This window comes from Hippoglossus hippoglossus, chromosome 6, assembly GCF_009819705.1.
Source record: "Hippoglossus hippoglossus isolate fHipHip1 chromosome 6, fHipHip1.pri, whole genome shotgun sequence".
In the NCBI taxonomy this organism is placed as follows: Eukaryota; Metazoa; Chordata; class Actinopteri; order Pleuronectiformes; family Pleuronectidae; genus Hippoglossus; species Hippoglossus hippoglossus.
In genome coordinates this window covers 3,641,790-3,756,300 of record NC_047156.1, presented here as the reverse complement: position 1 = coordinate 3,756,300, position 114,511 = coordinate 3,641,790, and the positions used below count along the sequence as shown (strand labels likewise).

Below are 114,511 nucleotides of genomic sequence, written 5' to 3'. Positions count from 1 at the left end.
ATTTTGTATACTTCTGCTCTTTGTACTGAACTGTCTTTATCACTTTTTAGCACATTGCACTAACATTAACACAGCTGGAAACACACCAAGTACATTTACTACAGTGTACTTTCTTTGGTAATTTAATGTTTTTCCTACAAAATTCTCTGTTATATTTATTCTGTGAGTTTTTTACTTGCACTTTATTTGGGTATTCATTTTTTTTGGTATTCTAAATATAATATAATATATAACACATCATTATTCTAATATTTAATGTTTCTTCTTTATTTATTTAAATATTAATTATTCAGTTACTCACTTGGTTATTTTTATTTTTTTGCTATTACATATACATATCTGTGTGTGTGTGTGTGTAACTTCTACACCACTCTAATTCTCAACTTAAAGATTCAAATATTTATTATATTTATTCTACTAATTATTTAACAGCCACAGTTGTAATAATGTTCATGCACGTGTAACATGTCAAGTACATAATTCAGATTCTATATAATTATATAACGGCTGTGAATATTATTCACTAAAATATTAAAAGGAATTAAGATTAAATTCTGAAACATCAGGATTATTTTGGGTTTGTGTGTTTTGTCTTGTTCATTTAGCAGAAACAACTTCACTATATCTGTACCACCAGTCTTCACCACGAGGGGGCGCCAGGCCAACATAAATGAATGAGAGTCCCGTTTGGCCAGTGTTCATCACCAGCTGTCACGTGAGCTGCTCTCCACGCACACAGAGAGGAAACCATACGCAAATGAAAAAGACAAATAAACAGACTATTTCAATAAAGACGAAAACCCATAGTCGTCCTTTTGTTTATTTTCAAGTGACGGCTCAGTGCAAGTCAGAATGAATGAATGGTCAAGGAAAGAGGCAATTTTTTCACATGAGAAATTAAAAACTCAACCTGAGCAGAAACATTTACAGCAAAACAACTTTAAACAGATCAACTACTTCACGACATCTCGTCTGTATTAGTTTAAATCCAGAGACGATAATTGACCCGAATGAAGCGAAGAAGCTGGACAACAACACACAGGAATGGGAAATTAAATAAGGTTCAGCAGTTTCCACTTAAGAGATCAGAAGTGAGACCGAATCTTACTGTTGTTTAAACATAGTTCTCTTGATTCAATCACATAATCTACAATTGAATAAATAAAAAGAAACAATTAATTAGGCAGAAATATGCAATATAAATATGTACGTTGTCCAGAGACCACAACCTAAAAGGAGGATCAGAGAGGGGATCCTCCATTGTCTTCACTGTGAGTTATTGTGTTTTTTCACCAATGTGGCCTCCGAGTCATAGTAAACAGCATCACAGTGCAAAGTGACTCAGAGTCCCAGAGTCTGCCGCCATAAATACACATTATATACACTCATTATTTCATCTGTATTTTCTCACAGCATTGTTAGAAATCAAGGAATCATTTATCTCATGGCCTCTAGCTTCACAGCAGTGTGACACAAACGCTCCCCCAGTTTGTACGTTTGAACTCCCTATTCTGACACTAGGGGGCAGAGTGTTTGGCATCAGGACCTCGAGGCTCTGGAATGAACTGCCTGAGGAAATGAGGAGTCTTCTTTTAAATCTGAGCTAAAAACATACTTTTTTTCTGAAAGCGTATTCCTAACTTGAAGTGCCTTTGGTCTTTCATCTCTATTATTATTATTATTATTATAACCATTATTATTTACGTACTTCCTTAAGAAGTTGTTGTCTTGTTTAAAAGTGCCCTATAACTGACGATGTGAATTCACTGCTGTGGAACTAGAGGCTGGTTAGTGCATCGGCAAACATTTTAAATTTCAACTCTTTCTCAAAGACATTCAGTGGAATATTCCCCAGATCAACTCTCAAGAAAAAATGGACAGCTCAGAGAAAAACTAAAAGGGAATCATTTCATGTACTCTAGTGCATAAACCACATAGTGGTGTTTTAAACATTCACGCTGGTACAACACCAGTAGCTGCCGTCATTGGATACAGAACTGACCCGGGCTCAGTACGCTTTGAAATTGGACATGGAGACCTGAACGATTTTCTGTATGAGCATAGTTTGTGTTTTCTTAGGAATACTCTGCAGGGAAAACACATTTTAACTACATTTGTTGCAGTAACACTACTTTTTAAAGCTCCTCCTGAGAACCACTTCCTTCAAGTTAGGTGGAAGAGAAATTCAGCCTCTTGTCCTTCACAATCAGCCTCTGAGCTTCTCCGGAGGACACGTCGTTCTTCCACAGCCTGAACGAGACAACAGAACATTTGATATTTATTTCTAAATTCTCTATATAACTGATTGGAAGTAAATAACAGGGACCAGATTCACATTTTCCAGAGTTCATGTCTAACACATCTCATGAGAGGACATTTACCTGATGAGCTGCAGAGCTGGACACGACTGCAAGGCTTTAACCAAAGACTCCACTCCAACAACACTCACACGGTTGGACTCCAGACTGAGACACAAACATGAACATGCATATTTTGTTACTTCCATGTATTAGTGTGAGGGCCAAGGACCTCAACTATATCTGAACTAGCTCTAACACATTTCATTAATTGCAACAGAAACCTAAACATGTTGTAAACAGGCTGAATACACCCACATGAAATCTTCCTCACAGTGAGAGAAATAGAGAAATAGTGAAAAATGAAAGACTTGAAACTAGATATTTTTGCAAAAACCAGCATTGTTGGTGTGTCTTTGTAAACTCACTCTATTCTGGTCAGATTCTGACAGGAGGGTAAAACTCTGGCGAGCTCCAGCACCACGTCATCACCACATTTATTCCATCCCAGACTAAACAGAGAGGGAGAAAGTTAGTAGAATTTTTTAATCGGCCCTTTGTAGACGACTTTAATAACACGAGACTCACTGTTCACACAGAATAACCATGAAGGTGAATCATGGACATACATGGGACTCATCTAACATCCATCTATTTTTTCATACTTTAAAAAAAACGTTCATATTCATCTACCCCCCCTTTTAAAATTTGATCTTGTTTGAATACTTTCCTCAATTTACTCATATTCCTCTTTGCATCTTGGATAAAACCTTCTCTTAATTGTCCTTTTCTCATTTTGAATAATCAGCTCAATACTTAAAAAAACCCAATAAAAGAGTCACAAAAAGTAAAAAGACTTCCTGTTTACCTTTGGATCAGGTCTGACAAATGTAATGTTTAACATGTTGAATAACTCAATCTGCTGACATGTAGGTGAAATGTTTTCAGGCTCAGCCGCGCCGAGGAGCATAAACACTTCCATAAGCACTTTTCTGTCATGTGTGAAGCCACAGACGAGAGAAAATTGTATTCACATCAACAAATTCTGCTTTAACATGACACTTAAAGTTTTGAATTAGCAAGAGATTATGGATTTGAAAATGTGTACTTCTGCTCCCACACGTTTTAGAACATGAGCTATCTGTGAGTTTTGAAGATTTAATTTATAGTATAACTTTAATCTTACCCAACGTCCTGTATGAGTGGACAGTGAGCCAGACCTGCAGCTACAGCACAAAGCTCAGACGTCCCAACAGAAGTCAAACTGAGAAACAAGAGAGAAACAATCAGCGAATCTATTCCATCATTAATGTTGTGAGGAGCTGATGAGTCTTACTGAATCCTGGTGAGGTTCTTCATGCTCTTCATCGCTTCAGACAGATTCACCGACCCTTCATTTCCAATACAGTTTTCTGAAATACTAGAAAAGACACGTACGGGCAGAGAGAAGAGGAACGTCAGGACAACTATGACTATGATAAATATCAATTAGAAAGAATTTAAATGTGTGTGACTTACTCCAGCACTGTGATGTGCGTCAGCGATGGTAGAACAAGAGCCATTCTGGCAGCAGTGAGGTCACCAAGGTGGTTGCTACTCAGACTGGACGACAGCACAGAGACACGTTTTAATTCTTTAACGCTTGAAAGATTTTTCATGGGTTTTCTTCTCTTCAACCAAAACACATCTGAGAAAATTGATAAAAGTATAATAAAATAAAATATTAGAATAAAAGTGGTTTGATATGTGAGACGTGTCACTTCATGTTCTTACTAGAGCTCCTCCAGATGACAACAGCTGCTCAGAGCCTCCAGCAGCTTGTCTCCTGATTGGTCGCTGATGAGGTTCTTTGACAGACTGAAGGATGGACACACAATTAAAATTAATTAAAAATGAAACATGTAGTTTGAGGTTTTTCTCTGAAAGTCTTGGTAGTTCCCACTAAGAGGGAATTTGATGGGACATTTGGGCATGCTGCTGTATTCTTTGACACCACTGGGTGGTGCCAAAGTCAAAAATGTTCGCCCAATAACTTTAAGCCATGGATCAATTCACAGCCGAATCTCCCTCTGCTGCTCATACGAGAGAATACAGGTGTCAGGCACTTCTGCATTGGCTTCACTTTCTGCACCCAGAGTATATTTTTAAATACAGTCTATGATTTCCTTCCACCTCGCCCCCACATTTGTCTCCCATCGCCCCGGCCGGTCGAGGCCCCTCCCCCACCCACAGTCTGGCTCTGCTGGTGGTTTCTAACTGTTAAAGGGGAGTTTCTCCTCTGCACTGTTGCCCAGTGGGGGAACTGTTGTAAGGTCCTGACCTCACTATGTAAAATGTCTGCAGATAACACGTGAAGTAAATCATTGTTTTGAATACACTGACTGAGCCACGAGACCTTCTGGAATGCTCCAGTCTAACAGGAAGAACCTGCTGACGAAGGGGAACAGCTGGTCCCCGAGCTATGATTTATAGGTGCAGCAAAACTCTTCTCTAATGCTTTACACACTGAAGGATATGGTGATTGATTGGTTTCATAGGGGGGGGGGATATAATATCAGGTTTTGTCTCCACTTCATGAAGAGTTCACATCAGACACAAGACAGTTTGTTAAAGATCTAAGAAACTACAACTGGACCAAGGCTCTGTTGGTCGTTGAGGAAATTAAAATAACGATCTGCAGATTTATAATAGTGACGTGTATATGTGCACACAGGAGCAGGTCATTCACCTCCTTGTATTTGTATTCATGTCTTTATAGTTCATGAACATGTGGCAGCTGTGATTGCCCAGTAGTTTGAAAATACAGTATTTGTGCTCTGTTAGCCACACCCTCTCGAGGCATCACTAGAGCCCAGGATGTCGTCTAAACAGAACAGGAAGGCTTAAATATGTATGAATTGTATATGACTAAATGAAGAGCTGGGTCTTGGGAGGAAATAAATACATGTGACTTTATTTCCCACCTGATCTTCCTGAGCTGCGTCCAGAGAGGAAGGAGTCTGATCAGCTGTTCGACTCTATCAGACATCCTCCAGCCGTCCAACCTGAAACCATCAGATCACACATCACTGAGGAACAGTTTTCTGACAAACTTCAAACTGGTTCATCACATTGAAAATCTCACTCTATCTCCTCCATTAGTGTCAGTTCTTCCAGAGCAGCTAGAAGATCAAACACACTGTTCTGTTCTGATGGTTCCCCCACTGCAGCAACCTTATTGAGCCTGTCACACACACACACACACACACACACACACACACACACACACACACACACACACACACACACACACACACACACCCACACACACACACACACACACACACACACACACACACACACACACACACACACACACACACAAACACACTCACACACACACACACACACACACACACACTCACACACACACACACACACACGTACACAGACAAAAAAATAGAAACAAATAAAAACAAAATTAAATAAAATCCATAATGAACGATTGAAAATTTAAAACTAAACAAAATCTAATCAATTCCTCAAATATAAAAATACAACTTATCTACTTGCAAAACTTACTAAAACTAAACGAAAATCAAGAACTAAAGAAAATTTCAAAACTACGATTGTTTGATTCTGCAAACAATTCTATTTAATTCTATTTGTATAGAGCAAAATCCATATAGACATTATCTCAAGGATCTTAACATAGAAGGTCAAGACTTTAAAATTATAGAGAAACAACAGTTCCCCCTATGAGCGACTGTGGTTGAGAAAAAACGTCCTCATCTACTGGAAGAAACCTCCAGTGGGAGACATCTGTCTCGACCGGCTGGTGATTAACGGGGGAGAGAGGAGAGATGGGGGGGGGGGACAAGCAGTCAGGGGCTCAGTCAAACTGTTTGTTTCTGCATAGCCAACATGTGAGGAGGATTTAAACTTACATCCATGCAAACATGATCTCTAATAAAGCCCCGTCCAAACCACCCGGGCATTTTGTCCTGTGATCTTACAGGTCATCAGCCAACGTGACTTTGCAGCCAAACACTACGAGCACCCAGGGGATGTTAGATTTCGTGGGGGGGAGTGAATCACAATGTCAGATCCTATAAATTTACTAAGAGGAGCAGGCGGCGCTCACGACACGCTGGTATGACAATGTGGACGATGAAGCCACAGCTTTGGCAGGGACCCTGTGAGGAAACTCATTTCATAAATAGACCAGATTATCCAAGTAGTTTGAATATGATGTGTCAGCAGTTAAGTGATGGCTGAAAATGAAAGGCCTGAGATAACAGGCTCACATCACTGGATTAAATAAATACCAACAACTAAGTAAGTAAGTGGCAACATCTTACTGGGTCTTCAAAATGACTTTGGGATTATGAATCTATTTTTATAAAAATGAATTGTCCACAGTTAAATCTTTATATACTACTGTAGTAATGCTGACAGCTTTTCGGAGGTTTGTCCAGCGCCATCTTGATTTTTTGAAACTATACCAAGTAACCATATATTTGGAGGAGAAGGGGGTGGAGCCTAACTGAGAGCTCAAGGACACTGTACACCCACCTACACCTGCGACCTGCACCCATTGGTTGGTACTAGCTGTCAATCACATGGTATCCACGCCCCAATACATACACTGTTTTATGGTCTATTTGACACTAAATGGGACTTTAATGTATAAGAAGGAGACTTAAAACTAGTGATCGAGACATAAACTCCATAGGAAAATGTTTACTGACGTTATACATCAAGTGAGAAGTAGAGTAATTTTCTCATAGACTTCTAAGGGAACTGACTTATTTTTGCGTTCAGTGGTGTCGCCCTCTGCTGGTCATTCGAGAGAATACAGGTTTGAGGCACTTCCACATTGGCTTCACTTTCTGGAACCAGAGTCAATGTCCATGTTTAAAGTTTTGTATATATCAAGTTGTTCTTACTTGAGACTGCGTATAGAGTGGATCTTCTTTAGTACTTGTGCCAGACACGCCCTGCTGTTTTCATCCAGGCGCACCGGGTCCAGACTTCAGTTAAACACAGAGAGAACATTATAGAAAGTAACCTCAGACATTTTCTACATGATCCTTGATATGTACGAGTGTCTTACCAAAGACCTTCCAGACTGACACACTGCCCCAGTGCTTTGACGAGCTGCAGCCCCGCAGCCGCGGACCACGAGCAATCAGACAAACTAGAGACGACAAGTCAAACGGTGACGTTATCACGTGCTCGAGCAATGTGTGAGATAACTAAAACACAGTTTATACAGTAAACAGAAGATGATCTTTTTCCATGTTGACCACAAACTAAAGTTACAAACAGTTCACAACACTGCCTGGATTTCAATGCTTACTTGAGCGATCGTAAACGGGGGAGTATCCTGGTCATCGTCTGAGCTGCTGTGTCACTAATCACATGACCTGACAGACTGAGAGAAACACAGAGGAGGACAATGATCATGTTGCACAGGAAGTGATGCAGAAAAATAAGGAACCGTAAATAGTAAAATGTGAATAAATAAATAATGAATAAAAATGTGAATTTGTGTCAATATAAATAAATATTAAATATTGCAATTATGTGAATATGAACAATAGTTGACAATAAGTCAGTGAAGTACAAAACAAAGGCTTCACACTTAAATAGAAGAGAAACTTAGTGTTTTATATTAATAATTCATTCAGTTGATATATTTAGTAAAAAGCAGAGAGAGGTAAAGACAAATATAGTTTTTACAAACACTTTCCCAGGAACACATTTCTCTGTGCATTTAGAAATAGATTTGGATACATGTCTTTGTGCCTGTTAGATGGTTTGAGAAATGACTTTAAACAAATAATTCCCTGACTACCTTCAAAATAACGTATGTCTTAAAACGTTTATTACATTTCTTTCTCCGTTACCTCAAACAGAGCTGAGTTTTTTTTTATCTGTTCTTGTAGTGAATACTCTGAGCTCCTCTATACTACCCATGATGCACTCTGTGGAAAATAATAATAATGTGTAATATGAACAGAGCAGCGCTACTGAATTAGACTCTGTCCAATACACCAGACACGTTATAATATATGATTGTGTGCGTGTTGCTCACTTGAGGCACTGAACAGTTGTAGCGTGCAGCAAAGCCTCCGAGAGCTTCTCAACCACAGTCTTACACGTCTCCTTGGAAACAACACTGTTAAAGACGAGAGCAGATGCTTCAAACGTCAGGACTTTAAAACTAGGAATTTGTAAAATATAGTCCACTGCGACAGAAAACCTTCGAACCTGAGGGAGGTGAGTTTCGGCAGCGAGGGCAGAACAGAGCAGAGAGACTCCACTCCCTCTGCATCCAGGCTGTTGTGGGAAAAACTGAAAATAACAAGAACACAACAAAAAAATCGTTTCTTCCATGAGCACGTCTCCATTTTGCATTTGGCCATGTGCATAATTCAAACACACAAAACAGTGAACTAACTCCAGCTCTGTGAGTAAAGGGCACCTCTGGATGATGCTCCTCAGAGGAGACAGCTGACGTCCCTCAACTGCACAGTCTGCAAGGCTGAGGGGGAGAAGAGAGAGAAACACCTGATCTTAACATCCTCACAACTGATGTGACAACAACATATGAGCTGTTGGTCTTTTTCCTGCTGTCATCTGCTGTGTAGAATAATAATGTGTGGCTTCTTTTTTTTTATTCCTGAAAGTAATTTCCAGGGTTTTAAATTGAAGACATGAGCCTCCATGTAATGTTTGTTGTAAAGAGGACACAGTCTGAAGAACATCAACTTAATGTTTATTTCAACGAGGCAAGTTAACTTTATTATAGATTACTTTAATCAATTTAAGATATAAATGTCACATTTTATAAAAGGATCATATTTTCTCTTCAGCCACTGATGGAGTTAAACCAGTGAAGTTGCGAAAAAAGTAGCTGGACTACAAAGTGACAGCAGATTCATATTTCACACTTTATTTATAAGTTTATAGTTAATGTGTATTTCAGTTACAGCTTTATAATGTGTTATTTATAACGTGTTACCTGACTGAAGTCGGTCCTGTGGATTTCATCAGAAACAGGTGCAGTGTGGTCTGGTGCACCCTGAAGAAAAATTTAGTTATTAATTACAAACACACATATTCTACACACTGATTTGGAAAATTCCACAGTGACTTTGAATATTAGTCAAGAGTGTTTAGTCTCTGGACGTGTGTTTCTCACCTGATTGTCTGAATGTGTTTTTTGAGCTCCAGACAGCGACAAACCAAACTAACGGCTTTTTCAGCTCTGATCCAACACTCGTCAAAACTGACAAGAAAAGAGAAAATGTATACAAATATAAATATAAATATAACTCAGCAGTTGAACAACAATTAATTCAGCTGTTTGATCAGGAACAATTTGGGACTAATTTTGAAAACTTCTAAAACAGGACAAAGTGCTTGAGTGTGATATTTGACAGAGTTTATGCTGTAGCCGAAACAAGAGACCTGCAGCGCTCTGAGCATTTATACTTATGTTTGAGATTACAGTGTCAAAAAACACTAGTTGTCAGTGTGTACTATACTTATTCAGTATATATTTAAGGTATAATACTTAGTTGTGACTTTAAATGTGATAGTTCTCTGTCTCACCTGATGCTGCATCCTCTCTGACCGACGTTCAACTCTCTCACAAAGTCTTCAATCCCCTCAGGCTGCAGTGAATTGTTCTTGAACCTGCAGATCAGCCACAGACGAATCATTACTAACTGTTAGAGGATCTTCTCTGACATGTCTGGTGATAAATCTTCTATGAGCTCAGTACTCACATAAAAATTATAAACTTTTTGTATTTTCGAGAAAAAATAAAGACGGTCTTGACTTTCAGATTAAAACCTTGTTTAAAATGCTAATTCCTCAGAAGTAATATCACTTTAACCCTTTTTTTATTCACCCACTGGGTATTGAGTGAGTTTCATAAGATGTCTTTACTTTTCACTGAATTTTCTTATAACAATCTGTATATCAAGTTATGCTTCAACATAAATGGAACAATGAAAAAGAAGATTATGCCATTTGTAGTGTAAAAAGCAAAAAAAGAAACTAAAATGTTTATAAAAAAATATGATCTATATCTGTTTTCCGAGCTTCGTGAAAAGCTCTAGTTACAGATAAAATCTTTCGTACGACGGGAGCTACAGAAATAATCTAAACATGGAAATGTTACGTACTCCAGTTTGGTCAGACGAGGACATTGAGACACAATCTCTGCTAATCTGTGCAGATGTTCACGTTCCAAACCGCCGTCCCTGACACTGGTGGAGAAGCAGAGAAGACGGAGGGAACAAACAGAACTGAATCTGAACTGAATTCTCACTCACTGTATATTCTGGTCTTACCTCAGAGTTTTTTCACAACCTCCGTATTGCCTGAACCAGATAAGACACCTCTCCTCTGCCCCCAGACTTCCAGTGGACATCACAGGGATTTCACACACACACACAGGGATGAGAATTAGCATATATTTTACTCTTTTCTTCACACATGCAACAGTTGATTTTTCCTTCTTGGTTCATTTATTTCTACGCTGCACATGCTCACCTGACTTCCACAGCAGCGACGTCACCACAGGTACAAAGTGACCCGGCCACATCCAGCAGTCCCTGCTGGGTCAGGCTGTTGTTGCTCAGACTGTGGATGAACCAGTTACATTACTGCCAAAGACTTTTCCACTATAAACCAGATACTGAAGCTGAAGTTTGCTGTTAATTCCAATACTGTGGTTAAAGAGTAAAGGATAAAGAATAACAATATATTTAAAAAGTGATTAATATGAAAAAATAGAAGACATTTTCTCACGTCACGGTATAAAGGCACAGATGTAAATACTTAAAAATGAAAACACTTTTTCTTCTGACATCTCACATCTGTTTAAAAGATGCATGCTCCATTAAATAGTCCATTATGTGGTATTATTTTTTAGTATTCCACTTGACCGACCTTCGTGTGGTGTGAAATAAAGTAAATTATTGGTAACAGGGATTATTTGAACTTCAATACTTCAAACAAACCGTTCACTAATGCCGTACTTCTGACTGTGAAATGTTAAAAACTTAAATATTTTGTATCTTACTTGACAAAGCTGTTGATTTTAAGCTTCGGGAGAGAATCAACGAAACACCTCACTCCTTCATCCCTCAGTTGGTTGCTCGATAAACTGCAGTGAGAAGAAAAAGGTTGTTATCGTTCAAACCGACAGTTCAGTGAAGGCTGGTTTCATGTATGTAAGAGTGTGTGAGGGTCATACTCCAGGTCCGACAGCTGAGGAACCCGCTGCAGGATCTTAAACAGCTGCTCCACGTTGTCGCTGGACAGGTTAAAATTAGTTAACCTGTGGAAATCAGTGAATCAGACAGACAGATTAATGTCTCAGTAAGTCACAGCCAGATGTGAAATCTTGTTTCTTTTGTCACACAGCGAAGAGTAAAAAGCTCTTAGGGAACCAGGTGTTCTTCAAATTGACAAATCATAACCTGATAATCAATTACTGATAATTATGTGCAATAAAATCATTTTCTATGACTCAGTGGTTGACAGCGCTTAAACACTGTATATTCTTCCAGTTCAGCACATTTTTCTAAATAAATACACAGGGGGAGAATGTGAGAAGCTAAATATGATATAACTGCGAGGTCTGAAAAACAAACACTCACTAAGCTTTTTAAATTATCAGTAGACAAAAACATGTTGGTGTTTACAGACCTGCAGCTGACTTGCTCTGCCTTCACTCTGTCAAAATGGACGAAGCTTTCACTCTGAGGCCTGAGGAAGAGTCACAGCAGGAACCTAATTATAATAAATCCTCCTCATGATTGTACCCACAACTGCAGGGAACGGACACTTTGACTTTCAAATGTGTTATGTTCACATTAGGGTCACACCTGAGCTCTAAAGCTGTGACGCGCGGAATGTCCATCAAACAACGGACCATGATCACCGCCCCGGCTGCTGAGGTGATGCTGTAGCTGACACTGGATGAAGAGAGGATGGGGTTGATAACAATTAAGGTGATCACGTAACTGATGAGAGGATGTAATATCTTTATTCAATATCTGTTGGGGATTTTAGGTTTATCCTGATAACAAAATAAACTGGACAAACTAATAGATATTTACTCTCACACACAAAACCATCCACCCTAGTTAGAGCATCTTCTTTGTGTGTGTGTCTCACTTGAGTCTCTGCAGCGACGCCATCTTTGGTAGAACCTTGAGCAGATTCTTGATCGCCCCGTCGTTCAGCGAACAGTGACACAAACTGACACGACAGAGATGTTAACGTCGACATGTCAGGTAACGACAAAGACATAATAACACGTGAATAAACAAGTATTACACTCACTCTAACTTGAGGGAGGAGCCACACTGGATCAGTCTCCTGCACAGTGTGGTTACATCAGAGGGCCGGAGGCTGCTGTTCCTTATCCTTCACAATAAAAGAGGATCACTTTTCTGTATTTTGACTCCTGAAGAATATAGGGCTGCAATTAACAATTAATTGTATTATCATTTAATCTGCTGATTATTTTCATGATCAATGAATTGATCAATAAAATATGACATAATGGGAAACACACATAACAGCATCCAGGAATCCACAGGTGTCTTCAAACGTTTTCTTTTTGTTCAACTAATTTTACAAAAGCTCAAACAAATTATTAAATAATTCATTATTATTAATAAAAAAATAATTTCACAGACCAAGAAGTTCAACAAATCTTACATCTGAGATCCTATACCAGCAAATTTTGTGGTTTTCTATATTAAAAAATGATTGCCAATTAATTTAATGTTGATGGACTAATCCACGAATACCTAGATAAATAATGACCTTAGCTAAATTTGTGTTTTTTACACCAACTCTTTATCAGCTGACTTTACCTGAACATCTTGAGCTGCTGTTCGTCATCACTGAAAAATAAGACAAGCACAGAAACCGACTATAAACACACAAATACAACTATATTCAGAATTGTGTGGGTTTTCATGAATGAAGCTTTTCTACCTTTGGTCAGAGCAGAACTTCAGGATCAACTGCTCCCTCCCCCCATCGCTGTAAAACCAACAGGACAACATCACTGCACCATAACACCATTGACCTCTGTACAAATATATGCACATCTGTATTTATTATTATTCATAAACAGACATATATGTTTAAATGGTGTTGACAGGTGCTCACTCTGCTGCTGCTCTAATAGAAACTTTAAATACCTAAAGTGTAAAACAATAAGTACCTGATGTGGATTTCTGTTAAGTTGTTCCTGGAGCACAAAGCATCAGCCAACATCACCACACCCTCCATGCTGACGCTGTTGTTACTGGCACTGAAAAACACACACGAACACGATGAGCCAGGTGAAAGGACAGTTTTATGTCAACATGAGAGATTTATACTGAATAATGCCCCCGGGTTAAATATAGCACATTTTCTTGGAATCTATTTGATGAGAAAATAAGAGTCCAGCCTCCTCCAGCATACGAAGACTAGATCAACTCATCTTCAATAATTGTTTGTAGCATTTTGGTTTGGAAATCTTGTTATATATTTGTGCGCAAGCCTTACTTGATTTCCTGGATGTTGCTAAGACGAGGCAGGACATCCAGCAGCTTCCTCAGACCTGTGTTTCCCAAACAGTTACTGGACAAACTGAAAAATGCAAAATGGGGAGTTAATGTCAGAAGAGAGAGATAAGAACGAAATACACAACAAAACAAGAGAAACACGAAAATAACCTGGTGATGCAGAAAGTATAAACTCAATATATAAAGACACTCTGTCATTATAATTTACAGACATGTATAAAATTGGCCGTAGAGACACATTGATTACAGCTAATTTACAGATAAAGAAAAAGAGGTAGTTGAGTGAAGTGTAAACTGAATGACAACAGTGATGCTGGTTTAAAATCAATGGGGAAATGATGAGCTTCCTGTGTTGTGGAGTTTTGAAGTGTGAAGTGTGTGTGAATGCAGGTTTGTCAAGAACAATCTGATATACACATCATGATATATATTTAAATTCATACAAGCCCTAAATAAACGTCAAGGCAGAATAAAGCAAATACAGATGTGTACACAACGTCTTCAGTTTTCAACAAGTCTACCACGTAAATTCTAGTGGTTCTGCTCCTTCTGTGTTGATGGAGGAATGTTTAATGTTGCCACAGAACATGAGAGGTATCGACTATCTGAGGTCTAAGATTTGCACACACATGTGTCCGTGTGAGAACTTCTATGTCTTTTTTTATGTGTCTTACTCCAGCTCAGTGAGATCACAGGACTTCCCCAAACTCCTCCACACTCTGGTCAGATCCGTGGGAAGCAGACCACAGCAGCTGAGGCTGACAGAGGCAACAAAAAGACAGGAAATACTGTAATAATGTTCTAGCATTTCAAAGAATAAATGAAAATAACTTCATACATACCAGAGTGTTTTAGTGTTTGCAGGCTTTTTGCTCCCTCCAGAGAAAACTATAGACACCGGAACAGGATCTGGATCAGACTGAAGTCTTAAAAATGAAGAAACATCAGGGTTAATTTGTGTTTCTGTGTTTCCACCTTCAGCAATTTAAACAGACAATGTGCTGGTTGTTTCTGCACAGAAGTCACGAGTGTTGCAACAGAATGACATCGTGAAGTTGTTCTCTTGTGGGAACTCTGTGTACTTTAGAAACCACAACCTTCATGCTTTGAGGTGAGTGTTTGTACCTGATGTGAAGCTCGACCACAGCAGGCCAGTGAGACAGCAGAGCAGTCAGAACCACCAAGTCCACCACCGAAGAGCAGCTGCCGTTGAGACTGAGAAACAACAAACCATCATCAACAAACTGCTGAGCACTGTTTTGTGTATTTGCCTTTCCTCAACCACAAAGAACGTAAGTGTATTGAAAGCATTTGGGATCATTTTGGATGTATAATCAAATTTAGCAAAGTGTTATATTGCATAAGAAACACCATAACAAACGCTATATGCAGCTTTATGTCAGTATCATATCATATCTTACATGATCTCGTTGGCGACATTAAACTTTGGCAAACACTTAGCCAGTATCTTTAGAATTTCCACATTCCACTGGCCTCCAGACAAACTAGGACACAAACACAGAATTTAAATGGCATTTGATTTTCGTAAAATTCAAAATACATATGATAAGAAACTGTGTTGTACTAATTTGTGAAGATCAAAAATAAAACTGTAAATTGCTAACTGTCTACTTTTATTGTATTTATTTATGCATTACTTTGTCTCATTCTGTTGGATCATTGATAGCGAGGGTTTCATAAATCTGGAAAGATGTATTTACAGTTACTTACTCCAGGACAGACAGAGCAGGACAACAAGCCAATGAATTGGCAACTTTCTGCATCTCAGGCTTGTTCCATTTCTGGTTCAACAAGCTGGAAAAAACAAAAAAATAAATAATAATAATGATAATAATAATAATGTCATCAACTATCTGCACAGAAACTAAACCATTTAATTTGATCAAATAAAATAGTAGTAATACAGCAGTAGTACTGAGGTGTCAAGGGTACATGCACTTTGCCAACAAACATAATCAAAGTTCAAAGAGGGAGTAAAGTTCTCCAAGGAAACTGGATCCACACCAAAGTTTTGGAAAGTAGTCAAAATGTGATACGAGTGTTATTGTATCTTACCGGACTGTTGCTTCAGTCTTTTTATGGCTGTAAGTGAATGAAGGAAATGCATAAGACTGAATTTCAGTGAGGTCAGCATTTGTTTTATAGATTTATTAGTTTTATCAGACCATAAAAACTCACCCCTCCATATCTGAGGTTTGTGAGAAAGTTACTTTCACTTCTTTCTTCGCACTGCAAAAGGGCAAAAAAAAAACGTTGTATAGGTAAAGGATGTAAGTTACAGCCTCAGTGATACATCATGCAAACTTATAAAGATACCTGTAGCTGTGTGTGTGTGTGTGTGTGTGTGTGTGTGTGTGTGTGTGTGTGTGTGTGTGTGTGTGTGTGTGTGTGTGTGTGTGTGTGTGTGTGTGTGTGTGTCATACTCTGCGTGAACCTGCTGGATGTTCAAACACGAAGACATTTTCCCAACGAGATAGTCCACAGTTTTCAGGGAGCTTTTGTTACGACTCAGCCTGTAAGTTGCACAAATCCACACGTTAACCTCAACACAATACAGCTGCCCTGAAAGACAACGATCTTTGAGATACTGCATTATAGTGGTTAAAAGTAGGTCATCAGAAGTAGGGACTTACGTGACAGACACCAGTTTTGGTAGTTTGGTAAAGATGTCAGCCACGTGTTTGATCCCTTCGTCTTTCAGGTTGTTGTCACTGAAACTTTTACCAAAAAACAACAAAAGCTTTGTACCAATGGTCTGTGTTTAAATCTGTTATTTACTTTAGTGGTGAAATTAATGTTTTACATGAAAGATAGAAAATATACTTGATTTCAGAGATGTCTGGACACTTCTGCAGAGCAGAAGCCAAACGAGCTGCTCCTGTGGAAGTCAGACTGGAACCACAAAACCTTGACGAGATATCGGTCAATTACTACTCATAATAAAACTAATAAACTGATGAAAAATGTTTTATTCATACAGAACTTTTAACTAAACTACTTCACATGGTTGAACAAGATTTAAAAATATTTCAGGACTATAATTAATTACAAAGGTAACATGTTAAAAGACACCCAATAATAACATAAGAAGCAATTAATAGTAATACGACATGCTGGGAATAAAACAGTGTGGTAAGTGGGAGGAGTTCGGGGGCTGCCTTTACTTTATTCATCTACTTGGTTGTAATCCCCCTAAATATTTATCATATATGGGAAATGAGCAATTAATAATAATGAATACTCTGCAAATTGTCTGCTTCCACTGTAACTTGTTCTTCTAAAACACCACAATTTACCCTGAATTTAAACTACTTAAACGACAGACTGTAAATGTTAAAATGAATTAATTTAAAGAAATATCCTATATCATGGAATACTATTACGATATTGAAAAGCTAAATATTAGTGTGTGTGTAAATAATCCTTACAGTTGAGCTAAGGTTGCGACAAAACAGGAACAGATCTTACTCTAGTTTCCTCAGGGTTGTGAATTCAGGCAGAATGGACGACAACTTCTCTGCAAACCTGTCGCCATATTTGCGCCTGCGAAAACTGAAGTTGCACAAGAAGTTAAAAATAGCACGCATGACACAGAATGACACAGGTCTTCACATGGGACTGGAAGCATGATATGTTGATTTGTAAGCAACACTGTCTGTTGAAGATCACCTGATATATCACCAGATACATGTGTTGTGTGCTTGTTGGTTAAGACAGGGCCCTGCACAGGACTCAGTAGGACAGTAACGTCTCGCCCCTGACCCACGTGACACCGACACTGAGACCACTTGCACAAAGACCCTGAGAGCTGGCAGCTGCTGAGCTAATAGTGTCCTATTCACCGATCGCCTTCCTGTGGACAGATTCCCACGTCCAGCACATAGCTTTGCATGTTGCTGTTTAATGTGACCACCGTCTTGTGTATTTTACACTTAGAATCTGTTTATGTATTTTGGCAGCGTAGTGTGTGCTCTGGCCAGTTTCACTTCAGCTGCCTCCTGCATTTATTGCTTTATGTGTTGATTCTCTTTGGAGTTGGTCTGATAAAACATAACTTAAAGGACCCAGCTGCTGTCTTTCTGGTCTCGCTGTCGGCCTATTTGTCGTGTGGAGGCTCGGCCGACCTCAGTGTCACAGCAGCACCGGATAGTTTGACAGTTTGCAGGACAGGTGGCAAATCAGCTGTGGAATGTCGGGGGCAAAGAAGCAGATCTTTCCCGAGCCTCTGTGCAAGTGTTCCCTCAGCAAAGTCTAAACGCAGGTTTTCAGATTCTTGACAGCCTAACACCATCCACTTCAAATGCTTCTTTAATTGCACTAAACCTTTGAACATAAAAATAGAATAGTTCCCCTCCCTCACATCCACTGAGTATTTTAGCTGTACACTCATCTTGGTATTTTGCCCTTGCACTTTAAAGGACTGACTGACTGACGCACGTACATCTGCACCAATGATGAATATCATAGAAAGGGATCCTGAGTTCATTTCAAATAACAGACACAGTCATAAAGAAATTCTATTTGATTTTGATTCTGAAAGTCAGTCGTTAGGGCCCACCTACCTGAGGTGGTGAATGAACTGACACCTTGGCAGGACATCTAAACACTCCGGCTCCATTGAGCACGATCCAAAGTCCAGACCAATACCTCTATCACCTACTGAGTTAACTACAAATGCCAGAGCATCAATATCCTTCGGTAACAGCTGGATGTTGCGCAGCTCCAGAGTGAATCTTGTACCCACAACCTCTTTGGCCAGTTTGTGTTCCTGGCTCTCCTGGACGCACTGGCATAGCTCCAGTATCTGGGAATATGTCAAATGAAATGATCGCTGTCAAAATGGGCAGAAAGAGGAAAGGGTAGCCTGAAATTGCCAGAACACTAATATGATGATGCTACCTTGGGTCCAGTCAGGGTGTTGCTGAGGCATAGGTTCTTCAGGAGTTTCAGAACAAGGGCTTGTCGTGTTTGGACCCAACTTTGTGCTCCTGCTGGATCAGAAGCCCTGGCTAACTGAACTAAGGCCTGAGTGCAGTGTCGGGAAGCCAGGCCACACACGTATAGGTGCAGAGAGTCAGTGAAGACTGTCCTCTGCTCTGACCGGGTCGTCCAACGAGTTTTCAGACTGAATCTGAGAGAGCAATGAGGCATAAAGTCAATGTTTTCATCAGTTTAAGATTAAGGTTTACACCTACATGATATTACTGTGGAAAAGACAGTTTCTAGCTTCTCCAGCCATATGAAAGTAATCCACATGATGCGTTGATGAGTTTGGCCTAAAGAATCAAACCAGTGACACTTTTTACACATTATAAGGGGTTTTGGGCTTTGTTGGATATTGTGAATGAGTCAAAGTTGGTGGTTTAGACTGAGGGAATTTTGTGTTTAGCGTTAAGATTTTTAATTCATTTAATTCAACATGTGACTTGGGAAGGGTTCTAACTAGTGGTGCCCTTCACCGATGGTTTCGAAGTGCGAGCGAGCGTATCGCGCCAGGAAACAGACTGAAAAATGATTTTAAACGATATAAATGATCAAATATGCATCCCATACTTTGTATTCCCCTTCTGTTGTCCTGGAGTTTTAATTTTCCCAATCACATAATTAAATGTCCCCCTCTGCCCATCCACTACAAGCACACAAGCAGACATATAGATAAAAAGAGAGAGGGGGGGGCTAAAGGCTTGCTTGGAGAATGTGTCATTTACCCCCGACACCCGACATTGAACGGGTTACATACAACAACAAGCGGAGAATCGCGGGCTGACCGGCGCGGAGAAATGCGGGTCCGGTGTGCACATGCGCAACAGGTACTACATACAAACAGCAGAGACAATGTCGGCAGCGCCGGCTGTGTGGGATTTCTTCACTGTCTCAGAGAAAGATCGCCGTTTAGCAATTTGCAAGACATGTTCAGCAGACATTTCAAGAGGGAGTAATACCACCAAGGATTTCAACATGGCATCTAAAGTTACACTTGTCACTTTTTCTGTTTTTCATATTATTCAAGTAATAAACAAATATCGGTATCGGCATCGGCTATCGGCTAGATTGTTGTTTTAAATATCGGTATCGGCCAAGAATTTCCATATCGGTGCATCCCTAGTTCTAACAGTCTCTGGAACACAACACACGTTAAAGTCTTTCTAGGGAGCCCCACAGTATTCTAAGCAATATTAGACAGAGAGAAGAAGGGAGACTGGTATTTATACTGGAGGCCGACAGGACGGCTTTTACTGGTTGACACTGGATACCTCGTGCTGCATCACACTCACATCTCAATTTCACTACAACCTCCCATACTTCCAAAGCCCCCCCTCCCCTACAGGAAATCCCCTGCTGATCTCCTTTAAGGGAGAAGGGTAATTCACGTCTCAGTGTACTCAACTTACACATCTTACATTGCTTCCATGTGAAATGTATTCCTGGAATACAGCATGACTTTATATGGTCAAAATCTATTACACCCCCTCTGCTGGTGTTAATGCCCTGATCGTCCAAAAATGTCACAGCACACACGCAGATTGAGTTGCCATTTTGAAATTTGGTTAAGACACTCTTGAAATGGTTTTGTGTTTTTTTTTACTATTCACTTGTTATTGATAGGGTCATATTTCAAGTTTAAGCTACGAGGGTCTATTTTTATTATCGGAGAAAAGGCTCATGTAAGCAGCGCAGCGACACGGTGTTAATTACCTGACCTGATTTGAATTCCTTGTCCATTTGAGGCTTTGTGACCAGCAAAGATCGAACAGCACAAAGATGTAACACAAGTGCAAACAGACCTCATTCAGGGGAGGGAAAGGAAAAATGAGTCATACATGTAATTCAAAATCAGTTTGAACCAGGTCTGTTTGAACGGAAATGGACATAAATTATATAATAATGTTTTACTGATTGTGTAAATTTACATGTATTCCCAATAATTCCCAAAGGACTTTTTATTGTGGTTTGTTTGTTTGTTTATTAGGTTTTTGGAGGAATATGGGATCTGAATAAACGCGTGGATCCGGGAATCTTTTTCCCCTTTCGTTCACATGGAGGGAGGCGGAGTTGTAACTGACTGAATACACATCAGGCACAGTGCAGGTCATTGGTCACTAAAATAGAGCCCAGACCTTCACTACAAGAGGGACGGATTGAAAGCTCCTTGGAGGAAGACTCACAGGGTCTTTCTCCATTTGTCTTCCTTGAATTCATTTCCTCACCTTTTCATGAGCTGCTTGTCACTGACATCGTTACTGGTCATGATCCTGAGTGCAGCCAAAAATTCCTGTATTGTCAGATGAATGAAACAGTAGGCAGGCGTCCCGTTGTCAAGTCTGAGCTCCACCTTCCAGGAAGACAGGGACCACCCAGTTATTTATTGTGATGTGTGCTCTGTGAAGATCGACTTGAAGAAAGTTACGATCTAATCTTTGTCTTTATTGTTCATCAGTCACGTTAAAGTAAATGTAGAACTGGCCACAGGCTGAAAGTAAAGTTCTTTGGGTTAATACAGATCTTTTGCGTATTTAAGTGTTATAAGATGTGTCCACAGGCTTCGATATTAATGCTACAGCCTCATGCAGATATTCCACATTGCTACTAAACTATTTGGCCATGGTAGAGTAATTAAACTCTTTGAATGTTAAACAAAACAAAGTGTTCGAAATTCCTTGTTTTGACACAAACCAAGTCATAAAACAAACACGGTACACTATAAGCCAAACACACTTCAGTTCGTCCTTCAACAAGAACGATCAGCCTCTCATTTCGCAGGAAACTCTGCAGCACAAGCACAGAATGAATGAAGATTATGAGTCTGACCTGTGAGAGGAGCCCGGTCCTGATTGCAAAATCCAAAACATTGTGAGGAACATCTTCTTTCAAGAAGAGGATCTTGCTCTCCTCTAAACCTCTCCAGGCCAATCGACTTAGCTCACATAACTCCGATCGATACTGACCCAGAGCGGATAGCCGACGGACAGTTCTGCACAAAGACACAGCAAACAAATTCAACTTAACCTATTACAGCACTTTAATAAATCATGTAATTATATGGAAGTGAGAACTGGATTTAAACTCAAAGATAATGTAAAAATAACATGTTATACTTCTTTACAACTTTTTTCTTTACTCAGTGTTTGCACTTAAGTAAGATGCACCTCTTTCCCTTTTTGTTTTAAGACTAAGGGAAAATTAATATTATGTGTTACATGTTGTTGGTGTGAAACAGTATAAATACTCGGTCTGCACCTCTGTGGAGATTTTGAGGATTTCGTGGTCTTTGCTTTGACAGTTTTTCCTCTTTCATCAGGGTCACGGCTCAGAAATGCACACAGAACATTGAGGTAGACCTGGGTGAGAGTGGCGGGTATCAGGACTTGTGTGGGGGGTGGCTGGTCTCTGTCATCTGTCCCATCGGTGGCGAAGTCTTCTCTTCCTCCTCTTCCTCTTGGTTCCAGTCCTGTACCTTTTCTTCTTGTCTCGTTTCCTCCCTCTTCTTCTCTGGAATGTATTGTTGTTGTTCCTGACTCTTTACCTTCCAGCAGCAGATGCTTCAGACAGATGCAGCAGATGTTGCAGAGGGCTGGGAGGTATGACAGGGACAGGAGGTGTTGGCTGGAAAGGAGGAGGTCTGCAGCCTGCAATCCAAGGACTCTGTCTGTGGAGTCACCTTTGGAGATGAGCGAGAAATTAGTTTCAACTCAGAGAAACTCAAGATAGATTTTAAACAGAGATCTGCCTGAGCCTCCTCTTCTTTTTGTTCGGGTATCTCATGTCCCGTCTGATTTTAAGCTGAGGTCAGCCACACTAAATTTAAACTGTCTGTTTTGCCATCCCCCCTAAAAATGTTGATGCCTACTATTTACACAATTGTTAGTCATTATGCATGAATATACTGTATTATACTGAGGTCACAGAAATATCTGTTCTCTGATTGTTTGCAAGGTGTGAGGTTAACTTTTAAAAACCTTATGTAACCGGACACCATTTATAAAGTGTTTGTTTGCAGTTTAAAATAATAGTCTATTAACATAATTAAGATTTTGAAGGTATTGAATAAACTGCATTAAATGTCATCACTTCATAATTTTATCTTATTAGACATTTGTGTGAAATTTTGTTGAATAATGTGTTTTATTAGGTTCCAGGTAAATTTACTTTTAACCATCAAATTCTAATCAGTTCATCCTCGAGTCCGAGGGAACAACTTGCTTCTGAGATATTGTGTTTACAAGAAAGGGACGGACGGACAAACTGAAAACATTATGCCACTTACAGCGGCTGCAACAGACTCTCATTATAAAGAGATGTGGAGCAGTCACAGTTGAGAGAGACGGAAATAAAACCAGTAATAGAGCTGTGAGTGTGTGTGTGTGATAAAGAGGAAGCCTGTGTATGTGAGATTGCAAGAACACATCTCTACAGGACAGGACATTATATATTATAATAATAGGTATAATTAACCTACATGAATCTGTCTCTGTATGAATTATACAGAATAACAAATATAACTTCATCAATGTAAAAGCATGAACATTCTTTACCTTTCACTCCAAAGAAGTTGTCCACATACTCCTTGATCTGATGGCAGTCCCATCCCATCAGCTGCCCCAATTTATCCGATACGTCGTTCAAATCCATGACATCACGTACGCGACAGGTGACCAGCACAGTGCATCCTGGGAGAAGCTGACGATATAATAATGCTGAGATGAGGTTGGCGACAGGCAAAGGGCTTTCTGGGTCCAACCATTCTCCCGGCACCTCGTGTCTGGTGAGTTTGCTGTAAAACTCATCGTAGCCATCGAGCACCCAACAGCTTTGCTCTGGATTGGAAAGGAGGTAATCCACAACGGCTCTCTGCCCAAACAGAGAATATATGCAGACGGTTAGAAAAAAAGCATTAGCTCACCTCAATGACAAGTGTTAGTGTCTGTTATTCATTAGTAACAGTTGTTTAAATCAGTGTGGTTTACTAGTAAAGCAGAAAAATGCCTCACAAAGCAAAGCTTGAGTGATATCTGCTGATGCAGCTCTTCACAGACGTCCTCCAGAGAGAAGACATTGTTCTAACAAGTGATGGATTCTCATGACAACAGTTTCATCAGCATATATTATTTGCTCTCAGCCGGAGGTGCTTAGTCCAATGTCATACTCCCTTATCTCCCCATATTCCGGTCTCTCTACACTAACTGTCAAATAAAGGAAAATTACCAAATGAAAATAAATTTAGCATTTAACGCCAGAAAAGTCCTGATTTATGAAGGTATTGTTCTGGTATGGCTGAACCCATACCTTTTCCTCGTCGCCCCCTTTTGGAGGGAGGTAGTGTTGGAACAGCAGCTCAGACAGGGAGAGAGGGCTGGACAAGAGGTTGAGCAGACGAAACTCTAACAGGACAAACAGGCGGGATGAAGGGATTGGGCCCTGGATGATGAAAGAGAGGACAGAAACACAGGTAAGGCAGGAGGTCAGCGAGAGAATAGAATACTGTCAAAGGGGCGGCTGGTCAATACACCCCACCACTCTTCACCCAGCACAAGCTCTCGCCTCTATGCTCTCCTCTGGGGAATGGAGCTGCTGCTGATGACATGTTTCACACGTATCTGACAATCAAGTATCGATCGATCAATTGTTCTCCCTCTTAACAATAATAATTTAATCTGCCCCAGCCCCAAACCACAGATTATCCGTCATAATGCAAATATCTACAAAAAATAACTCTATTAAATAGTGGGGAAGTATTTTAACTTACAAGACCGAGTGCCCACTGCCGACCTAAACAAGATGTCAGCAGAGTCTTTCCTGATCCAGCCGGGCCAACGAGGACCGTCACTTTTCCTGCACATCCCTGGAGGAAGGTCTCCAGTGTCACTCTGGACTCCAAAGACCCAAAATCTCCATCAGGCTCTGAGTTCAGTGAAGGAAATGTGTTTAGTTAGTGGACAACAACATTTTATTATAAATGATTAGGAAAGTTAACATAGAAAATGCTTTTTTCTAGGGATGCACCGATATGGAAATTCTTGGCCGATACCGATATTTAAAACAACAATCTAGCCGATAGCCGATACCGATATTTGTTTATTACTTGAATGTGTCTGCTTTTCAAATGAGCCTTCAGATTTGTGGTGTTGAAATCCTTGGTGGTATTACCCCCTCTTGAAATGTCGGCTGAACATGTCTTGCAAATCTCTGAGACAGTGAAGAAATCCCACACAGCCGATGCTGCCAACATTGTCTCTGCTGTTTGTATGTAGTACCTGTTGCGCATGTGCACACCGGACCCGCATTTCTCCGCGTCGGTCAGCCCGTGATTCTCCGCTTGTTGTTGTATGTAACCCGTTCAATGTCGGGTGTCGGGGGTAAATGACGTATTCTCCAAGCAAGCCTTTAGCCCCCCCCCCCCCTCTCTCTTTTTATCTATATGACTGCTTGTGTGGCTGTAGTGGATGGGCAGAGGGGGACATTTAATTATGTGATTGGGAAAATTGGGAAAATTAAAACTCCAGGACAACAGAAGGGGAATACAAAGTATGGGATGCATATTTGATCATTTATATCATATAAAATATGTCATTTATATCGTTTAAAATCATTTTTCAGTCTGTTTCCTGGCGCGATACGCTCGCTCGCACGCCGAAACCATCGGTGAAGGCGCATCGCAGCCCATGTGAACCGCACAAAGGTTTAACAGGGGGGTGGATGGGAGGCGCCTGGCTTTCCTTGGCGCCGCGCTGCCGATGGCAGTAAACGAGGCGAATATCGGCCGCTACCGATATACGGCCGATACATCGGTGCACCACTACTTTTTTCTCATTCACTCTCTTAATTTTTGTATTCAGTTCAATGAGATACATGTAGCTATATTTTTAAATGAAAATTTAATTCAAACTAGATAATAATCAAATAAATGAATCAGACACTTGAGAGGAAGTCGTGCGGACCTGGTGTTCTGCTCCCTCTGTCTGTCGGTCCCGGGGTTTGATCAGGTCTGTCCCTGCCTCTGGTTGCCGTCCTGAGGTTGACCCACACGTTTTCCAGCTGGACCTCCTTCACAAGGGCCTCACTCAGTCGCTCCCACCTCCTCAGCAGTAAAATCATCACTGCAGCAATGTACTGCTCCCAGTAGTCTGTAGTACATTAAAAATACACATTATTCGCAGAGGGCAATTTCTTTGAGAAGAATTCTTCATTGTTATTGTTTAATTTGGAAATGTCGGCGTGTGTGCTTGAGGAATGAAGTAACTTCTAAACACCAACAAAACACTTCATCAGGAGCTGGTTACGCATTTTAACAAGAGATCTGGTTAACCCTAGTAATTTAATACCCAGTAAAAGAAACATAGTTAACACGCCTTTTTTTACAGGCAACTTTCTCTTGTGGTTTTTACTATTTGAACAAACTCAGGTTGCAGTTTTACGGTTATGTCCCGATGTTGGTGGCAGCTCAGGACACAATTCTGTGTCTCCGTCTCTCACTCTGCTAACTCATCACTCAGACTTTATTTTAAGAAAACATCTTTTCACAAGTTTGACAATTCACAAACAAACGTTAGTAAGTGTTGTGTTCATTGTGCTCTGCTGACATTTTTAATTACATTACTATAATTTCCACTCTGACAAAGTGATAACACAGCTGGTTCCTCTACACCATATTCAATCCTCTTTAAAATTCCATGGATTTAAATCAGTCAGTGACATTTTGCCAGGTTAGCTTGTGAATGTGGCTGTAATGAAACAAGGTTGAGGTGCGGTGTGAATGTTCTACCGATCCGTGGGCGTTTGATAAGCTCTGAATGCGACGAGGACGACTCCTCATTCGTTACACTGGGGCTGGAATTTTCACAAACGTCTACAGTGCAAAAAAACACATAGAAGACACACAGTACATAAAATACAGAGCAATACTAGAAAATAAATACAAAAAGACTACTGCACTGCAAGAGTTTGACATGTTTTGTACTCTTACACTCTCAATTTCAGATTCTAAATTGTCTATAAATAAAAAATAAAAAAATGGAAATATTGGGGATTCCCAAAGTGAAAGAACAAAAAAAGTTATAAGACAGCTACCTTTTCACTTTCACTTTTCCACTTTAGCATTTCTGTCTGACTACATCTGCTGTTGAGCATTTACTGGCCATCGAATAAAGAGCATAGAAGAATTTTAAATATTAAAACAATAATTAAATAGAAACTGTCTTCATTGTACTGGGGCTCAGTTACAGTAGAGACAAATATTTTGCAATTAGCATTCCGAGATTATTTGTTGTTTTTCAAACATACAAGGAAAATTAATGGGTGAATGCTTATCAGGAATTTCTTATATCTAATTACAGTGTATTAAATTTGTGTCATCTACTAGGTAAACTACATTTTATTTTGAAAGCTGAATTGGTTGCTGTGTGATACAGTCCTGCATGTAAAGGCCACCTTAACACAGACTGATGCTCTCACAACAGTCTAACCTTTCAACATTTGAATCTTCATTTCATACTCACTATTTGCATATCCAGCCGCTGACATTAGCCTAGATTCCAGGCGCATGGGGATATTCTCACACAGGATGCACATGATTTGGAGGAAGTTGCGGCAATCCGCGGCCTTGGCCGTGCTGAAATAGTCCAACGCATCTTTGATACCTGCTGCAGAGGAGCGAGTGGGGGCTTCGAGCTGAGCACCAACGCTCCACGTCGCACCACCGGGCATCATTTGGCACAACTTCTTTATGACGTCGGGCGACTGACTGCTGAGGATGTGGAACAGTTCGGAGGATTCCTGAGCCAAGACAACGTTTACATTTTCATCGCCAGGGTCAAGGTCCTCATCCATGGTCAGACTCCATCAGCTGAGGCACAAAACAAGGACACATGGACACAAGCACAAAACAAATTGACACACAATTCGCCTCAAACGTTTTTCTGCCTAAAATACTGACTTTATGTATTTCAATTACATATTTAAGTTCCACGTAACTTTATTGCATAAGTTTAATGTTCAAATAAAGTTAAACTCATGCATTAAACACACAAAATATTTAATCAAATCACTGTGACGTTTCTTGATTCATTCACACGAACTCAACATGATAGAAAACACTTCCTTAAAAGGGACCCATTACATTGAACTTTAACATCTAATTCAAATATATAAAGTCAACATCTTCTTGAGTGGGTGGAAGAATAAACACCTGTCTAAACTGACCGGAGATCTACCTGGACTTCATATAGTCCCTATAAGTCAATAAAACACACACACACTTCACAGTTTGCACAATGGATTCATGGGTATGAATCATTCATCTGTAGACGTCGACAATTATTAAATCTGAGTTATTTACTTCTTGAAGACCCTCATGTTCAGTCGCATATAATTTGCCTCCTTCAATGACTTGCAGCACATATTTGCTTTCATTAATAACAGTTAAAACGTTTCTCCTTTTTCATTGACATCAAATTGCCAAATGTTTCCATTGGCTTAGATATCACGTTGTGTTTTTTCAGCCACAATATTGAATTAAAATGTGAAAGTGAAAGAGTAATTATAAAGAAATAGACTCATATTACACTAATGATAGTTTTACGCATTATATTATCCATACATATAAATAGGAGATAATAATACGTTAAATCTGCCTAAATGACAATATATTATCACACAGTATATATTTATCATCGTGTACTTAATCATATTATGTGTGTGTGTATTCTCAGTGTTTAAAGAGTTTATTTTTGACATAGAATAAGGTGCATGTGCATTTGTTTTGAACGCATGTTTCCTGAGTTTTTATTATATGTTGCGCACATGTTGTATTTCACCGCTGTAATCATCATTAAACTTCTCGTTTCTTCGGTATAAATGTTTTTTATGTTAAAACTCAAAGAGAGAGGGCGTGTATGTTTCCTGTGCATTTCCTCCATCGTGTCCCCAAAGCCTCAGCGAACCGAGGTCATTTAAGGACACGGAGTCTGCGGAGTCTTCACACCGTAAATCCGCACAAACACATTTCATGGTGAACACAACGACGCATTTGTGTTTATTGGGTTAAATTCACAGTAGTTAAGTTATCGTAAAATCGACACTTACCGACAGCTGGTGTCGTTCACCGCATCTCTCTGCAGCCACAGTCTATTATTGTGAAACGAAACCAAGTCAGAGGACTTTTGGTTTCGCTTTTGCGTAAACAAAACTGCCATTAGTTCTGCCGGAGCCGTAATGTCTTTAATAACTCACAATTAGTGCACAATTTATTTATCTTGTGCGCAAAAGACAACGATCTAGTAAAAACAAGATATTTTACTCGTGTGCACAACTTCATTGTCTTGTGTGCACAAGATAAATACATTGTGCACTAATTGTGAGTTAATAAAGACGTTTTTAGCTCTTAAGAGGAAATTTCTCAAGTTTTATGATTGAAACAGTCCTTCCAGCTGAGCAACAACGATTTCATTGTGTGACATGCAGGTGCAATAAAATTTTTAGCTTTTAGATTAGCTGAATTTTCTCCAACTATTGTACAAATCTGGTGGCTGTGTGCTGAGTGATTAAAACACAAACATCTTCTTCAATAAATATCTTGTGCTATAGTAACTTGATAATAACTTGTGCAAACAAGATTAAAAAAATATCTTTTGGCACTTAAAGGGGCTCTGTAGGAGACAGATCAGGTGGATGCTGCTTAAAGTATCTCGTTAATGCAACACTTAAAAAATAAAATAATCTAATGTTTAATTAAATTGTGGGATTGTGCCTCAGATTAACGTTTGGTAAGGCCCCTTCGCTAATGATGAGCTCAGCGCTTGATTGTGTGTACATGGAAACCAATGAACCTGCATGGCTCAGACAATGATTCTTACTGAAGCCTGTACAAGTGTGTGAGGTACATTCTGGACATGGATTCATATAATTGAGCTGTAAGTATTAAATAATTTAATTAGTTTGGTTTAAATAAACAGCTCTTACTGTAAAACAGGAATATCTATCAGAGAAGGAGGGAGAGAGCAAGGAGACTGGTTGTCTGTCATGTGCCAGTACGGGACCATGACCCAGAAAAGAGCTGGTGCCTGTTGTTTTACAAAACCCTTAGCAACTGCCTTGTGCCTCAAAACTCCCACCTCACACAGTGGCACAACACCACCTAACCTCTGACCTCCCAGTTCCCACCTTTATTCTTAGTGTCCTGACACCTATCTCATTACATTGAACAGGCGTATTTGGATAGATGCAGCATGCTCAATCTTAGGTGATCCTAAACGAAGAGATGTAATGTTTATTACAATAACAATTGTTTCAAATGGATTTTGACTCATCCCAGACACACTTTTACAAACAGGTGATACCCATCCTTATGATTTGTCTTCCTTGTGGAACATCACAAAAAATATCCTAAAACTAACTTACCCAATTTTAAAACCGTCATCGACTGATGACACAGATTTTTTCAGTGACAACTGGGTTTTCTGGGCTGACTGAAGAGCAGCTAGTAAAACATCTTAGTACACATGCTTTTCGACCTAGCATCCCTGTACTAATTGTGTCAGACTCTCTACAACTTGTAGTATTAACCTCGCAACTGACATTTATTTTCTAAGTATTCATCTATTTGCGTTTGGATTATTACCTACATGTTTTCAAATAATTCATTAAAATTAAATATTAATACAGATATATTTAATTCATTTACTTTTTGGCACCCAAGTGAAAACAATCATTGTCCTCACTAAACTTTAGATATTGCTTAAAACTGCATTCAACCAATTCAGAGTAAGCCCAGCACCCTCTTACTCTTTCATGGCAAGACAACTTCATTAAACCCCATACTTTGCAACTGCTCAAGTTACATGATGGATTATGACAGAGGGCCCCTGAAAAATGTAGCTCAAAGAAACATAGCATGTGCTGGACCCCAAGTAATCTGACAAATGTCACATAATACATACTGGGTTCATGTGAACAGTAAAGATCCCAATAACAATTTGATTAAAATTCAATTCATAGTATTCATACTATTCAGAGGAAATGATTAAGATTTTTCTTACTGGTAAATACTGGTTTAAACTTCAATGGAGTATTGATTGCTTTCTAAAAATCCCTGCTTTTACTGGACATTTACTTTGTCGATGAAATGCAGCATTATGTCAAAACAAGTACAAACCAAACTTTACCTCTAATCTATGAAAAGGAAATAATCTGTTCCCGACCTCAACAGAACAAGAAATGATCAAACAAGTACAAGCAGAGAAACATCAGCTGCATCCGCTCATCAGACAGCAACACCCACAAACCTGTCACCCCCCTCCACCATGTGTTTTTCTTTACGAACAGCAGCTATTAAATTTAACAACATGTTTGCATTTCTCCTAACGTCTTATAAACTCACCACATAACTCAAACCTTAAAGCAAAGGACATGATAATTAACCATTGAAAAGCTTAATTGGTTTCCAAGGTTTCATCACAGTATCAAATAATGCAAAAATATTTATGTGTCATGTTTTGAAACTTCAAAGTGAACAACATAACTTTTAAAATATCCCTAGTGAACCCAGAACATTTTATTGGGCTATATTACACACAAATCTTACAGCTGTTCATACCTTAAGGTTAAGGTATTTATATGAAACCATTAATCCATTACTATCAATGTATGAATACAGTATATATGTTTGAGTGTTTGAAAATAATTCAAAAGTCACATTAGAAAGTGATTCTCCCAAATGTAGTGACCCCAAAATAATTGAAATGTCTCAAGACTCATCTGTCAGTCTAACCGTATTTGGAGGGGGGGCAAGCTTAGACCTTTGCTTTGCAAGCAAACGGGACTGTATATAAGGGGCCCTGCAGATACCTTAGGAGTTTGTGGACTGGTGAAGCTCCTATCTCTGGTGAAGACATCTACTATTGAGTGTTGTAACATTCACATGTAATCCTCATATTATAAATTAGTTTACAATATATGTCATGTAAAAGTGCAAAGATGTATTAAGTTATTATCCAGTGCACACTGTGCTTTTGGCTGTTTCTTCCTTTTAACTTTGTTAATATTTGATTATATTGTATTTTGTACTGTTCAGTTTTCTTCATGTCCTGCTCTAAAATACTACCTTTTTGACAGGATTCTGGAATATAGCACTATTTTCTCAAAGGGAAAGGGGAAGGTATGTATGAATTTTTACAATTGATTGATTGACTTTTTTTACATATGTACAGGGAAGGTGTGTATTAGTCAGTTTGTCAATGGCCCCAGATGTTATTCATCCAGTTTGGATAAAACCAATGTAATGGTTAGTGTTAACAAGTTTAAAAACCTGTACCAAGCCGAGGGCAATCTGTAGTTATGAAAATACATTCTTTGCAATAGAAAAGTAAACAGTTCAGTAAAAAAAATAAACAATGCACTTTGGCAATGGTGTAGTTTAAGATTTTTGTTTTTTGACATTCTACACAGACATAAGCCGCCACCATGAGTACGGACGCGGAGATGGCCATTTATGGCAAGGCTGCCATTTACCTGCGTAAGCCAGAGAGGGAGAGAATTGAGGCTCAAAACGCACCTTTTGATGCCAAGACCGCCTGCTATGTGGTCGATGCCAAAGAGCTGTACTTGAAGGGAACAATCATGAAGAAAGATGGTGGCAATGTCACCGTCAAAGTCCTGGGCACTCAGGAGGTTTGTATCATAAAGTAAGACTCAACTGAAAGTAAAGTATGTGTTCTCAGTTGTAATTGTAACCAATGTCCTGTTGCAGGAGAGGACAGTTAAAGAAGATGACGTCTCTCCAATGAACCCTCCCAAGTATGACAAAATTGAGGACATGGCCATGATGACCCATCTCAATGAAGCCTCTGTCCTGTATAACCTCAAAGAGCGTTATGCAGCATGGATGATCTATGTAAGACTTTCTTTAAAGTGCAATAAGTTATATTGAAATCAAAAAATTAAACATGGAGTTAACTGTTTATCTCTATGTTCACTTTCAGACCTACTCTGGGTTGTTCTGTGCCACTGTTAACCCTTACAAATGGCTCCCAGTGTACGATTCTGAAGTTGTAAGTGCCTATAGAGGCAAGAAGCGTATGGAGGCTCCACCCCACATCTTCTCCGTCTCTGACAACGCTTATCAGAACATGCTCACTGGTATGTCCTTATTGTAGAATTTGTGAGTATACAGAATGATGTTTCACTGAAAGAAATGTGTTTAATTCATTTGGTTTCTATGTTCACAGATAGGGAGAACCAGTCTGTCTTGATCACGTAAGTTCATATCTGTTGACTTTTTTTTTGAGTCAAATATGTTGAGCAAATTCTTATAAGTCTGTGTTCATACCCAGTGGAGAATCTGGTGCTGGAAAGACTGTGAACACGAAACGTGTCATCCAGTACTTCGCCACAATCGCAGTGGCAGGAGGAGGAGACAAGAAGAAGGAAGTAAAACAGTATCAGGTATGTTATGATGACACCATTGAGTCCAAGTAAAGTAGAGTATATGTCGAGAAAGAAGGTTATTTTCTGATTTAATTTCAAAACTTGGATCATAGGGGTCACTGGAGGATCAGATTATTGCAGCCAATCCCCTGCTGGAGGCCTACGGTAATGCCAAAACTGTGAGGAATGACAACTCTTCTCGCTTTGTAAGTATGGGGTTATTTTTACAAGACAAATGTATTGTTAGACATTGGTTATGTGGGGAGATTACAACAATTTCTATCTTCTAAACAGGGTAAATTCATCAGAATCCATTTCGGCACAACTGGCAAACTGGCCAGTGCTGACATTGAGACATGTAAGTAAAAATCCTCATAGCAAGTGTAGATGACTGAAATTCAGGACTGACCAGGTTGTGACTGATGATCAACATTTGTAGATCTGCTGGAGAAGTCAAGAGTGACATACCAGCTTCCTGCTGAGAGAGGCTACCACATCTTCTACCAGATGATGACAAACCACAAGCCGGGGGTGATTGGTAAGCAGATTGAGACTTGCACAATTGTAAATGTACAAAAGAGTTATACTGTGAAAAACTCCAACTAAACTTTTTTTGATTTTCAGAGGTGGCACTCATCACAACCAACCCCTACGACTTCCCCTTGATCAGCATGGGTCAGATCACTGTGGCCAGCATTGATGACAAAGTTGAGCTGGAAGCCACTGATGTGAGTGATCAAGGTTTTAATATTTAACATATTGCATACATCTGATGTGTATGATATCTAAAGTGATCTTATGAATGTATTTTCCAAAGTGGAGATGTTTTGTAAAAAAGAAATCTTCTGAACACAGAATGCTATTGATATCCTGGGCTTCACTGGTGAGGAGAAGATGAGCATCTACAAGATGACTGGTGCTGTGCTCCACCACGGTAACATGAAGTTCAAGCAGAAGCAGCGTGAGGAGCAGGCTGAACCCGATGGCACAGAAGGTGACTATTTGATATCATATCAAAGTGAACAACAGAAGTTCTCAATCACACTGGTTTTGTTCTGTCATGAACACACATATATACAATACTACATAATAAATAATGAAACCATTTTCAGATGCTGACAAGGTTGCTTACCTGTTGGGTCTGAACTCCGCTGACATGCTGAAGGCTCTGTGCTATCCCAGAGTGAAGGTCGGAAATGAGTTTGTCACCAAGGGACAGACTGTACCTCAGGTAAAGGAGTCACACTGGTTTCATTGGGTTGCATTTTGAAATTAACTTTTATAATTGTCTTTTCAAATTTATTATATTTGGACTTATTCAAAAAAGATGTAATTATGCATTTAACAATTATGCACATATGTGCTGTGTATTACTAAGTGAATGAATATCGCATACATTTTTTTTCACGAAATTAATTCAAACTCAAATTTAGTTAATCTCATTTATCTCATTAAACATGATACAGATAGGCGTTATTTTAATTTGATTGGTGGTCTGAATTTCAAGATGCATTAATTATGGATAAAATAAGTATAAATAATGTGAAAGGTTAATAAGGGAAGGGAAAATGTATGTAACAGGCAACCGCTTGCGAATTAATTTGCCAAGACAGATAAATAGTGAGGTAATATTAATGATTTAAAGATTGTTATGGGAAGTGTCCAAAAAACTTACAATCAATGCAGCTTCAGTCAAAACAACTATCATCTTCTTTTCTGTTAGGCGGGTAACTCAGTGACTGCCCTGTCCAAGTCCATCTATGAGAGGATGTTCTTGTGGATGGTCATCCGTATCAACCAGATGTTGGACACTAAGCAGCAGAGGAACTCCTATATTGGTGTCCTGGATATTGCCGGCTTTGAAATCTTTGATGTAAGCGTCATACACTGCAACTCATTATTAAAATATGACAAAGCCTTTCCTGTTGTCTATGAGCAATCAGGCTGATTATTTGTCCCCTCACAGTTCAACACCTTGGAGCAACTGTGCATCAACTTCACCAATGAGAAACTGCAACAGTACTTCAACCACCACATGTTCGTCCTGGAGCAAGAGGAGTACAAGAAGGAGGGTATTATCTGGGAGTTCATTGACTTCGGTATGGACTTGGCCGCCTGCATTGATCTGATTGAAAGGGTAAACATCGATTTAGTGATTCTATTGTATGTAATTCTCCTAAAAAACACCAGTCACTTCATGATATACTTTATCTCTCTGCACTTTCATCTAGCCCATGGGCATCTTCTCCATCCTTGAAGAGGAGTGCATGTTCCCTAAGGCTACAGACACATCCTTCAAGAATAAGCTCTATGATCAGCATCTTGGCAAAAACAAAGCATTTGAGAAGCCAAAACCTGCAAAGGGCAAGGCTGAGGCCCACTTCTCCCTGGTGCACTATGCTGGTACAGTGGACTACAATATCGGTGGCTGGCTGGACAAGAACAAGGACCCACTGAATGAGTCTGTTCTGCAGCTGTACCAGAAGTCCTCAGTGAAACTGCTGGCTCTCCTGTATCCCCCTGTTGTTGAGGGTATGACACACAATTAACTGGTCAATTAAAACATATTTTAATATTGTATTACTCTTTATTAAATGTAGCAATTTGTCTCTGTATGTATTCAGTTTCTCACGAAAATAATTCTACTTGAAATGATCAACAGAGGCTACAAAGAAGGGAGGCAAGAAGAAGGGTGGCTCTATGCAGACTGTGTCTTCACAGTTTAGGGTAAGCTTTGGCATTGTAAACCAAGAAATAACATCACACATTACATTATACACAAACTAACTAACTAACTCTTTTGTATCTACAGGAAAACTTGGGCAAGCTGATGACTAACTTGAGGAGCACTCATCCTCACTTTGTGCGCTGTCTGATTCCCAATGAGACAAAGGTTCCAGGTAAGATTTTAACTCTTTGGGGAATGGCTTACTTTTTTGTTAGTATGGTTTCAGTTCAGTGCTGGTTCAATGAGGAGTATAACTATTCACAAAAGTAATTATGAAATCTCTTATAAAATAGGACTGATGGAGAACTTCCTGGTCATCCACCAGCTGAGGTGTAACGGTGTACTGGAGGGTATCAGAATCTGCAGAAAAGGTTTCCCCAGCAGACTCCAATATGGTGACTTCAAGCAGAGGTACCAATGAATATATTTTTGACGTTTAAAAATGTTGTCACAAACTACAAAAAATACTTACAGAGTCAAATAACTTTTGTATTAAAGGTACAAGGTATTGAATGCCAGTGTCATTCCTGAGGGCCAGTTCATTGACAACAAGAAGGCTTCAGAAAAGCTACTTGGATCGATTGATGTTGATCATGACCAGTACAGATTTGGACACACAAAGGTAAGCACCATGTTTCCTTTTTTTATTGTTGGTATAATTACAAATGAAGTTGATTTTTCTCATTCATTTTGTTTGTTTGTCTGATAATCAGCATTGTACCTCAAAGTTTATTAAATGTTTGAAGTAATTTGGTGTAAAATTGGACCATGTACCTGGAGAAATTACTCATCAATGGTATAGTTTCAAAGCATGTATCTTATGTGTACATTTATGAAGCATCTTTGCCTTGCGAGTCTTTAACAATTTAGGATACCTGAAAGTTCATTTATATTTTCTGTTTATTCAGGTGTTCTTCAAGGCTGGTCTGCTGGGTACCCTTGAGGAGATGAGAGATGACAAGCTTGCAGCTCTGGTCACAATGACTCAGGCTCTCTGCCGTGCTTACCTCATGAGAAAGGAGTTTGTGAAGATGACAGAGAGGAGGCATGTTGAAAACAATAAATTCTGGACACAAAGACATGGGGTGAAAAATGTGCAAAAATTCTCATGACAACAATTTCTCCTTCACAGGGAAGCCATCTACACCATCCAGTACAACGTGCGCTCATTCATGAATGTCAAACACTGGCCATGGATGAAGGTTTACTACAAGATCAAGCCTCTGCTGAAGAGTGCTGAAACTGAGAAGGAGCTGTCTCAGATGAAGGAAAACTATGATAAGATGACAACTGACTTGGCTACTGCCCTGGCCAAGAAGAAGGAACTAGAGGAGAAGATGGTGTCTCTTCTGCAAGAGAAGAACGATCTGCAGCTCCAAGTGGCATCCGTAAGTAAATCTCAGACGGTACCTGCAAATGTTCATGTTTTGTAGGTGAAATAATGATGGGCTAACACTTGATGTGTTCATACAATGACACAGGAAGGAGATAATCTGTCAGATGCTGAGGAAAGATGTGAGGGACTTATCAAGAGCAAGATTCAGATGGAGGCCAAACTCAAAGAAACAACTGAGAGACTTGAGGATGAAGAGGAAATCAATGCTGAGCTTACTGCTAAGAAGAGAAAGCTGGAAGATGAATGTTCTGAGCTCAAGAAGGATATTGACGATTTGGAGCTTACATTGGCCAAGGTGGAGAAGGAGAAACATGCCACTGAGAACAAGGTTTGTAAATTAAAAAATGTGTAGCATATCAAGTAAATTCATGGTTACTATGTGTTTAATAACATTTTACCTTCAAAAATAGGTTAAGAACCTGACAGAGGAGATGGCCTCTCAAGATGAGAGCATTGCTAAGCTGACCAAGGAGAAGAAAGCCCTTCAGGAGGCTCATCAACAGACTCTTGATGACCTGCAGGCTGAGGAAGACAAAGTCAACACTCTGTCCAAGGCCAAGACAAAGCTTGAGCAGCAAGTCGATGATGTAAGTTTACAAAGTCACTTAGGTTGACAAAACAAGATTCTTTAGCATAATATTCACAATCTCAATGTCTCAATGTTCAGCTTGAGGGTTCTCTGGAACAAGAGAAGAAACTGCGTATGGACCTTGAGAGAGCCAAGAGGAAGCTCGAGGGAGATCTGAAACTGGCCCAGGAATCCGTCATGGATCTTGAGAATGACAAGCAGCAGTCTGAGGAGAAAGGGAAAAAGTATCAAAACTTTGTTTCCCTCCCTATTACAAATTACCATCATGTTTCTAGTCATGTTCAATAGCATGAATGAACTCTTACTATGAACTTTGTCGCTCTCACAGGAAAGACTTTGAAATCAGCCAACTCCTTAGCAAGATTGAGGATGAGCAGTCTATGGGATCTCAGCTTCAGAAGAAGATCAAGGAGCTTCAGGTAATCAACATATTGCTTTAAATACAACACAACAAGCTTTCAGGTTTTTGTGTTTCACATTGAATGTTTATTAAACAATAAAACATATACTTGAAACAGGCCCGTATTGAGGAACTGGAGGAGGAGATTGAGGCTGAGCGTGCTGCTCGTGCCAAGGTTGAGAAGCAGAGGGCTGACCTCTCCAGGGAACTTGAGGAGATCAGTGAGAGGCTAGAGGAGGCTGGAGGTGCCACTGCTGCTCAGATTGAGATGAGCAAGAAGCGGGAAGCTGAGTTCCAGAAGCTCCGTCGTGACCTTGAGGAGTCCACTCTGCAGCATGAAGCCACTGCTTCCGCTCTTCGCAAGAAGCAGGCTGACAGCGTTGCTGAGCTGGGAGAGCAGATCGACAACCTCCAGCGTGTCAAGCAGAAGCTTGAAAAGGAAAAGAGTGAATACAAAATGGAGATTGATGACCTCTCCAGCAACATGGAGGCTGTTGCCAAAGCAAAGGTACAAAATAAATGAAATAGTAGAGTATTAAATGCATTTTTTATACATTAAAAAAACAATAAATGGCATAATTGTGTTAAATATAAAATGTTTCTTTTCTGTTCCTTTTTTCTCAAGGGAAATCTTGAAAAGATGTGCCGTACTCTTGAGGACCAATTTAGTGAACTGAAGACCAAGAATGATGAAAATGTTCGTCAAGCGAATGACTTGGGTGCACAGAAAGCCCGTCTCCTGACAGAAAATGGTATGCAAATGACAGTGATCTTCAGTTTAAGACAGATCAAACAGAAACTGAAAAGAAACTAATGTTTGATCTTAATTTTCTCACAAGGTGAGTTCAGCCGTCAAATTGAAGAGAAAGAGGCTCTTGTCTCCCAGCTGACCAGAGGCAAACAGGCCTACACACAACAGATTGAAGAGCTGAAGAGACAGATTGAAGAGGAGGTTAAGGTACGAAAACTCTCAGTGTGTCCTTGCCTCGTTGAATTGGATTTAAAAGTTCTACACATTCAATCATATTTCTTATCCTAGGCCAAGAATGCTCTTGCCCATGGACTGCAATCAGCCCGCCATGACTGTGACCTGCTGAGGGAACAGTTTGAGGAGGAGCAGGAGGCCAAGGCTGAGCTGCAGCGTGGAATGTCCAAGGCCAACAGTGAGGTGGCTCAGTGGAGAAGCAAGTATGAAACTGATGCTATTCAGCGCACTGAGGAGCTTGAGGAGTCCAAGTGAGTAACATTCAAACAATTAAATCACCAGATTTTCTCTTTGCATATATTTTGTACATTTAGCTGTGCAACATCACTTTAGTGTCTTTATTTAATTTGATATATGTAAGAATATCTGTAAAAGGTTACAAGATATTGAAATTTTTATTGAGAGAAAATTTGCAAATGTTTCAAAGGAAAAAGCTGGCTCAGCGTCTTCAGGAGGCTGAGGAGCAGATTGAGTCTGTGAACTCCAAGTGTGCTTCTCTGGAGAAAACCAAACAGAGGCTGCAGAGTGAGGTGGAGGACCTCATGATTGATGTGGAGAGGGCTAATGGGCTGGCTGCTAACCTGGACAAGAAGCAGAGGAACTTCGACAAGGTGGCCAATTCATACAACTGTTTTTTTACTTGTCTTTGTATTGCTGAATATCTATCTGAACACAATAAATTGTGTTATTTAGGTGTTGGCAGACTGGAAGCAGAAGTATGAGGAGGGTCAGTCAGAGCTTGAGGGATCTCTGAAGGAGGCTCGTTCTCTCGGCACTGAGCTGTTCAAGATGAAGAACTCTTATGAGGAATCTCTGGATCACCTGGAGACCATGAAGCGTGAAAACAAGAACCTGCAACGTGAGTTCCCACCTGACAATGGGAATAATGTATTCATATTTTTGTGTTTTAGTTCCTACCTGATTGTCTTTGATTATATTCAACACATTTTGTGTTAGTGTTCATAATTTACATTTCAAGGCTTGACGATATATAATATGTTTCTTTCTGCAGAGGAGATCTCTGATCTGACTGAACAGATTGGTGAGACTGGCAAGAGCATCCATGAGCTGGAGAAGTCCAAGAAGCAGGTGGAGACAGAGAAATCTGAGATCCAGACAGCTCTTGAGGAGGCTGAGGTATGTTTGTTTTATCCAGGGAGATTTTCTGAGGAGAAAATATTACAAATCTAGGACAATGCAGTATATTGGGCTAAAAGCCCTGACGGTAAGGACACAAATCTTACTCTATGATGTCATCAGGGAACTCTGGAACACGAAGAGTCTAAGATCCTGCGTGTTCAGCTGGAGCTCAACCAGATCAAGGGTGAGGTGGACAGGAAGCTGGCAGAAAAGGATGAGGAGATGGAGCAGATCAAGAGAAACAGCCAGAGGGTGATTGACTCTATGCAGAGCACTCTGGATTCTGAGGTCAGGAGCAGGAACGATGCCCTGAGAATCAAGAAGAAGATGGAGGGAGACCTGAATGAGATGGAGATTCAGCTGAGCCATGCCAATCGCCAGGCTTCTGAGTCCCAGAAGCAGCTGAGGAATGTGCAGTCACAGCTGAAGGTATTGTCAGACATACTGCTGTTGTACAAACTACAGTATAGTGAGTGCACCTACAGTACATTTTGAGTTTCATTCATATATTTTCCTGCTATCATTTCACTAGGATGCTCAACTGCACCTTGATGATGCTTTTAGAGCCCAGGAGGACTTTAAGGAACAAGCTTGTATGGTGGATCGCAGGAACGGTCTGATGGTAGCTGAAATTGAGGAACTTAGAGCTGCTCTGGAACAGACAGAGAGAGGTCGCAAAGTCGCTGAACAGGAGCTGGTGGATGCCAGTGAGCGTGTTGGACTTCTGCACTCTCAGGTGAACAAATATACAGTACTTCAATATATAAAACCAATGAAACGTTAAACAACATGAAATGTTGATTACTCAAGTCAATTAATTTTTTCATACTTTAGAACACAAGCCTTCTGAACACCAAGAAGAAGCTTGAAACTGACCTGGTTCAGGTCCAGAGTGAAGTTGATGACACTGTTCAGGAAGCAAGGAATGCAGAGGATAAGGCTAAGAAAGCCATCACTGATGTACGCTCAAGTTTTTACTTATTATCAATACTTTCTACTTCCCGTTTTTTTGACATTTCTAAACCAAATATTGTGTTTTCCAGGCTGTAATGATGGCTGAGGAGCTGAAGAAGGAGCAGGATACTAGCTCTCACCTGGAGAGGATGAAGAAGAACCTGGAGGTTGCTGTTAAGGACCTGCAGCACCGCCTGGATGAGGCTGAGAACCTGGCCATGAAGGGTGGCAAGAAGCAGCTCCAGAAACTGGAGTCTAGGGTAAGAGAATCATGTTAGAATCATACACATATAAACAAAGTTTTAAAAAAACATCAAAACACTTTTTACTTAAACTGTGCATGCATTTGTCTTTTTTTCAAAAGGTGTGCGAGCTTGAGTCAGAGATTGACGCTGAGCAGAGACGTGGAGTAGATGCTGTTAAGGGTGTCCGCAAGTACGAGAGGAGAGTGAAGGAGCTCACCTACCAGGTAGAGTCACTTTGACATTTAATGTGTATTGTACAAATCAAGCAAATGTAATAATATACTTCCCTTTAAAACATGCAAATCTATGTATTTTCAATTACAGACTGAGGAGGACAAGAAAAACGTTTCCAGGCTGCAGGATCTGGTTGACAAGTTGCAGCTCAAGGTGAAGGCGTACAAGAGACATTCTGAGGAAGTGGTAAGGGCAAAACATTAATTTTTAAACAATGACAACTCAATACGACATCATATCTCATGTGCAGTATATCTGCTGGTCATTTAACCATTTGCCCTGTACTGTCTTCCAGGAGGAGCAGGCCAATGTCCACCTGTCCAAGTGCAGGAAGGTCCAGCATGAGCTGGAGGAGGCTGAGGAGCGTGCTGACATTGCAGAGTCCCAGGTCAACAAGATGAGAGCCAAGACCTGTGACTCTGGAAAGGTACATATCTGTCGGTCTGGTGTAACAAAAGAACAAAAATTCTGTCATCATTCCTTTACTTTATATGTTAATTTATAATCGCAGATAGATTAGATTATAAATTATGTTTATTTTGTATTATATTCATTAAAACTCTACCTAACACCAACCATTTATCTGTTTTACAGGGAAAAGAAGCCGCTGAGTAAAGCACACTGAGGATTTTGCTTTGTTGAATCATATAATATGATAAAATGCTGACACAATAAAGAATAAACTGTTTCTCCTAAACTTGCTGTCTTTCATGTCTTTGCTTAAAAAAAAATAGCTCATTTGAGATTTGAATTGTTTGTAATGTCGAAATGGAAACAAATGAAATTTTTTTCCAATCCTTAATTGATCTAGACTATTTTGGTAAGTGAAACATCAATTCAATTGTTTCATAACACAATTAGATAATACTGTTATGAAATGTTAAATTCAAATTTTAAACGGGAACTAAAAACTATAAAACAATGTTTAACATTTGAGGTGAAGGTGTTATGGGTAGCCAAAATGTTTTTCATAGCACCGAATGGCCAGAAGAGGTTTATGGAAACAAACTAGGGTTAACAACAAAACAAACTCTAGTATCTCAGAATCACACGTTGGAAACATATTTGGCTCTGATCGAAAAGCATTCAGCTGCAAGACTAAATCACAATACAACTAATAACAATATATTCAATCAAGTTGTATTAATATGAAATACATAGGCAGAAGGCAAACTTGTCAGTTCATATAATATAACAACCTTCATATAAAGCCAAACATGATCTATCATCTGAACAATCTCTCCTGATAAAGGAGCTAATGATATATGACACTGCCTCAACCGCTCTTAACAGCTGTTATAAAGTGCCTTGACCAGCCTTTAAAACAATAACATAGAACAATTTGTCACAGAAGACTTCACATTCCAAATTACAGCTTTATGTGACTTTATTGGATGATAGACGAGTGTTTTGCAACTGCAGAGCAGTGCAGTGAAGTGACCTTCACTGTCCACTTATGTGCATGAGCCAAAAATGAACTCTGCTATGTCTGCAGAGTCAGTTAAGGTGTTAATAGCTTGACATATGAGTGTGAATATCACAAACATATCTTTTACACTTAATCAAAAGTACTAGAAATATAATTTTAATTATTTATTCATTGTGAAGATGTTTCAAATTTATTGTTGATATTAATACTATCTTAAATTTGTTTTATTTATTTTGTTAACCACAGTTATTTCATATAACTTTTATTTAGAATTACTCTATTCAAACTCATTTATTCATTATTGAAATAACTATTTAATGAAAAAATAAACAAAAGAGCCAAACTGTTAAATGTCGTCAGAATACCAAAAATTTAACAAACTATTTTGAGTACGGTTGCAAACTCAACATCTTCCTTTACTGATGGGAACCTGAGACGTAGGATGGCTGCACCAGCAACAAATGTGAAACTCATGTAACCATCAGCTGTCGCCGTTACCATATTTGGCATGTGTCCCTTTTTAACTTCTGCTTTGTAAGCATAACACATTCGATGCAAGCATTCCAATCCAGGTCTGTGAGAGTGGTAGACGACTTATTGAGCTCATGTTTTGTGAAATGAAATGATCTAGTCTAATGCATCAGACCACAATATTCCAAACATAGAGTACTGATATATCGCATGTTTATAAGGAAAATATTATTTTTAATTAATTCAATATTTTTGCATCTAAATATATTTAATCCACAATGACAAAAAATAGGTATTTATTTCAACTTCAACAAATTTTCCAAATAATAAATCATTAAAAGATGAATTGAAAAGTTGTTACTATAAGGTATATGTGTTTTTAGGTCATTACTTGTTGAGTCTGAAAAAAACATTCCACTAAAATCCAACTATAATAAGGAAAATACACTATTTTGTCCATAACCCGTTTAAAGGGAATCAAATTAAATTAAAGTCACACACAAATAGTCTGGTACGGGGTGCAACATGTTTGAACAGCTGCTGATGCCAATGACTATGATGGACTTCTGAATCAAACCTTTTTTCACTTTAACAAATCAAATATAAAAAGCTTGAGTGAGCACAAAACATTGTGTATTAATTCGCAGAGGACAACAACAGCTGTTGTAAACCAGGATGTATAAGAGGAGTGATGAAAAAAACACAAATACATCAAAATGTTCATTGGAGATTAATTGAAAGTTTCATTATTTGTAGTGTAGCGTCAAGCATGACTGAAAAACAAGCCACTATGAAGCCCATGTGCATATTAAAACCAAAGCATATCTGTATGACAACTGACAAATGGTACTGAAGGGCATTTTAATGTTGATACAATGTAACTCATGGCCAAGGCAGCAACACTGATATGGGCAAGCTGTAGATGCCTCATAAAAGATGAATTGGCCTCCCTGACATATAAAATATTAGATGTATTAATTAGGACTACAGCTGTACCTGTTATTAACACCACATTTGGAAATCTCCCCCTTATAACTTTGGCATCATTCGCAATATGAAACCAATATAAGGAGTGGAATCAAACCTAGCAGTGTGTGGTAGAGGACCCCTGAAGACTCCTGCTTGAGGTAGGTTTATCGTCAATCTGCTTTAGAGCATTTATTGTATATTATAAAGATATGAGAAATTTCTTTGATACTAGTCAAACAACAATATCAACAAATCTTAGATAAACATTCATGAACTTTCATAGAAGACTAAAAATATGTTTTATGATTTCCACAGGATTGTGAAATATAAAAGACGTTTGACATAGAAAGGGTCAGGTATGAACCACTTTTTTATTGTTGTCCATTTTGTCTGAAACATTGAATTTAACTGTATAGTTTTGTCAAAACTAGGATTAGTTTGACTCTAATCACAACTACTTCAAGTCATGTCACTTGTAATGGACAAAATCAAATAGAGATATGTTATTAAGTGTCTGTGAAGACTCTCAGTCATGGTATCTTCAAAAGTCGCACACAAGTGTCCATAGGCAACTGGACATGCTTGAGTTGTTTGAAGAAGTTTCACCTCTCATTCAAGAGGCTTCTTCATTTCTAAACTTAATAAGAATGTTGGTGAGAGGTGAAACTAACCCTTCAAGAACCTCAAGCAAGTCCAGTTGCCTATGTTCACTTGCAGGTCCTGAAGTAAATTAAATAGTTTAACTCAGTTTTTTGGTCAGTTACATGAACTTAAGGTAGCAGCTCTAACAGAGAGGCTGCCAAGGCCATTTGTAATGATGAAAGTACAATCTTCAATGAGTATGGATGCACTTAGTCAGTGTTAAATCACATTAAGAGTCAGGCATCAGTTTAAGATTTTTGTTTTTTGACATTCTACACAGACATAAGCCGCCACCATGAGTACGGACGCAGAAATGGCCATTTATGGCAAGGCTGCTATTTACCTGCGTAAGCCAGAGAGGGAGAGACTTGAGGCTCAAACCGCACCTTTTGATGCCAAGGCCGCCTGCTATGTGGCTGATGTCAAAGAGCTGTACTTGAAGGGAACAATCATCAAGAAAGATGGTGCCAAAGTCACCGTCAAAGTCTTGGACACTCAGGAGGTTTGTATCATAAAGTAAGACTCAACTGAAAGTAAAGTATGTGTTCTCAGTTGTAATTGTAACCAATGTCCTGTTGCAGGAGAAGACAGTTAAAGAAGATGACGTCTCTCCAATGAACCCTCCCAAGTACGACAAAATTGAGGACATGGCCATGATGACCCATCTCAATGAAGCCTCTGTCCTGTATAACCTCAAAGAGCGTTATGCAGCATGGATGATCTACGTAAGACTATCTTAAAAGTGCAATAAGTTATATTGAAATCAAAAACTAAACAAGGAGTTAACTGTTTATCTCTATGTTCACTTTCAGACCTACTCTGGGTTGTTCTGTGCCACTGTTAACCCTTACAAATGGCTCCCAGTGTACGATTCTGAAGTTGTAAATGCCTATAGAGGCAAGAAGCGTATGGAGGCTCCACCCCACATCTTCTCCGTCTCTGACAACGCTTATCAGAACATGCTCACTGGTATGTCCTTATTGTAGAATTTGTGAGTATACAGAATGATGTTTCACTGAAAGAAATGTGTTTAATTCATTTGGTTTCTATGTTCACAGATAGGGAGAACCAGTCTGTCTTGATCACGTAAGTTCATATCTGTTGACTTTTTTTGAGAGTCAAATATGTTGAGCAAATTCTTATAAGTCTGTGTTCATACCCAGTGGAGAATCTGGTGCTGGAAAGACTGTGAACACGAAACGTGTCATCCAGTACTTTGCCACAATCGCAGTGGCAGGAGGAGCAGACAAGAAGAAGGAAGTAAAAAAATATCAGGTATGCTATGATGACACCATTGAGTCCAAGTAAAGTAGAGTATATGTCGAGAAAGAAGGTTATTTTGTGATTTTATTTCAAAACTTGGATCATAGGGGTCACTGGAGGATCAGATTATTGCAGCCAATCCCCTGCTGGAGGCCTACGGTAATGCCAAAACTGTGAGGAATGACAACTCTTCTCGCTTTGTAAGTATGGGGTTATTTTTACAAGACAAATGTATTGTTAGACATTGGTTATGTGGGGAGATTACAACAATTTCTATCTTCTAAACAGGGTAAATTCATCAGAATCCATTTCGGCACAACTGGCAAACTGGCCAGTGCTGACATTGAGACATGTAAGTAAAAATCCTCATAGCAAGTGTAGATGACTGAAATTCAGGACTGACCAGGTTGTGACTGATGATCAACATTTGTAGATCTGCTGGAGAAGTCAAGAGTGACATACCAGCTTCCTGCTGAGAGAGGCTACCACATCTTCTACCAGATGATGACAAACCACAAGCCGGAGCTAGTTGGTAAACAGATTGCATGATTTTAAACATATGCTGATTGTTTTTTGTGAAAATCTGTATTTAATCTTCATTACGTTTTTAATCTTCAGAGGCGTCACTCATCACAACCAACCCCTACGACTTCCCCTTGATCAGCATGGGTCAGATCACTGTGGCCAGCATTGATGACAAAGTTGAGCTGGAAGCCACTGATGTGAGTGATCGAGGTTTTAATATTTAACATATTGCATACATCTGATGTGTATGATATATTTCCAAAGTGGAAATACTTTGTAAAAAATTAATCTTCTGAACACAGAATGCTATTGATATCCTGGGCTTCACTGCTGAGGAGAAGATAGGCATCTACAAGTTTACTGGTGCTGTGATCCACCACGGTAACATGAAGTTCAAGCAGAAGCAGCGTGAGGAGCAGGCTGAACCCGATGGCACAGAAGGTGACTATTTGATATCATATCAAAGTGAACAACAGAAGTTCTCAATCACACTGGTTTTGTTCTGTCATGAACACACATATATACAATACTACATAATAAATAATGAAACCATTTTCAGATGCTGACAAGGTTGCTTACCTGTTGGGTCTGAACTCCGCTGAGATGCTGAAGGCTCTGTGCTATCCCAGAGTGAAGGTCGGAAATGAGTTTGTCACCAAGGGACAGACTGTACCTCAGGTAAACATAAAGTATACATTTCTAATATCCTAGTGAATATCTATTTTTTTTATAATGGCACATCTATATATATATATATAAAGAAAAAGTAATTAGCACAAAACAGGATAGAAATAAACAGCACTAATGGCACGGTGGAGCATTAACTGAGGCCAAAGGCCTTAGTGAACAGGGGGTGTTTGAGTAGTTTTTTTAAGCTGTCCAGCGATGTAACGTTGCGGATTTCGGCAGGGAGAGAGTTCCAGAGGGTGGGGGCTGCGACACAGATAGCTCTGTCTGCAAAAGTCTGCAGTTTAGTGTTGGGGATGGAGAGCAATCCGGAGTTCGAGGACCGCAGCCTTCTGAGCGGAGTGTATGGGTGGAGGAGAGAGCGTTAAATATAGTGGGGCTAGGGCGTGGAGGGATTTATGGGTGAGAAGGAGGAGTTTGTAATGAATGTATTTACCACTGGTCACAGGATGCGCCTGGTGCATCGGAAAACAGGGAGAGATTGAGATGTACTGGGTGTGTTATGTTTTTATTGACTATTAATCACAAAAATCAAGTTTTATACCTATATAGGGTATACAGTAGCACAGCATTTTACAAAACAACTATAGAGAAGAGTGCAGAAAAAAAAATGTTTTCATTCTTCTTCAGGTGAGTAACTCAGTGACTGCCCTGTCCAAGTCCATCTATGAGAAGATGTTCTTGTGGATGGTCATCCGTATCAACCAGATGTTGGACACTAAGCAGCAGAGGAACTACTATATTGGTGTCCTGGATATTGCCGGCTTTGAAATCTTTGATGTAAGCGTCATACACTGCAACTCATTATTAAAATATGACAAAGCCTTTCCTGTTGTCTATGAGCAATCAGGCTGATTATTTGTCCCCTCACAGTTCAACACCTTGGAGCAACTGTGCATCAACTTCACCAATGAGAAACTGCAACAGTTCTTCAACCACACCATGTTCGTCCTGGAGCAAGAGGAGTACAAGAAGGAGGGTATTATCTGGGAGTTCATTGACTTCGGTATGGACTTGGCCGCCTGCATTGAGCTGATTGAAAGGGTAAACATCGATTTAGTGATTCTATTGTATGTAATTCTCCTAAAAAACACCAGTCACTTCATGATATACTTTATCTCTCTGCACTTTCATCTAGCCCATGGGCATCTTCTCCATCCTTGAAGAGGAGTGCATGTTCCCTAAGGCTACAGACACATCCTTCAAGAATAAGCTCTATGATCAGCATCTTGGCAAAAACAAAGCATTTGAGAAGCCAAAACCTGCAAAGGGCAAGGCTGAGGCCCACTTCTCCCTGGTGCACTATGCTGGTACAGTGGACTACAATATCGGTGGCTGGCTGGACAAGAACAAGGACCCACTGAATGACTCTGTTGTGCAGCTGTACCAGAAGTCCTCAGTGAAACTGCTGGTTGGCCTGTATCCCCCTGTTGTTGAGGGTATGATACACAATTAACTGGTCAATTAAAACATATTTTAATATTGTATTACTCTTTATTAAATGTAGCAATTTGTCTCTGTATGTATTCAGTTTCTCACAAAAACAATTCTACTTGAAATGATCAACAGAGATAGGAAAGAAGGGAGGCAAGAAGAAGGGTGGCTCTATGCAGACTGTGTCTTCACAGTTTAGGGTAAGCTTTGGCATTGTAAACCAAGAAATAACATCACACATTATGTTACACACAAACTAACTAACTAACTCTTTTGTATCTACAGGAAAACTTGGGCAAGCTGATGACTAACTTGAGGAGCACTCATCCTCACTTTGTGCGCTGTCTGATTCCCAATGAGACAAAGGTTCCAGGTAAGATTTTAACTCTTTGGGGAATGGCTTTTTTTTTGTTGGTATGGTTTCAGTTCAGTGCTGGTTCAATGAGGAGTATAACTATTCACAAAAGTAATTATGAAATCTCTTATAAAATAGGACTGATGGAGAACTTCCTGGTCATCCACCAGCTGAGGTGTAACGGTGTGCTGGAGGGTATCAGAATCTGCAGAAAAGGTTTCCCCAGCAGAATCCAATATGGTGACTTCAAGCAGAGGTACCAATGGATATATTTTTGACATTTAAAAATGTTGTCACAAACTACAAAAAATGCTTACAGAGTCAAATAACTTTTGTATTAAAGGTACAAGGTATTGAATGCCAGTGTCATTCCTGAGGGCCAGTTCATTGACAACAAGAAGGCTTCAGAAAAGCTACTTGGATCGATTGATGTTGATCATGACCAGTACAGATTTGGACACACAAAGGTAAGCACCATGTTTCCTTTTTTTATTGTTGGTAAAATTACAAATGAAGTTGATTTTTCTTATTCATTTTGTTTGTTTGTCTGATAATCAGCATTGTACCTCAAAGTTTATTAAATGTTTGAAGTAATTTGGAACAAAATTAGACCATGTACCTGGAGAAATTACTTATAAATTGTATATTTTTAAAGCATGTATCTTATGTGTACATTTATGAAGCATCTTTGCCTTGCGAGTCTTTAACAATTTAGGATACCTGAAAGTTCATTTATATTTTCTGTTTATTCAGGTGTTCTTCAAGGCTGGTCTGCTGGGTACCCTTGAGGAGATGAGAGATGAAAAGCTTGCAAATCTGGTCACAATGACTCAGGCTCTCTGCCGTGCTTACGTCATGAGAAAGGAGTTTGTGAAGATGACAGAGAGGAGGCATGTTGAAAACAATAAATTCTGGACACAAAGTCATGGGGTGAAAAATCAGCAAAAATTCTCATGACAACAATTTCTCCTTCACAGGGAAGCCATCTACACCATCCAGTACAACGTGCGCTCATTCATGAATGTCAAACACTGGCCATGGATGAAGGTTTACTACAAGATCAAGCCTCTGCTGAAGAGTGCTGAAACTGAGAAGGAGCTGTCTCAGATGAAGGAAAACTATGATAAGATGACAACTGACTTGGCTACTGCCCTGGCCAAGAAGAAGGATCTAGAGGAGAAGATGGTGTCTCTTCTGCAAGAGAAGAACGATCTGCAGCTCCAAGTCACATCCGTAAGTAAATCGCAGACGGTACCTGCAAATGTTCATGTTTTGTAGGTGAAATAATGATGGGCTAACACTTGATGTGTTCATACAATGACACAGGAAGGAGATAATCTGTCAGATGCTGAGGAAAGATGTGAGGGACTTATCAAGAGCAAGATTCAGATGGAGGCCAAACTCAAAGAAACAACTGAGAGACTTGAGGATGAAGAGGAAATCAATGCTGAGCTTACTGCTAAGAAGAGAAAGCTGGAAGATGAATGTTCTGAGCTCAAGAAGGATATTGACGATTTGGAGCTTACATTGGCCAAGGTGGAGAAGGAGAAACATGCCACTGAGAACAAGGTTTGTAAATTAAAAAATGTGTAGCATATCAAGTAAATTAATGGTTACTATGTGTTTAATAACATTTTACTTGCAAACATAGGTTAAGAACCTGACAGAGGAGATGGCCTCTCAAGATGAGAGCATTGCTAAGTTGACCAAGGAGAAGAAAGCCCTTCAGGAGGCTCATCAACAGACTCTTGATGACCTGCAGGCTGAGGAAGACAAAGTCAACACTCTGACCAAGGCCAAGACAAAGCTTGAGCAGCAAGTCGATGATGTAAGTTTACAAAGTCACTTAGGTTGACAAAACAAGATTCTTTAGCATAATATTCACAATCTCAATGTCTCAATGTTCAGCTTGAGGGTTCTCTGGAACAAGAGAAGAAACTGCGTATGGACCTTGAGAGAGCCAAGAGGAAGCTCGAGGGAGATCTGAAACTGGCCCAGGAATCCGTCATGGATCTTGAGAATGACAAGCAGCAGTCTGATGAGAAAGGGAAAAAGTATCCAAACTTTGTTTCACTCCCTATTACAAATTACCATCATGTTTCTAGTCATGTTCAATAGCATGAATGAACTCTTACTATGAACTTTGTCGCTCTCACAGGAAAGACTTTGAAATCAGCCAACTCCTTAGCAAGATTGAGGATGAGCAGTCTCTGGGATCTCAGCTTCAGAAGAAGATCAAGGAGCTTCAGGTAATCAACATATTGCTTTAAATACAACACAACAAGCTTTCAGGTTTTTGTGTTTCACATTGAATGTTTATTAAACAATAAAACGTATACTTGAAACAGGCCCGTATTGAGGAACTGGAGGAGGAGATTGAGGCTGAGCGTGCTGCTCGTGCCAAGGTTGAGAAGCAGAGGGCTGACCTCTCCAGGGAACTTGAGGAGATCAGTGAGAGGCTAGAGGAGGCTGGAGGTGCCACTGCTGCTCAGATTGAGATGAGCAAGAAGCGGGAAGCTGAGTTCCAGAAGCTCCGTCGTGACCTTGAGGAGTCCACTCTGCAGCATGAAGCCACTGCTTCCGCTCTTCGCAAGAAGCAGGCTGACAGCGTTGCTGAGCTGGGAGAGCAGATCGACAACCTCCAGCGTGTCAAGCAGAAGCTTGAAAAGGAAAAGAGTGAATACAAAATGGAGATTGATGACCTCTCCAGCAACATGGAGGCTGTTGCCAAAGCAAAGGTACAAAATAAATGAAATAGTAGAGTATTAAATGCATTTTTTATACATTAAAAAAACAATAAATGGCATAATTGTGTTAAAAATAAAATGTTTCTTTTCTGTTCCTTTTTTCTCAAGGGAAATCTTGAAAAGATGTGCCGTACTCTTGAGGACCAATTTAGTGAACTGAAGACCAAGAATGATGAAAATGTTCGTCAAGCGAATGACTTGGGTGGACAGAAAGCCCGTCTCCTGACAGAAAATGGTATGCAAATGACAGTGATCTTCAGTTTAAGACAGATCAAACAGAAACTGAAAAGAAACTAATGTTCGATCTTAATTTTCTCACAAGGTGAGTTCAGCCGTCAAATTGAAGAGAAAGAGGCTCTTGTCTCCCAGCTGACCAGAGGCAAACAGGCCTACACACAACAGATTGAAGAGCTGAAGAGACAGATTGAAGAGGAGGTTAAGGTACGAAAACTCTCAGTGTGTCCTTGCCTCGTTGAATTGGATTTAAAAGTTCTACACATTCAATCATATTTCTTATCCTAGGCCAAGAATGCTCTTGCCCATGGACTGCAATCAGCCCGCCATGACTGTGACCTGCTGAGGGAACAGTTTGAGGAGGAGCAGGAGGCCAAGGCTGAGCTGCAGCGTGGAATGTCCAAGGCCAACAGTGAGGTGGCTCAGTGGAGAAGCAAGTATGAAACTGATGCTATTCAGCGCACTGAGGAGCTTGAGGAGTCCAAGTGAGTAACATTCAAACAATTAAATTACCAGATTTTCTCTTTGCATATATGTTGTACATTTAGCTGTGCAACATCACTTTAGTGTCTTTATTTAATTTGATATATGTAAGAATATCTGTAAAAGGTTACAAGATATTGACATTTTTATTGAGAGAGAATTTGCAAATGTTTTCAAAGGAAAAAGCTGGCTCAGCGTCTTCAGGAGGCTGAGGAGCAGATTGAGGCTGTGAACTCCAAGTGTGCTTCTCTGGAGAAAACCAAACAGAGGCTGCAGAGTGAGGTGGAGGACCTCATGATTGATGTGGAGAGGGCTAATGGGCTGGCTGCTAACCTGGACAAGAAGCAGAGGAACTTCGACAAGGTGGCCAATTCATACAACTGTTTTTTTACTTGTCTTTGTATTGCTGAATATCTATCTGAACACAATAAATTGTGTTATTTAGGTGTTGGCAGACTGGAAGCAGAAGTATGAGGAGGGTCAGTCAGAGCTTGAGGGATCTCTGAAGGAGGCTCGTTCTCTCGGCACTGAGCTGTTCAAGATGAAGAACTCTTACGAGGAATCTCTGGATCACCTGGAGACCATGAAGCGTGAAAACAAGAACCTGCAACGTGAGTTCCCACCTGACAACGGGAATAATGTATTCATATTTTTGTGTTTTAGTTCCTACCTGATTGTCTTTGATTATATTCAACACATTTTGTGTTAGTGTTCATAATTTACATTTCAAGGTTTGACGATATATAATATGTTTCTTTCTGCAGAGGAGATCTCTGATCTGACTGAACAGATCGGTGAGACTGGCAAGAGCATCCATGAGCTGGAGAAGTCCAAGAAGCAGGTGGAGACAGAGAAATCTGAGATCCAGACAGCTCTTGAGGAGGCTGAGGTATGTTTGTTTTATCCAGGGAGATTTTCTGTGGTGAAAATTTTACAAATCTAGGACAATGCAGTATATTGGGCTAAAAGCCCTGACGGTAAGGACACAAATCTTACTCTATGATGTCATCAGGGAACTCTGGAACATGAAGAGTCTAAGATCCTGCGTGTTCAGCTGGAGCTCAACCAGATCAAGGGTGAGGTGGACAGGAAGCTGGCAGAAAAGGATGAGGAGATGGAGCAGATCAAGAGAAACAGCCAGAGGGTGATTGACTCTATGCAGAGCACTCTGGATTCTGAGGTCAGGAGCAGGAACGATGCCCTGAGAATCAAGAAGAAGATGGAGGGAGACCTGAATGAGATGGAGATTCAGCTGAGCCATGCCAATCGCCAGGCTTCTGAGTCCCAGAAGCAGCTGAGGAATGTGCAGTCACAGCTGAAGGTATTGTCAGACATACTGCTGTTGTACAAACTACAGTATAGTGAGTGCACCTACAGTACATTTTGAGTTTCATTCATATATTTTCCTGCTATCATTTCACTAGGATGCTCAACTGCACCTTGATGATGCTGTTAGAGCCCAGGAGGACCTTAAGGAACAAGCTGCTATGGTGGATCGCAGGAACGGTCTGATGGTAGCTGAAATTGAGGAACTTAGAGCTGCTCTGGAACAGACAGAGAGAGGTCGCAAAGTCGCTGAACAGGAGCTGGTGGATGCCAGTGAGCGTGTTGGACTTCTGCACTCTCAGGTGAACAAATATACAGTACTTCAATATATAAAACCAATGAAAACCAATTAAACAACATGAAATGTTGATTACTCAAGTCAATTAATTTTTTCATCCTTTAGAACACAAGCCTTCTGAACACCAAGAAGAAGCTTGAGTCTGACCTGGTTCAGGTCCAGAGTGAAGTTGATGACACTGTTCAGGAAGCAAGGAATGCAGAGGATAAGGCTAAGAAAGCCATCACTGATGTACGCTTAAGTTTTTACTTATTATCAATACTTTCTACTTACCGTTTTTTTGACATTTCTAAATCAAATATTGTGTTTTCCAGGCTGCAATGATGGCTGAGGAGCTGAAGAAGGAGCAGGATACTAGCTCTCACCTGGAGAGGATGAAAAAGAACCTGGAGGTTGCTGTTAAGGACCTGCAGCACCGCCTGGATGAGGCTGAGAACCTGGCCATGAAGGGTGGCAAGAAGCAGCTCCAGAAACTGGAGTCTAGGGTAAGATTATTAAAGATAGTTATATGGATGATGAAGGGTATGAAAACATACAAAACACTTGTATTCTAAACATTTTTCTGAAGGTGCGTGAGCTTGAGTCAGAGATTGAGGCTGAGCAGAGACGTGGAGTAGATGCTGTTAAGGGTGTCCGCAAGTACGAGAGGAGAGTGAAGGAGCTCACCTACCAGGTATAGTCACTTTATTACATTTAATGTGTACAAATCAATCTCATTTGCCATGTAAACAATCTATATTTAAATCTATAATCTATGTATTTTCAACTACAGACTGAGGAGGACAAGAAAAACGTTTCCAGGCTGCAGGATCTGGTTGACAAGTTGCAGCTCAAGGTGAAGGCGTACAAGAGACATTCTGAGGAAGCGGTAAGCAAAATCTTTATTTAAAAATTATGAGAGATACATCATATTGCATGTGCAGTATATCTGCTGGTCATTTGAACATTTTACTATGCATTGTAATCCAGGAGGAGCAGGCCAATGTCCACCTGTCCAAGTGCAGGAAGGTCCAGCATGAGCTGGAGGAGGCTGAGGAGCGTGCTGACATTGCAGAGTCCCAGGTCAACAAGCTGAGAGCTAAGACCCGTGACTCTGGAAAGGTAAATATACAATTCTTTGTCGTAAACAAATCAAATTTTAAAATTGCAAGTTAAAGGTGTTTGAAAGGAACATGATCAAAGCTCTGGCAAGGTACACATTTATGGTTATACATTTATGGTTATGCTGAATTTTAGAGTAAACACAGTAATTCATAAAATCCAGAACAGACAAAAATTCTATATCTGCACAAAGCAGGTTGTTTCTGTGCACATATGTAACCTCAGTATTTCTTTTTCTTTTGTTACAGGGAAAGGAGGTCGCTGAGTAAAGGACTATTGAGATGTTTTCAGTCATATAATATGATGTGAAATATACTACAATAAAATACCTTCTTCTTAAATTACTCTGTGTTATTTACAAGTCATTGTGTGTTGTGAGAGCAAATGAGATATGGATGATTTGTGACACAGTTAGACAACCTTCTACACTTTATACACTATAAATTGCCTTCTGGGTACTGTCTTGAAGTCACCAATGACCAAAAATATGAATCCAATGTTATCATTTCTTAAACCTTTGACGTTTAGGCTATCAATAACAATTTAGCATTTATTTAATTGTGTCTATATATTACCGAATCTTACAAATGCTGCAACAAATGTGTCAATTGGGATTTGAATAAACCCTGAAAGAAATCAACAGCTGTCAAAATATACTGTGAATTCATCTTTACTGTCTTTATATGGTATGAGCATTTAGCCATGACCGATCTAAAAAAACAGTTTCAAATAATTCATGATGCTTTTTCTGTGGGGTAGCATTATTATCTACTATACTGTTTTACTCACGTACTTTCATGGGCACATACATTTAACTGTGAACTTGGCAGCGAGCAAAATACTTTTTTTGGCAAAACTGAGCTGCTCAAGGAAACTATATTACCAAACTTCTACTGTTTAAGTTTTCGAATCATACATTGAAAATATTACTTTACATTCCTGCTCTATTTGGCATATCAGGAGAAGATATTTTGGACTTGTTGGAATAGAATCATTACAATAATACAAAGGACGATATGTCCAAAGAAAATGACAGATACCATCAAAATATAATAACAATGATTAATAATGAATTACTTCTAATTGGACTCCCAATTAAATTGAATTCCAACCAAAGGAGTAACATTCTGGACTGGTGGAACTTGACCTTGTAAACAGGCAGAAAATACACATGAAGCCCTTAAAATTGATCTAATGCCAACCAAATACTTCTACAGTAGGTCATCTTCAAAATAAATGGTTTAAATGCATGAAGGATAAAAAAAATTGTTTTACCCTTAAGTCAGTACACAGTTCATTTGGATTGTCCAAGGAATTATCCTGCTCAATATAATTTTATAAACTTGACAGAAAAAGTAGGTAACTTTTAATGGTTTTAAATGATAAACTGGAAGATTAATACCTGCTGAGAAAGGAATTTTAACACTTGAATGAGAAAACTTGAAACTCAGAAAATCCTGTTTAACACAAAACTTTGCATTCTTCAGAATAAAAATTGGCTGTAACTTCAAGTTTATAAATCATCTAAAATAGTAGTTTCATTTCAAGCTGCCATTAAAGAATAAAAGTCTTCTTCTACTAATTACTGAGAATAATCCTGCATCACAGCCTGGTCTGACCTGACTGCACTACCGAATGCTAAGCCCACCACCTGTGGGCAACAGCAACAGCTGTTGTCAACTTCAATTCATTGCAGCAAATATAGATTCCAAAAGTGACCTTGAGTTACTGCAGTTTGAGCTACTCAAATGTGTGTTGATTATAGCTTTTTATTTGATATACTATTATAGTGGTAGAACTTGAACTTGTAAAAAGGCAGAAACAGACATTTCGCTTGTGGTTACTGTCATTAATATACCAATAAAACATTGATGGGATTTTTTTTCCCATCAATGTTTGACAAGCATCCACATTGTAGTTATGCTTTTAAATATACCAATTACACATTAGGATCAAACTACGATATCGACATTTAATAATACTTGGCTTCCTTCCAACCAAAAGGACTGCTGGAACCTGGAACTCGTAAAAAGGCAGAAAATAGATATGAAGCCCATAAAGATGCTCAAGGTTGTCACGCTTGTAAACCTGATTGAAATGAGAGCCTGTGAAGAAAGCTGTATTGATTGAAATTAAAGAATATCTGCTCCTTCATTTGTGCGTAAGAGGGTAAATGGAAAACAGATCTTACAGGCTGTGACATTCACTGTTGACTCAGTGGTAATAACATCCAAGGCAGCCACTGGGACATGATCAGAGGGAACAGGATACTTTCTATAAATAAAATATGTGATACAACTGTAACTCATATGATTAAAGATACCACTGCATCTTGTGCACCTATGCCCCTATGTATTTCTTATGTGTTGTGCTAAAAAGAAAATCCTTGGATTGACAAGAGAAGATTTCAAAATTGTTAAATTTTCTAAAAATGTTAAATAAACAAATAAAGAAATTGGGGTCATGGGCTGGTATGTATGCACAAGAACTGTTTTAGGACTGTTTCAATATATGTCCACTGAAACTCTTATCCACACCCTATTTGGCACAAGTCCCATATATAACTTCAGCTGTGTAAGCAAAGCCAGTTCAAATATAAAGCGTCCAACAGGACACACCAGTGTGGTAGCAGACCCCCCGAAGACTCCAGCTTGAGGTAGACATATCTTCTGTCAGTTTGACAGCATTTAAATATTTATGGACAATGTCTTTAAAATACTAACTAATCAGCAGTGGTTGTTTAACAAATGTAGTTTTAACACTATCATCATTAACTGAAAATATGTTCTATGATTTCAACAGGATTGTGGAATATAACCGATTTTGAAAGAGAGAGGGTCAGGTAAAGGCAACCGTTTTTTTAATGAACTTTTAACTTATTTCATGCAAAAGATTTCTTCAAGTTTTCCAGTTTTTGTTCATACAGTTGTACAGGTTATAGTTATTCAGATCAATATTAACTAAACACAGGTCAAGTCACTTGTGGTGATGGACAGACATCGATTAAATATAGATAGGTTAATTAAGCAGTTCAATGCAGTTTTTTATTCAGTTCAGTTACATCAGCTGAAGATAGTAGGTTTCACACAGATAAATAACATTACTCTTATTTGTTATTGCCTCACAGAAGTAAACTGTCACCATGAGTACGGACGCGGAGATGGCCATTTATGGCAAGGCTGCCATTTACCTGCGTAAGCCAGAGAGGGAGAGAATTGAGGCTCAAAACGCACCTTTTGATGCCAAGGCCGCCTGCTATGTGGCTGATGTCAAAGAGCTGTACTTGAAGGGAACAATCATCAAGAGAGATGGTGGCAAAGTCACCCTCAAAGTCCTGGGCACTGAGGAGGTTTGTATCATAAAGTAAGACTCAACTGAAAGTAAAGTATGTGTTCTCAGTTGTAATTGTAACCAATGTCCTGTTGCAGGAGAGGACAGTTAAAGAAGATGACGTCTCTCCAATGAACCCTCCCAAGTACGACAAAATTGAGGACATGGCCATGATGACCCATCTCAATGAAGCCTCTGTCCTGTATAACCTCAAAGAGCGTTATGCAGCATGGATGATCTATGTAAGACTTTCTTTAAAGTGCAATAAGTTATATTGAAATCAAAAAATTAAACATGGAGTTAACTGTTTATCTCTATGTTCACTTTCAGACCTACTCTGGGTTGTTCTGTGCCACTGTTAACCCTTACAAATGGCTCCCAGTGTACGATTCTGAAGTTGTAAGTGCCTATAGAGGCAAGAAGCGTATGGAGGCTCCACCCCACATCTTCTCCGTCTCTGACAACGCTTATCAGAACATGCTCACTGGTATGTCCTTATTGTAGAATTTGTGAGTATACAGAATGATGTTTCACTGAAAGAAATGTGTTTAATTCATTTGGTTTGTATGTTCACAGATAGGGAGAACCAGTCTGTCTTGATCACGTAAGTTCATATCTGTTGACTTTTTTTGAGAGTCAAATATGTTGAGCAAATTCTTATAAGTCTGTGTTCATACCTAGTGGAGAATCTGGTGCTGGAAAGACTGTGAACACGAAACGTGTCATCCAGTACTTTGCCACAATCGCAGTGGCAGGAGGAGGAGACAAGAAGAAGGAAGTAAAAAAATATCAGGTATGTTATGATGACACCATTGAGTCCAAGTAAAGTAGAGTATATGTCGAGAAAGAAGGTTATTTTCTGATTTTATTTCGAAACTTGGATCATAGGGGTCACTGGAGGATCAGATTATTGCAGCCAATCCCCTGCTGGAGGCCTACGGTAATGCCAAAACTGTGAGGAATGACAACTCTTCTCGCTTTGTAAGTATGGGGTTATTTTTACAAGACAAATTTCTTGTTAGACATTGGTTATGTGGGGAGATTACAACAATTTCTATCTTCTAAACAGGGTAAATTCATCAGAATCCATTTCGGCACAACTGGCAAACTGGCCAGTGCTGACATTGAGACATGTAAGTAAAAATCATCATAGCAAGTGTAGATGACTGAAATTCAGGACTGACCAGGTTGTGACTGATGATCAACATTTGTAGATCTGCTGGAGAAGTCAAGAGTGACATACCAGCTTCCTGCTGAGAGAGGCTACCACATCTTCTACCAGATGATGACAAACCACAAGCCGGAGCTAGTTGGTAAACAGATTGCATGATTTTAAACATATGCTGATTGTTTTTTGTTGAAAAATTGTATTTAATCTTCATTACGTTTTTAATCTTCAGAGGCGTCACTCATCACAACCAACCCCTACGACTTCCCCTTGATCAGCATGGGTCAGATCACTGTGGCCAGCATTGATGACAAAGTTGAGCTGGAAGCCACTGATGTGAGTGATCGAGGTTTTAATATTTAACATACTGCATACATCTGATGTGTATGATATCTAAAGTGATCTTATGAATGTATTTTCCAAAGTGGAGATACTTTGTAAAAAAGAAATCTTCTGAACACAGAATGCTATTGATATCCTGGGCTTCACTGGTGAGGAGAAGATGGGCATCTACAAGTTTACTGGTGCTGTGATCCACCACGGTAACATGAAGTTCAAGCAGAAGCAGCGTGAGGAGCAGGCTGAACCCGATGGCACAGAAGGTGACTATTTGATATCATATCAAAGTGAACAACAGAAGTTCTCAATCACACTGGTTTTGTTCTGTCATGAACACACATATATACAATACTACATAATAAATAATGAAACCATTTTCAGATGCTGACAAGGTTGCTTACCTGTTGGGTCTGAACTCCGCTGACATGCTGAAGGCTCTGTGCTATCCCAGAGTGAAGGTCGGAAATGAGTTTGTCACCAAGGGACAGACTGTACCTCAGGTAAACATAAAGTATACATTTCTAATATCCTAGTGAATTTTCTTTTTCTTATAATGACACACACATATATATATAAAAAGAAATAAGTAATTTGTACAAAACAGGATAGAAATAAACAGCACTAATGGCACGGTGGAGCATTAACTGAGGCCAAAGGCCTTAGTGAACAGGGGGTGTTTGAGTAGTTTTTTTAAGCTGTCCAGAGATGTAACGTTGCGGATTTCGGCAGGGAGAGAGTTCCAGAGAGTGGGGGCTGCGACACAGATAGCTCTGTCTGCAAAAGTCTGCAGTTTAGTGTTGGGGATGGAGAGCAATCCGGAGTTCGAGGACTGCAGCCTTCTGAGCGGAGTGTATGGGTGGAGGAGAGAGCGTTAAATATAGTGGGGCTAGGGCGTGGAGGGATTTATGGGTGAGAAGGAGGAGTTTGTAATGAATGTATTTGTCACAGGATGCGCCTGGTGCATCGGAAAACAGGGAGAGATTGAGATGTACTGGGTGTGTTATGTTTTTATTGACTATTAATCACAAAAATCAAGTTTTATACCTATATAGGGTATACAGTAGCACAGCATTTTACAAAACAACTATAGAGAAGAGTGCAGAAAAAAAAATGTTTTCATTCTTCTTCAGGTGAGTAACTCAGTGACTGCCCTGTCCAAGTCCATCTATGAGAGGATGTTCTTGTGGATGGTCATCCGTATCAACCAGATGTTGGACACTAAGCAGCAGAGGAACTACTATATTGGTGTCCTGGATATTGCCGGCTTTGAAATCTTTGATGTAAGCGTCATACACTGCAACTCATTATTAAAATATGACAAAGCCTTTCCTGTTGTCTATGAGCAATCAGGCTGATTATTTGTCCCCTCACAGTTCAACACCTTGGAGCAACTGTGCATCAACTTCACCAATGAGAAACTGCAACAGTTCTTCAACCACACCATGTTCGTCCTGGAGCAAGAGGAGTACAAGAAGGAGGGTATTATCTGGGAGTTCATTGACTTCGGTATGGACTTGGCCGCCTGCATTGAGCTGATTGAAAGGGTAAACATCGATTTAGTGATTCTATTGTATGTAATTCTCCTAAAAAACACCAGTCACTTCATGATATACTTTATCTCTCTGCACTTTCATCTAGCCCATGGGCATCTTCTCCATCCTTGAAGAGGAGTGCATGTTCCCTAAGGCTACAGACACATCCTTCAAGAATAAGCTCTATGATCAGCATCTTGGCAAAAACAAAGCATTTGAGAAGCCAAAACCTGCAAAGGGCAAGGCTGAGGCCCACTTCTCCCTGGTGCACTATGCTGGTACAGTGGACTACAATATCGGTGGCTGGCTGGACAAGAACAAGGACCCACTGAATGACTCTGTTCTGCAGCTGTACCAGAAGTCCTCAGTGAAACTGCTGGCTGGCCTGTATCCCCCTGTTGTTGAGGGTATGACACACAATTAACTGGTCAATTAAAACATATTTTAATATTTTATTACTCTTTATTAAATGTAGCAATTTGTCTCTGTATGTATTCAGTTTCTCACAAAAATAATTCTACTTGAAATGATCAACAGAGATAGGAAAGAAGGGAGGCAAGAAGAAGGGTGGCTCTATGCAGACTGTGTCTTCACAGTTTAGGGTAAGCTTTGGCATTGTAAACCAAGAAATAACATCACACATTATGTTACACACAAACTAACTAACTCTTTTGTATCTACAGGAAAACTTGGGCAAGCTGATGACTAACTTGAGGAGCACTCATCCTCACTTTGTGCGCTGTCTGATTCCCAATGAGACAAAGGTTCCAGGTAAGATTTTAACTCTTTGGGGAATGGCTTATTTTTTTGTAAGTATGGTTTCAGTTCAGTGCTGGTTCAATGAGGAGTATAACTATTCACAAAAGTAATTTTGAAATCTCTTATAAAATAGGACTGATGGAGAACTTCCTGGTCATCCACCAGCTGAGGTGTAACGGTGTACTGGAGGGTATCAGAATCTGCAGAAAAGGTTTCCCCAGCAGAATCCAATATGGTGACTTCAAGCAGAGGTACCAATGGATATATTTTTGACATTTAAAAATGTTGTCAAAAACTAGAAAAATACTTACAGAGTCAAATAACTTTTGTATTAAAGGTACAAGGTATTGAATGCCAGTGTCATTCCTGAGGGCCAGTTCATTGACAACAAGAAGGCTTCAGAAAAGCTGCTCGGATCGATTGATGTTGATCATGACCAGTACAGATTTGGACACACAAAGGTAAGCACCATGTTTCCTTTTTTTATTGTTGGTAAAATTACAAATGATGTTGATTTTTCTTATTCATTTTGTTTGTTTGTCTGATAATCAGCATTGTACCTCAAAGTTTATTAAATGTTTGAAGTAATTTGGTGTAAAATTAGACCATGTACCTGGAGAAATTACTCATCAATGGTATAGTTTCAAAGCATGTATCTTATGTGTACATTTATGAAGCATCTTTGCCTTGCGAGTCTTTAACAATTTAGGATACCTGAAAGTTCATTTATATTTTCTGTTTATTCAGGTGTTCTTCAAGGCTGGCCTGCTGGGTACCCTTGAGGAGATGAGAGATGAAAAGCTTGCATCTCTGGTCACAATGACTCAGGCTCTCTGCCGTGCTTACCTCATGAGAAAGGAGTTTGTGAAGATGACGGAGAGGAGGTATGTTGAAAACAATAAATTCTGGACACAAAGACATGGGGTGAAAAATCAGCAAAAATTCTCATGACAACAATTTCTCCTTCACAGGGAAGCCATCTACACCATCCAGTACAACGTGCGCTCATTCATGAATGTCAAACACTGGCCATGGATGAAGGTTTACTACAAGATCAAGCCTCTGCTGAAGAGTGCTGAAACTGAGAAGGAGCTGTCTCAGATGAAGGAAAACTATGATAAGATGACAACTGACTTGGCTACTGCCCTGGCCAAGAAGAAGGATCTAGAGGAGAAGATGGTGTCTCTTCTGCAAGAGAAGAACGATCTGCAGCTCCAAGTCACATCCGTAAGTAAATCGCAGACGGTACCTGCAAATGTTCATGTTTTGTAGGTGAAATAATGATGGGCTAACACTTGATGTGTTCATACAATGACACAGGAAGGAGATAATCTGTCAGATGCTGAGGAAAGATGTGAGGGACTTATCAAGAGCAAGATTCAGATGGAGGCCAAACTCAAAGAAACAACTGAGAGACTTGAGGATGAAGAGGAAATCAATGCTGAGCTTACTGCTAAGAAGAGAAAGCTGGAAGATGAATGTTCTGAGCTCAAGAAGGATATTGACGATTTGGAGCTTACATTGGCCAAGGTGGAGAAGGAGAAACATGCCACTGAGAACAAGGTTTGTAAATTAAAAAATGTGTAGCATATCAAGTAAATTCATGGTTACTATGTGTTTAATAACATTTTACCTTCAAAAATAGGTTAAGAACCTGACAGAGGAGATGGCCTCTCAAGATGAGAGCATTGCTAAGCTGACCAAGGAGAAGAAAGCCCTTCAGGAGGCTCATCAACAGACTCTTGATGACCTGCAGGCTGAGGAAGACAAAGTCAACACTCTGTCCAAGGCCAAGACAAAGCTTGAGCAGCAAGTCGATGATGTAAGTTTACAAAGTCACTTAGGTTGACAAAACAAGATTCTTTAGCATAATATTCACAATCTCAATGTCTCAATGTTCAGCTTGAGGGTTCTCTGGAACAAGAGAAGAAACTGCGTATGGACCTTGAGAGAGCCAAGAGGAAGCTTGAGGGAGATCTGAAACTGGCCCAGGAATCCGTCATGGATCTTGAGAATGACAAGCAGCAGTCTGAGGAGAAAGGGAAAAAGTATCCAAACTTTGTTTCCCTCCCTATTACAAATTACCATCATGTTTCTAGTCATGTTCAATAGCATGAATGAACTCTTACTATGAACTTTGTCGCTCTCACAGGAAAGACTTTGAAATCAGCCAACTCCTTAGCAAGATTGAGGATGAGCAGTCTATGGGATCTCAGCTTCAGAAGAAGATCAAGGAGCTTCAGGTAATCAACATATTGCTTTAAATACAACACAAGCTTTCAGGTTTTTGTGTTTCACATTGAATGTTTATTAAACAATAAAACATATACTTGAAACAGGCCCGTATTGAGGAACTGGAGGAGGAGATTGAGGCTGAGCGTGCTGCTCGTGCCAAGGTTGAGAAGCAGAGGGCTGACCTCTCCAGGGAACTTGAGGAGATCAGTGAGAGGCTAGAGGAGGCTGGAGGTGCCACTGCTGCTCAGATTGAGATGAGCAAGAAGCGGGAAGCTGAGTTCCAGAAGCTCCGTCGTGACCTTGAGGAGTCCACTCTGCAGCATGAAGCCACTGCTTCCGCTCTTCGCAAGAAGCAGGCTGACAGCGTTGCTGAGCTGGGAGAGCAGATCGACAACCTCCAGCGTGTCAAGCAGAAGCTTGAAAAGGAAAAGAGTGAATACAAAATGGAGATTGATGACCTCTCCAGCAACATGGAGGCTGTTGCCAAAGCAAAGGTACAAAATAAATGAAATAGTAGAGTATTAAATGCATTTTTTATACATACAAAAAAAAAAAAATGGCATAATTGTGTTAAAAATAAAATGTTTCTTTTCTGTTCCTTTTTTCTCAAGGGAAATCTTGAAAAGATGTGCCGTACTCTTGAGGACCAATTTAGTGAACTGAAGACCAAGAATGATGAAAATGTTCGTCAAACGAATGACTTGGGTGCACAGAAAGCCCGTCTCCTGACAGAAAATGGTATGCAAATGACAGTGATCTTCAGTTTAAGACAGATCAAACAGAAACTGAAAAGAAACTAATGTTTGATCTTAATTTTCACACAAGGTGAGTTCGGCCGTCAAATTGAAGAGAAAGAGGCTCTTGTCTCCCAGCTGACCAGAGGCAAACAGGCCTACACACAACAGATTGAAGAGCTGAAGAGACAGATTGAAGAGGAGGTTAAGGTAAGAAAACTCTCAGTGTGTCCTTGCCTCGTTGAATAAGATTTAAATGTTCTACACATTCAATCATATTTCTTATCCTAGGCCAAGAATGCTCTTGCCCATGGACTGCAATCAGCCCGCCATGACTGTGACCTGCTGAGGGAACAGTTTGAGGAGGAGCAGGAGGCCAAGGCTGAGCTGCAGCGTGGAATGTCCAAGGCCAACAGTGAGGTGGCTCAGTGGAGAAGCAAGTATGAAACTGATGCTATTCAGCGCACTGAGGAGCTTGAGGAGTCCAAGTGAGTAACATTCAAACAATTAAATTACCAGATTTTCTCTTTGCATATATTTTGTACATTTAGCTGTGCAACATCACTTTAGTGTCTTTATTTAATTTGATATATGTAAGAATATCTGTAAAAGGTTACAAGATATTGAAATTTTTATTGAGAGAAAATTTGCAAATGTTTCAAAGGAAAAAGCTGGCTCAGCGTCTTCAGGAGGCTGAGGAGCAGATTGAGGCTGTGAACTCCAAGTGTGCTTCTCTGGAGAAAACCAAACAGAGGCTGCAGAGTGAGGTGGAGGACCTCATGATTGATGTGGAGAGGGCTAATGGGCTGGCTGCTAACCTGGACAAGAAGCAGAGGAACTTCGACAAGGTGGCCAATTCATACAACTGTTTTTTTACTTGTCTTTGTATTGCTGAATATCTATCTGAACACAATAAATTGTGTTATTTAGGTGTTGGCAGACTGGAAGCAGAAGTATGAGGAGGGTCAGTCAGAGCTTGAGGGATCTCTGAAGGAGGCTCGTTCTCTCGGCACTGAGCTGTTCAAGATGAAGAACTCTTATGAGGAATCTCTGGATCAGCTGGAGACCATGAAGCGTGAAAACAAGAACCTGCAACGTGAGTTCCCACCTGACAACGGGAATAATGTATTAATATTTTTGTGTTTTAGTTCCTACCTGATTGTCTTTGATTACATTCAACACATTTTGTGTTAGTGTTCATAATTTACATTTCAAGGCTTGACGATATATAATATGTTTCTTTCTGCAGAGGAGATCTCTGATCTGACTGAACAGATCGGTGAGACTGGCAAGAGCATCCATGAGCTGGAGAAGTCCAAGAAGCAGGTGGAGACAGAGAAATCTGAGATCCAGACAGCTCTTGAGGAGGCTGAGGTATGTTTGTTTTATCCAGGGAGATTTTCTGAGGTGAAAATATTACAAATCTAGGACAATGCAGTATATTGGGCTAAAAGCCCTGATGGTAAGGACACAAATCTTACTCTATGATGTCATCAGGGAACTCTGGAACACGAAGAGTCTAAGATCCTGCGTGTTCAGCTGGAGCTCAACCAGATCAAGGGTGAGGTGGACAGGAAGCTGGCAGAAAAAGATGAGGAGATGGAGCAGATCAAGAGAAACAGCCAGAGGGTGACTGACTCTATGCAGAGCACTCTGGATTCTGAGGTCAGGAGCAGGAACGATGCCCTGAGAATCAAGAAGAAGATGGAGGGAGACCTGAATGAGATGGAGATTCAGCTGAGCCATGCCAATCGCCAGGCTTCTGAGTCCCAGAAGCAGCTGAGGAATGTGCAGTCACAGCTGAAGGTATTGTCAGACATACTGCTGTTGTACAAACTACAGTATAGTGAGTGCACCTACAGTACATTTTGAGTTTCATTCGTATATTTTCCTGCTATCATTTCACTAGGATGCTCAACTGCACCTTGATGATGCTGTTAGAGCCCAGGAGGACCTTAAGGAACAAGCTTGTATGGTGGATCGCAGGAACGGTCTGATGGTAGCTGAAATTGAGGAACTTAGAGCTGCTCTGGAACAGACAGAGAGAGGTCGCAAAGTCGCTGAACAGGAGCTGGTGGATGCCAGTGAGCGTGTTGGACTTCTGCACTCTCAGGTGAACAAATATACAGTACTTCAATATATAAAACCAATGAAACGTTAAACAACATGAAATGTTGATTACTCAAGTCAATTAATTTTTTCATCCTTTAGAACACAAGCCTTCTGAACACCAAGAAGAAGCTTGAAACTGACCTGGTTCAGGTCCAGAGTGAAGTTGATGACACTGTTCAGGAAGCAAGGAATGCAGAGGATAAGGCTAAGAAAGCCATCACTGATGTACGCTTAGGTTTTTACTTATTATCAATACTTTCTACTTACCGTTTTTTTTGACATTTCTAAATCAAATACTGTGTTTTCCAGGCTGCGATGATGGCTGAGGAGCTGAAGAAGGAGCAGGATACTAGCTCTCACCTGGAGAGGATGAAGAAGAACCTGGAGGTTGCTGTTAAGGACCTGCAGCACCGCCTGGATGAGGCTGAGAACCTGGCCATGAAGGGTGGCAAGAAGCAGCTCCAGAAACTGGAGTCTAGGGTAAGAGAATCATGTTAGAATTATACACATATAAACAAAGTTTAAAAAAAAACCATCAAAACACTTTTAACTTAAACTGTGCATGCATTTGTCTTTTTTTCAAAAGGTGCGCGAGCTTGAGTCAGAGATTGACGCTGAGCAGAGACGTGGAGCAGATGCTGTTAAGGGTGTCCGCAAGTACGAGAGGAGAGTGAAGGAGCTCACCTACCAGGTAGAGTCACTTTGACATTTAATGTGTATTGTACAAATCAAGCAAATGTAATAATATACTTCCCTTTAAAACATGCAAATCTATGTATTTTCAACTACAGACTGAGGAGGACAAGAAAAACGTTTCCAGGCTGCAGGATCTGGTTGACAAGTTGCAGCTCAAGGTGAAGGCGTACAAGAGGAATGCTGAGGAAGCGGTAAGGGCAAAACATTAATTTTTAAACAATGACAACTCAATATGACATCATATCTCATGTGCAGTATATCTGCTGGTCATTTAACCATTTGCCCTGTACTGTCTTCCAGGAGGAGCAGGCCAATGTCCACCTGTCCAAGTGCAGGAAGGTCCAGCATGAGCTGGAGGAGGCTGAGGAGCGTGCTGACATTGCAGAGTCCCAGGTCAACAAGATGAGAGCCAAGACCCGTGACTCTGGAAAGGTAAATATACAATTCTGTATGGTAAACAAATACAAATTGAAAATTATTGTGGCAGAAAATCACTGCAAGTTAAAGGTGTTTGAAATGAACCTGATCAATACTTTTTGTTTGTTGGTGTGTTTTAGGGTAAAGAGGCAGCTGAATAAAGCTCATCGGCTGATCGCCTGTTTCAAATCATATAATATGAGGTGAAATATGCTGTTAAAATAAATCGTATTTATTGCTCTGAAATTGATGTCTCTAATTTTATTTTCATCTGCCTGTTTCTTCTGAGAAACAATTTGTCCGTCCCCTCTTTTAAAGTCTCTTCCTGGGTTTTACCATCTCCATCAGATAAGATAATGTTTTTCAGGTAGTTTTTCTTTACCTTTATTATTCAGTCATTCCCCTGCTCTTTTAGCCCGTTTAATGTCCCTCTTTCACTGTCCAATACTTACAAAATATGGGCATAATAAGCTGTAGTTATTTAGATGCATATGAGCAAGATTTACTCACCAATAATTTTCCAAGTCAACTTTTGCCTGCATGTCGCAGTGTTATCAGGTTTTACCTCGCTAGCAGTGAAACTGTTTGAACTCACGGTAGCTACGGATTCTGTTACCCGTGGCAACCTGGCTAACTATGCTATACATATGAATAACTTATCTTTAATAATACAAAAGTTTATTTAATCACATATAACATCACTGTATTGAAAATATTTAGATACCTTATCTTGTCTGTCAAGCCTTTTCTGGATGAGGTAAACATTTTTTTGAAGAGTTCATAATTCATTCATAATACCAATAATGTTATTTGATCACATATTACAAAACAGTTTAGAATATATTAAGATGTCAAACCTTTTCTGGATGAGGTGAGGAAGATGGTGGATGATGATTATGATGAAATTAAACACCAGCAGCATCGGACGCACGTTGAAAACAGCCACACCATAGTTTCCAATGCAAAATCAGCAGTGTCTCGTCCCATTACATCCCCCTAGATTAACAAATCTCAACTAACGCATTTGTATTTATGAGAATAAAAGCTCATAATTTATTCATAATACCAATAATGTTATTTGATCACACATTACAAAACGGTTTAGAATATATTAAGATGTCAAACCTTTTCTGGATGAGGTGAGGAAGATGGTGGATGATGATTGTGATGAAATTAAACACCAGCAGCATCGGACACACGTTGAAAACAGCCACACCATAGTTTCCAATGCAAAATCAGCAGTGTCTCGTCCCATTCCATCCCCTAAGATTAGCAAATCCCAACTACCGCATGTTAAATATAAAATTAAACGAGTATTTTCAAGAATAATATTAATTTGTAGTACCACGGTTAACTTATCACACATTACGATACTGTAATATATTCAGATGTCTCACCTTGTCGGTCAGACCTTTTCTGGACGAGGTAAAAACAACATAACACCAACAGCATCGGACGCACGTTGAAAACAGCAACACCATAGTTTCCAATGCAAAATCAGCAGTGTCTCGTCCTATTCCACCCCCAAGATGAGCAAATCCCAACTAACGCATCTGTATTTATGAGAATAAAAGCTCATAATTCATTCATAATACCAATAATGTTATTTGATCACATATTACAAAACGGTTTAAAGTATAGTAAGATGTCAAACCTTTTCTGGATGAGGTGAGGAAGATGGTGGATGATGATTATGATGAAATTGAACACCAGCAGCATCAGACGCACGTTGAAAACAGCAACACCATAGTTTCCAATGCAAAATCAGCAGTGTCTCGTCCTTTTCCACCCCCAAGATGAGCAAATCCCAACTAACGCCTCCTTAAAACAACTGTCTCCATGATATATTTAAACATCGACAGGCTTTGTTAAAACTAACAATTTACCCTTCAATGTTAAGCAGGATCTGCTAGCTAGCTAGCTGCTGGATGGCTAAAGAAGCAGCTGAACCTAGCTAGCTAGCTAGCTAGCTTAAATCTAAATAATGGATAACTGCATTTATACGGCACTAAGCTTAGTCATAGTTAGAAATTATTCAAAGTATGAAGCCTACTGACATTAATAAAAATATATCAAATAGCACGTTTAGCTTACGATACTACACCAAAGTCTGGAGCGTTGTTGGTCAGTTGGCTCCTTCGAGCTCAAATTGTGATGCAGCTCGACAGGAAACACAACAGCACGTGGTCCTATATAGCGCCCTCTAGTGTTTACACACGAACCTAATATGAAGCTTTTACTTCCACATCGAAGCTACATCTCCATCTATTTGTGATGCCACTATTAAAACATTATACGAACAATCCAATAATTGCTGTTGATCAACACAGAAGTTTATGGATCATGGAATTCCGATGGAATTTATCTCGCAAAACTAAACTTGTTTTGTTTCATTTTTTGTTTTCAGTGTTTGTAATTAATACAATTAATTCTAATGATTAATTTTAATATTGAAAATAATGAAAGTACAAACTCTAGTCCTAATTTAGGTTATTGGTAACTCACAGGTCTGTTTGTGTTTGTCCTCAGGTTTTCTGCTTTGACAAAGTAAGTAATAAGTCAAATGAAAAACTTAAGTGTAAGGAAATATAAAAAATATAGAAACATATGAATGGAATATTTTATATACAGTGTAAAAACAAGATAATATATGTACAGTGTGAGAATATGTACGGTGAATGGATTGCACATGAACCATCGTATAGTACAGACAGAATTAATATTGCACAGTTGAAAATTGAACCTGATTTAAATAGCAGTCCATAATGGGTGCGTGTATTCATACTGATTAAATAATAAAAATCGTATTAATAATAACTTTATTTATATCGGTCATTTAAAATTTAACCATTACAAAATGCTTCACCAAGGACAAATGAAGAAAACCCAAGACAAACAGAATAATACAACATCACGTAAAATCAGACAATAAATAATATAATATAAATTGTTGACTATAAGCATAAAGATTTATATTATATTGTGTTGAGCTGGAATATAAAGATTTAATGATCTTACAGTAGAGCAGTTACAATAGTACAACACAGCTTAAAGATAAATATTACAACAACACAAACAACACTTATTCACTGATCGAGTACAGTAAGTACAACACTCAAGTAATCTTGATGAAAGGAGTGAAAAAGTCAGATAATTAGAGCCTTTTCAATAAAATGTGATTTGAAAATAAAAAGAAAGAAAGAAGCGATGTAAGTGAATGAGTAGATTGTGAAACCTGAAGTTTCAGCTGAGTAGTGACTCCTCTTTCCTGATTGAAACAGGAAGAACTCTTTGTTAAATCACTTTGGAGTCTAGAGTAAAGGAGTCCGTGTTTGTCCTTCAGTTTAACAGCTGCCCATCTCTCAACAGCTGAACGCAGAAGAACAACAGCTTTAAACACAAGCAGGCGGGGAGATTTTAGAAGTGGGTTTTGAACTGCAGCTCAGATCAGCAGGCCGTGCCACTTTGCTACAGGCTGGCGGACTGAGCGCATCATCCAGTTCCAGTGCTCGTCTTCCGTACTCCTCTCCTTCCCCACAGTCAACTGTCCTATCAGATGTTTGGGTGATTTCCATGTCGTGTGAGTCTCATACACAGAGATTATGATTTTACACCGCTCCACAGGAAACTCGGGCAGCGAGAACATGAGCACCTCGTTGAAGACGTTCACCCGGCACCGGGCCACCACCGAGGTCTTCTGCGACCTGAGCTTGCAATGATTACACTGGACACTGATCCTGACGTACACGGCTGTACAACACAAGAACAGCAAATCAATAACTCTATACGTTACACTGTGTGTGTGTGTGTGTGTATGGTTTCTCATGGTTTTCTATTTGTCAAGAGGTTTGTTATTTACCGGCATCTGAGCATATCTCAGTGGGGACTGTTCTGACCTTTAGCAGACCAACCTCAAGCCTCTGAGAAGTGGGAAGAAACTTCAGTGACAGCAGCACCTCTCCGACACGATCCTGTCCAGAGTGAGAGGATAAACACTTCATAAACCTTGTATGTGATTAAAAAGACAGATTCTGCCTCTTTGTAGTTGGAATTCAAACCATTCTCTGGTTTCAGCTTCAGTTAAGGATTTGCCGTTTCCCTTCTTTCCTTTCCCCCATGATACAAATTTTGACTTTTAGTGTTGCAGTTAAATTAAGTTAGTTCGTTGAGTTAAACAACGATAATCCTCTAATGAGGGAAATTGTATATACAACACATCCTCATTCTAAGTTTTGGAAATGACTTTATTTTGTTTAACATTGTCTACGTTACTCATTAAAGTGTAAGAATAGCCTTTCTTCTCGACTGAAAGGTGAGAACAACTTACCCATGACATTATAAACGATTGTGTTTGTGCAGTGTCACAGAACATGGCTGCTGTACCTTCTGGGGTAGCTGCAGATCCTCGTGCAGCTCCAGAGGGTAAGAGACGTTGAGCTTCCCGAGAGGAACCCTCACCCCTCCCAACAACGTGTGTCTAGAGAATTTATCAAAGTCCCACACCTGAGAAACACACGGATACATGACGGACACAGTAAGAAAACACATTCCCTTTCCTCACATGACTACACTGTCAATTCTGCAATACGACTGTAGTGCTTAGAGCTTAAAATCCCTGTGACGTTGCAATGTGACAGCGAAGATGTCATCTGCGAGTAGTTTTATTCATTTTAAATTAAAAAATGTATTGTCAGTGCAGGTATAAAGTAAATAGTACATCTTTACGTCTATGATAGAATAGGATTTTAGAGTTACTGAGAGTGAGAGGGGTTTACTGCAGGACCTCCATCCTGAGGCTGACGTGATGAAGTGCGTCTTTATCCTGTTGCAGAATGCAACTGAACTGATCTCCATATAAAGGGTTACAGCTGTCTTTCACAATGCGAGTCTGCCACTCTTGCAGCACTGTCCACAGAGCAGGAGACGTCCCTCCACCCTAAGAGGAGCACAACAGTAACCATAAGCTTTATTTGGTACAGAGCCGCCGAGGACTGAAAGACAATCTGACACATTTTTGAACAATTAACATGGTTAAAAAAAAGAAGATTCTTGAGCCCAGTATCAAATACTGTGGCATTCGATCTATGTTTCTGAGATTCAATGCAAAAATCCAGTCATTTTATTGGTTTAAAAAAGCACGAAAAGAAGGGGGAAAAAAGCTATATATGCCTGGTAGTTGATAATAATGTCACTGCGGTATGTGATAACCACCTCCACGTCCACTCCCTCTGATCCTGCCCACATGAGTCGTAGTTTAACAAATGGCTGGAGGCAGCAGGTCTGGCTGAGCTCTTGAAGCCCCTCCACCTGCAGGACGGTGACCACCAGACGGGACAGCGGCTGGTCGTAGTACAGGGAGAACCGTAGAGATCCATCCACCTGGTGCAAGAACTTGTGTTAGGGAATATACATCCAGAACCTTGTGTTGATACCGTTTAACATCTACTGTTTCCTCAGGGATTCATCTTTGTTAATCTTAATAGAAATGGATTAAAGGGAGGTTCTCAAACACAAATTCTGAATAGTTCCCAGACAAATATTGGATTGATTTGCATGAAACTTTGTCCTGACATTTCTAGTTTCCAGAGGATGAATCCTAATGGTGAATGATAGATGGGATGCAGACGAGGGCAAGAAGTGACCTGTTTATCAGTATTTTGCTGAATGGATATCTGCATGTTTCTATAAGGAATGTGTAGAAAAGATTCCCCTGAATCTTCTAGCGCCACCATGAGGTTGACATTAATGTTTAAGAGTAAAATATTACTATTATTATTATTAGTCCTTGACGAATCTAGCCACAATTTGTAATGAGTGTTTGTTGCTTCCGTCCGGCTGTAGCTTCAGCCAAGATGCAGATGTAAACATTTATCCCTGCTGTTTTAAATGTCTCACTGTGATGTATTGTTGATGTATTTATTGTTACAAAAGTGATTTGACCATATGTGATCACTGCTGGCTGCACAGGATAATAAAAGATATATTTATACTTGAAGTTATTTGGTGGATTGCCATGAAATTTGCTTCAAATATTCAAGTTTTCTAGAAGATCATTGTTGTCTGATTGGAATTATAGAGCCCAACTTAAACAGCTTGACTCTACAAACTGCAAAAGAGTCCCTTCAAACACAGTGAGGAGGAAATAGGTTGAAATACTATTTAGGATACACACAAACCATTTAACGACCGGCTTCATCCTCAATTGGTAAACTTAAGATAAGTGTATGAGGCTTCAGATTAAGAGGAGAATCGACACATCACATCAGGATTATACGGAAATGTCTGTTACCTGTTTAACGTTGAGCTGCTCGCCCTCGTCTCCCTCCGCCTCGCTGGATCCGGAGGCCTGAGGCAAACAACGACTCTGCCTTTGAACCTCAGTGCTGACGTCCTCCATCTGGATAGGGCGCACACATGCACATCATCAGTGGTGTTATTATCCACTGCAGCGCCTCCAGCTGTAATCTGACTTCACAAGTCACATCTCTCCTGTGTTTGAACAAGTCTGCTCATTAATCTCTATGCACATAAACACGGTTTCCTACTTGAGGCATCTACACAGAGCGCCGATTTTACAGAATGAACAATGCAGAAACTTTTTACATAAGAAATATCCTTATTCTCTGAATTTAAATTCTATATATTTGGGTGTATTTGTGTTTTCTTTTGATCTATAGTTACTTATAATAAAGTTCATGGTTTAACTGTAAAATGTCAAGGCTTAATTTCATTTCCTTGTCATATGGGTTTAGAAATTACATTTTAGGATTTTTTAAATGATATTCATATTATATTTTTAATATTCTATAATATAGTTTTTATTTCTTACTATATTATGATTGTATATATTGACTAATATATCTATATTGGAAATTTCATATTGCCTACTAAATGATTAAATCATCATTTTCATTGTCAAAAAACCTTGGTCAGGCTCTAACAAGAACACCAAACAATATAATGCAACATTTTACAATCAAAACACAATTAACCACAACATCACTGTTGTGCCATAATGCATCAAACGTGATACCATAAAATGGTGTGCTTTTCGGCATTCAATAAATTTGGTTATCAAAATAAAATATTAAATATTAATATTTTATTATTAATATTAATATTAAATAATAACTTTAATTGATTAAAGTTACCTCAGGGCACCACCCTTCAAAGGAAGGGAAAAGAGAGCCAATTTATTGAATAAGTCTCATAAAAGTAATAACTACAAATTTGGAACTCTGATTAACAATTAAATTAATAACTATAACCAAAATTACCATATAGATAGTTAGCTAAGTTGAAGGATATGGAGTTCTTGACAGTGTAGAGGTTGGCAAAATTCACTTATGCAACATTAATGAAAAAACATTTGTGAAAGAAAAACATTTATTATGAATATAATAAAGTATAAAAACACAAATTACTAACGGTCTAATTGCTAAACAAAGATAGGTATGTGTGTCTGTGTGAGTCAGCGTGCTTTCAAAATGGTGGCTGGCCAAAGAGATAACACCCTCCCCCCTATTGGAATGTTTACGACCTGTAGAGATAATGAGGTGAAGAGTTATGCGTGTGTCTGTGTGTGCCAAATTAGAGAAGGTTGCTAGATGTATGCAAGGAAGGACTGAAGAGCATAACTAGCATTAACTTTCTCAACAACTTGTAACCACAATATCACAACACAAATCAAACTTATAAACATCATACAGAATCGAATAAACAGTCTTGCTTAGCCTAGTATAATTATTAAGCCCAGTTGTGTTACCCGTCCGTAGAAAGGGGAAAAAGGAAGTTGCTGTGCAGTTCGAAGTTTTGTGTCGTCTTGCTGGTTTCTGTTGAGCTGCGTAGCTCAGTTGCTGGCTGAAGTTTTCCTGCAGGACATCGCATCGCTGCTAGGACGTTGGTAGAGCTTGGAGGGCGAGGAGGTTTCCTTGGTGAGATGAGCTGGAAGCTGCACCTTTGTGCTCCTCTCGAAGAGTTGGATGGGAAGAGAAGATGTGAGCTGGAGAAGAGGCTCGACAGCCTTCTCTCCGTTGAGGGAGTGTAGAAAGAGAGGATTGTAGAAAGAGAGGATCGTAGGGGGAGAACAGGCTTTATATTGGCCCGGTGACCTCACAGGTCATGGGGTCCAGAGTGACCAATGGGAGTTGAAACCTGTGTCCCTGGGGGGGTTTTCACACCTCTGTGTGAAGTTGATGCCCTCTGGGAGACTGAGTTCCTTGCTCTGGTTTTTGATGGCCCCTGGGAGACTGAGTCCTGGGGGAACATGCGGCTTCAGGCTTTGATGGCACATGTAGGCCGAAGTGTGGTTTCACAAAAAACCATGGCCCAACATCACGTCTGTTTCTTAATAAAAACATAAACTTTACAGAGCATTGTGGGGACACTTCAAATTTGTAGGCAGCAAACTAATGAAAACGAACATACCCAAAACCTGGGAGCCAAAACTTATAAAACAAAAAAAGTTTGTATGTTGAAAGAAAGAAAGTTGAAGTTAAAAGACAGTCTGCAAATATCTGAGAATATAACAAAAACCCTTTGGTTCTTTTGATCGGTGGAAACTTTATGAAATCCAGTCCCTTTATGAAACCACATTTAAATTCCCAAGATTGAGAATTTCATTTGGATCCACAATAAATTACAAACCTTCTTATGTGTAATATGTTATATATATATATATATATACCCTCTTTTCCCATCAAAATCAATGAGTTATTGGAAGTCAGTGAATATAGCAAAAAAGACTGTTCTGACCCTTTTCATTTACCCACACCTCCTTTTGGGCCACGCTGTATGGACTCAGCACAACCAAGTTTAGATTTGATCTCCATCTCCTTCGCTCACCTTCATACTTGGAGCTCCGGAGAACTTCCCTGCTGTTGTTGACTTTTCATCTGAATCCAGCACATCACTGTTCACTAGAGTGAAAATCAGACATGTTCATTATTAACTGGTCAGACACTATAGGCTTCATCAACCTGTGCTGTTCAGTCTGGTTCTGTGGCCCTATCCCCACTCACCCGTGTCTTGCTGGGTGTATGTGGTGTGTGTGTTGGTGCAGCATCTGAAGGTCTGCCAGGCCAGGATGCCCAGGGCCAGCAGGAGTAGAGTCACGGAGACGCCCAGGATGAGGTACTTGACCGTGTCTGAGAACGGCATCTGCAGCTCTGCAGCAGCCGAAAGCTGCTCGACAGGAGCTGGATGGTCCATCAGAGTGAGCGGGACTCTCTGCTTCCATGTGGTCAATACACACATCTGCAATTCAGGAACACAGGTGAGGGAGTATGGACCTTCTGATGGCAACAGTGGAGCGACAAAGATCAGACAACAGCAATAGCAGCATTACATGATTTCTGCTTGTTGGCTAAAGTAAAACCAATGGATGATGATTGGTAGTAACCAATAATTGTTCACTACGAGAAGTAGGAGTGAGTAGGAGTGACAGTATTTGAATTAGTGAGCAGTTCAACCTTACATTGGAATTCTAGCCCTGGGCAAGGACCATCATACAACCTGTAAAGACCGTCCCATCAGGACTAATATCAACTGTTAATGACACTTACAGCAACACCATGCAACATTACCCTGAAACAGCAGCTTCATTAAAGTGAGTTTGACGGTTGAATGAGTGTGAATATGGAGAATGTTTCCACCTTCAATCCCTGGTAAAGTCATTTATATCTCCTATCAGAACCTGTCGAGTCAAATTGTGCTCACACTTCACACAAGATATGATCGACACCGCGAAGGGAAATCTACAGAGAAGTAGCTAAAACTAAAGAAACGTGAAGGAGCTCAAAACTCATTTAAAGATAAAGCTGGTAAACTGAGACATTTTTCATTAGTGTGCAGGTCCTCTGTTTCTGCTTGAATCAGAAACGAACACATGATGGCATTAAGAAAACAGATGAACATTTACCTGAGGTGCATAATAAAAGCAATCAGCAATCTTCCTCTTCAGGCACGCACATATTTTCCTGTGCTATGAATCCATGCTGCGTGCACTTAATCTCTAACAAGCACTATGGAACTATTCAGCAAGAGAAACATGTCTAACTGTTCCCTCTCTCCTCTCTACACACACTCTCCCAGCACAAGACTTCCTGCACACCATTCTGGACAAACTGGTTTGATTAGATTTGAATATTCACATGACCTGGTCCCCGGCTCTCCTCCTCTGTAAGACTTTTCTCCATTTATCCTAAACTCATTTCACATTATTGGACTAATGGGTGTGTATGATAAGCCATGAATTCACCATTACCACAGGCACTGCTGCTTCCTGCACTGAATCCAGCCTGAAAGCAACACTATGCAACTGTTTTACCTTAAAGCAGCAGCTTCCAAATTAATTTGAAGGTAAATAGATTTGGAAGGTTGGAGAATGTTTCCTCCTTCACTCCCTGAATGTGTGTTCTATGTAACTTTGGTGAGTCCAAAGCAAGTCCAGCAGCAAGATAAAGGGTAAAGCTGAACAGTCAATCAGTTAAAAAGACTTAGAAGTTATTAAAAACCAGAGTTTATCTCCAATATTCAGCAGGAAACCAATGAAATATGAAGAATTCTAAACAGAATTTGGTGGATTGGTTACAGCAGCAGCTCTATTGGTTCAGGAAGGAGAGGATCATGGGTAATATCCAGCGTTCAGTTGGGTTTCAGTCCAGTGGGATGACTCAGTCAGAGCTCCACTCAAAACATTGATAGACTTTGTTTTTTCTTTACATGAAAACCAGTTAATCGCTCAGCCAACTGAATGCCACCATGTGCGGCTGCAGGGGGCGCTGTTGCTCAGTACAAGTTACAGTATTGCTATAATTGTGTTGTTTCTGTGGTACAATCCAGTAAGTTTGACACTAGGTTCTTTGCATTGAGGTTTGATAAATTCAGTATTTTCCAAGTTGCCTGTTGAATGGCAGCTCTGCTCTCTCATCTCACTATAACCAAAGCAGCAGGTGTTGTAAAGCGATATTAACACACACTCAGTTATCTTCCAACTGCGGCCGCTTCAGCGTCACTAAGACGGGATCACGACTCTAAAGGTCATTTGTGCTAAAAGCTCGTCATTGTCATCTTTATCTTTCAGACTCGTCACATATTGTTTTACTGACTTGTGTTACAATGAGAAGGAGGAAATGTACCTGAGGAGCTGCCTTCGCCGGATCACATCATGACAATGCACCTTGCTGAAAGACAAAGTTATGACGTGAACTCCACTTTCCACTCCGAGAATAAGGAAGTGAAACATTTTGAAAAGAAGCTGCTTAGTTTCCCCTTTTAGACAAAGAAGAATAATTAGATTTTTTTTGTATTTCACATTTTTAAAACACAAAGGGCTTCACATGATTAAAAAAAAAAAAAAACTAAGACTGTAAGAATAAGAAAATTATAATAAAGATCCACATAAAATATACAGAATTTAAAACAGTAAATGTCCAGATCAAGTAAATGTGTTTAATAAAGTAATTTAGTAAATGTGTTTATGCTTCTAAAATGCTAGTAAATGTTGTTTTTTAGATTTTGACCAAGGAGAAATTGAAAGATTTAAACAATTACCTTGAATTATTTTATGAAATTTCTAATGTTCAGCTTTGTTTTTCAAAACCTCAGACAGTATATTTGCTCCCGTCTCCTCGTTTGTTTACTGGTTGTTTTGTTACTACTCAGGATTGTGCAAAACTATACAAACTCCATGAAACTTGGAAGGACGCGACATGGACCAAGAAGGTTTTTGACATTTTCACTGATTTCCAAGGAAACAAGTCATGGACTAGTTAATAAAAATACTTACAATAAAAGAAGAGCACATGACAACAAGAGTTTATTTAGAGCTACAAACTTTTATTAAGCATGCTAATTTTGTGGCAGTTTTTACATTACATTACATTACATTTCATTTAGCTGACGCTTTCATCCAGTTTTCACATCAAGGAGGCATAACAATTTATTACTGGACATTGTATTGGTCTGTATTGGTTCGAGAATCGTCACAGGCCTAATGGACACTAACGCCGGGTTCACACAGGGCGCGGAAGCGCAGCGCCACGGCGCGCCGCGCCAAGGAAAGCTAGGCGCCTCCTTTCCGCCCCCCTGTTACTCAATTGTGCCGTTCACATAGGCTGCGATGCGCCGCGCAGCGCCAAGGGTGCCTCGCGCCCTGCACCGATGGTTTCGGCGCCGAGTCTATTTTTTCCGCTTGCCGTGAGCGTATCGCGCCAGGAAACACACTGAAAAATGATTTTAAACGATATAAATGACATATTTTGTATGACATAAATTATCAAATATGCATTCCCATACTTTGTATTCCACTTCTGTTGTCCTGGAGTTTTATTTTTCCCAATGTTCACAATCACATAATTAAATGTCCCCCTCTGCCCATCCACTACAGTCATATAGATAGAAAGAGAGAGACAGAGAGAGAGACAGAGAGAGGGGGTGGCTATAGGGTTGCGTAGTCACTTGTGACTACCTCATTTACCCCCGACACCCGACATTGCACGGAGCAAACAGCGGAGAAATTCTTGAAGATGGATGACATAAAGTTGATAATTGAAGTGGAGAAGTACAGGGAGTTGTATGATCCTCAGAACATGTTGTATAAAGACAACGCCAAAAAAGATAAGTGTTGGGACGCCATTTCAGTTAATGTTGGAGCCACAAGTAAGTATATGCTGTTTTACTACTGGGTCAACGGGTCTCCTAAGTGCAGTGCGTTAGGGATCGCAGGATCACGCGTCCTGTGTGAACCCAGCGTAACGCTGGGTTCACACAGGACGCGCATTTCTCCGCGCCAGTCATCCTGCGATCCCTAACGCACTGCACTTAGGAGACCCGTTGACCCAGTAGTAAAACAGCATATACTTACTTGTGGCTCCAACATTAACTGCAACGGCATCCCAACACTTATCTTTTGTTGTCTTTATACAACATGTTCTGAGGATCATACAACTCCCTGTACTTCTCCACTTCAATTATCAACTTTATGTCATCCATCTTCAAGAATTTCTCCGCTGTTTGCTCCGTGCAATGTCGGGTGTCGGGGGTAAATGAGGTAGTCACAAGTGACTACGCAACCCTACAACCCTATAGCCACCCCCACCCCACCCCCTCTCTCTTTCTATTTATATGACTGTAGTGGATGGGCAGAGGGGGACATTTAATTATGTGATTGTGAAAATTGGGAAAATTAAAACTCCAGTACAACAGAAGGGGAATACAAAGTATGGGAATGCATATTTGATAATTTATGTCATACAAAATACGTCATTTATATCGTTTAAAATCATTTTTCAGTGTGTTTCCTGGCGCGATACGCTCGCGGCAAGCGGAAAAAATAGACTCGGCGCCGAAACCATCGGTGCAGGGCGCGAGGCACCCTTGGCGCTGCGCGGCGCATCGCAGCCTATGTGAACGGCACAATTGAGTAACAGGGGGGCGGAAAGGAGGCGCCTGGCTTTCCTTGGCGCGGCGCGCCGTGGCGCTGCGCTTCCGCGTCCTGTGTGAACCCGGCGTAACCCTCTCATATAATGAACCATGAAAGATTTCCTCCAGCAGATGGAGCTGGATGAAAGAAAAACTCTGAGCCGGTAACAGATTTATCTTTGCATAGTTGAAGATGATCTTAACTAACTTATCAGCCAAAAGTTAATAGTGCTAATAATCACCATACTCATTACTGGTGATGTGCGGGTTTACCAGGGCAGCACCTCTCCAGTAAAGTTCAGAAACGACCCATGATGCTCTTCACTCAGGCCTCCAATCACAGACAACATGGAGGAGGTGCTCTCCTCTGGACTCAATGGAGCCTGGGAACACAGGAATACACAGGAAAACAATGTGTGTGTAAACACGTACATCACCCAGGACACTGACTGTGAGAAAGCTCTGGAATATTTGGAATGTTAAAGACAATTTTTACTTCAAATTATGTTGTAACAGCTGGAACATGATGATGATTTTAATTCTCACTAATTGAGAAATGTACACTACCGTTCAAAAGTTTGGGATCACCCAGACAATTTCGTGTTTTCCATGAAAACTCACACTTTTATTTATCAAATGAGTTGCAAAATGAATAGAAAATATAGTCAAGACATTGACAAGGTTAGAAATAATGATTTTTATTTGAAATATTAATTTTGTTCTTAAAACTTTGCTTTCGTCAAAGAATGCTCCATTTGCAGCAATTACAGCATTGCAGACCTTTGGCATTCTAGCTGTTAATGTGTTGAGGTAATCTGTAGAAATTTCACCCCACGCTTCCTGAAGCACCTTCTTGCGTACCATACAGTCAAGCTGCTCCCACAACAGCCCAATGGGGTTGAGATCTGGTGACTGCACTGGCCACTCCATTACAGACAGCATACCAGCTGCCTGCTTCTTCCCTAAATAGTTCTTGCATAATTTGGAGGTGGGCTTTGGATCATTGTCCTGTTGTAGGAGGAAATTGGCTCCAATCAAGCGCTGTCCACAGGGTATGGCATGGCGTTGCAAAATGGAGTGATAGCCTTCCTTATTTAAAATCCCTTTTACCTTGTACAAATCTCCCACTTTACCAGCACCAAAGCAGCCCCAGACCATCACATTACCTCCACCATGCTTGACAGATGGCGTCAGGCACTCTTCCAGCATCTTTTCACCTGTTCTGCGTCTCACAAATGTTCTTCTGTGTGATCCAAACACCTCAAACTTTGATTTGTCTGTCCATAACACTTTTTTCCAATCTTCCTCTGTCTAATGTCTGTGTTCTTTTATGTTGTGTTGGTTTATTTCAGGTCCTTTTGTTATATTTCTACATACAAACACACATTTATTGTAGTTTTATATGATGTGGTACACACATAAAATAAGTATTTCCCCACTCGCCCCATGAGGTCTAGTCTTCTTTCTCCTTTGGGGATTAGAGCCAATGCAAGGTCTAATAAGGACGTGTGTGTGTGTGTGTGTGTGTTACTTGTCATAATAACACAGTTTATGTGTTTGGGTCTTTTCACTGAACTCATGGACACATCACACACCAGCCATTGTAGTTATGCTTTTAAATATACCAATTACACATTAGGATCAAACTACGATATCGACATTTATTAATACTTGGCTTCCTTCCAACCAAAAGGGTAACACTCAGGACTGCTGGAACCTGGAACTCGTAAAAAGGCAGAAAATAGACATGAAGCCCATAGCTCAAGGTTGTCACGCTTGTAAACCTGATTGAAATGAGAGCCTGTGAAGAAAGCTGTATTGATTGAAATTAAAGAATATCTGCTCCTTCATTTGTGCGTAAGAGGGTAAATGGAAAACAGATCTTACAGGCTGTGACATTCACTGTTGACTCAGTGGTAATAACATCCAAGGCAGCCACTGGGACATGATCAGAGGGAACAGGATACTTTCTATAAATAAAATATGTGATACAACTGTAACTCATATGATTAAAGATACCACTGCATCTTGTGCACCTATGCCCCTATGTATTTCTTATGTGTTGTGCTAAAAAGAAAATCCTTGGATTGACAAGAGAAGATTTCAAAATTGTTAAATTTTCTAAAAATGTTAAATAAACAAATAAAGAAATTGGGGTCATGGGCTGGTATGTATGCACAAGAACTGTTTTAGGACTGTTTCAATATATGTCCACTGAAACTCTTATCCATACCCTATTTGGCACAAGTCCCATATATAACTTCAGCTGTGTAAGCAAAGCCAGTTCAAATATAAAGCGTCCAACAGGACACACCAGTGTGGTAGCAGACCCCCGAAGACTCCAGCTTGAGGTAGACATATCTTCTGTCAGTTTGACAGCATTTAAATATTTATGGACAATGTCTTTAAAATACTAACTAATCAGCAGTGGTTGTTTAACAAATGTAGTTTTAACACTATCATCATTAACTGAAAATATGTTCTATGATTTCAACAGGATTGTGGAATATAACCGATTTTGAAAGAGAGAGGGTCAGGTAAAGGCAACCGTTTTTTTAATGAACTTTTAACTTATTTCATGCAAGTTTTCCAGTTTTTGTTCATACAGTTGTACAGGTTATAGTTATTCAGATCAATATTAACTAAACACAGGTCAAGTCACTTGTGGTGATGGACAGACATCGATTAAATATAGATAGGTTAATTAAGCAGTTCAATGCAGTTTTTTATTCAGTTCAGTTACATCAGCTGAAGATAGTAGGTTTCACACAGATAAATAACATTACTCTTATTTGTTATTGCCTCACAGAAGTAAACTGTCACCATGAGTACGGACGCGGAGATGGCCATTTATGGCAAGGCTGCCATTTACCTGCGTAAGCCAGAGAGGGAGAGAATTGAGGCTCAAAACGCACCTTTTGATGCCAAGGCCGCCTGCTATGTGGCTGATGTCAAAGAGCTGTACTTGAAGGGAACAATCATCAAGAGAGATGGTGGCAAAGTCACCCTCAAAGTCCTGGGCACTGAGGAGGTTTGTATCATAAAGTAAGACTCAACTGAAAGTAAAGTATGTGTTCTCAGTTGTAATTGTAACCAATGTCCTGTTGCAGGAGAGGACAGTTAAAGAAGATGACGTCTCTCCAATGAACCCTCCCAAGTACGACAAAATTGAGGACATGGCCATGATGACCCATCTCAATGAAGCCTCTGTCCTGTATAACCTCAAAGAGCGTTATGCAGCATGGATGATCTATGTAAGACTTTCTTTAAAGTGCAATAAGTTATATTGAAATCAAAAAATTAAACATGGAGTTAACTGTTTATCTCTATGTTCACTTTCAGACCTACTCTGGGTTGTTCTGTGCCACTGTTAACCCTTACAAATGGCTCCCAGTGTACGATTCTGAAGTTGTAAGTGCCTATAGAGGCAAGAAGCGTATGGAGGCTCCACCCCACATCTTCTCCGTCTCTGACAACGCTTATCAGAACATGCTCACTGGTATGTCCTTATTGTAGAATTTGTGAGTATACAGAATGATGTTTCACTGAAAGAAATGTGTTTAATTCATTTGGTTTGTATGTTCACAGATAGGGAGAACCAGTCTGTCTTGATCACGTAAGTTCATATCTGTTGACTTTTTTTGAGAGTCAAATATGTTGAGCAAATTCTTATAAGTCTGTGTTCATACCCAGTGGAGAATCTGGTGCTGGAAAGACTGTGAACACGAAACGTGTCATCCAGTACTTTGCCACAATCGCAGTGGCAGGAGGAGGAGACAAGAAGAAGGAAGTAAAAAAATATCAGGTATGTTATGATGACACCATTGAGTCCAAGTAAAGTAGAGTATATGTCGAGAAAGAAGGTTATTTTCTGATTTTATTTCGAAACTTGGATCATAGGGGTCACTGGAGGATCAGATTATTGCAGCCAATCCCCTGCTGGAGGCCTACGGTAATGCCAAAACTGTGAGGAATGACAACTCTTCTCGCTTTGTAAGTATGGGGTTATTTTTACAAGACAAATTTCTTGTTAGACATTGGTTATGTGGGGAGATTACAACAATTTCTATCTTCTAAACAGGGTAAATTCATCAGAATCCATTTCGGCACAACTGGCAAACTGGCCAGTGCTGACATTGAGACATGTAAGTAAAAATCCTCATAGCAAGTGTAGATGACTGAAATTCAGGACTGACCAGGTTGTGACTGATGATCAACATTTGTAGATCTGCTGGAGAAGTCAAGAGTGACATACCAGCTTCCTGCTGAGAGAGGCTACCACATCTTCTACCAGATGATGACAAACCACAAGCCGGAGCTAGTTGGTAAACAGATTGCATGATTTTAAACATATGCTGATTGTTTTTTGTTGAAAAATTGTATTTAATCTTTATTACGTTTTTAATCTTCAGAGGCGTCACTCATCACAACCAACCCCTACGACTTCCCCTTGATCAGCATGGGTCAGATCACTGTGGCCAGCATTGATGACAAAGTTGAGCTGGAAGCCACTGATGTGAGTGATCGAGGTTTTAATATTTAACATACTGCATACATCTGATGTGTATGATATCTAAAGTGATCTTATGAATGTATTTTCCAAAGTGGAGATACTTTGTAAAAAAGAAATCTTCTGAACACAGAATGCTATTGATATCCTGGGCTTCACTGGTGAGGAGAAGATGGGCATCTACAAGTTTACTGGTGCTGTGATCCACCACGGTAACATGAAGTTCAAGCAGAAGCAGCGTGAGGAGCAGGCTGAACCCGATGGCACAGAAGGTGACTATTTGATATCATATCAAAGTGAACAACAGAAGTTCTCAATCACACTGGTTTTGTTCTGTCATGAACACACATATATACAATACTACATAATAAATAATGAAACCATTTTCAGATGCTGACAAGGTTGCTTACCTGTTGGGTCTGAACTCCGCTGACATGCTGAAGGCTCTGTGCTATCCCAGAGTGAAGGTCGGAAATGAGTTTGTCACCAAGGGACAGACTGTACCTCAGGTAAACATAAAGTATACATTTCTAATATCCTAGTGAATTTTCTTTTTCTTATAATGACACACACATATATATATAAAAAGAAATAAGTAATTTGTACAAAACAGGATAGAAATAAACAGCACTAATGGCACGGTGGAGCATTAACTGAGGCCAAAGGCCTTAGTGAACAGGGGGTGTTTGAGTAGTTTTTTTAAGCTGTCCAGAGATGTAACGTTGCGGATTTCGGCAGGGAGAGAGTTCCAGAGAGTGGGGGCTGCGACACAGATAGCTCTGTCTGCAAAAGTCTGCAGTTTAGTGTTGGGGATGGAGAGCAATCCGGAGTTCGAGGACTGCAGCCTTCTGAGCGGAGTGTATGGGTGGAGGAGAGAGCGTTAAATATAGTGGGGCTAGGGCGTGGAGGGATTTATGGGTGAGAAGGAGGAGTTTGTAATGAATGTATTTGTCACAGGATGCGCCTGGTGCATCGGAAAACAGGGAGAGATTGAGATGTACTGGGTGTGTTATGTTTTTATTGACTATTAATCACAAAAATCAAGTTTTATACCTATATAGGGTATACAGTAGCACAGCATTTTACAAAACAACTATAGAGAAGAGTGCAGAAAAAAAAATGTTTTCATTCTTCTTCAGGTGAGTAACTCAGTGACTGCCCTGTCCAAGTCCATCTATGAGAGGATGTTCTTGTGGATGGTCATCCGTATCAACCAGATGTTGGACACTAAGCAGCAGAGGAACTACTATATTGGTGTCCTGGATATTGCCGGCTTTGAAATCTTTGATGTAAGCGTCATACACTGCAACTCATTATTAAAATATGACAAAGCCTTTCCTGTTGTCTATGAGCAATCAGGCTGATTATTTGTCCCCTCACAGTTCAACACCTTGGAGCAACTGTGCATCAACTTCACCAATGAGAAACTGCAACAGTTCTTCAACCACACCATGTTCGTCCTGGAGCAAGAGGAGTACAAGAAGGAGGGTATTATCTGGGAGTTCATTGACTTCGGTATGGACTTGGCCGCCTGCATTGAGCTGATTGAAAGGGTAAACATCGATTTAGTGATTCTATTGTATGTAATTCTCCTAAAAAACACCAGTCACTTCATGATATACTTTATCTCTCTGCACTTTCATCTAGCCCATGGGCATCTTCTCCATCCTTGAAGAGGAGTGCATGTTCCCTAAGGCTACAGACACATCCTTCAAGAATAAGCTCTATGATCAGCATCTTGGCAAAAACAAAGCATTTGAGAAGCCAAAACCTGCAAAGGGCAAGGCTGAGGCCCACTTCTCCCTGGTGCACTATGCTGGTACAGTGGACTACAATATCGGTGGCTGGCTGGACAAGAACAAGGACCCACTGAATGACTCTGTTCTGCAGCTGTACCAGAAGTCCTCAGTGAAACTGCTGGCTGGCCTGTATCCCCCTGTTGTTGAGGGTATGACACACAATTAACTGGTCAATTAAAACATATTTTAATATTTTATTACTCTTTATTAAATGTAGCAATTTGTCTCTGTATGTATTCAGTTTCTCACAAAAATAATTCTACTTGAAATGATCAACAGAGATAGGAAAGAAGGGAGGCAAGAAGAAGGGTGGCTCTATGCAGACTGTGTCTTCACAGTTTAGGGTAAGCTTTGGCATTGTAAACCAAGAAATAACATCACACATTATGTTACACACAAACTAACTAACTAACTCTTTTGTATCTACAGGAAAACTTGGGCAAGCTGATGACTAACTTGAGGAGCACTCATCCTCACTTTGTGCGCTGTCTGATTCCCAATGAGACAAAGGTTCCAGGTAAGATTTTAACTCTTTGGGGAATGGCTTATTTTTTTGTAAGTATGGTTTCAGTTCAGTGCTGGTTCAATGAGGAGTATAACTATTCACAAAAGTAATTTTGAAATCTCTTATAAAATAGGACTGATGGAGAACTTCCTGGTCATCCACCAGCTGAGGTGTAACGGTGTACTGGAGGGTATCAGAATCTGCAGAAAAGGTTTCCCCAGCAGAATCCAATATGGTGACTTCAAGCAGAGGTACCAATGGATATATTTTTGACATTTAAAAATGTTGTCAAAAACTAGAAAAATACTTACAGAGTCAAATAACTTTTGTATTAAAGGTACAAGGTATTGAATGCCAGTGTCATTCCTGAGGGCCAGTTCATTGACAACAAGAAGGCTTCAGAAAAGCTGCTCGGATCAATTGATGTTGATCATGACCAGTACAGATTTGGACACACAAAGGTAAGCACCATGTTTCCTTTTTTTATTGTTGGTAAAATTACAAATGATGTTGATTTTTCTTATTCATTTTGTTTGTTTGTCTGATAATCAGCATTGTACCTCAAAGTTTATTAAATGTTTGAAGTAATTTGGTGTAAAATTAGACCATGTACCTGGAGAAATTACTCATCAATGGTATAGTTTCAAAGCATGTATCTTATGTGTACATTTATGAAGCATCTTTGCCTTGCGAGTCTTTAACAATTTAGGATACCTGAAAGTTCATTTATATTTTCTGTTTATTCAGGTGTTCTTCAAGGCTGGCCTGCTGGGTACCCTTGAGGAGATGAGAGATGAAAAGCTTGCATCTCTGGTCACAATGACTCAGGCTCTCTGCCGTGCTTACCTCATGAGAAAGGAGTTTGTGAAGATGACGGAGAGGAGGTATGTTGAAAACAATAAATTCTGGACACAAAGACATGGGGTGAAAAATCAGCAAAAATTCTCATGACAACAATTTCTCCTTCACAGGGAAGCCATCTACACCATCCAGTACAACGTGCGCTCATTCATGAATGTCAAACACTGGCCATGGATGAAGGTTTACTACAAGATCAAGCCTCTGCTGAAGAGTGCTGAAACTGAGAAGGAGCTGTCTCAGATGAAGGAAAACTATGATAAGATGACAACTGACTTGGCTACTGCCCTGGCCAAGAAGAAGGATCTAGAGGAGAAGATGGTGTCTCTTCTGCAAGAGAAGAACGATCTGCAGCTCCAAGTCACATCCGTAAGTAAATCGCAGACGGTACCTGCAAATGTTCATGTTTTGTAGGTGAAATAATGATGGGCTAACACTTGATGTGTTCATACAATGACACAGGAAGGAGATAATCTGTCAGATGCTGAGGAAAGATGTGAGGGACTTATCAAGAGCAAGATTCAGATGGAGGCCAAACTCAAAGAAACAACTGAGAGACTTGAGGATGAAGAGGAAATCAATGCTGAGCTTACTGCTAAGAAGAGAAAGCTGGAAGATGAATGTTCTGAGCTCAAGAAGGATATTGACGATTTGGAGCTTACATTGGCCAAGGTGGAGAAGGAGAAACATGCCACTGAGAACAAGGTTTGTAAATTAAAAAATGTGTAGCATATCAAGTAAATTCATGGTTACTATGTGTTTAATAACATTTTACCTTCAAAAATAGGTTAAGAACCTGACAGAGGAGATGGCCTCTCAAGATGAGAGCATTGCTAAGCTGACCAAGGAGAAGAAAGCCCTTCAGGAGGCTCATCAACAGACTCTTGATGACCTGCAGGCTGAGGAAGACAAAGTCAACACTCTGTCCAAGGCCAAGACAAAGCTTGAGCAGCAAGTCGATGATGTAAGTTTACAAAGTCACTTAGGTTGACAAAACAAGATTCTTTAGCATAATATTCACAATCTCAATGTCTCAATGTTCAGCTTGAGGGTTCTCTGGAACAAGAGAAGAAACTGCGTATGGACCTTGAGAGAGTCAAGAGGAAGCTCGAGGGAGATCTGAAACTGGCCCAGGAATCCGTCATGGATCTTGAGAATGACAAGCAGCAGTCTGAGGAGAAAGGGAAAAAGTATCCAAACTTTGTTTCCCTCCCTATTACAAATTACCATCATGTTTCTAGTCATGTTCAATAGCATGAATGAACTCTTACTATGAACTTTGTCGCTCTCACAGGAAAGACTTTGAAATCAGCCAACTCCTTAGCAAGATTGAGGATGAGCAGTCTATGGGATCTCAGCTTCAGAAGAAGATCAAGGAGCTTCAGGTAATCAACATATTGCTTTAAATACAACACAACAAGCTTTCAGGTTTTTGTGTTTCACATTGAATGTTTATTAAACAATAAAACATATACTTGAAACAGGCCCGTATTGAGGAACTGGAGGAGGAGATTGAGGCTGAGCGTGCTGCTCGTGCCAAGGTTGAGAAGCAGAGGGCTGACCTCTCCAGGGAACTTGAGGAGATCAGTGAGAGGCTAGAGGAGGCTGGAGGTGCCACTGCTGCTCAGATTGAGATGAGCAAGAAGCGGGAAGCTGAGTTCCAGAAGCTCCGTCGTGACCTTGAGGAGTCCACTCTGCAGCATGAAGCCACTGCTTCCGCTCTTCGCAAGAAGCAGGCTGACAGCGTTGCTGAGCTGGGAGAGCAGATCGACAACCTCCAGCGTGTCAAGCAGAAGCTTGAAAAGGAAAAGAGTGAATACAAAATGGAGATTGATGACCTCTCCAGCAACATGGAGGCTGTTGCCAAAGCAAAGGTACAAAATAAATGAAATAGTAGAGTATTAAATGCATTTTTTATACATACAAAAAAAAAAATGGCATAATTGTGTTAAAAATAAAATGTTTCTTTTCTGTTCCTTTTTTCTCAAGGGAAATCTTGAAAAGATGTGCCGTACTCTTGAGGACCAATTTAGTGAACTGAAGACCAAGAATGATGAAAATGTTCGTCAAACGAATGACTTGGGTGCACAGAAAGCCCGTCTCCTGACAGAAAATGGTATGCAAATGACAGTGATCTTCAGTTTAAGACAGATCAAACAGAAACTGAAAAGAAACTAATGTTTGATCTTAATTTTCACACAAGGTGAGTTCGGCCGTCAAATTGAAGAGAAAGAGGCTCTTGTCTCCCAGCTGACCAGAGGCAAACAGGCCTACACACAACAGATTGAAGAGCTGAAGAGACAGATTGAAGAGGAGGTTAAGGTAAGAAAACTCTCAGTGTGTCCTTGCCTCGTTGAATAAGATTTAAATGTTCTACACATTCAATCATATTTCTTATCCTAGGCCAAGAATGCTCTTGCCCATGGACTGCAATCAGCCCGCCATGACTGTGACCTGCTGAGGGAACAGTTTGAGGAGGAGCAGGAGGCCAAGGCTGAGCTGCAGCGTGGAATGTCCAAGGCCAACAGTGAGGTGGCTCAGTGGAGAAGCAAGTATGAAACTGATGCTATTCAGCGCACTGAGGAGCTTGAGGAGTCCAAGTGAGTAACATTCAAACAATTAAATTACCAGATTTTCTCTTTGCATATATTTTGTACATTTAGCTGTGCAACATCACTTTAGTGTCTTTATTTAATTTGATATATGTAAGAATATCTGTAAAAGGTTACAAGATATTGAAATTTTTATTGAGAGAAAATTTGCAAATGTTTCAAAGGAAAAAGCTGGCTCAGCGTCTTCAGGAGGCTGAGGAGCAGATTGAGGCTGTGAACTCCAAGTGTGCTTCTCTGGAGAAAACCAAACAGAGGCTGCAGAGTGAGGTGGAGGACCTCATGATTGATGTGGAGAGGGCTAATGGGCTGGCTGCTAACCTGGACAAGAAGCAGAGGAACTTCGACAAGGTGGCCAATTCATACAACTGTTTTTTTACTTGTCTTTGTATTGCTGAATATCTATCTGAACACAATAAATTGTGTTATTTAGGTGTTGGCAGACTGGAAGCAGAAGTATGAGGAGGGTCAGTCAGAGCTTGAGGGATCTCTGAAGGAGGCTCGTTCTCTCGGCACTGAGCTGTTCAAGATGAAGAACTCTTATGAGGAATCTCTGGATCAGCTGGAGACCATGAAGCGTGAAAACAAGAACCTGCAACGTGAGTTCCCACCTGACAACGGGAATAATGTATTAATATTTTTGTGTTTTAGTTCCTACCTGATTGTCTTTGATTACATTCAACACATTTTGTGTTAGTGTTCATAATTTACATTTCAAGGCTTGACGATATATAATATGTTTCTTTCTGCAGAGGAGATCTCTGATCTGACTGAACAGATCGGTGAGACTGGCAAGAGCATCCATGAGCTGGAGAAGTCCAAGAAGCAGGTGGAGACAGAGAAATCTGAGATCCAGACAGCTCTTGAGGAGGCTGAGGTATGTTTGTTTTATCCAGGGAGATTTTCTGAGGTGAAAATATTACAAATCTAGGACAATGCAGTATATTGGGCTAAAAGCCCTGATGGTAAGGACACAAATCTTACTCTATGATGTCATCAGGGAACTCTGGAACACGAAGAGTCTAAGATCCTGCGTGTTCAGCTGGAGCTCAACCAGATCAAGGGTGAGGTGGACAGGAAGCTGGCAGAAAAAGATGAGGAGATGGAGCAGATCAAGAGAAACAGCCAGAGGGTGACTGACTCTATGCAGAGCACTCTGGATTCTGAGGTCAGGAGCAGGAACGATGCCCTGAGAATCAAGAAGAAGATGGAGGGAGACCTGAATGAGATGGAGATTCAGCTGAGCCATGCCAATCGCCAGGCTTCTGAGTCCCAGAAGCAGCTGAGGAATGTGCAGTCACAGCTGAAGGTATTGTCAGACATACTGCTGTTGTACAAACTACAGTATAGTGAGTGCACCTACAGTACATTTTGAGTTTCATTCGTATATTTTCCTGCTATCATTTCACTAGGATGCTCAACTGCACCTTGATGATGCTGTTAGAGCCCAGGAGGACCTTAAGGAACAAGCTTGTATGGTGGATCGCAGGAACGGTCTGATGGTAGCTGAAATTGAGGAACTTAGAGCTGCTCTGGAACAGACAGAGAGAGGTCGCAAAGTCGCTGAACAGGAGCTGGTGGATGCCAGTGAGCGTGTTGGACTTCTGCACTCTCAGGTGAACAAATATACAGTACTTCAATATATAAAACCAATGAAACGTTAAACAACATGAAATGTTGATTACTCAAGTCAATTAATTTTTTCATCCTTTAGAACACAAGCCTTCTGAACACCAAGAAGAAGCTTGAAACTGACCTGGTTCAGGTCCAGAGTGAAGTTGATGACACTGTTCAGGAAGCAAGGAATGCAGAGGATAAGGCTAAGAAAGCCATCACTGATGTACGCTTAGGTTTTTACTTATTATCAATACTTTCTACTTACCGTTTTTTTTGACATTTCTAAATCAAATACTGTGTTTTCCAGGCTGCGATGATGGCTGAGGAGCTGAAGAAGGAGCAGGATACTAGCTCTCACCTGGAGAGGATGAAGAAGAACCTGGAGGTTGCTGTTAAGGACCTGCAGCACCGCCTGGATGAGGCTGAGAACCTGGCCATGAAGGGTGGCAAGAAGCAGCTCCAGAAACTGGAGTCTAGGGTAAGAGAATCATGTTAGAATTATACACATATAAACAAAGTTTAAAAAAAAAACATCAAAACACTTTTAACTTAAACTGTGCATGCATTTGTCTTTTTTTCAAAAGGTGCGCGAGCTTGAGTCAGAGATTGACGCTGAGCAGAGACGTGGAGCAGATGCTGTTAAGGGTGTCCGCAAGTACGAGAGGAGAGTGAAGGAGCTCACCTACCAGGTAGAGTCACTTTGACATTTAATGTGTATTGTACAAATCAAGCAAATGTAATAATATACTTCCCTTTAAAACATGCAAATCTATGTATTTTCAATTACAGACTGAGGAGGACAAGAAAAACGTTTCCAGGCTGCAGGATCTGGTTGACAAGTTGCAGCTCAAGGTGAAGGCGTACAAGAGGAATGCTGAGGAAGCGGTAAGGGCAAAACATTAATTTTTAAACAATGACAACTCAATACGACATCATATCTCATGTGCAGTATATCTGCTGGTCATTTAACCATTTGCCCTGTACTGTCTTCCAGGAGGAGCAGGCCAATGTCCACCTGTCCAAGTGCAGGAAGGTCCAGCATGAGCTGGAGGAGGCTGAGGAGCGTGCTGACATTGCAGAGTCCCAGGTCAACAAGATGAGAGCCAAGACCCGTGACTCTGGAAAGGTAAATATACAATTCTGTATGGTAAACAAATACAAATTGAAAATTATTGTGGCAGAAAATCACTGCAAGTTAAAGGTGTTTGAAATGAACCTGATCAATACTTTTTGTTTGTTGGTGTGTTTTAGGGTAAAGAGGCAGCTGAATAAAGCTCATCGGCTGATCGCCTGTTTCAAATCATATAATATGAGGTGAAATATGCTGTTAAAATAAATCGTATTTATTGCTCTGAAATTGATGTCTCTAATTTTATTTTCATCTGCCTGTTTCTTCTGAGAAACAATTTGTCCGTCCCCTCTTTTAAAGTCTCTTCCTGGGTTTTACCATCTCCATCAGATAAGATAATGTTTTTCAGGTAGTTTTTCTTTACCTTTATTATTCAGTCATTCCCCTGCTCTTTTAGCCCGTTTAATGTCCCTCTTTCACTGTCCAATACTTACAAAATATGGGCATAATAAGCTGTAGTTATTTAGATGCATATGAGCAAGATTTACTCACCAATAATTTTCCAAGTCAACTTTTGCCTGCATGTCGCAGTGTTATCAGGTTTTACCTCGCTAGCAGTGAAACTGTTTGAACTCACGGTAGCTACGGATTCTGTTACCCGTGGCAACCTGGCTAACTATGCTATACATATGAATAACTTATCTTTAATAATACAAAAGTTTATTTAATCACATATAACATCACTGTATTGAAAATATTTAGATACCTTATCTTGTCTGTCAAGCCTTTTCTGGATGAGGTAAACATTTTTTTGAAGAGTTCATAATTCATTCATAATACCAATAATGTTATTTGATCACATATTACAAAACAGTTTAGAATATATTAAGATGTCAAACCTTTTCTGGATGAGGTGAGGAAGATGGTGGATGATGATTATGATGAAATTAAACACCAGCAGCATCGGACGCACGTTGAAAACAGCCACACCATAGTTTCCAATGCAAAATCAGCAGTGTCTCGTCCCATTACATCCCCCTAGATTAACAAATCTCAACTAACGCATTTGTATTTATGAGAATAAAAGCTCATAATTTATTCATAATACCAATAATGTTATTTGATCACACATTACAAAACGGTTTAGAATATATTAAGATGTCAAACCTTTTCTGGATGAGGTGAGGAAGATGGTGGATGATGATTGTGATGAAATTAAACACCAGCAGCATCGGACACACGTTGAAAACAGCCACACCATAGTTTCCAATGCAAAATCAGCAGTGTCTCGTCCCATTCCATCCCCTAAGATTAGCAAATCCCAACTACCGCATGTTAAATATAAAATTAAACGAGTATTTTCAAGAATAATATTAATTTGTAGTACCACGGTTAACTTATCACACATTACGATACTGTAATATATTCAGATGTCTCACCTTGTCGGTCAGACCTTTTCTGGACGAGGTAAAAACAACATAACACCAACAGCATCGGACGCACGTTGAAAACAGCAACACCATAGTTTCCAATGCAAAATCAGCAGTGTCTCGTCCTATTCCACCCCCAAGATGAGCAAATCCCAACTAACGCATCTGTATTTATGAGAATAAAAGCTCATAATTCATTCATAATACCAATAATGTTATTTGATCACATATTACAAAACGGTTTAAAGTATAGTAAGATGTCAAACCTTTTCTGGATGAGGTGAGGAAGATGGTGGATGATGATTATGATGAAATTGAACACCAGCAGCATCAGACGCACGTTGAAAACAGCAACACCATAGTTTCCAATGCAAAATCAGCAGTGTCTCGTCCTTTTCCACCCCCAAGATGAGCAAATCCCAACTAACGCCTCCTTAAAACAACTGTCTCCATGATATATTTAAACATCGACAGGCTTTGTTAAAACTAACAATTTACCCTTCAATGTTAAGCAGGATCTGCTAGCTAGCTAGCTGCTGGATGGCTAAAGAAGCAGCTGAACCTAGCTAGCTAGCTAGCTAGCTTAAATCTAAATAATGGATAACTGCATTTATACGGCACTAAGCTTAGTCATAGTTAGAAATTATTCAAAGTATGAAGCCTACTGACATTAATAAAAATATATCAAATAGCACGTTTAGCTTACGATACTACACCAAAGTCTGGAGCGTTGTTGGTCAGTTGGCTCCTTCGAGCTCAAATTGTGATGCAGCTCGACAGGAAACACAACAGCACGTGGTCCTATATAGCGCCCTCTAGTGTTTACACACGAACCTAATATGAAGCTTTTACTTCCACATCGAAGCTACATCTCCATCTATTTGTGATGCCACTATTAAAACATTATACGAACAATCCAATAATTGCTGTTGATCAACACAGAAGTTTATGGATCATGGAATTCCGATGGAATTTATCTCGCAAAACTAAACTTGTTTTGTTTCATTTTTTGTTTTCAGTGTTTGTAATTAATACAATTAATTCTAATGATTAATTTTAATATTGAAAATAATGAAAGTACAAACTCTAGTCCTAATTTAGGTTATTGGTAACTCACAGGTCTGTTTGTGTTTGTCCTCAGGTTTTCTGCTTTGACAAAGTAAGTAATAAGTCAAATGAAAAACTTAAGTGTAAGGAAATATAAAAAATATAGAAACATATGAATGGAATATTTTATATACAGTGTAAAAACAAGATAATATATGTACAGTGTGAGAATATGTACGGTGAATGGATTGCACATGAACCATCGTATAGTACAGACAGAATTAATATTGCACAGTTGAAAATTGAACCTGATTTAAATAGCAGTCCATAATGGGTGCGTGTATTCATACTGATTAAATAATAAAAATCGTATTAATAATAACTTTATTTATATCGGTCATTTAAAATTTAACCATTACAAAATGCTTCACCAAGGACAAATGAAGAAAACCCAAGACAAACAGAATAATACAACATCACGTAAAATCAGACAATAAATAATATAATATAAATTGTTGACTATAAGCATAAAGATTTATATTATATTGTGTTGAGCTGGAATATAAAGATTTAATGATCTTACAGTAGAGCAGTTACAATAGTACAACACAGCTTAAAGATAAATATTACAACAACACAAACAACACTTATTCACTGATCGAGTACAGTAAGTACAACACTCAAGTAATCTTGATGAAAGGAGTGAAAAAGTCAGATAATTAGAGCCTTTTCAATAAAATGTGATTTGAAAATAAAAAGAAAGAAAGAAGCGATGTAAGTGAATGAGTAGATTGTGAAACCTGAAGTTTCAGCTGAGTAGTGACTCCTCTTTCCTGATTGAAACAGGAAGAACTCTTTGTTAAATCACTTTGGAGTCTAGAGTAAAGGAGTCCGTGTTTGTCCTTCAGTTTAACAGCTGCCCATCTCTCAACAGCTGAACGCAGAAGAACAACAGCTTTAAACACAAGCAGGCGGGGAGATTTTAGAAGTGGGTTTTGAACTGCAGCTCAGATCAGCAGGCCGTGCCACTTTGCTACAGGCTGGCGGACTGAGCGCATCATCCAGTTCCAGTGCTCGTCTTCCGTACTCCTCTCCTTCCCCACAGTCAACTGTCCTATCAGATGTTTGGGTGATTTCCATGTCGTGTGAGTCTCATACACAGAGATTATGATTTTACACCGCTCCACAGGAAACTCGGGCAGCGAGAACATGAGCACCTCGTTGAAGACGTTCACCCGGCACCGGGCCACCACCGAGGTCTTCTGCGACCTGAGCTTGCAATGATTACACTGGACACTGATCCTGACGTACACGGCTGTACAACACAAGAACAGCAAATCAATAACTCTATACGTTACACTGTGTGTGTGTGTGTGTGTATGGTTTCTCATGGTTTTCTATTTGTCAAGAGGTTTGTTATTTACCGGCATCTGAGCATATCTCAGTGGGGACTGTTCTGACCTTTAGCAGACCAACCTCAAGCCTCTGAGAAGTGGGAAGAAACTTCAGTGACAGCAGCACCTCTCCGACACGATCCTGTCCAGAGTGAGAGGATAAACACTTCATAAACCTTGTATGTGATTAAAAAGACAGATTCTGCCTCTTTGTAGTTGGAATTCAAACCATTCTCTGGTTTCAGCTTCAGTTAAGGATTTGCCGTTTCCCTTCTTTCCTTTCCCCCATGATACAAATTTTGACTTTTAGTGTTGCAGTTAAATTAAGTTAGTTCGTTGAGTTAAACAACGATAATCCTCTAATGAGGGAAATTGTATATACAACACATCCTCATTCTAAGTTTTGGAAATGACTTTATTTTGTTTAACATTGTCTACGTTACTCATTAAAGTGTAAGAATAGCCTTTCTTCTCGACTGAAAGGTGAGAACAACTTACCCATGACATTATAAACGATTGTGTTTGTGCAGTGTCACAGAACATGGCTGCTGTACCTTCTGGGGTAGCTGCAGATCCTCGTGCAGCTCCAGAGGGTAAGAGACGTTGAGCTTCCCGAGAGGAACCCTCACCCCTCCCAACAACGTGTGTCTAGAGAATTTATCAAAGTCCCACACCTGAGAAACACACGGATACATGACGGACACAGTAAGAAAACACATTCCCTTTCCTCACATGACTACACTGTCAATTCTGCAATACGACTGTAGTGCTTAGAGCTTAAAATCCCTGTGACGTTGCAATGTGACAGCGAAGATGTCATCTGCGAGTAGTTTTATTCATTTTAAATTAAAAAATGTATTGTCAGTGCAGGTATAAAGTAAATAGTACATCTTTACGTCTATGATAGAATAGGATTTTAGAGTTACTGAGAGTGAGAGGGGTTTACTGCAGGACCTCCATCCTGAGGCTGACGTGATGAAGTGCGTCTTTATCCTGTTGCAGAATGCAACTGAACTGATCTCCATATAAAGGGTTACAGCTGTCTTTCACAATGCGAGTCTGCCACTCTTGCAGCACTGTCCACAGAGCAGGAGACGTCCCTCCACCCTAAGAGGAGCACAACAGTAACCATAAGCTTTATTTGGTACAGAGCCGCCGAGGACTGAAAGACAATCTGACACATTTTTGAACAATTAACATGGTTAAAAAAAAGAAGATTCTTGAGCCCAGTATCAAATACTGTGGCATTCGATCTATGTTTCTGAGATTCAATGCAAAAATCCAGTCATTTTATTGGTTTAAAAAAGCACGAAAAGAAGGGGGAAAAAAGCTATATATGCCTGGTAGTTGATAATAATGTCACTGCGGTATGTGATAACCACCTCCACGTCCACTCCCTCTGATCCTGCCCACATGAGTCGTAGTTTAACAAATGGCTGGAGGCAGCAGGTCTGGCTGAGCTCCTGAAGCCCCTCCACCTGCAGGACGGTGACCACCAGACGGGACAGCGGCTGGTCGTAGTACAGGGAGAACCGTAGAGATCCATCCACCTGGTGCAAGAACTTGTGTTAGGGAATATACATCCAGAACCTTGTGTTGATACCGTTTAACATCTACTGTTTCCTCAGGGATTCATCTTTGTTAATCTTAATAGAAATGGATTAAAGGGAGGTTCTCAAACACAAATTCTGAATAGTTCCCAGACAAATATTGGATTGATTTGCATGAAACTTTGTCCTGACATTTCTAGTTTCCAGAGGATGAATCCTAATGGTGAATGATAGATGGGATGCAGACGAGGGCAAGAAGTGACCTGTTTATCAGTATTTTGCTGAATGGATATCTGCATGTTTCTATAAGGAATGTGTAGAAAAGATTCCCCTGAATCTTCTAGCGCCACCATGAGGTTGACATTAATGTTTAAGAGTAAAATATTACTATTATTATTATTAGTCCTTGACGAATCTAGCCACAATTTGTAATGAGTGTTTGTTGCTTCCGTCCGGCTGTAGCTTCAGCCAAGATGCAGATGTAAACATTTATCCCTGCTGTTTTAAATGTCTCACTGTGATGTATTGTTGATGTATTTATTGTTACAAAAGTGATTTGACCATATGTGATCACTGCTGGCTGCACAGGATAATAAAAGATATATTTATACTTGAAGTTATTTGGTGGATTGCCATGAAATTTGCTTCAAATATTCAAGTTTTCTAGAAGATCATTGTTGTCTGATTGGAATTATAGAGCCCAACTTAAACAGCTTGACTCTACAAACTGCAAAAGAGTCCCTTCAAACACAGTGAGGAGGAAATAGGTTGAAATACTATTTAGGATACACACAAACCATTTAACGACCGGCTTCATCCTCAATTGGTAAACTTAAGATAAGTGTATGAGGCTTCAGATTAAGAGGAGAATCGACACATCACATCAGGATTATACGGAAATGTCTGTTACCTGTTTAACGTTGAGCTGCTCGCCCTCGTCTCCCTCCGCCTCGCTGGATCCGGAGGCCTGAGGCAAACAACGACTCTGCCTTTGAACCTCAGTGCTGACGTCCTCCATCTGGATAGGGCGCACACATGCACATCATCAGTGGTGTTATTATCCACTGCAGCGCCTCCAGCTGTAATCTGACTTCACAAGTCACATCTCTCCTGTGTTTGAACAAGTCTGCTCATTAATCTCTATGCACATAAACACGGTTTCCTACTTGAGGCATCTACACAGAGCGCCGATTTTACAGAATGAACAATGCAGAAACTTTTTACATAAGAAATATCCTTATTCTCTTAATTTAAGTTCTATATATTTGGGTGTATTTGTGTTTTCTTTTGATCTATAGTTACTTATAATAAAGTTCATGGTTTAACTGTAAAATGTCAAGGCTTAATTTCATTTCCTTGTCATATGGGTTTAGAAATGACATTTTAGGATTTTTTAAATGATATTCATATTATATTTTTAATATTCTATAATATAGTTTTTATTTCTTACTATATTATGATTGTATATATTGACTAATATATCTGTATTGGAAATTTCATATTGCCTACTAAATGATTAAATCATCATTTTCATTGTCAAAAAACCTTGATCAGGCTCTAACAAGAACACCAAACAATATAATGCAACATTTTACAATCAAAACACAACATAACATCACTGTTGTGCCATAATGCATCAAACGTGATACCATAAAATGGTGTGCCTTTCGGCATTCAATAAATTTGGTTATCAAAATAAAATATTAAATATTAATATTTAATTATTAATATTAAATAATAACTTTAATTGATTAAAGTTACCTCAGGGCACCACCCTTCAAAGGAAGGGAAAAGATAGCCAATTTATTGAATAAGTCTCATAAAAGTAATAACTACAAATTTGGAACTCTGATTAACAATTAAATTAATAAGTATAACCAAAATTACCATCTAGATAGTTAGCTAAGTTGAAGGATATGGAGTTCTTGACAGTGTAGAGGTTGGCAAAATTCACTTATGCAACATTAATGAAAAAACATTTGTGAAAGAAAAACATTTATTATGAATATAATAAAGTATAAAAACACAAATTACTAACGGTCTAATTGCTAAACAAAGATAGGTATGTGTGTGTGTCTGTGTGAGTCAGCGTGCTTTCAAAATGGTGGCTGGCCAAAGAGTTAACACCCTCCCCCCAGATAATGAGGTGAAGAGTTATGCGTGTGTCTGTGTGTGCCAAATTAGAGAAGGTTGCTAGATGTATGCAAGGAAGGACTGAAGAGCATAACTAGCATTAACTTTCTCAACAACTTGTAACCACAATATCACAACACAAATCAAACTTATAAACATCATACAGAATCGAATAAACAGTCTTGCTTAGCCTAGTATAATTATTAAGCCCAGTTGTGTTACCCGTCCGTAGAAAGGGGAAAAAGGAAGTTGCTGTGCAGTTCGAAGTTTTGTGTCGTCTTGCTGGTTTCTGTTGAGCTGCGTAGCTCAGTTGCTGGCTGAAGTTTTCCTGCAGGACATCGCATCGCTGCTAGGACGTTGGTAGAGCTTGGAGGGCGAGGAGGTTTCCTTGGTGAGATGAGCTGGAAGCTGCACCTTTGTGCTCCTCTCGAAGAGTTGGATGGGAAGAGAAGATGTGAGCTGGAGAAGAGGCTCGACAGCCTTCTCTCCGTTGAGGGAGTGTAGAAAGAGAGGATTGTAGAAAGAGAGGATTGTAGGGGGAGAACAGGCTTTATATTGGCCCGGTGACCTCACAGGTCATGGGGTCCAGAGTGACCAATGGGAGTTGAAACCTGTGTCCCTGGGGGGGTTTTCACACCTCTGTGTGAAGTTGATGCCCTCTGGAAGACTGAGTTCCTTGCTCTGGTTTTTGATGGCCCCTGGGAGACTGAGTCCTGGGGGAACATGCGGCTTCAGGCTTTGATGGCACATGTAGGCCGAAGTGTGGTTTCACAAAAAACCATGGCCCAACATCACGTCTGTTTCTTAATAAAAACATAAACTTTACAGAGCATTGTGGGGACACTTCAAATTTGTAGGCAGCAAACTAATGAAAACGAACATACCCAAAACCTGGGAGCCAAAACTTATAAAACAAAAAAAGGTTTGAATGTTGAAAGAAAGAAAGTTGAAGTTAAAAGACAGTCTGCAAATATCTGAGAATATAACAAAAACCCTTTGGTTCTTTTGATCGGTGGAAACTTTATGAAATCCAGTCCCTTTATGAAACCACATTTAAATTCCCAAGATTGAGAATTTCATTTGGATCCACAATAAATTACAAACCTTCTTATGTGTAATATGTTATATATATATATATATATATATATATATACCCTCTTTTCCCATCAAAATCAATGAGTTATTGGAAGTCAGTGAATATGGCAAAAAATGCATTATCTCACAATGTTAAAGAACGTGAAAATAATTTCCTGAATCTGCTGCTTGACTGTTCTGACCCTTTTCATTTACCCACACCTCCTTTTGGGCCACTCTGTATGGACTCAGCACAACCAAGTTTAGATTTGATCTCCATCTCCTTCGCTCACCTTCATACTTGGAGCTCCGGAGAACTTCCCTGCTGTTGTTGACTTTTCATCTGAATCCAGCACATCACTGTTCACTAGAGTGAAAATCAGACATGTTCATTATTAACTGGTCAGACACTATAGGCTTCATCAACCTGTGCTGTTCAGTCTGGTTCTGTGGCCCTATCCCCACTCACCCGTGTCTTGCTGGGTGTATGTGGTGTGTGTGTTGGTGCAGCATCTGAAGGTCTGCCAGGCCAGGATGCCCAGGGCCAGCAGGAGTAGAGTCACGGAGACGCCCAGGATGAGGTACTTGACCGTGTCTGAGAACGGCATCTGCAGCTCTGCAGCAGCCGAAAGCTGCTCGACAGGAGCTGGATGGTCCATCAGAGTGAGCGGGACTCTCTGCTTCCATGTGGTCAATACACACATCTGCAATTCAGGAACACAGGTGAGGGAGTATGGACCTTCTGATGGCAACAGTGGAGCGACAAAGATCAGACAACAGCAATAGCAGCATTACATGATTTCTGCTTGTTGGCTAAAGTAAAACCAATGGATGATGATTGGTAGTAACCAATAATTGTTCACTACAAGAAGTAGGAGTGAGTAGGAGTGACAGTATTTGAATTAGTGAGCAGTTCAACCTTACATTGGAATTCTAACCCTGGGCAAGGACCATCATACAACCTGTAAAGACCGTCCCATCAGGACTAATATCAACTGTTAATGACACTTACAGCAACACCATGCAACATCACCCTAAAACAGCAGCTTCATTAAAGTGAGTTTGACGGTTGAATGAGTGTGAATATGGAGAATGTTTCCACCTTCAATCCCTGGTAAAGTCATTTATATCTCCTATCAGAACCTGTCGAGTCAAATTGTGCTCACACTTCACACAAGATATGATCGACACCGCGAAGGGAAATCTACAGAGAAGTAGCTAAAACTAAAGAAATGTGAAGGAGCTCAAAACTCATTTAAAGATAAAGCTGGTAAACTGAGACATTTTTCATTAGTGTGCAGGTCCTCTGTTTCTGCTTGAATCAGGAACGAACACATGATGGCATTAAGAAAACAGATGAACATTTACCTGAGGTGCATAATAAAAGCAATCAGCAATCTTCCTCTTCAGGCACGCACATATTTTCCTGTGCTATGAATCCATGCTGCGTGCACTTAATCTCTAACAAGCACTATGGAACTATTCAGCAAGAGAAACATGTCTAACTGTTCCCTCTCTCCTCTCTACACACACTCTCCCAGCACAAGACTTCCTGCACACCATTCTGGACAAACTGGTTTGATTAGATTTGAATATTCACATGACCTGGTCCCCGGCTCTCCTCCTCTGTAAGACTTTTCTCCATTTATCCTAAACTCATTTCACATTATTGGACTAATGGGTGTGTATGATAAGCCATGAATTCACCATTACCACAGGCACTGCTGCTTCCTGCACTGAATCCAGCCTGAAAGCAACACTATGCAACTGTTTTACCTTAAAGCAGCAGCTTCCAAATTAATTTGAAGGTAAATAGATTTGGAAGGTTGGAGAATGTTTCCTCCTTCACTCCCTGAATGTGTGTTCTATGTAACTTTGGTGAGTCCAAAGCAAGTCCAGCAGCAAGATAAAGGGTAAAGCTGAACAGTCAATCAGTTAAAAAGACTTAGAAGTTATTAAAAACCAGAGTTTATCTCCAATATTCAGCAGGAAACCAATGAAATATGAAGAATTCTAAACAGAATTTGGTGGATTGGTTACAGCAGCAGCTCTATTGGTTCAGGAAGGAGAGGATCATGGGTAATATCCAGCGTTCAGTTGGGTTTCAGTCCAGTGGGACGACTCAGTCAGAGCTCCACTCAAAACATTGATAGACTTTGTTTTTTCTTTACATGAAAACCAGTTAATCGCTCAGCCAACTGAATGCCACCATGTGCGGCTGCAGGGGGCGCTGTTGCTCAGTAAAAGTTACAGTATTGCTATAATTGTGTTGTTTCTCTGCTACAAACATTTTCCAAAACATTTATGAGCAAAACCACATCCAGTAAGTTTGACACTAGGTTCTTTGCATTGAGGTTTGATAAATTCAGTATTTTCCAAGTTGCCTGTTGAATGGCAGCTCTGCTCTCTCATCTCACTATAACCAAAGCAGCAGGTGTTGTAAAGCGATATTAACACACACTCAGTTATCTTCCAACTGCGGCCGCTTCAGCGCCACTAAGACGGGATCACGACTCTAAAGGTCATTTGTGCTAAAAGCTCGTCATTGTCATCTTTATCTTTCAGACTCGTCACATATTGTTTTACTGACTTGTGTCACAATGAGAAGGAGGAAATGTACCTGAGGAGCTGCCTTCACCGGATCACATCATGACAATGCACCTTGCTGAAAGACAAAGTTATGACGTGAACTCCACTTTCCACTCCGAGAATAAGGAAGTGAAACATTTTGAAAAGAAGCTGCTTAGTTTCCCCTTTTAGACAAAGAAGAATAATCAAATTTTTTTTGTATTTCACATTTTTAAAACACAAAGGGCTTCACGTGATTAAAAAAAAACAAAAAAAAACTAAGACTTTAAGAATAAGAAAATTATAATAAAGATCTACATAAAATATACAGAATTTAAAACAGTAAATGTCCAGATCAAGTAAATGTGTTTAAAGATTCTTCTAAAATGCTCGTAAATGTTGTTTTTTAGATTTTGACCAAGGAGAAATTGAAAGATTTAAACAATCACCTTGAATTATGTTATGAAATTTCTAATGTTCAGCTTTGTTTTTCAAAATCTCAGACAGTATATTTGCTCACGTCTCCTCGTTTGTTTACTGGTTGTTTTGTTACTACTCAGGATTGTGCAAAACTATACAAACTCCATGAAACTTGGAAGGACGCGACATGGACCAAGAAGGTTTTTGACATTTTCACTGATTTCCAAGGAAACAAGTCATGGACTAGTTAATAAAAATACTTACAATAAAATAAGAGCACACGACAACAAGAGTTTATTTAGAGCTACAAACTTTTATTAAGCATGTTAATTTTGTGGCAGTTTTTACATTACATTACATTTAGCTGACGCTTTCATCCAGTTTTCACATCAAGGGATATAACAATTTATTACTGGACATTGTATTGGTCTGTATTGGTTCGAGAATCGTCACAGGCCTAATGGACACTAACCCTCTCATATAATGAACCATGAAAGATTTCCTCCAGCAGATGGAGCTGGATGAAAGAAAAACTGAGCCGGTAACAGATTTATCTTTGCATAGTTGAAGATGATCTTAACTAACTTATCAGCCAAAAGTTAATAGTGCTAATAATCACCATACTCATTACTGGTGATGTGCGGGTTTACCAGGGCAGCACCTCTCCAGTAAAGCTCAGAAACGACCCATGATGCTCTTCACTCAGGCCTCCAATCACAGACAACATGGAGGAGGTGCTCTCCTCTGGACTCAATGGAGCCTGGGAACACACGAATACACAGGAAAGCAATGTGTGTGTAAACACGTACATCACCCAGGACACTGACTGTGAGAAAGCTCTGGAATATTTGGAATGTTAAAGACAATTTTTACTTCAAATTATGTTGTAACAGCTGGAACATGATGATGATTTTAATTCTCACTAATTGAGAAATGTACATAGTTCAAATAACAAGGAGGGTTAAGAAACATTCTGTTCATGTTACTATATTTAGAAATTGTTTGGATCAACATGCCATTTTTGTTCATTTAAGCAAAAGTTGATTGAATAACTATTGTATAATTTCTATTTACATCACAGTCTAGGGATTCATATTTATTATGGTTAATAAAGTTTTACAGATTTTACAGATCTCCAAAAAATGACATCACAGTAGGAAAAACATCAATGCAGGCAGTGACAGACTATTTCTATTACAGAGGATGATATGATTTAAACCCAGTTTGTGTTCAGAAAGACTGTGACTGTCTGACTGGCTCTTACCTGGGACCCCCCCATGTCAGTGCGGACCCAGCCTGGGTGTATGGCCATACAGAGAATCCCATCCGGCTCCAGGTCTGCAGCCATACAGCGACTCACCATGTTCAGGGCACTCTGAGGAGGCAAACACATCACACTACCATGAAGCATAATGCTGAACTCATCTTTGAAAATCCGTTTTACGATAACCAGTCGTCAGAGATGCCTTTCTCTCCACATCAAACCAGGGTTAACCTAGTTTACATGCAAAACCCTATATTTAACCAATTAAACACACGTTTTTCGAAAAAATTGTGACACAACACCTTGGAGGTCCTGTAGGGGAACCATTTGATGTTTGCACTCTCCCCCCAGTTGCACTCCACAGATCCCAGCAGAGAGGACATATTGATAACTGCTGCCCTCTGGATGCTCATGCTCCCCGAGCCGCCTGCTCTTCCTCTGGACGCAGCTGCTTTTAGCAGAGGGAGGAAGGCCTGGGATCAGAGGGAGGAGAAAATAGATATGTGACATATTTTATTTAAAAAATGAAACACAACACATGTATAAATATAAAGTTATTAGGAGACACCGACTGGAGCGTTCACTGCCGGAGTCACATGCATTACACTGTGTGGAAACAGACGGTCAGTGTCGCCCTCTGGAGGCAGAATTATATACTTTCAGAGAGAAGGGCTGAACTCTCCACACAAACTATTTCAGGCCACGTTAGTTTTACAATGAAGCCTTAAAGGTTGCAATGACTTGCAGATTTAACTTTTATTGATTATTATTGATCGTCTTTCAGCAGATGCAGCATCTTATCAATGATATGATCAATAACCTTGATACAAATACAATTTAATCCAAAATTCATCATGTTCTAACACTATATTATATCACCGAGCTGAAAATATACAATATCAGTATGGTGAAGAGATGTTAAGACATTCACAATAATATTAATATTAAATTGAATATTTAAAAAAGTAGCACCCGACCAATTCAAATATAGTAACTGAAAAATTGGTCGATATTAGCCTTTCAAAGAAAAATTATTTTACAAAATAAACAATGCAGAAAAGATGTGTATTTATATAATATATCTGTGTTCTATGTATTTGTTTGTATATGAATTAAATTTGATGGTTGAACTGGAAAGTCTCAGTAAAATGTTTTGCCATAAGGATTTGATAACATCATCTCAGGAATCCTTAACAATTTGTCTATTTGGTTTTTAAAATATATATTTCTACAAATAAGTTAGTATTTGAAATGCTTTACTCCCTAAAATTGATAACTGCTTCAACCCCCAAACAACCATATAGTCCCGACTGTCCGTCAAAATGTTGCATGACTCAAGGTGACGTCTTCAAACTGATTTGTCAAAACAGTTCAATCACCCAATGTGAATGTGTTGAAATATATGAACATGTTTGTATGGGCAGGTTTCTGTTCCACGTGATTGTTCACTGACCTCCACTTGTGCTCAGTTGTTTGAGTCAGAGTTCTGTGCTGCAGTGCGGCCTTGTATTTACAGACACTGTCCTTCCATTGGAACAAACTGAGTGTCAGCAGGCTTTTTGATCAGAGCCAGCGTTTCTACCAGCTCAGGGTGTCGCTCTGTTGTTTGCCCCTGTGCTCTGAGGCCGACGGAAACTAGACTTTAAATTAATATTTATGAAATGCAGTCCGTCCTGAGCCGAGGGGTTTTTGTGTCTTCTGTACATCAAGGTCATCTTGTTATTTGAGTTTGCCTCCTGCCGGTGACTGCGCAGAAAAAAAGTCGTCCTTCTTTTTATTTGTTTTTATCTGAAACCTTCCAAACAACCTTTGTCACTATACAGCTGATCCACAGCTCCACCCGTTTTGTGCTGGGGCACAAAGCCCATTAATAAACATTACCTTGGTGATCATTAGAGGAGCCACAGCGTTGGTGTGGAAGTTTTCTATCATCTTGTCGGCAGTAACAGAGTGAAAGTCGGCCACCACATTAATCCCTGCATTGTTGATCAGGCAGTTCAGACCCTGGTCTTGCACCAGCCGGCTCACCTCCTCTATACATTTATCTATGCTCTCCTGGCTCAGCACATCTGGAAAGAGAGACATCAACGCTGCACATTAGCAAAAACAAGGACGAAATATTAAGAGAAGTGGAAAATATCATGTGGAAAATTCATTAATACTTCAAACAAGTAATGGTTTATGTCGCTTGAAACGCATGTACTATTTCTATATTATAACTTTATTTGTATTGCACTCAAAATATATGGCAAAAAATAAATAAACTGGAATAAAAGGTCAATTCAGTTCAATTTTATGCACCAAATCATAACATAATAAGGTCAAGACCTTTCCCACAGGAGAGGGGGGTGGAAAAGAGGAGAGAGAGTAAGAGACTAGGAACAGTTGTGCAACCATCATATTTAAGCTCTGTCTGACTGGTTGTTATAATGAAAATATGAATAATCTTCATTATCCTTCATATTTAGCTGATTTCATCTAAATAATCCCACGAGTTATATTAACGTTAAAGAAAGGACATTCATTCGCATCTATGTTGTGTTGGTTTGTTTCAGGTCCTTTTGTTATATTTCTACATACAAACACACATTTATTGTAGTTTTATATGTCTCTGTGTGTGTGTGTGTGTATTACTTGTCATAATAACACAGTTTATGTATTTGGGTCTTTTCACTGAACTCATGGACACATCACACACCAGCCATAGCTCTCTCTCTCTTACCCAGAGTGGTGATGTGGATGTTGGGATGTTTCAGAGCCAGATCCTGAAGTTTCTGTGGATCAAGAACAAATCCTGTTTCTTTCAGTTACAGGGAATAATATCAGGTGGTTGCTGTGACTTCATCCCGGTACCTGATGCACCCTCAGCCCGGTGCAGACCCGCGTTTGACCCGGTGTCACAGCCCCACACACGGCGTGTAGATCCGGGGATAATCAGTTAGCTTGGAGGGTGTTTACCTGGGCGCCACCGGGGTTTCGGGTCGTGGCTATAATCTTCCCCGGGGAGAAGCCTCCTCCGGCCAGGCTCTCGACCATCTGCAGGCCGATGCCACGGCTGGCTCCGGTCACCAGCACCGAGCCGCACTGCCTGAACCTCGTGGCCCCGCTCATCGCTGACTCGGGCTCTGACTAAGTGCTGGAGCCGATGTGGCGGATCCTCTCTTCTCCCAGATATTAACCGTGACCTGGCCCTGGATAGACCCGCGTGTCTGGCGCGACTCCTCCGGCAGAGGGGAGCATTGTCCCGCTTCACCGAACCGGGCCAGGGCCTCGACACGACGGAGACGGTTCAACAGAGGGAACAGAGGGATACTATTACTATTACTATTACTATTACTATTTCTACTACTACTACCTCTACTTCTACTTCCCAGTTTTTTTTTCTTCTTCTTCTTCTTCTTCTTCTTCTTCTTCTTCTTCTTCTTCTTCTAGTAGTACTAGTACTAGTATTATTATTATTATTATTATTATTATTATTATTATTATTATTATTAGTAGTAGTAGTAGTAGTAGTAGTGGTAATGGGTTTCCAAAAGTATCATTTAAAACCCAGCAAAATTGCTCCCCATACATTGATTTCAATTTTTATTTTAATTCACTGATAATTCCCATAATTTTGCTTTGTTATTTTCTATGTCATACAGGCCATTTCCTATGATTGTGAACTGATCTCAATAATAAAGCGACATTATGAAAAGAATCTTTACAAAAATGTATTTACATAAATTATTAATCCACTACACAAAAATATGCAAGATGGTAAATTACCACCTAAACCATTTATTATTTTTAAATGTTTTTCTTATGACCTTCGGTTTAGAAACTTTATCACATTGATTGTAACACAAGTAACATCCTTAACATGTGGCTCAGGGGTGAGAGAGGGTCGTCCACTGAGGGTTGGTGGTTTAATGCCTGGCTCCTGCAGTCTGTATCCCAACGTGAACTTGCTACTGAACCACACGGCTGTGATGAATGGTGTGTGATAGGAGAAACAATCTTATGGTTCTGTGTGAATGTGGCTTGTATTGTAAAGTACTTTGAGTTGTTGATAAGACAAGATAAATACAGCTGTATATATATATATTGCACCCGAATACCTTCCCTTGCTGTTGTATAGATAATAGTTATTGAATCTTGAGTGTTTGCTTTAACACAACAGTGCTTCTTATAAAAGTAAAATCAGAAGCAGATATTTTCTCCTGGTTTGCATAAAGTGTTTATTTTCACCTTTTATTAGGAGACTTGAAAAAATAAAAGAGGCACGATCCAAGAGGCAAATGTTGACATTATTAAAAGAGATTGGTTTTCCTCATCCATTCAATATTTATGATTAAACAATCTGGCTTTCGTGAATACACTGGCCTCCATTGTTTGTTTTCGCATTGAGTTAGTTTGCAAATACCGAGGCTAAGATGTAGGTGCCGAGATAAAGCTGACAGCACAGCCGACGGAGCTTATGCAGTCACAGCACACAGATGGTTCCTCTGGCAGCCTCCTGAGTCCAGACTCTCTTAAAGCTCCTGGTGCTTGGGAGCAGCAGATATCACGGTCTCCTCTGGGGTCACTTCATTTGGAATTTGGCTTCTCTTCCTCCATTTACAGACATATGACTTTGGCACACAGCTCACGGTGCCAATGATGAGTTGGTGGTGGTACAATATGTGGTGCAGAGCTGTGCTGCTGGAGCTGGGGGGTGTTCACTGGCGTCCCTGAGCAGAGGCAGGGACGAGGTATTGTCTCAACACAGAATTCAACAATCAGTTAATTGCACACTGTAGATTGCAGTTGGTCTGCCCAGTAATCACAGCGCAGGAGATGATGTTTCTATTTTTACATTTCTGCTGCTACTTTTAACATTTACCTATTTGTGAAAGAGCTCCTGCACGCTGTCAATCAGAAATGTATTATGTGATTTAAATTTCTAATTGCAAGTTCCAAAGTGTGCAGGTGCTCTTTCACAACTTCTGATCTACTCGTCCCTCTCCTTCGCTTGTTTGTCACTACATGTTGCCCATACGTGTGTTGCTGGGATTTGCTCCAGCTCCCCCCCCCCCCCCCCATGACACTGAAAGGTTAAGGTGGATAGATGAAGCTTATTATTTGCCATGATCCTGCATCTTACTCATGCCGACTGCCAACTCAGTAGATGTGATATGATATAAAATAAAGTGAGTGAAAAGTTAGTTAGGGTTTCAGATCCCTCATGGTGGGGAAAGGAGGAAATTGCCCCCAGGTTGAGAGACGCACGAGAACCTCTGGATTCTATGAGTCTTTACAGAAGACTAACTTTCTGCCTAAAGCTGCATTCTTTTTTTCACTTAAACTGTCTACATCATTTATTTTTGTGCACTTTCTTTATAATTTTGATAATAAAATAATAGTATAACAGATTGGGGGTTTGGTTCAACATAGGCTCCCCAAGATCCCCTTTGCCTGGGCCCCTAAAATCCCTTGAAACGCTCCTGAACTTCATTGCAGAGTGAAACGTGAGAGGAAAGATGGCAGAGTGTAGTGAACGTACTGGTGTAGACCCTCGGACATCGGTACAGCCGAACATTTGTGTTCTCTTTATTACTCCTCTAGATTAAAGAATATCGGGAATCCCTGTGAAATTTCATAATTTACTGAGTAATTTAATCTACTATATATTTTCCAGGCAGCTGTCCGTCCTTTCCTCTTGAGTGTGTTTCTTTCTGCTTGAGCGATAACCGAGGTCAAGTAAAATCCGCAGAATGAAGCTATGACTTATTAAATATTACACACTCACACAACAAAGACGACAGACAGCTTGAGTCACTGCGGGAGGGTTTTCTGCACCTAAAAATGGAAGTATTGATCATTTTATAGTACTTCCTTTAGCCGTATCCCTCAAGGATTCTCTTTCATATGTTCTTCCTGAATAATCCTATATTGGCGTAGTGGTAAGAAATAAACACTAGCGTGCCTCTGGGACT

The 114,511-nt window shown here is 39.9% G+C and overlaps 8 protein-coding genes across 10 annotated transcripts; 4 read left to right on the top strand and 4 right to left on the bottom strand.

Annotated features, from left to right (window-relative positions):
• Positions 1 to 1,710: 1,710 nt before the first annotated feature.
• Positions 1,711 to 29,074, bottom strand: nlrc5 (NLR family, CARD domain containing 5). 3 transcript variants are annotated; one of them, XM_034588477.1, is made up of 54 exons: positions 28,991 to 29,074; positions 27,406 to 27,752; positions 26,673 to 26,756; positions 25,849 to 26,034; positions 24,657 to 24,811; positions 24,197 to 24,328; positions 23,446 to 23,761; positions 22,151 to 22,571; positions 21,722 to 21,884; positions 21,121 to 21,245; positions 18,812 to 19,043; positions 18,475 to 18,716; positions 17,381 to 17,464; positions 16,736 to 16,819; positions 16,546 to 16,629; positions 16,336 to 16,425; positions 16,091 to 16,141; positions 15,968 to 15,994; positions 15,623 to 15,706; positions 15,313 to 15,396; positions 15,017 to 15,106; positions 14,734 to 14,817; positions 14,566 to 14,649; positions 13,872 to 13,955; positions 13,543 to 13,632; positions 13,311 to 13,358; positions 13,187 to 13,216; positions 12,648 to 12,731; positions 12,480 to 12,563; positions 12,188 to 12,277; positions 12,009 to 12,068; positions 11,554 to 11,637; positions 11,380 to 11,463; positions 10,848 to 10,937; positions 10,646 to 10,711; positions 10,478 to 10,561; positions 9,900 to 9,983; positions 9,487 to 9,573; positions 9,307 to 9,366; positions 8,743 to 8,826; positions 8,553 to 8,636; positions 8,377 to 8,460; positions 7,639 to 7,713; positions 7,393 to 7,476; positions 7,226 to 7,309; positions 5,422 to 5,520; positions 5,261 to 5,341; positions 4,071 to 4,154; positions 3,816 to 3,899; positions 3,634 to 3,717; positions 3,484 to 3,561; positions 2,726 to 2,809; positions 2,382 to 2,465; positions 1,711 to 2,250 (listed from the first exon to the last, which is right to left on the bottom strand). In XM_034588477.1, exons 2-54 carry the CDS (start codon positions 27,734 to 27,736, stop codon positions 2,169 to 2,171), a joined length of 5,697 nt encoding a protein of 1,898 aa, XP_034444368.1. In that variant the 5' UTR covers positions 27,737 to 27,752; positions 28,991 to 29,074; the 3' UTR covers positions 1,711 to 2,168. The 3 variants fall into 3 exon arrangements, with proteins under 3 accessions (XP_034444368.1, XP_034444371.1, XP_034444370.1); XM_034588480.1 differs by having other exon boundaries at positions 8,767 to 8,826; XM_034588479.1 differs by having other exon boundaries at positions 21,722 to 21,873; positions 22,152 to 22,571.
• On the top strand, positions 8,513 to 42,696 carry LOC117763397 (myosin heavy chain, fast skeletal muscle-like). Its single transcript, XM_034588483.1, has 43 exons — positions 8,513 to 8,525; positions 15,881 to 15,885; positions 26,849 to 26,858; positions 32,049 to 32,060; positions 32,351 to 32,572; positions 32,652 to 32,795; positions 32,884 to 33,040; positions 33,130 to 33,157; positions 33,235 to 33,346; positions 33,442 to 33,534; positions 33,623 to 33,686; positions 33,768 to 33,866; positions 33,953 to 34,056; positions 34,184 to 34,322; positions 34,441 to 34,559; positions 35,052 to 35,201; positions 35,295 to 35,465; positions 35,560 to 35,860; positions 35,991 to 36,055; positions 36,141 to 36,228; positions 36,350 to 36,467; positions 36,555 to 36,678; positions 36,965 to 37,101; positions 37,189 to 37,444; positions 37,538 to 37,780; positions 37,863 to 38,039; positions 38,120 to 38,265; positions 38,370 to 38,460; positions 38,560 to 38,949; positions 39,067 to 39,193; positions 39,281 to 39,399; positions 39,481 to 39,677; positions 39,854 to 40,037; positions 40,120 to 40,285; positions 40,439 to 40,563; positions 40,687 to 40,995; positions 41,099 to 41,302; positions 41,401 to 41,526; positions 41,610 to 41,780; positions 41,885 to 41,989; positions 42,090 to 42,185; positions 42,295 to 42,426; positions 42,594 to 42,696. The coding sequence occupies exons 5-43, from the start codon at positions 32,366 to 32,368 to the stop codon at positions 42,612 to 42,614; spliced, it is 5,805 nt and encodes a 1,934-aa protein (XP_034444374.1). The 5' UTR covers positions 8,513 to 8,525; positions 15,881 to 15,885; positions 26,849 to 26,858; positions 32,049 to 32,060; positions 32,351 to 32,365; the 3' UTR covers positions 42,615 to 42,696.
• Positions 42,697 to 45,103: 2,407 nt separating this feature from the next.
• LOC117763393 (myosin heavy chain, fast skeletal muscle-like) lies at positions 45,104 to 69,446 on the top strand. The gene is made up of 41 exons (XM_034588476.1): positions 45,104 to 45,224; positions 45,791 to 45,801; positions 59,102 to 59,312; positions 59,392 to 59,535; positions 59,624 to 59,780; positions 59,870 to 59,897; positions 59,975 to 60,086; positions 60,182 to 60,274; positions 60,363 to 60,426; positions 60,508 to 60,606; positions 60,694 to 60,797; positions 60,925 to 61,063; positions 61,182 to 61,300; positions 61,931 to 62,080; positions 62,174 to 62,344; positions 62,439 to 62,739; positions 62,870 to 62,934; positions 63,016 to 63,103; positions 63,225 to 63,342; positions 63,429 to 63,552; positions 63,839 to 63,975; positions 64,063 to 64,318; positions 64,412 to 64,654; positions 64,737 to 64,913; positions 64,994 to 65,139; positions 65,244 to 65,334; positions 65,431 to 65,820; positions 65,938 to 66,064; positions 66,152 to 66,270; positions 66,352 to 66,548; positions 66,725 to 66,908; positions 66,991 to 67,156; positions 67,310 to 67,434; positions 67,558 to 67,866; positions 67,970 to 68,173; positions 68,272 to 68,397; positions 68,482 to 68,652; positions 68,759 to 68,863; positions 68,964 to 69,059; positions 69,169 to 69,300; positions 69,426 to 69,446. Exons 3-41 carry the CDS (start codon positions 59,106 to 59,108, stop codon positions 69,444 to 69,446), a joined length of 5,805 nt encoding a protein of 1,934 aa, XP_034444367.1. The 5' UTR covers positions 45,104 to 45,224; positions 45,791 to 45,801; positions 59,102 to 59,105.
• On the top strand, positions 45,177 to 56,305 carry LOC117763392 (myosin heavy chain, fast skeletal muscle-like). The gene is made up of 40 exons (XM_034588475.1): positions 45,177 to 45,224; positions 45,791 to 46,012; positions 46,092 to 46,235; positions 46,323 to 46,479; positions 46,569 to 46,596; positions 46,674 to 46,785; positions 46,881 to 46,973; positions 47,062 to 47,125; positions 47,207 to 47,305; positions 47,392 to 47,495; positions 47,601 to 47,739; positions 47,858 to 47,976; positions 48,616 to 48,765; positions 48,859 to 49,029; positions 49,124 to 49,424; positions 49,555 to 49,619; positions 49,705 to 49,792; positions 49,913 to 50,030; positions 50,118 to 50,241; positions 50,528 to 50,664; positions 50,752 to 51,007; positions 51,101 to 51,343; positions 51,426 to 51,602; positions 51,683 to 51,828; positions 51,933 to 52,023; positions 52,123 to 52,512; positions 52,630 to 52,756; positions 52,844 to 52,962; positions 53,044 to 53,240; positions 53,418 to 53,601; positions 53,684 to 53,849; positions 54,003 to 54,127; positions 54,251 to 54,559; positions 54,663 to 54,866; positions 54,968 to 55,093; positions 55,177 to 55,347; positions 55,431 to 55,535; positions 55,635 to 55,730; positions 55,832 to 55,963; positions 56,212 to 56,305. Exons 2-40 carry the CDS (start codon positions 45,806 to 45,808, stop codon positions 56,230 to 56,232), a joined length of 5,805 nt encoding a protein of 1,934 aa, XP_034444366.1. The 5' UTR covers positions 45,177 to 45,224; positions 45,791 to 45,805; the 3' UTR covers positions 56,233 to 56,305.
• A 2,663-nt stretch (positions 69,447 to 72,109) lies between the features above and the next one.
• On the bottom strand, positions 72,110 to 78,603 carry LOC117763395 (synaptotagmin-2-like). The gene is made up of 8 exons (XM_034588481.1): positions 78,306 to 78,603; positions 78,130 to 78,203; positions 75,575 to 75,682; positions 74,497 to 74,664; positions 74,069 to 74,221; positions 73,669 to 73,788; positions 73,145 to 73,256; positions 72,110 to 73,035 (listed from the first exon to the last, which is right to left on the bottom strand). The coding sequence occupies exons 1-8, from the start codon at positions 78,538 to 78,540 to the stop codon at positions 72,728 to 72,730; spliced, it is 1,278 nt and encodes a 425-aa protein (XP_034444372.1). The 5' UTR covers positions 78,541 to 78,603; the 3' UTR covers positions 72,110 to 72,727.
• Positions 78,604 to 85,013: 6,410 nt separating this feature from the next.
• On the top strand, positions 85,014 to 95,962 carry LOC117763396 (myosin heavy chain, fast skeletal muscle-like). Its single transcript, XM_034588482.1, has 41 exons — positions 85,014 to 85,058; positions 85,205 to 85,244; positions 85,517 to 85,738; positions 85,818 to 85,961; positions 86,050 to 86,206; positions 86,296 to 86,323; positions 86,401 to 86,512; positions 86,608 to 86,700; positions 86,789 to 86,852; positions 86,934 to 87,032; positions 87,120 to 87,223; positions 87,351 to 87,489; positions 87,608 to 87,726; positions 88,357 to 88,506; positions 88,600 to 88,770; positions 88,865 to 89,165; positions 89,296 to 89,360; positions 89,446 to 89,533; positions 89,655 to 89,772; positions 89,859 to 89,982; positions 90,269 to 90,405; positions 90,493 to 90,748; positions 90,842 to 91,084; positions 91,167 to 91,343; positions 91,424 to 91,569; positions 91,674 to 91,764; positions 91,864 to 92,253; positions 92,369 to 92,495; positions 92,583 to 92,701; positions 92,783 to 92,979; positions 93,156 to 93,339; positions 93,422 to 93,587; positions 93,741 to 93,865; positions 93,989 to 94,297; positions 94,401 to 94,604; positions 94,703 to 94,828; positions 94,913 to 95,083; positions 95,190 to 95,294; positions 95,395 to 95,490; positions 95,600 to 95,731; positions 95,857 to 95,962. The coding sequence occupies exons 3-41, from the start codon at positions 85,532 to 85,534 to the stop codon at positions 95,875 to 95,877; spliced, it is 5,805 nt and encodes a 1,934-aa protein (XP_034444373.1). The 5' UTR covers positions 85,014 to 85,058; positions 85,205 to 85,244; positions 85,517 to 85,531; the 3' UTR covers positions 95,878 to 95,962.
• A 2,578-nt stretch (positions 95,963 to 98,540) lies between these two features.
• syt19 (synaptotagmin XIX) lies at positions 98,541 to 105,044 on the bottom strand. The gene is made up of 8 exons (XM_034588007.1): positions 104,772 to 105,044; positions 104,596 to 104,669; positions 102,006 to 102,113; positions 100,928 to 101,095; positions 100,500 to 100,652; positions 100,100 to 100,219; positions 99,576 to 99,687; positions 98,541 to 99,466 (listed from the first exon to the last, which is right to left on the bottom strand). Exons 1-8 carry the CDS (start codon positions 105,004 to 105,006, stop codon positions 99,159 to 99,161), a joined length of 1,278 nt encoding a protein of 425 aa, XP_034443898.1. The 5' UTR covers positions 105,007 to 105,044; the 3' UTR covers positions 98,541 to 99,158.
• A 2,748-nt stretch (positions 105,045 to 107,792) lies between these two features.
• Positions 107,793 to 111,744, bottom strand: si:dkey-12e7.4 (uncharacterized protein LOC558132 homolog). Its single transcript, XM_034589087.1, has 6 exons — positions 111,513 to 111,744; positions 111,277 to 111,328; positions 110,436 to 110,623; positions 108,857 to 109,027; positions 108,555 to 108,665; positions 107,793 to 108,050 (listed from the first exon to the last, which is right to left on the bottom strand). Exons 1-6 carry the CDS (start codon positions 111,663 to 111,665, stop codon positions 107,937 to 107,939), a joined length of 789 nt encoding a protein of 262 aa, XP_034444978.1. The 5' UTR covers positions 111,666 to 111,744; the 3' UTR covers positions 107,793 to 107,936.
• Between the last annotated feature and the right edge of the window lie 2,767 nt (positions 111,745 to 114,511).

What these genes read in the sequence shown, in the direction of transcription:
- nlrc5 (XM_034588477.1), bottom strand. Translation starts at nt 27,736, where the DNA reads ATGGATGAGGACCTTGACCCTGGCGATGAAAATGTAAACGTTGTCTTG. An exon ending in CAAACCTCAGATATGGAGGG is followed by an intron (nt 15,995 to 16,090) that starts GTGAGTTTTTAT and finishes ATTCACTTACAG; the next exon opens with CCATAAAAAGACTGAAGCAA. An exon ending in TGTCATCTGGAGGAGCTCTA is followed by an intron (nt 3,900 to 4,070) that starts GTAAGAACATGA and finishes GCTGTCGTCCAG; the next exon opens with TCTGAGTAGCAACCACCTTG.
- LOC117763397 (XM_034588483.1), top strand. Translation starts at nt 32,366, where the DNA reads ATGAGTACGGACGCGGAGATGGCCATTTATGGCAAGGCTGCCATTTAC. An exon ending in ATGACAACTCTTCTCGCTTT is followed by an intron (nt 33,535 to 33,622) that starts GTAAGTATGGGG and finishes TCTTCTAAACAG; the next exon opens with GGTAAATTCATCAGAATCCA. An exon ending in CAGCTCTTGAGGAGGCTGAG is followed by an intron (nt 40,564 to 40,686) that starts GTATGTTTGTTT and finishes TGATGTCATCAG; the next exon opens with GGAACTCTGGAACACGAAGA.
- LOC117763392 (XM_034588475.1), top strand. Translation starts at nt 45,806, where the DNA reads ATGAGTACGGACGCAGAAATGGCCATTTATGGCAAGGCTGCTATTTAC. An exon ending in AGGAAGTAAAAAAATATCAG is followed by an intron (nt 46,786 to 46,880) that starts GTATGCTATGAT and finishes CTTGGATCATAG; the next exon opens with GGGTCACTGGAGGATCAGAT. An exon ending in CAATGAGACAAAGGTTCCAG is followed by an intron (nt 49,793 to 49,912) that starts GTAAGATTTTAA and finishes CTTATAAAATAG; the next exon opens with GACTGATGGAGAACTTCCTG.
- LOC117763393 (XM_034588476.1), top strand. Translation starts at nt 59,106, where the DNA reads ATGAGTACGGACGCGGAGATGGCCATTTATGGCAAGGCTGCCATTTAC. An exon ending in AGGGACAGACTGTACCTCAG is followed by an intron (nt 61,301 to 61,930) that starts GTAAACATAAAG and finishes ATTCTTCTTCAG; the next exon opens with GTGAGTAACTCAGTGACTGC. An exon ending in TGCAGCTCCAAGTCACATCC is followed by an intron (nt 64,319 to 64,411) that starts GTAAGTAAATCG and finishes ACAATGACACAG; the next exon opens with GAAGGAGATAATCTGTCAGA.
- LOC117763395 (XM_034588481.1), bottom strand. Translation starts at nt 78,540, where the DNA reads ATGTGTGTATTGACCACATGGAAGCAGAGAGTCCCGCTCACTCTGATG. An exon ending in ACGTCAGCCTCAGGATGGAG is followed by an intron (nt 73,789 to 74,068) that starts GTCCTGCAGTAA and finishes TGTGTTTCTCAG; the next exon opens with GTGTGGGACTTTGATAAATT. An exon ending in ATCTGCAGCTACCCCAGAAG is followed by an intron (nt 73,257 to 73,668) that starts GTACAGCAGCCA and finishes CACTCTGGACAG; the next exon opens with GATCGTGTCGGAGAGGTGCT.
- LOC117763396 (XM_034588482.1), top strand. Translation starts at nt 85,532, where the DNA reads ATGAGTACGGACGCGGAGATGGCCATTTATGGCAAGGCTGCCATTTAC. An exon ending in AGGAAGTAAAAAAATATCAG is followed by an intron (nt 86,513 to 86,607) that starts GTATGTTATGAT and finishes CTTGGATCATAG; the next exon opens with GGGTCACTGGAGGATCAGAT. An exon ending in CCGGCTTTGAAATCTTTGAT is followed by an intron (nt 88,507 to 88,599) that starts GTAAGCGTCATA and finishes GTCCCCTCACAG; the next exon opens with TTCAACACCTTGGAGCAACT.
- syt19 (XM_034588007.1), bottom strand. Translation starts at nt 105,006, where the DNA reads ATGTGTGTATTGACCACATGGAAGCAGAGAGTCCCGCTCACTCTGATG. An exon ending in CCGGAGCTCCAAGTATGAAG is followed by an intron (nt 102,114 to 104,595) that starts GTGAGCGAAGGA and finishes CGCCCTATCCAG; the next exon opens with ATGGAGGACGTCAGCACTGA. An exon ending in TGAGATATGCTCAGATGCCG is followed by an intron (nt 99,467 to 99,575) that starts GTAAATAACAAA and finishes TGTGTTGTACAG; the next exon opens with CCGTGTACGTCAGGATCAGT.
- si:dkey-12e7.4 (XM_034589087.1), bottom strand. Translation starts at nt 111,665, where the DNA reads ATGAGCGGGGCCACGAGGTTCAGGCAGTGCGGCTCGGTGCTGGTGACC. An exon ending in TCCCCTACAGGACCTCCAAG is followed by an intron (nt 108,666 to 108,856) that starts GTGTTGTGTCAC and finishes TTGCCTCCTCAG; the next exon opens with AGTGCCCTGAACATGGTGAG. An exon ending in CTGACATGGGGGGGTCCCAG is followed by an intron (nt 108,051 to 108,554) that starts GTAAGAGCCAGT and finishes GTGTGTTCCCAG; the next exon opens with GCTCCATTGAGTCCAGAGGA.